Source organism: Apus apus, chromosome 15 (genome assembly GCF_020740795.1).
Source record: "Apus apus isolate bApuApu2 chromosome 15, bApuApu2.pri.cur, whole genome shotgun sequence".
Taxonomy (NCBI): Eukaryota; Metazoa; Chordata; class Aves; order Apodiformes; family Apodidae; genus Apus; species Apus apus.
The window spans coordinates 14,138,141-14,274,611 of NC_067296.1; the positions used below are offsets into that span (position 1 = coordinate 14,138,141).

Sequence of the window (136,471 nt, forward strand, 5' to 3'; positions counted from 1 at the left end):
AATGAAAGAAAACAACCAAGCAGAAGAAATATCCCTGCAGCAGCAGCACTTGTGGCCATGGGCTCAGCACCCAGCAGTGCAGGGTCTGGATTTGCTTCTTGTTACCCCCTCAAGCAGAGAGCAGAGCCCTGTGCAGGATGTGGCCCCGTCCCCTCCTGATGAAGTCACATGTAGGACGCTATTAAACCTCCAATCCTGGATGGATCAGAGCCCAAACAAGACAACCCATGGCCAAGAGCCGGGTTGATTTGTCCCTCTCTGTGAGTTTACTTTCTGCCTCGGTGGTGGATGCTGGTGAGGGGTGGTGGAGGGTGCTGAGGGCACAGCAGGAGCAGTATCAAGGCCACAGGGGGATTCGAGGTGCCCGGGGAGGGGGCAGCATTCCCAAGAGCTGCCGTGTGTCCGGCCGCGGGTGATGCACATCGTTAGAGGGAGATGCTGAGCTGCTCTCCAGGGCTTTGCTGGGGAGAAACGGCTTCTCCAGGCGCCGGCTCCGGGCTGTGGAGGGTGGTTTTGGTTTGAAATGCGGCTGAGGCGGACGGAGCTGGGCTGGGACTGCCCCTGACCTGCCCCTGCCCCCCCTGCAAAGGCAGGGTCCCCCTTCGCCAGGTCCTGGCCCAAAGCAGGATGTGGGGATCCATCCAGAGGAGCCCTGAGCACGGTTCTGCCTTCGGTGGCTCTGGGCTCTGAGGAGGCTCCATCCTCCCCACGGGCTCCCGAATGAGCACCTGAGCAGGTGGGTGCTGCACCGGGACCCCGTGTGCTGGAGAGAGATGGGCGCTCAGGCTCCTCTCCAGACTGAGGGACAGCTCCGTCACCCTTCAGCTTTTGCCAAGAAAGAAAAACACCTTTTATTTGTGTAGCACTGATCTGCCAGTGGTATTTCTAGCATTGACCTAAACCAAACAGCACCAGACAATGAGAGGCAGATAAATCAGGCGTGGATTCATGCAATATTAAAACCAGACATCAATTAAAGCCAACAGAAAATACCAGCAAGCAGAAATCAATGCCATGCAGCGGGCAGGAGGAGGCAGGCAGCAGCACCGGGACAACGAGGCGGAATTTGCTGCCTCTGATCAACTTCTGCTCGTGGGGAATTTCTGCAATAAGCAGGACAATGCACAGAAATAATGGCCAGCATCTCCTGGTCTTGTAAAGGAAAGATTCAGAAATCCCTCCGCAGTGGTAGAGGCAGTTTGCAGGTCCCAGAAAGGTTTTCAAGCCAAAAAATAAATAGAATAAAGACAATGCAGTTGCACATAGAAAATGCATGCTTGGTTTGTTAAAATCATTACTGAGCCCGGCTTGATGATAGAGATACCTCCAGTTCTGAAATGCTGCTGATTGCATCTCTGGTTGAACAAATAATCCCCATTCCCCCGATGCTGAAATTCCTGCTGGGCTGTGAGCACAGCCGGTGACTTCCCTGGCAGCGGCGGGCAGCAGCGAGGGACAGCAGCGCCTGCCACAGGCTGCCTGAACCACGGCCTCTCCAACCCGAGCACCGGTCCCCAGCAGGTTACACAAGCTCCATCTCATTAGGAGCCTGTCCTCCCATCAGGCCACCAGGGGAGCGTTTAAAACCACCTCAAATCATCCCTTTTTTGGTCCTCTGAGGCAGCTCCTTATGAAGTTCCTCGCACTTGAGACCAGTGGCCATTGCAGAGGGATGGCAGGCAGGAAAAAGGAGGAATCTCAGGAACTGGTGGCACATGCCAGACATCAGGGCCATACAAGCCCCAGGAAAGGAGAGCAGGGAACGGGCGGTGGGGGCACAGCAGGCTGACAGGGCTACATGGTGCTGGGACAAACCAGAGCATCCCGAGGAGGTGTGAGCCTGGGACGGGGCACAGCAAAACGGCTGCTCCCGGGTTGCTCTGGCAGCTGCATCCCAGCACTGGCAAACCTCCAGCTGCCTTATCCAAGAGGCCTGGTCCTCACCCCTGGTGCTGGAGGACAAGACAGAGCCTGGGGACACGTAGGGTCTGGCAGTGATCTCGGCAGGAGCCTTCCTGCCCCAGCGCATCCTCGCTGTGCATCCAGGGCTAATCAATATGATTCATTGCTAATGAACTTGAGAACAGTGTTGGGATGGATCAGGTGCCACTCAGGGTGAGATGGATAATATAATTAAGATTTTCTCAAAGGTCCTGTCTTTCTTACCTTGTTAATTAAGCTGACGTGGGGCCCTCTATGCAGAATGCATAATGAGAGCAGGAGCTGGCTGTGAGCGAGAGGCGGTGCCAGGGGAAACGCCTGCCCTAACCACAGGGCAGGGGACATTTGGACACCTCTTTTGGGGTCTGGTTCCCCAAAAGCAGCCCAGAGCTGAACTCTGCTCAGAAATTGCTCCATCTTTTACCCTACAAGTGCATTTGGAGCACGCAGGGCAGAGCACAGGCAGGCAGGTGGAGATGGATGGGCTCATCCCCACCCAGCATCGGCTGAGCACCAAGGCAGAGCTGATGGCTTCCCAAAGCCCTGGCCATGGCACAGGGAGCTGGACATCACTTCCAGAAAGCTGTGAGCAGCCCTGTGGCCTCAAAGATCAGCTCTTGCACGCTGCAGGAGCCTGTGGTCTGAGAAGGGGAGGATGCTCCCGATAGCCCAGGCAGATTTTTGGTACTTGCACCCTGGCTGTGACTTATGACAATGAATTAATAGCCTCTTAATAAGGGTGACAGTTCCCTTAATTAAAAAGTATCAGAGCAAGGATAATTACTTCATTCAATTTCCCCCCCCTCCCTCTTGTATTTCTGCCTCCACTCTTGAGGCCTCACTTGCAGCTCCTGGAACCAAAAAAGCTCCCACGTGCAGCGGGCAGGATGCGGAGCTGGGCAGGATGGAGAGGGCTGGATGCAGGTGTGGCTGGGAAGCTGCTGCCCTCACTGGGGCACTGCCACACTTGCAGCTCCAGGCAGGGCTGGAGCAGTTCCCCAGCCATTCACACAGGCAGCGACAGCTTGGAGCTCAGCCCAGGGCTGAGATAAATAAGTTGTCCCAACATTAATATCCTTTGGGTTGATCAGCGCGGGTCCCCAGCCCGGAAGCACAAGTAGCTTTACTGAAAAAAAGAAAAGAAAAGAAAAAAAAAAAAGGGCAAAAAATAAAAGCCCTGTGAAATTGTGTTGGAATATTTACAGCATTGCACTGTAGCCTTTTTTGGAAGGGGAAAGTTTCAGGCTTAGTTTGGACACAACATTTCCAGGCTGTATTTTTGCACAGGCCATTAGCGGGGGGGCTCCAGTAAAAACTTCAGACCCCCAAAAAGAAATGAGCCACTTTGCTTCCCATCAGAGGGTGCATTTATTTAAAACCAGGGGGTACGGGGGCTTTGCAGCCACACAGCCTGGTCATCAAGCCTGTGGTCCCACACTCCTCTCCCGTGCTCCTGCTTTTCCCACTGCCCCCGACCCCCCTGGCTCGGGGCTGGGTCCCTGGGGGAGATGCCTCCCACGCCGACAGGACCCTGTAAATAATGAAGAGCAGCCTCAGGGCTGCTGGGAGCTTCATTTCTCCCATCGTAGCTTTTCTCCCGTTTATCTCCCCCCGTTTGCACTGCAGCCATTTTGCTTTCTTGCCATATCTAAAATTAAATCTGTTAGGATTTTTCTCTCCTTCTTTTTATTTTTTTTTTCCTTTCCCTTTTGCTTATATTCGCCGGGTGCATTCAAGCACACGGAAGGGGAGGAAAAAAAAAACAAAACACAAAAAAACAAATGAAAAAATGTAAAATAAAAAAAGCCATCAGCATAATTCACGGCTCGCAGAGTCACCGCGGGCTCCGGTTTCCAATCAGAGGCCCCGGGGAGGAGGGTTGGGACTGGCCCGGATGCTGCTGCACAAACCAGCAGCGATTCCCTCTTTGTTCTGGGATCCCTTTGCTTCAGCCAAAGGAGCCACCGCGCAGCCCGTCCTGCGGATGCGGGAGCGCCGAGCCGGTCCAAGGGGCTTTGTGTCGTCCTCCCCGCCCCAAGTCCGAGGATAATTAGGGGATGGAGCAGCCGCTGAGCGGGTTTGAAGGTTCCAAACCCAGCTGTGATCCTTTATCCCAGAATAAAGCCGTGGGAGACATGGAAGTGCCGGGTCCTCCCGTACTGAATCTGGGCATTGCGGTCCTGCCCTTTCCCTCGCCTGTCTCTGCGCCTGGTGCGCGAAGCTCAGCAAACCTGGGCTGAAATCTGACCTCCCAGTCCCTCCCAGTCCCATGCACTGAGCATCCCAACCACCCCCGGCAGTGAAGCTGGTGCTGGCCCCGCACAGCCCCATGCACACAGGGTATATCAGTAGTTTTTGAGATGCTTCCAGAGCCAGTGGTGCGTGGAAGAGGCTCTGCAAACCCAGCATCCATTTTATTCTAATCGTGGGAAAAGTTTGAAAGGTGCCTGTCGGGCTAATCTCTGGTTTAAAGTTACTCACTGTGTAAGTTCCCAGTCAACCAGCCCCGATCTGGGTGAGGGGCATGGTCCTGAAGTCAGGGATGAGCAACCCACTGTCCAAAATCATACCACCACTTTGAGGAGGGTCTGCAGCCAGAAAATCAGATTATTTCCCACCTTACGTGTTAAAAGGGCTTTTTGCTCATTTCTGGTGTTTTTAACTCTTGCCCAGGTGTCTCTACAAGCCAAAGTTGACCCTCGGTGGGGGTACCTGAAACCAATGCTGGGTCAGGGGTGGGGGCTGCACCCTGGACATAGAGGCAGCCCCAGAAGATCCAGGGCAGTTCTGGGGGGAGTTTCTGCTCAGCACAGCAGGAGAGGCCAGAGAAGCCCTGGCAGGCGCACAGGTAGGATGACAGCAGCTCTCTGCACGCACAGCCTGGCTGGGGACCAAGCAAAAGGAACCGGGCACCATTTGCAGCCTTATAGTGAGGAAGAGACTTAGAGCTGAAGATGCTGCCTGGTCCCTGTGGGCACGTGAAGCTGCCTGCCAGCCCCAACAGGCAGCTGCCTTCTTGCCTGCTTCAGTTTAGCAGCTCTTGCTGGCTGGGAAGTGAAGCTGCCTCGGATATGCCTCATTTTATACAAAGAAGGTGGGCTGTGCCTGTCCCTCCCACCCTGCTGATCACCCTCCACTTCGCAGATAATAATACCTAGCAATTACACAAAGCTTTCCCTGCTCTCCACAGACATTAATTAAGCTCTTTCTCCACCATGGAGACAAAGAGGGAAACCGTGGGGAAACTCCCAACTTGTGTTGGGTTTTTTTTTCACTTCAGTTTTGCGTGTCCCTGCCACGAGGCCTCCCAGTTCCCGGTGACACCACCAGCGATGAAGGTGCAGGGCAGCCCCGACAGCAACAATCGCTTTGGGTTTTGCCCTCACCTGGCAAAATTCACCTGTTTTTCCCTAATTTCTGGGCTGCTGCAGCCGCTCAGATAGTGGTGCTGGATCCTGGCATGGCTGTGCATTCCTGGTAGCAGTAAGCAAGGCTGGCTCCGCACTCTGGCATCTTTCTGGGAGCCACCAGCTCCACAGAGGTAACATCCCGAGTCCGGGAACTGGGAAAACCAGCCCGTCCCAAGGGCACCGCGCTGGCCTCACATCCAGCCTCGTCGCCGGGAGCTGGGATGGCTTTGCAAGGGGACCTGGAGCTGCCTGCACCCGCGGACAGAGGGGGATGGATGGGCAGAGCATCCTGCGGGGAAGGGTGACAGCCAAGGTCCCCTGTCTCCACCCTGGAGGAGAGGATGGCGGGCAGGACCCCCCGCAGGGCAGGGCGAGGGGCAGGAGACCCAGCCTGCAGCCCGGAGGGTGCGAGCGCAGGCAGGACACGCCGCCCGCAGCCCGGACGGGCAGAGCAGCCCCTCGGCGGGCGGGAGGGCTGCCCGGCCCGCACCTGTCCCGCCCGCTCCCGCCGCTGCCCTCCCGGAGCCACGCGAGATGGCGGGGCCGGCAGCGGCGGCGGGGCGGGCCGGGCGGGGCGGGGAGCGCGCATGAGCCGCGGAGAGGGGCGGGGGGAGCGCGGCAGCGGAGCGCGGCGCCGCCGCGGGTGTGGGCGCGCCGGGGAGCCCCGCACGGCCCGGCCCGCAGCCGGGGGCGGCGGGCGGCACCGCCTCGCCGGCCGGGGAGGGGGAACCCGGCCCGGCCCGGGCCTGCGCGCCCCGCACCGCGGCCCGCCGCCGCCGAGGTAAGCCCCGAGCTGCGGCCCGGCCCCGCCGGCACCCCCCGGCCCCGCCGCGGCGGGGATCCCCCCCCGCGCCGCCGCGTCGCCATTTTGCCGCTCGGTCTTCTCCCCCGCCGGCGCCGCGGGCGGGCCGGGCCCGCGCTGGGCCCCGCTGCCTCCCGGGGATGGGGCGGCCGGGCCCGGCGAGGCGGCAGGGCCGCGGGGAGGTGACGGGCCCGAGGCGGCCCTGCCGGCGGGGCGGGTGGCAGCAGCGGTGACAGCGAGGGGACGGGGGAGGTGGGGGCACAGCCAGGCCCAGGGACATCAGGAGCGGGCGGGGTGAAGGTCCCCACGCCCCCTGGCCTCAGGGATGCTTGGGGCAGCGCGACGGCTCGGCCCCCTCCTCAGCACCCTGAGGTCTCACCTGCCAGGCGCTCTCCCTGTGCTTTCCCGCTTTACGTCGGCGCCTGGGGATGGCCCAGGGGGCAGGAACTGGATAAAGTCCTTTGAACAGAAACTTTACTCTCTCAAAAAGCCTCATCCGTGCCCAGGGAGCTGCTCGGCAGGAGCGTGGTGGCCTCTCACTGCAGGGTGAGTTCTTCCCTCAGGAGAACTTCACCGAGGGCAACCACCACCCACTGGGCTTCGCCCGGCGTGGGCGACAGCGAGGAGCTGCAGCCCCTTCCTCCCGAGGAGCTGCACCCCCTTCCTCCCGAGGAGCTGCACCCCCTTCCTCCCGAGGAGCTGCACCCCCTTCCTCTCGCTCACCCACCGGGCTCGGAGGGCATCGCCCGCCACGTGGTTCCCTCCCGGGAAGCCTCCGATTCCTCTCCCTCCCGAGGAAGCGTCTCCTACCACTTCCTCATCTTTATTCCCGGGAAGTGTCTGGCTGCAGCCTCGAGGTCGCAGCTCCTCTGTCAGGGAGGGCAGTGCCCTTTGGTGCCCACCTTGCCCTGGGTGCAGCTCTGCCCGCCTCCCTCCTGGCACGCCGCGGGCAGGGGCCGCCGGCTCGCCCGCCTCCTTTGGCACTGTCTGCATCTGGAGCCGGTGGGGAATTGTCACTGACAAGTGGAGCGGATCGACGGGTGCCGGGGCTGGTCGGCACGGTGCATCTGTAGCCGTGGGAGCAGGAGAGGAATCCCAGCAGGACAGTTTGTGGTCAGGACCCACGGGTGATGTTTCCCCCCCGTAGCCTTAAGGATGTCACAGGGCCCAGAGGGTCGCAGCCGTCCCTGGCTGTGTCTGGGCTCCCGCAGACCCCATCCGAGCTTATGGACACACGTTTATACATGGAATTATTTCCCCTTTTCCCGTTTGTGCCCAGTTTCCAGGCTGTGCCTGGCCTGCAGAGCCCAGTAGCTCCACAGGAGGAGTCTTATCCCTGAGGGACAGACCCCGGCAGGGCAGGGCAGCAGGTGGCTGGGATGTTGCTGTCCCTTGTCAAACCCTGCAGAGGAGCGTGTGGCTGCGCTGCCGGTGGCTCAGGAGCACACGGCGAGTTCCCAGGCCTTGCTGCCCCCATTCCCAAAGCCACAGGTGTTCTCCTCACCCTGCTCCTGGCACTGCCAGCTCAGCTTCTGCTCATCCCGCTCCGGCTCCTGTGTTGACATGGACTTTTTTTCCTGGAGCTGGAGCGAGGTGCTTTGGAATGCTGCCGTGAACTTCTAAAAAGCACTGCAGGCTTCGCCAGACGCTGCCAGCCCCGACCTGCTCACACCACATCCCAGCCCCACTCGCAGGCAGGACCTGCTGAGTTTCAGGCCGTTACTCAAAAATGACTGGGAAGTTTGGACATTACCAAATATATATATATATATAATTATGGGCTGATTTCTGCTCTCTGACTCTGGGGCAATTCCTCTGGGATCTCTGGGGTTGTATATCAGTGGCCAGGGAGCAGAGTTTGGCTCTCACTAAGTGATTTATGAGATTTTTAATTTTTCGTTTAACCAAAAAATAAGGGGGAAAAATTCAAATAAGTGTTTGGCGTGGAAAAAGAAAAGACATTCAAAAACCTCCTAAGCTGGCCAGAAGGAATCCCTGCGAGGGGACAGATGTCTTCAGGGGAATGAGAAGTGTCCAGCTGTGGGAGCAGGGATGATCCAGGCACCTGGAATGCACCAGTGGCTTTGGGAAGAGAGCACTAGGAGGTGATACTTGGCATTGCCCTGGCTCCGGGGTTTGGTGGGTGCTGCTGTGGGGTGTTTGAGGGGCCAGTGTGTCCCTGGAGTATTGGGGACAGTAGCAGTGTCCACATGGGTGAAAGTGAAGCTGTAATTTAGGAAAGGTCTGCAGGGACCTCTCTCTGTGCCTGCCTCAGGGACCAGCAGTCCCTGGGAAGGAACCACTGGCAGTCAGGCTGCAGCTCCTACCCGGGTCTCCCACGGAAAGAGCCCAAATTAGCTGAATAAATGGTCTCCATGTTCAGCACCAAATGCCAGAGAACCTGTTGCCAAGGCTGGAATTTCTCGCTCAATCCAATTAACCTCTGTGTCCCTGCAAGCCACCACGTATGTGTCACCAGCCAAACGTGCTGGAAGATTTTGCCAGGTCTTTTTGGAACATCTGGGCTGTGCATGATGCACAGAGCCTATTGGGCACCTCAGAAAGGACTGTTGGACCCTCTTGTCCCATGTGTGATCTGGGCACACAGGAGATGCTCTCCTGATCTCTGGTGTCCCTCTGGGCACGTGGGATGAGTCTGGATGTTCAGGGCACCAACTCTGTTGAGTTAAACGGTGCTAAATATGATCTTGTAGGAGGAATTGGAGGTGATGAGGCAAATCTGTGTTTTCAAAAACCCGTGTGTTTGTGGCAGAGAGAAGTGTTGAGCAAAGGTGAAGACACTGCTTGGCACTTTCCTCAGTCACACTGCTGGTGCCTGGCTGAGCATCAGCAGCGTGTCCCCACCGAGGTCTCAAGGCCATCATGGTCCAGGGGATCACCTCCCAAGGGCTTGTTGCTCTCATTTTGGAAGCTTGGAGGACTCCTTTCCCTTGAGGCTGGACATGATATCTCTCAGTGCAGCTCCTGTCCTTTTGGGAGGGGGTTAAGGGTCCTGAAACCAATCAGGACAGATCCAGCCACACCAGAGGCTTCATCCCAGCACCACCAAAGTGGAAGGGGGATCCTGCTGCCCTCTTCCATTGGGAGCAAGAGTGGGTCTTCTGTGATAATTCCTGATGTTCATTATTTATAGAGGAGCCAAATTGAATTATTAATACGGAAAATTCAGATAACATTAACAATTCTCAGTTTATAACAGTTTCCCATTAATAAGGAAAATTGGAAATTTATCACTACATCTGTTCATTAAAACTCGCTATTTTTTTTTCCTCTTTTGGTGTCTGAAATGAAAGCAGAGAAATAAACGAAGAGAAAAAGCCATTTATTTATTCACTACTTCTCTGGGCAGAGTCAGCCCATAATTTTTAATAAAGTCTTTGCTGTTAGGTGAGGAGGGGAAACCAGCCTATAATGGGAGCAGCTTTTCAGCCACGTCTCCGGCGTTGCTTGACCATGGGACAAACACCCAGGAACACATCCCGTTGCTTCTCTTTGTGGGACCTTTGAAGCTGCATTATAGATTTCTGGTTTCCCTCCCTCCTCAGCAGCTCTCCTTGCTTTCCAGCATGTGTTGCTCCCGGCTCCAAGGAGTGAATTTTAATGCCTTCCCTGCTTCTTCCAGAGATGGCGGATCCCTATACCTGTAAAGGTGGAAAGAAAACTGCAGGCTCCAACAAACCCGCTGCCGGCAAAGAAAGCAGGACAGAGACAAGGATAAACCCCCCAGCAGAGCTGCCCAAGCTCGGTGAGGAACGGGGTTTTTCTTTCCATGGAGGTGGATGGGATGGGGGGGACAAGCCCAGGGCTTGGCTGCCGAAACAAGGGGGTGTGAGTGCATTGGGTCTGAGCGTGCTCCTTGCTTTAACTCCCTGGTGAGGGCTGTGAGGGGTCAAAAAAGCCCCAGCCTGGGTTCTGCAGAGAGCCAGTCCCTGGGAATGGGAAGGGGGGGATGGAGACAGCCTCTGCCTTTCCTGGGGCGTGTGTCTGGCTTAATGAGATGCGTGTCTGGGTGCCTCTTTATCGTGTTGGGAGCTAAGTGTTGCATCAAAGGATGGAAAGGCTTAAATGAGTCCAGCCCATCTGCTGGCTCCTGTGTTGCTGCCCTGGGATGGAGGCTCACGAGCAGACCTAAGGGCTGTCACTCTGATGGAGAGCTGATTTCTCTATCCAGGAATCTCCAGGCCCAAGGAGATTTTATTCTCTCCTGTCTGTGGATGCTGGGCAGACGCCCTCCACGAGCACAGAGAGGTTCTCACTGCCTTTACCTTGCTGACAGCAGCCCAGATCACCCAGGTCGGAGCCCAGAGCAGAACCTCAGAGCAGGCACCCAAAATCAGCAGCCTCGTGGGGAAACACTTGAGCCCTAAATGTGTCCAAAATGCTGCTCTTCCCTGGGAGTGGTTGAGCCATAATTGCTAAAAGAGGAATGTAAGTTATTGCCAAGGGCAGTGAGCTCCAGCTGTCTGCAGTGTGGACATACCTGTGTTCAGGAGAGATGTTTTCCCTGTGCCACATCTTGTCAGCACCTTTCAAAGTAGAAAATCCCTTAATTTCAACCTATCCTTCTGGGATAGGTGGGCAGAAAGTGATGAGGCAGAGTGAAGGACACTCAGTGATGGAGATACTTTGTTGCTCTGCCTGGGAAAGTGCTGGGGGTGGAAATGTCTGCCAGGGTTCCTTTTCTTGGGCTGAATAAGGCTTGATGTGCACTGGGGAGACAGGGGCCTCTTCTGCTGTCACTTTGCTGGACACAGGGAGGGATGTTGGAAGAGGGGACGTGATTTCTGCTTCTCCTGTCCCTGTCGTTGCTGTCCCCATCCAGCAGCAGGTCAGTGAGGGCACTGGGGGGTGCCTGGGCTGGGTGCTTTTGTACACTTGTTTGGCACCAGATGTTCCTGAAAGTTTTGAAATCTGTGCAGTTTGTAAAAAGGAGAGGAGAGCTGTCACTGAGCATCTGCAGGAACTGGGTGTGCTGGGCTCCTGGGGGGAGCTGCCCAGAGGGATGGGGAAGTGCTGCTGTGGGATAATTTGAATCTGGAATATCTTAAAGTGTTTAGGAGAGAAAGCAGAAAGCAGGGAGAGCAATAAGCTGGTAACTGCAGCGTTGTGAGCTTTTGCTGCAAATCCTGGATGATGTGGTGGCTTTTCTTGAAGTCCCAGCTCATGGAGTCCCACAATGTGCAAGGGAAGCTCCACTCCAGTGCAGGGAAAGGCTCTCCCTTATGTGAGTGGGGAGGAACAGCCTGAGCATGTGGCCTGAGAGCAGCAGAGAAAACACAAAATGCAGAGGGCAGTTGTGATGCACGGATGTTCTTCACAGGCACTACAAAGAGTTTTGAATGAACCCTGCACAGTTGCTCCAGAATTAGCAGAGTTTGGGGCCAAGCTTGCAAAATCCTCTCCTTAGGGCCACGAGCTGTTTTGGGGCAGGAGCCAGATGGGTAGGAGTCCAAACTAAATGGGGTTTTTTCAGGACAGCTTATTGGCTGCCTTGCAGGGGAGGTGGGTAAATGGCTTTTTAGAGACTTTTTCTGGTAGTCCATAAGGGTCAGCACCTCCTGCAGATGGGGCCTTCTGGGCCAGAGGAATTCCCAAAGGATGCTGCATCACCAAGGGAGCTCCTCTGGCATGGCAGGTGACGTGTGCTGTGTCTGCTTGCAGGAAATGCAACCAGTGACAAAACTGAAGGCAGGAAGAAAGGACGACCTAAGGCTGAGAACCAGGCTCTGAAAGACATCCCTGTAAGACCCTGTGGCTCTGCTTTCTGGTGCCCTCCCTGCCTTGTTCCTTCTGCCTTCCCCTCCACGTCCTGCTGCACCACACACTCCAGGCATCCCTGCTCCGGGGTTAAACCTGCCTTCCCAGTGCTTTAATCTTCAGAGCAGCCTTGTCTTGGACTTAGCAAGGTCGTGGCCCTGAATCCCTTCCGTGCCAGCACCCAGCATCCTCCAGAACCCCTCCAGCTTCCCCTTGCCAGGGCCATTCCCAGAGGAGCTGGATTTTCTCACAGCCACATCAGGTTTGGCTAATGACCCGGCAGCACCGGCGGGGGGATGATTTATTCCCTGCAGAATTGTGTGGTTTAATCCCAGCAGGGTAGTGTGGACAACACGCAGAGCAGTTTGTCATGAGAGCCTGGGGTGATTTACTGACTGGATGAAATGGGGGGTGGTTAAATCATTCTGGTGACTTCTGGCCTGATTTATTCCCCAGCCTGGCCAGGAGCATGTGCACGCTCCGGGAGGCATGGCAAGGTAAATTCTCAGGAGAAACCATTAGCCTGTAGAGTCTGCAGCTCCATCACACCAACCCTCACTGGAGGGAGCAGCACTGCACTGAAACACAGCCCCCTGGGGTCCCCTTTGTGGCTGCAAGGTGGGAAGGGTGGACAAGAATGATGAGAGGTCCCATGTGCCCACTCGGATGCACTGGCTTTCACCCAGGCACACAGTGCTCTTTACTCAGCTGTGTCTCTTGCCTCTCCTGTTCCCAGCTCCCCCTGATGAACCAGTGGAAGGATGAATTCAAAGCCCACTCCAGGGTGAAATGTCCCAATTCAGGATGCTGGCTGGAGTTCCCCAGCATTTATGGCTTGAAATACCACTATCAGCGCTGCCAAGGGGTAAGGAGACTGGAGGGCTGGCTGTCCTTCCCCATGGCCAGCTCTTACATTACCATCTGCAGGGTAAAGTCCCTTCTCAGGCCTTAAACCCAGTAAAATACCAGGAGATTAAAATGGGGAGGGCACGGATGGGCCAGGGGCAGTGCGGCGTGTACGAGAGGGTCTGGGGTCTCTCCAGCTCAGTGTGAGGTCTGGCTTGGGGGGAATCATGGACTGTTGGTAACTGGAGAAGCAGGAGGATATTAGACATAATTTGTGCTCAGAAGAAGCCTGTCCCTTTTATGGTCTAGCATCCATGCTCACCTGTCTCTCCCTGCTCCACCCAGGGTGCAATCTCAGAGAAGCTGACATACTCGTGCTTGTACTGCGAAGCTGCCTTCACCTCCAAAACCCAGCTAGAAAAGCACCGGCTCTGGAATCACTTGGACCGGCCAGTGCCATCCAGCAAAGCAGAAAACAAAGTGCCAAAGGCCATTGGGAAGAGCAGTGGCAAGAAAAGGTACCAGGCTGTGCTGGGCTGTGTGGTGGTGGTGTAGGGATGGCTGGGAAATGGGGGAATGTGCCCAGCTCCATTCCCATGATTGGGCTGGCGAGGGGGGATAGGTATCAGGACATTTGTCTAACAACCCCTCTTTAAACAAGCCCTCTGTGCTTTGCCCTAGAGCTGCTGAGAGTTCAGCTTGCCCCACCATCCATCCCAAACAGGCAAAGACGGACAAAGCCGTGGGCCAGGAGCACGCGGAGAACGGCGAGTGCCCGGCGGAGAGCCGGGAGGGCAGGGAGTTCCAGATCGCAGCAGCTGAGGCCACAGCAGCTGCCACCCCCACGGCCAAGTCCTGCAGTGGCAAGGACACCGTGCAGCAGGGGGGCAGCCAGGCCTCACTGCAGGAGGAAGACCCCGAGAGGATGAAGCACAGTAAGATTAGAGCCCGGGGCTATGGAGGTTTTGAAGTGCAGAGGGGGGTGACCCATGGGGAGGGAAGGGGCTCTGCTCCGGCTGGTGCTGCTGAGAGTATCTCTCTGAATGTAACCAAGCCTTTTTTTTAACATCCTGATAAGTTGCCCCCCCTGGTTTCTTGCAACAGTTTGTTCCACTGAGAGTTAAAACCAGGCTGCAGTATGATACAGGTTTTTCTGTGGGTTCCATAGGTTTGGAATTGGATTGAGTTCCCTGCAGCATAGCAAGCTCCCATGTCAGCCCCCCTGTCCTCACTCAGTGTGGCAATTTAAACCAGGGTTTATCTGGTAAATGTGTTTTTCTTAAATATAGAGACAGGGTGAGTAGAATGACTCTCCATTGCTGCTGTGGGTCTGGCAGACAGGGCCGTGGCTGTCCCTGTCATGGCATGAGTTTACACTGCTGGCAGCTCCAAAGGGAACCACCACCAGCCACCTGAGCTGCTGAGGCTTTGGAAACTGTGTGGCTTTTGAAGCTAGACAGAGCATGACTGCTACTGTTTGAACTGGCATGGGGCAGCACTATTTCTCTTGGTTTTCTGGGGTGGGAACCAGCATCGTTGCTGTTTGCTGGGGTGGCCACTTCATTCAACAGCCCTGTATTTCACAGGGGTAAAGACCTCCTCAAGGTGACCCACTCTTGACACAGAGTGTGTGCCTTAGAACTGCTGGAGCCCCCCTGGCAGTACAGTTATTTGACCAAATCTCTCTGTTTCTCTCTTTTGAGTCAGGAAGGAAACAGAAAACTCCTAAGAAGTTTACGGGGGAGCAGCCATCCATCTCGGGGACGTTTGGACTGAAAGGTAACTCAAGGATGACCCTGGTCAGCTGTAGATGGATTGTAGCTTCTCCCTGGGGTGTTTCAGGGAAGCCCCTTCCCCAACAGCCTTCTCAGTGGTGGAGGTACATGACAGCCACCCAGATCCTGGGGATATCATGCTGGAGGAGCTGATGCCTTGTACCATAGTTTTGTGAAGGGAATGAAAGGCAGAAGAAGAGCTGGCACTGATAACAACCCTGTCTGCTCTGCTGGGGAGTCTGTAGCTGGGAATTGAGAGGAGAAAGGACCCAGGTATCTCCAGCTGCAACCCAAGAGTAATGAGCTGCTGACACAAGTCAGGCATGAGGAACTTCATCTCCTCATCATCCCACTGTCCTGGGATTTCACGGTGTTTCCAATGGCATCAAGAAGGGTTTCTGCTGCGTAGAGAGGCTGGGTGACACATCCATCCCTCAGACACTGTCTCCAGTGCTGGTCGCCCACGTTCAGCAGCACAAATTCAAGGGGAAAGAGACGTGTTCCTGGGATGTTTTTGGAGAGGAGGCTCAGAAATTGGCTGCTGCAGCCTGACAAAGCAAGAGCGAGTGGGATTGTCCTTGTGCTCCATAAATACACCCGGCTGGGTACAAAGGAGGGAGGAAACCTGGAGCATTCCTGGCATGACAGCAACTGGATTTGGACTGGCTATGAAAAATGTTCAACCAGGGAAATAAAGACTTGAGTTTTCATGCACTGCAGGAGGCAGCACCTTCCAGTAAAAGAGGCACTCAGAGGAGGGGCACTAATTGCTTTGAAGGACTTAAACACTTAATGAAGAACAGGCTGGATGTGGTCTCTGCCATTTCTTGGCTCCTGGGAAGATTTCCTTAACAAAACACCACAAGCTCTTCTTGGTATAGCTTGTCATCATTATGGACCTGGTCTGACACATAAAGCCTTGGCAGGTCTTCAGCCAGCTCAGTGTCCCTGGGTTAGAGGTAGAGACTTTTTACCCACTAAAGTAAGAGTTGGTGTGAGGGTATTAAAGTGACTATTGGTATGAGGGTGTTAAAGCAAGCACTGAATAAAGTTACTCTCTCTCCACAGGTCTTGTCAAAGCAGAGGACAAAGCAAAAGCCCATCGAGCTAAGAAGTTGGAGGGGAGCACCAACATGGAGGACCTGAAAAAGAAACCTCCGGGAGCTGGTGTGAAGAAGGAGACAGCCATGCATCTTCCAGCAGGTGAGGCTGGTCGAGGGGAGCACAGGTAGCAGCTCTGCCTGCAGCTCAGCAGCTCAGGCCCATGCTCTGCTCCCAGCCTGCATGGTCCCCACCGTCACATCACGGTCCCCACCTCCATCCACAGTTTCTGGTCCCCACCTGCCTCCTGGCCCAGCAGGCTGTTTACTGGGTGAGTTTTTGAGCAAGTTTCTGGGCAGAAGCAGCACAAAATCAGAAGTAGCAGCATGCAGCTCCTGCCCTTGCGAGGTAGCACAGCTGTGGGAACAGCCACTGCTCCTGAAATATTGGTGCAGCCACAGATGACATCCCCAGATGGTTACTCTACTTTTGCTTCACTGCCAGGACAGACTGCTGCAAGAATTGGTAGCCAAATCCTGGTTCCACCTGGCCTTGGTGTGACCACAGTTCAGGTCAGCATCTGGGATGATGACATGTTTCTAGCATCATCTTCATGAATCCCTCCAGTGCATAACTCTGGGCATGAGTGTGTCTTCTCCAAGGTGCAGCCTACATCCTAGTGCAGGTTCCTGGCTTTCCCTGGGAGCTCTGACAGCAGGAGGAAGGCAGGATGTGTGAGATAAACACAGCTGCAACGCCTTGCACTGACTGAAAATTCAAATAAACGACTCTCTGATCTCACAGCCATGCAAAAGCAGCCAAATAAACAGACTTGGTGGATTTTATTCAGCCCGGGCTTCCCTTGCTGGAAGCTCAGTGCTGTTCTGCTGAGAACGCAGCATGAGCTCTGGACCTGGGAGCAGGTTTTGGCTCCACATGTCTCTCATTTTGGGTGTTTTTTTTAAGCTGGTCACAACCATTCAGATAAACACAGGCCTGGAAGCACTCCTTGAGCTCCTGTGTGTCTGCTGGGAAGAGGAACCCCAGGGAGGCTTTCCAGGCACACGTCCGGATGGAGCCAGGACACTCACCTTTGTTTCACTCCTGCTGATTGTTTCATTTGGCCAGGGGGAGTTATTCCACACAGGGCAGGATGAGGTGGCCAAGGGCATCATCTTGTTTTAACTCAGAGGATGCAGGAAACCAGCGGGTTTGGAAAGATGAAATTCCTTTTCTGTTAAATGCTGGCAGGTCAGGTAACTCCTCGTCAAGTGGCCCAGCGATCCAGTTTGCTCCAGCAAAGCTCAGGCAGAGCTGCAGGTGCCTTCATGGTTTGTGCCTGGCTTGGTCCATGCCTGGGGGAGTATTTCTCTTAATATCAGAAACAGCACCAAGTGACAACACAGAAAGTTCCACCTCAACATGAGGAACAGCTTCTTTACTGTGAGGGTGACGGAGCCCTGGGACAGGCTGCCCAGAGAGGTTGTGGAGTCTCCTTCTCTGGAGACTTTCAACACCCATCTGGATGTGTTGCTGTGTGACCTGCCCTGGGTGTTCCTCCTGCAGCAGGGGGGTTGGACTCGATGGTCTTCAGAGGTCTCTTCCAATCCCTAGGATTCTACAATTCTGTGATTCTATGAAAGGTTTTCCAATTCAGCACTTTTCAAGGCAGCAAAGCAAGGCTGACGACAGCCCTGCCCTCTGCTGAGCAGCCCAGGCAGGCTGTGGTCTCTGCAGCTGGCTGTGACACCTCTCTCCTCTCCCTCACCAGCAAACCCTGAGGACCAGTGGCAGCGGGAGATCAGCGAGAAGGGAGAAGTCTCCTGTCCAACCTGCAGCGTTATAACCCGCAAGACTGTTGTGGGGCTCAAAAAGCACATGGACGTCTGCCAGAAAGTAAGGACTTGCTTTATTCAATCACCCACATACGGGTTTTGGAGGGAAATGGACGTGTACATGTGCCACTCACAAATGCATATTGATGCTCCTAAAACCAGTTCTGGGCTGTGTTCAATAGAGCACTTGCTTGTCATCTCCGGAGAGCTGGCTGCCTTGCCTCAACTCAGAGGGGTTTGGACACCAAATTCTCAGCTATTCTGAAACCCTCTGTGGTCTGGCCCCCTTGCCCCAGTGTCTCCAGCAGAGTTGGGTATTTCTAGTAGCTAAAGGAAGAGTTTTAAGGCTTGAGAGATTTGCTGGGGTTGTCTCTAATGGGGCCTCCTCCGGAGTCCTGGCTGTGGGATCTCGCTGTGTCCCACGCCTTGCGTCAGGCCAGATAAATTGTGGTTGAATGAGAGCACGTCTCGGGGAGACACCAAGCTTGGATGTTCTCAGGCAGGCTGTCAAGGCACAGGAGTTCAGTAATGATGCAGTGAGAAACTGCCTCTCAGGCAGCCAGCCATCCATCAGGGCACGGGATTGCATCTCCATCCGTCACCTGGTGCGGAGCAGAGCCATCGCCACAGCAAGCCAGTGAGGGATCAGTGCCTCCTGCTTTGAAAATGTGTGGCTCGGCTTTGATTCCACATTCATTTTCTGTAAATGCCTTCTCAGCCTTTGCCTCACAATTTATCCAGCAGTGGGAGGCTGCTCTCCCTTTCAAACCCTTACATCAATGCTGGGCAGAACCCTGCCTCCTCTGACGTCCTCCTGGCTTCAGTAGAGTGGGGATCTTGGCCATCACTGCTCATATCTCCTGCTTTTTGGAGCATCTCCCAAGCCAGGCAGGCTCCAACTTGCTGAGCGTGGTTCTGCCAGAGCAGCCAGGCCTGCTTCCCTGCTCTAAATAGGCCAGTGGGTGTTCAGCCATCAGGGCTCCAGCCCAAGGAGCCAGGTAACCCTTGTGTCACCCTTCTGTCACCCTTCCCCCAGAGGCATGGTCCTTGTTGGGACTGGCTGTGCCACTGGGGAGCTGGGGTGTTTTGCAGCACCCCTGCCAGAGCAGCCAGTGGTCCAGGGAGGACAGTTCCCAAGCTCTGTGTGTGTGACTGCAGGCCCAGCTCCCAGCATGTCCTCTCTGAGGTGAACTTGTGGCACGTCCTTTGTGTGACCCCACTGCTGCTGGCACAGGGTATCCCCACAAGCAGAGACCCTGAGTGCAGGCTCCTTCCCCACTTGCTCTCTGTTTTAATGGTTGGAGTGTTTATTAGCTGGACAAAGGGAAAGCGATGTGCAGGCTCAACAAGTTTGTGAAACAACGGAAATTGCTTCCTCCATTCCTTGCTTACCACCAAGCAGTCTGCTCTGTTTCCTTTGGTTTTAGAAGGGAAATAAGGAACAGGGATGGTTGCAACATGCTGAGGCCTGAAGGAGCTGAGGGCAGGTATATCCTCTCAGCATCCCAGGTGGGAGAACATGTTAGAATATGGACACGGCGTGATCTTCAGCGTTGACTAGAGGAGTGAACCTCAAACTGGCTGACGTTGGCATCTGATGAGTCAAGCATCCACCTTGTTAGGACCGAGTGCTTGAGTCTGGAACAAGATGAACTGGGGGGAGCACAGGCAGAAGTGAGCCATTCCCAGCTGGCTGCAGTGAGTTTATTCTTCATTTCCCCAGAGCTCCAGGATGATAAGGGATTTGCAGCTCCTTTCTAGTCCAGGCTTGATTGGAAGGGAAGTGGTGAAAGTGGAGCATCAGCCAGGCAGGAGGAGCAGGAATGGCCACAGCTGTCCAGGCACCAGCTGAGACATCCTGTCTCTTGGTGCTCAGAGCATTCATCTCCTGAGTCAATAAATTCTTGTACCTGCCCCAGCAAAATCATGATCTGCTTACTTGCTTTGCAAGTTCCTCATACACATCAGTGTGTGGATTTAATGCATCTTGCCCGTCACTCAAGAGGCCAAGTCGGGTCAAACAGCAGAGCAGTATGAGCTGGGAAATATTCTGTTGTGATCATGTCCAGCAGCATCTTAATTTCAAACAGCCCAGGCACCCACAAAGTGCATTGCAGCCAGCATCTGTCATAGTTAATAGGGCTGCAGAGCACACGCCATGAGCATATTGGTAGATCAAAGCTGCTTCTCTTTCCTAACCCTTTAACAGGAAGACTAAGACACCAGGTCCAGATGTTTCCAGCCAGCCAGGCTTTGAATCTACATCCAAAGTGGAAAGTTTTCCAAAAATTGGGCCATATGGGTTTGATGTAGGTTTTGAGCTGTTAGGTCTAGGACTGGACTGGATGATCTTGGAGGTATCTTCCAGCCAGAGACATGCTGTGATTCTGATAAGAATATCGAGGACAACAGAGAAAAAACTGATCTGCCAGCTGGGATTGGGGTAGGGGACAGGGATGCTGTACCCACCACTGGGTACTGCTGCAGCAACAGCTGCTCATGGGGTTTATTGATGAGCACCAGCAGCAGCACCCATTGGAAAACCAAACAGGCTGTGGCCTCTGAGTTGTCTTACCTCTAATTCCTTCAGCTGCAGGATGCCTTGAAGTGTCAGCACTGCAAAAAACAGTTCAAGTCCAAAGCTGGCCTGAATTACCACACCATGGCTGAACACGTCAGCAAGGTAAGAGGGCTGGGCTGCTCTTGTCACTTTTTCCATGCAGCTGGAGAAGACAAAGCAATTGGCAGCCTGCTCTCCTCTGTCTTTGGCCAGGAGGGGTTCACAACACCATTGTTGCAGCATCTCATATGCTGCTCCATCCAGACAGTAGCCTTCCCCCTTCCCTGCCAAGCAAAGCCATTCCTTCCCAGGCAGCTAGTTAGGATCACATTGATCCTGGGGAGTAGAGCAGGGGACTGGGAAAATAAAACAGGGTTTCAAATCCCAGAGCAGGGGAAAATGCAGCGAGTGTGGTGAGGTGGATTTTGAGTGGCAAAGCTCTGCCTCCAAAGCTGCCTGCAAATCCAGGACCAATAGGTTCTCAAAACCCATTCTCTAGCTCTTCACTGTGCATGTAAGAAGTAGCCACAAAATTTATCATTAATAAAATCTGGCAGGCACCAATTTAGATGCTATTCTTAAAAATCTGGTCACGTACATCTCTGAGATACCAGGGCAAGGCATAACTGCATTTCTCCATGTCCTGTGCTTGCCAGATGTGACTTGTCTCTTACCTGTGCATTAATCTCCTGCTCTTCAGTCTGGCTGGTGGCTCCTCTGTGCAGGAGCTGCTCTTGGCTTTCTCAGCTGGCCCTTTGGGTGCAAACACAGGAAAGACACAAGCAGATCTGGCACGTAACAGTGAAGGCGTTAGCATGTGGTAAAGCAGTGGGAGATCCAGCTCTTCTGATGAGAGGGTCCGCCAGCCAAGGGCAGCTCCTGCGAGGCAGAGGTTCACCACTCACTCCTGGCACAGAGGACATGAGTAAATGGTTGACTCTGTCGCTTCTGACTCTGTAACTTCCCTTGTTTCCAGCCTGTTCCTGTGGAAACTGCTGGACTTGGTGAACAGGAAGAGCGGGAGAGGCTGAGGAAAGTGCTAAAGCAGATGGGAAAACTGAAATGCCCCAATGAGGTATGAGAACAATTCCTGCTCCTCATTCTGTGAGAAGGTGGAGGGAGTGAGTCCTAATGCTGAGGGGGACATGTGCTCTCCAGGCTCACCACGTGCTCCACTTCTCCACCTTAGCTCAGCCATCCTGATCCCCATCCCCTGGCTCCATGTACTCCAGCCACAGGCTGTCCCAGCAGGAGGGTGGGCATAGGGCAGGTTGAGGAGCTTGGAGGGGCAGGTTCTGCCTCCTGAGCTCGGAGAGGGGCAGAGCTGGTGCTGTCCTGGGCACAGTGTGAAAATAAACCCAACTGCACCGAGAGACGGCCACGAGCTGGTGGCAGATGAGCCACAAGCAGGTAATGGGGACATGTGGCAGAGGTTTGTCCCCGTGGATGCTTTGCTGTCCAGTCAAGCAGTGCCTTCCCAGTGCCATCTCCTCTCTCTGCCTGCCCTGTGTCAGTCCAAGGAGCTCTGTCAGTGTGTTGGGAAAGTTACACCAGTGGCATTGTTGTGCCTATGTGCATGGCTTTTTGGGGGAGAGGGTTTTGCCGGGGACCCCTATCCCTTGGAGGGGACAGGTTGGCAGAGCTGCTCTGCCCAAGGGGCTGTGTGAGACATGTTCCTCCCTGGAGTGAAGACACCTTGAACATTCTGACCTGGGCACACGCAACCCCAGCCCCTTCTAACCCTCCCCTTGTCCCCTGTCTCTGTAGGGCTGTGTGGCCAACTTCTCCAGCCTGATGGGCTACCAGTACCACCAGAAGCGGTGCGGGAAGCAGCTGGCTGAGGCTGACAAGCCTGTCTTCAGCTGTCCACACTGTGGCAAGAAGTACAAATCCAAGGCTGGCCATGACTACCACGTGCGGTCAGAGCACGCGGCCTCGGGGAACCCCCCGGACGCCTCCGGAGCCCGAGGAGCAGGGCCAGACCCCCCCGAGGGTGACTGCAGAGCTGCGGAGCCTGTGGGCAGGACAGAGCCAGGCATGGCCGCGCCAGGCAAGGCAGGTGCAGATGTTGGACCAGTGGTTTTTGTCTCCCTCTCATCAACCACACGTGTATGTCGTGCTGTGCGGTGTCGGGGGGTGTTCCCCGAAAAAGCGGGGAGCCAAGGGCAGCGTTCCCCTTTCCCTGGTGCCTGTGGGTCTGTTTGCAGCCCACCCTGCATCCGTGCTCTGCAGGGAGAAAAAAAAACAGAGCTCAGTGCACTCCCTCTGCAGCAAGTGAGCACCAACTGCTCACCAGCACTGGGGTGGCAGGATCCATCCCTGAGGAGCATCCTTTTCTGTGCTGTTGTTCCCTATGATAGTGCATCTGATGCTAGTAACTCCTTCCCTCCAGTAAGTGGAGACATGGATACACGTGGGAGAGCAAAAGGACACTGTCAGTCACACGGGGCTCTCTGCCAGGCTGGGGGAGGTGGGGGTGCTGCCTTTGTCCCCATGCTCAGAACAGTGCTGTCTCTACAAGCCCCAGCATCCCCATCATGGAGAGCTCACTGCTTCACCCCTCCTCATGCCCTTCCTGACTCTGTCTCCCTTGCAGCCTCCAGAGGAGCCAGAGGTGAAGCCGGAGCCCAGCCCTGTAGAGGATTTCGAAAGGACCCCGAGCGGCCGCATCCGTCGGACGTCGGCACAAGTCGCCGTCTTCCACCTTCAGGAGATAGCAGAGGATGAGCTCGCCAGGGACTGGACCAAAAGGAGGATGAAGGATGACCTGGTGCCTGAAACAAAGCGGGTGAGAAGCCTTGATTTCTCCTTTTTTGCTTTCTTTGCACTGGTTGCTCCTGGGACGCCAGCGTGACCCCAGCTGGCTGAGGGCTTGTGGAGCACATTTTCTGAGCGCTAAATCAATCAGCTGTGATGGCAAATTTATTGCCAGGGAGCCCACCCAGCACAGGCTGAGTCCCAGTGGTTTGGAGGCTCCGTGCAAACCTGGCAGCAGGCAGCTTTGCCCTTTCCACTCCCAGGAACCAAATCTAAATGGAGCAAAAGGTGGTGCTTTGTGGGCAGCAGAGAGATCGAAGTCCAGCCCAGGATGCTGGACTCTGGACTGGGTGCTGGACAGGATGCTGTAGAGGGAGGTCAGTTCTGGTCCATGGTCAGCAGTGCAATAGGGGCTGGCAGCCAACACAGACACATGGAGAGAGCAGAAACAGGGTCTGAAACAGTCTCCATTCCCCTGTCAGAGAGTAAAGATGCCCCAGGCAGAATTTTATCACTTCCATGGCACTTCCTTGATTTCTGGGAAATACTTCCCTGGAGGTCTTGAGCTTCATGGGGGCATTGGAGTAACATGTTAAATCAAACGTCCCTTCTGGCTGTGGGAGGTGATTCTTGCAAGTGTCTCAGAGCTGAAATTCCCTCCAGGAATGCTCCTTCTGTACCGAAAAAGGAGTGACCCAGGTGAAAATCCAGCATCTCCTTCTTTACCTCCCCTAGCATCTGAGGGAGGTAGCCAGGATAGGAGGGGTTGCAGCCACGGTCCTGCCACCTACCTTGGAGCAGAGCTGGGGCTTTTAGGACCAAATCTGGTTGAAAACTTTTTCTGTCCCTGGTGCTCAGTGTTGTAATTGATTTCCAGATGACTTCAGCTGCAATGCATTTACAGCATAAAATATGGAGCCTCAAGTAGCTGTTTCATTTCAAAGGCTGTGGGAGGAGAGGTGTGGTGCTCTCCTCTCCCCCCTCCAGCCTCAGCACTTGGATTCCTCACTTTCCTCCTTAAATTGCTTCCCTTACTCTTGACTTTGGGTATTTTCTATTGAGATTGAGGGAGCAGCCAGGAGTCCCAGGCCTGGACAGGAGGCCCATCTGCAAGCTGACATACAGAAGCAGCATAAAGGTCTCAGCTGCTGGCAGATTTGCACCTTGAAATGCTGTTTGTGGTTGCAGGAGTTTTTTATGAGACATTTCTTGTGTTCAGAGCCTAATTGTTGAATTGATCCCCTATCGTGGTGCTAAATAACACAAAGAATCTCTGTGAGGTTGGTGGAGGCAGGTTTGCTTTGAAGAGGAGCATGGGGGGAGCTGGAACAGCTCTCAAGTGGCAAAACAAGTTTCTTGGGCTGGAGGACGGGGACGTTGGGTCCCACACAGGTCACTCTCTTGGCCATGTGTCACACAGATGGGTTTCAGGGCAGGTCGGTGCCGCGGGCGAGCACGAGCAGAGCTGAGTGTGGCTGCAGGCACGTCTGGCAATGACTGCCACGTTCCCTTGACAACACAAAATCATAGTCTGTTCAGTCTAGGACATACTGTTTTTTCTCAACAAGCTATGCTAGAAGGAGATGGGAGGCAGGTTCTGCCTGGGGAAGTGGTGGGAGCTTGCTGACTTCAGCAGGCTGTGTGCAGCCCCTTGCGTTGCTCAGGACTGCTCTAGGTTAGGAGTTTCTTCAGTTCAGGGTGTGGGAAAAAAACCTCCCAGCTCCAAGTGACAGAAATCACACCAACTCTGGGTGTGGACAATCCAGAGCCATTGGAGCAGCAGAAAGACAAATACCAGTGAACCATGAGCAGGGCAGCAGGACTGATGGTTCCCAGAAGAGCCACCACACCACCTCCGCCTCTTCTTCCCATGGTCTATATCCAGCTGTTGGGATACTGTGCTGGGCCTGCAGAATGCCTTGCTGGCTTGGACCTGGAAAGAGGTGGGTTGTCAGGGACTGGTGGCAGATTTCAACTGCTCCTGCACCATCTCAGAAAGAATTCAGGATTTCCAGAGTCCTAGAATGATGGACACTTCCCAGCTCTTGTCTGTAACTGGTGATGACTGGATCCACCCGGACTTGCTCCAGCACAGGACTCACTCCATCCCCAACTTACCCGCCACAGTCCCAGCAGTCGATGTGGATTTCAAGGGAAGCTGAGAGAGAAAGCCTTCCCTCCTCTCTAGCTTTACCCCAGGGGAAGGCAAGCAGCTCCTCAGCAAGCTGATGGGATGCAGGGGTTCACAGCCCCCTGGCAGGACAGCCCCACTGCAGCCCCTGCTCCGTGACCTGTCCTTGTGGCCACGTGGCAACTGGTCCCAGCGGGGGAGAGGGACGATGGGTTTGGATCCTGCTGGTGGCCTGTGGTGGGATGTGTTTGCCTTTCCCCAAGAGGATGGATTCCTTTGCACCAAAGCAATGGCACTGGAATAAACGATTGCTGCTCGATCCCAGGCCCTGTGCTGCCTCCATTCTGCACTAACCAAATCCAGCCTTTCTAAATATACACTGGAGTCTTATTTTCTCGCTCCGATCTTTATTTGCCTCTGGATAAGCTGAAACAGATGGGATGTTTCACAACGGCCGCTTGCTGGGGATGTCAGATGGGGAAGGGCACACCCCTGCTGCTTTTCTGGGAAAAATCCTCTTGCTAGAAGCTCCATGAAGATGATGCTGACGCTCCGACCCTCCGCTGGCCCTCGCTGGGGCTGTTGCCTGCCCGGGAGCATTCTTGGGGCAGCTGCAGAAGGAGTGAGAAGCCGGCAGGTCCCAGCTTAGTGGAGGAGGCAGGCGGTGGTGGGCTCTGGGATCTGTCAGGGGATGATGCCTTCAGCCTTTTTGGAGGCTGGATTGAGAGGAACAGCCTCCTGGAGCAAAGGGAAGAGGCACCTAAGAGGTGAGAGAGGAGAAAACACCATGGAAATGCCAAGGTTTCATGATGGGATGCTTTCCTTCAAGGTGGAGTGGCTGGTTTCAAGGTGCTGCCAGCTCTGTGCCAGTGATGGTGTTGGGCTCCTGCAGCCCCTGTGCTGCACAGGAAGGCATGCAGAGCTGCTCCATGGGGTGCAAGGGCACTCCGTCCGCCTCCCCACGGCTGGATGGGGGTCTGGGTGTTGCTGGGGGAGGCTGCATTTCCCCCCGGAGTGAAGGGCTGCCCTGGGCCAGTCGTAAAGGTAAAGGGGAAAAGTCATTGCCAGGCTTTGTGTTTTTAAGAAAACCCCATCCTGGAACCAGGATAAATTCCAGAGCAGAAGAGCATGGCTTGGGTTTGTCCCCCAAAACAAGAGCTCTGTGATCCAGGCATAAGCCAGGCTGAGCCCTGCAGACTCCTGTCACTGATGGGCCAAACCAGATCCCAGCTCTAGCCGAGTCTGTCCTTCTTCTCCTTGCTCACAGCACCAGCATGGTGTGACCCCAAGCCATGTGTGGGTCCCAGCTGCTGGGCAGTGCCCCTGGGTGTGTCCTGGCTTTGCCTCCTGCCCAGCATCATCCATGGTTTCCATGGGGCAATGGGAGAGCCGTGCCTCATACTGGGAACCTCAGCACAGCTTCCAGGGGAGCTTGTTGGCTGGGGCTGAGGCAGCCTGCCTGGTTCTCATTTACTGTGATATATTTTGGGGAAGGGGAGAGCTGTCTAGGGAGCAAAGAGGATTGAAATATGAAAGTTAATTCAATAAAACCGTCAGTCAAAGAAAACAAGCCTTCCCACCCCAGCATCCTTCGACTGTTCAGAAGAGATGGGCTGAGGCCAAAACCCGTTGTAGTCGCTTAATGGTTTGGCCATGAAGATTTTCACTTACAGGCTGTTTGAGGAAAATAAATGGGGGGGGGAAAAAAAAAAGGAATAAAATATTCCATGCCTGGGGCTGCTTCTTAATAGAGACATAAAGATGACTTTGACATTCCCAGAACCGCAGCGCGCCGGGAAGACATGGGATTTGCATGTTATTGTGCAGGGCTGTTGGAGGAGAGCAGGGAGGGATTTTTCTCCCAGCAGCAGAGTCCACATCTCTGAACATCCCCCCTCGTCTCTTCCCCAGGGACACACGGAGGGAGAGGTTGTTGCTGGGGCTGCGTGCGGTTACCATTAATGTTTGCTCGTTTGTGGGACTGATTGGTTTTTAATTAAGGAGGCCACTTGGCATCCTGGCTCTCAGTATCAATGACAAAAAAGGGACTCCTGTGTTCTCTGCCGGAGGTGGCATTGCCTTCCCCGGGTGGGGAACCAAGCGGTTGGTAGATGCACCATCCCAGGGCTTCAGAGAGCTCTGCTGGCAGCTCCCCCAGCTGCGCAGCAGGGCAGAACAGCAGCAGGGCTGGGGCTCGGGGGATTGTTCCACATCCGTCCTGAGCGGCATTGGCAGCGCCGCTCCGCAGGGGCCTTCGCCCCTCACGCCCAGCCCAGCTCTCCCCGGGCTCCCTTCTCCTCCAGGCGTGCCCAGACTGGGGCTGTGGGAGCTCATGGATCATTTGAGATTGGGTGGAAATGAGCGGTTGTTATCTGAGCCCTCCACATCCCCAGCCCTTGGGTGGGAGCTCTGCTTCGCAGGGTGGTTTGGGATAAACCAGCTCGGGGGAGCTGGACAAAGGCAAATGAGCAGCTTTATCAGAAGAAAGTCACAGCTGGAAAAGAAATCCAGCCAGCTGCCTCCCTGCCAGGCTGGAACCACGAGCTCTGGTTCCTGGGGACGTGTTTCCAAAACAGGGCCTGGGTTTGTACCTCTCCAAGCACCCTTTGCCCGTGCATCCTCCACGGCCAGCCTGGATGTGTTGATGAAGCCGTGCCTCACACTCGGAGATGCCCATGGAGAGCAGCACAGACTGGGGTGCCAAGTGCAAGCTCACCCAGCCATGCTCCCTCTCGGGGCAAGTTTGGGACCCAAGCAGTATCCATGGGTCCCAGCCGAGCTCGTTGGGTCAGGAGTTGTGCTACGGCAGGCAGAGCAGCCCCATGTCCCCTGCCCACATCGCCACGGTGGCACGGTGACAGGCAGAGAGCAGCCCCACAGGTAGGGCCAAGCCTGGCAGCTGTGAGGCACCGAGGTGCTGCAGCCACCTCTGCTGGTGCTGAACATGCAGAAATGGGAGCTGGGAAGGCTGTGCTAAACCTCAAAGTCGCTAATAAAGCAGTAATTAAAAACATTTGGGAAGAGCAACCCTGCCAGGAGGAGAGGCAGAGACACAAGAGCCTTTCATTGTTGGGTGGGTTGTGCCCGTTCATGGGGGGAGCAGCCATGGAGGCTCTTGGCATCTGTCCCCTCTGCCCAGCGTGCAGGGATGTTCATTCTCCTGGTTATGAAATGGGTCAGAAGGGACACACCAACACCATGCACCAAAAATACAGAGGCAGAGCCTGGCCCCACCGTGAGACCCAGGAGCAGGAGCCTCCCCTCTGCCAGCCCTGTGTGGAGGTGGCTGTGATGCTTGGTGGTCCCTCCCTGCTCCAGCCCACAGCCACCCCCCAGCCCGGCTTGCCTGTGTAAAAAAAAAATAAAGAAACCCAAAAGGGCAGGAACCTAAATTCTGAGACCCAATGTAAAAGTCAGATTTGATGGTTCTCACTGAGGGTTTTGTGGGGAAGGGTGGTCAGAGGTGGCACAGCAGCAGGCAGAGCCACCCCCCTGCTGTGCCGTGCCTGGGGGGGAGATGACATCTCTGGGAGAAGCCTCCCAACTAGTTTTCATCCCCGATTCATAGGGACAAAACCCCTATGAAGAGTGAGGACTCCACCAAGGACTGGACTGGTGTGTGCCGCTCTGCTAATCATCTTCTATTGTTTGCAGCTCAATTACACCCGACCGGGGCTTCCAAAGCTCAATCCGAGGCTGCTGGAAAACTGGAAGAATGAAGTGAAGGAGAAGGGCCACATCAACTGTCCCAACAACGTAAGGACCGTCTTGGTTCGTCTTTGGGCTGGCTGGTCTCAGTCTGTGGGAGGTGAGGGGAGATCTTGGGGTAGGAACCCACCGAAGCCAGGTTCTTGTTGGCCCCTGAGCTGGCAGTGATGCTCAGACCCTGGTTTCACCCAGTGTCCCTGGGGTTGCTGCCGTGCCTGGTTGAAGTGTGTCTCACCTTTGGGACACCCCTGGTGCACTCAAGCCACCAGGCTTGGGGACAGGGCCACCCTCTCCCTGGATGCCCTTGGTCTGACAGTTTAGCATTGCCTGACTCAGGCTCTGGAGCTGCCTTTGGGGAGCTCCTGAGATCCACACGGGGTGCAGGCTGCACGCTCTGTGCTCAAGAGCCTTTTTACACCCAAAACCCGCTTTTCCCCACGTGAAGCCATTCTTTTCACAGCCCTGGGACAGGCAAAGGCCTCGGGGATGTGGTGTGTCCTCTTCATCTTGCTGTGAAATGCAGCCTTGGCCTGAGCTGGCAGGGAGGTGAACTCCACCCTCGTGCTGGGCCATTGATTTATCCTGTGAAACAAAGCCTCGCTGATGGGAGTTCTGAGCGCGGCTGTTACCGCAGGGCCGGGGGAGACACGCTGCCTAATTAATGTCATACACAGGCACTTTGAAAAGACACTGCTCAGAAACTGGTCATGCTGCTGCCCGGGTGATTTCTCTTCTCCATTAAGTGTCTGCTGTGGCTCCAAGAACTCCTGTAGCCCAGCGGGACCTCCTGACAGCTCACAAATGTACGTTTTTCCATGGAGACGTTTCAGGGGAGACATTTCTCAGCCCATTGCAGAGGGATGTGGCCACATGACTCCCATTAGCACTAATAGGAAACGTGTGACCAGAGCCTTCCACGTCCAACAGAGCATTAACCTCATGCTGCTTCACTGGGACCAGTGGCCTTGCTGGCACTGCAGGCTCCTGGCCCCGGCACGGAGGAAGGCGAGGGGGGGATCATGGCAAACTCTTTCTTCCCACAGTGCTGTGAAGCCATTTACTCCAGCGTCTCAGGGCTGAAAGCTCACCTGGCCAACTGCAACAAGGTAGGTTCCTCCTTTCACAGCCTCTGCTCAGAGGTGGGGCTATGTTTTGGTTGTCTCTTCTCCCCCTGGGTAGCAGTAGGCCAAGGGAAACCAGGGTTAAAGCACCATGGTGGCTGGGAGGGCTGGCTGAGCTGTGCCACTGCCCATCGAGTTGTCACCGCTCAGCCCGTTGTCACACTGTCCTGGTCCAGCCACTCACCCTCAGCGCTGTTCTCCTGGGCAGGATCAAACCCACAGCCACAGGCAGGTGAAGGCAGAGGGAATCAAGCTGGGCAGATGTGATGGACCCTGCACACCAAGTGCCTTGGGGACAGGGCAGTGAGAACAAGCCCTTCTGCCTGGCACCTTCCCACCTCGGTGTCCCTGTCCCACAGCAGCCCCTGCCCAGCTTGGCTCCTGCAGCCCCCAAGTTGGCCACAAGCCCTTAGCTGCCCTGCGTGGCCAGCACTTCACACACGCTCCAGCACCAGCAGCAGCCCAGAGCCAGGGAGCTGGGCATTGAAAGCTGAACATTTCCCAAGCCAGGTGGGAATATGGAGTCTTTCTCCATCGATTCGGGCAGCCCTGCAGCCCCTCTGGAAGCCCAGCAGCTTCCCTAGCCAGAGGGACCCTGGTGTGATGCCTTCTGGGGATGGAGCTGAGCAGAGACCAGTGCCCAGCAATGCAGCGAGCTCTGGTGGCCTGCAGCCACTGGAGGGTGGGAGGGTCGGGAGCTCAGTGTAGGTCCCTCAAATTGGAACTGAGGAAGAGCTGGTAAAGCTTTATACCCTGAAACATTTCCAGCTGCAGCTTCCATTGAATTGAGCTTCCAGGAGGCAGCTCCAATACATACCCCGTGGTTATTAAAAACACAAACTCCCGCGCTCCTCCAACGCTTGCTGGAACATCAACCCCTAATGAGATCATTTAGAAAATGGGCTGCAGAGATTCGGCAGAAGAAGCTGGATTTATGCGGGGTAAAAATACAAACACAGGAGAGGAGGGCAAGTCCCTTTGCCAGGCAGGAGACCAGGCAGCCCACCAGCAAACGCTCCCTGAGAGAAAATGAAGCCATTTTGGGGCTGGTTCTGCGCATAGAAAGCAGCCAGGCGTTTGCACAAGGATTTTATTTAACTGCAGAGCTGCACCCTTCAGGTCTGGCAAGTCTGGGCTGAGTGTGGGGGTCAGCCCTAGGGGAGTTTGCTGTTTTGTGTCCCCCACGCACTGCTGCCAGCAGGACTTTCATCCTTACGGGGGATTTAGCTTTGCAGTGGCTGCGTCTGCTGCCAAATCTGGGGTAAATCACAGCCCCTCCAGCACTGGCCTGTGATCTCTGCTGTAAAATCCTGCAGAATGGGTTGAAACACATCAAGCCTTGCTGAGAGCAGAGGATGCTTCCAGGCAGCACCTGGGACTGATGCACTGAGGTGATTTTTACTAGAGTTTCTGAAGCAGAGCCAGGCCTGCCTGCACCCTGCCTGTCCCTGAAATAAAAGACCTGTCTAACTCCAGATTTACAGCACAGAGAAATTCCCAGGGAGCACATACATCGCTGTGAGGGGCTCATCCATAAACCCCTCATCAGTAGAGAGCAGATTATCTCCCCTGTGCCGTGAACTGCGGCAGAGCCAGGAGATCAGTCATCCCACCAGGGCTGGAATGACAGAAATCCAGGGGTGGCTGCGCCTCTTTGGCAGCATAAAAGGAGAATTAGGTGAGTCTGTTGGACATAAATCAGATGGTGCTTCAGTCCCAGGAGATACCCAGTCTGCTGACAGTGAGGACATGGGGCCACCAGCCCAGCCAGCCCCCCTGGCACACACACAGGGTGTCAGTGCTGGGGATGCAGGGGCAGCAGAACCCCCCGCTTGCTGCCCTCCCAGCTCGTGGGACTTGCTGGTGCCGGTGCGGTGGCTGCAGCTCAGGGTGCGGAGCAGAAGGCTCCTGTGAGCTCCTGCCGAGCTGGTGTTTTGGAAATGAGCATTTATTTTCTGTTGGTTTGAGGCTGAAGCATCGACCTGCCTTGGTGGGGGGCAGCAGAGCCGGGGGGATGGAGCCTTCCCTCCGGGGAATTTGCCTCTGCTCGGCACTGCAGGGGGATGCTCTGATTTGCAGGGGGATCACTCGGTGGGCAAGTACCGCTGCCTCCTGTGCCAGAAGGAGTTCAGCTCCGAGAGCGGGGTCAAGTACCACATCATCAAGGCTCACTCGGAGGTAAGGAAGCAGCTGGCGTTGGTCCAGGCTGATCCCTGCTCCAACCCAGCGCATCCCTGGGCTCTGTCCATCTATGTCTGCCAAGAGCAGAGCACAGCAGCTCCCAGCAGCATCAGCAATGCTAGGACAGTCTGGGGGTCATCTCCTTGTCCCCTTTGGATCCCCAACACCCCCAGGCCAGTTGCTTGTCCTCAGGGAGGTGATGCCAGCAGGGTGTGGGGTGGTCCAGGCTTGAGCAGGTGAGGCATGGGCTGTGCCCAGCCCCAGGATGGTCACTAACCCCCATGTCACCCCATGGATGCAGAACTGGTTCCGAACCTCCGCAGAGGCCAGCCGGAAAAAGAAAAACAGGGAACAGCTTTCTTCCAGCAAAGAGGAGAAAAAGAAGAGCACAAACGGGAAGAAAAGGGGGAGGAAACCCAAGGAGAGGCCTCCAGAAATGTCCCCGAAGGGCAGAGAGAGCGTGGCAGCAAAGACTAATCACAAGAAAACCCTCGAGCACTGGGAAGGCTCCCAAGGCAGCCCTGGTGGGGACGAGCGTGTCCCCAAGCCCCCCAGCCAGCGGAAGGGGGGGGCCAGTAAGATGCCCGAGAAATGAGCAGCTCAGAGACTCGTCTCCGAGGATTCGTTTACAGCCCAGGGTAACAGGGTGGGGGTTTCTCCCAGTTTTCTGTCCCCCCATCGTCCCACCTTCCCACTTCTCCCCCACCCTCCCCTCCCCCCACCCTCCACTCACCCCTTTTTAGAAAAAAAAAGAAAGAAAAAAAAAAAAAGAGACAGAAAATACCAATTAACCACTTTAAAACAAGTCCCGGACCTTGTTTCACACTGGAAAACAAACAGGATCAAGCAAGCTGGACCCTTCCCACCCCTGCCTGTGTACATACCCCTCTGCCTGGCAGGACCCCCCTGCCTCCCTCCCCCGCACCCTGCCTGTCACTTCCCTTCTCACTCCCTGCGCCAAACTGGTGACACTTGAGCGAAAGAAAAGTGCAATAGCAGCGGGGTCCCCGTGGCTGGGGGTCTCTCTGCAGCTGCGTGCTGGGGTGGGTGGGGGGCTGCCTGTCTGGGAGCCTCCAGCAGGCTCCAGCCCCCCCCAGTGCTGGCAGCACCTGCATCCCTGCTCCCAGGATGATGCTTCCAAAGATGTTTGACCCAGTGGCCAGGCAGGGTCTGGCAGTGGACGCTGTGGGAGATCTGGTTGTGTTTTTCCCTTGGCCTTGGGATGAGAGGGGACGTGTTTCGGCAGGGACTGGTTCCGTGGTGGTTTTGGCTGGCTCGGTGCAGGGGGTTTGTGGCTGCAGGAGGTGTGAGCGCTCCTGGAAGTCGATGGGAGAAGGGAGGGAGTTGCTGTAGGATCGGTCAGGTTGGAGGGATTAACTGAAAGTTGTGGGAATGCTGTGGTGTGTCCTGGTGGGTGGGATGGGGGGGAGCTGTGTCTTGGCACTGCAGTGATGCCGGGGTCAGGGCAAATCAGCAGCCGTGGAACTGCCCAACCAGAGCTGGGGGGGTCCAGCTGTCAGAAAGGACAACTCCAGGTCCCCATCCTGCCCCATCCCAAAGGTGCTGATTGACCAGGGAGGAGGAGTGGGGCTTGGGTCACACAACTGCAGCCACAGGAGGTGTGTAACGGGGACAGGGGGACAGCATCAAGTGACAATCATGGGTCCTGCTTTCTCGCCTTGTCCCTCAGGGCTGGGACCCAGACGGGGTGAGTCTTGGCTGCCCCGAGATGGATTCAAGCCCTCGAGTGTTGTCCTGGGGAATGGGGAGTCCCTGCAGGACACGCTGCCCCCTGCTTGTTCCCTGGGCTTTTTGTTGTGTCTGCACTACCACCACCTTGCTCCGGCCTGGAGGGAACCATCCCTGGACCAGGATGAGTCCGTCTCCAGACAAAAACCAGGCTACCTCGGTCCTTGGGATAACGGGCACATTTTCTCTCAGTAACAAAACAGTAAACCTTAATTTGTTTGGGTTTTTTTTTTCCCCCAGTGCGGAGCCAGGAAGGTGGCATTGGGGAGGAGAAGAGCTTCTGCTTTTACTTTAATCAGTTAAAGCCTCAGCCCTTGCTTTCCTGCACGGCTCTTTGCCGCCCTCAGTATTGTTCCTTGCTCTGAGGAGCTGCTCAGTAATAATGAACGTCCTTCCCCACTGGCAGGTTGTTATGGACACGGAGGCAGGGAGGGGAACAGGGGTGTCTGAAGCTGGAGTAGCTTCTCAGGGCAGCCAGTGCTGAGCGCACTCAGCCATGAGCTGGACTTGTTCCTGGGGGTGAAGGAACCCGCTGGAGCACTGCTGGTTGTGCCGGGCTTCGAAGCAATTAGTGAGAAAGCTTAATTAGTCGCTGCGGCTCAGCCTGTTTACCACTTGGGCTTCATCCCATCTTTGTTTTGGTGGCATCGCTGTTACCAGTTTTGCCTCCCCAGGGAAGGGAGGAGAGTTGAGGAACTGTAGGACCCGCCATCTCAAGTCTTTTTCACAGGGAGGACCTGGGGACACTGTCCTGGGTGATGGCTTTTTGCTGTGCTGAACCTGAGGGACAGGGCTGGCTGCCCACAGAGCTCCATGCCCATGGGCTGAAGCAATAACCACTGGAAGGGCGGGTGAGGAGGGACCCCCCACACCCCAGGAAGGTGCTCAGGTGATGCTGGAGGGGCACACGGTGGCTCCCGGGGGGGGGTGGGCAGCAGCAGGATGGGGACAGCAGGCAGAGCTGGGGACCTGATACAGAGTTTGGTGGTGAAATCTCTGTGGAGGGGTGGAGGAAGCCTCTGGATCCCTAAATCTCATCCCACCACAGGGGAAAGCCCCCAGCAAAGCTTCTGGCCCAGGGAAGGCGGGGACCCAGTTGCTGTGTTGGACATTCACCTTGTAAAGCCCACCCCTCCATGGGACACCATGGGGCTTGGTTCTCATTAACATATAATTAATTGGCTGCTGTGCTCTGTGCTGGGGCTGAGCCCTGGAGCAGGAGCTCTGCCAGGAGCCACTCAGGTGGGGGGAACTGGGGAAGGGGCTGTCATTGTCCAGCTCCAAACCCTTCATGCTGCCACAGTAATGAGAGTGTCTCCAATGGAGTGTCCTGGCAGGAAGGGACAGCCATGGTGGCCTCACGGGCTGCCACCAGCCCGGAGGAGACCCCGAGGACAGTCTGAGGTCTCTGAGTGGGGATGGCAGTCCTGGTGCTGAGGATGTCCCTGTCACCCTGGGGCCTGGGAAAGGCTCCTCACAGCTGCGCCTTGGCCAAGAGCAAAATCTCGTGAGAAAGTGAAATATTCAGGGTTCTTCTTTTCCCCTTAAAAGGTATTTTTTTCCCCCACTAGTCATCACTCGAGCTTGAGTATGTCCTCCCACCGCCTCCTTCTCCATGAGACATCTTCTGGTCTCCTGCTTGTCTGGGAAAGGCTCTGGAGCGATGCCGGGAATACCGGGAGCTGCCTGTCCCAAGGCAGGGAGGGGGACCAGCCACAATGGACCCCCAAGTCCTGACCACCCCCCGCCCTCTGTGTGCTGGCCAGAGGCCTGAGCCACAGGTTTGTCCCCTCTGGCATGGGGGATAACCTAGAGTTAATGAAAAGGCCTGTGAAGATCAGGGGGTGCTGGGGAGCGGTGTCACCCCCTGGTCCCCACTCGGTGCTTGGGGGGTCACTCACGGTAAGTAAATGGGGGGCTCGGAGCATGGTGGGGGCTGCAGGACAGCCCTGGCTGCAGCCCTGCCTGACCCTGGGTGACACGGGCCTCTGGAGCACCCTGGGGACCATGACACTGCAGAGACCCCCCCAGTCCCACCACACACATCCCCAAGGAACGGGCTAAGCCCCCATGGGGTTGGGGGACAGGAGAACCTCACGGAGCCATCCCCAAAAGCTTTGATCACAGGGGGGCTGCCACGGGCAGGAGACCCTCACCCCGACCAGCGTGTGCCAGCGAGGCCAGGTGTGCTGTGGGGGCACGATCACCCCCTTGGAAAGGGCACTGTCACCCCCTGGGAAGGGAGCAAGGGCTGAGTCTGGCCATGGTGGAGCTGCCCCGTCCTGGAGCATTGCTCACACCCATGACCATTGGGAGTGTTTTGTTCTTTTCTTTCTCTCCTGGTGACACCCATCCCGTGGCATATCCGAATGTCTCTCGTCGATGCCAGTTATTAGTGCATAAGTGTATTTTGGGGAAAAAAAATAAAATGGAACAAAACAAAACAAAAAAGGAAAAAAAAAAAGGAATTTTCAATTTATCACTTGTAACCATATATATAAATATATAAATATATATATTAAAAAGTGTTTATTTGCAAAAAAATTAAATTGTTTTAACAGTAAACTATCTTATAATAAACTCCCGATTTGTGACGATCTGTTCTTTTTGTTAATCATTGACAAATCCTCAGTTGGAGAGTCCTGTGACAGCAGCTCTGACCAGCCCAGCACCGCGGAGGGGCAACTCGATGTACTGTATGTATCAAAAAACAGCTGTATCGAATAAATGTTTATGGATTTTTTAATTCTCATCTCCGTGCTCGTCGTTATTTGGGCTGTTCGGTGAGTGGATTTGATGTGGGACCTGCCCAGGTCTGTCCTTCCTCCGTGGGTGGAAGCTACCAGGGAGCCTGGTGGGATGGCCCAGCTGGGAATGGATCCCACAGTCCACATCCCAGTAGTGCCCCCAGAGCTGGGATGGGAGAGCTGGGAAGGGCTGGGGTGAGGACTGGTGCTGCTCCCACCCCCAGTGCCAGGAGCATTCCCGGTGTCCACAGCCCTATGTCTCCTCTTCCATGGCAAAAAAAAAAAAAAAGCCAAAAACAAAAACAAAAGCTGAAATCTGCCCTTCCATTTGCAGCACCCAGTATCTCCCAGCCCCGGATGCCACCCCCAGTACAGGACCTCTCCTTCCCTGGGGAGCTCTTGGCCACCTCAGTGTGGGAATAAATCAATCCTCTTCCGCTTCCTAATGTCTTTCTTGGCGCCGGACCCAAATCAACCCAGATTGAGGCCAATCTCCCCAGGGCTGACCCTGAACTCTGCATTTTCCAGTGGTCTCGGCTCCCCGAGGCTGTGATGGGGAGCACAGGGAGAAGGGCTTGCCTCGACCCCCCCCCCCCCGCCTCCCCTCAAAACACGTGGCACCACAAACCTGAGCCCCGGGCCACCCAAATCCCCTCTGCACCCCAGCCAGGGGTGCGGGGGGTGCTGAGTGTTGCACCCCTCAGCTGCTCGGGCATGGGTGCTCCAGCACCCCCCTGTGCCCCACAGCACCAGTGCGAGCCCCACAGCACCCACCCATGCCTCCTGGCCACCCACCTGCACCCCACAGCTTCCACCCGCACCCCACAGCACTCACCCACAGCCACACCTCGCCTCGCCCCCCCCCAATATGCACCCCCACAGCACCCACCCGTGCCCCACAGCACCCACTTACACCCCATGGCACCCACCTGCACCCCACAGCCCCCACCCCTACCCAAAGCACCACACACCCCACACCGCTCATCTGCCCCCCCCCAGCACCCACCTGCCCCCTATAACCACCCCCCATCTCCCATCCGCCCCCCACAACACTCACCCAAGCCCAAACCCACCCCACCCGAAACTCCACAGCCCCCCCTATTCCCATACCCCCCAAAATCTTCTCCCCCAGCACCCGCCCGTCCCCCACATCCCCCTCCCCATTCCCATACCCCCCCCACCATCCCCCCCAGTCTCTCCATCCTCCCGGATCCCCGCACTACAAATCCCGGGAAGCTCCGCGCAGGCTCCGCCCTGCGCGCTCCTCCTTCCTCTCCCCGGTACCACCATGGCCGCGGCCCCGGTGGCCGAGGGGGCTCCGGCGGAACCTCACGACAGGTAAGACCTCGGTATAAACCCCTGAAATCCCCCGCTCGGGACGGCACCGGCAGCGCAGCGACCCGGCTTCCCGGCGGCTCCGGGTTGTTGCGCTGCCGGTACCGTCCCACGGTGCCACTTCCGCGAGTGGGGCCTCCCCATTCCCATCCCTCTTCCCCCCCAAAAAATAAAACAACAAACCCCCGATACATCCCATCCCCACGTTTGTTTTTTTTGTTTGTTTTTGTGGGTTTTTTTTTCCCCAAACGCCCCCTTCCTCGTTCTTTTCTCATTATTATTCATTCTCATTTTTACTTTGCATTTTCCGCCTCACGTGTTTGTTGTTGGGGTTTTTTTTTTCACCTTCCCCCGCCCGTTTTTTCCGCCTCTTTTGCTTCGGTTCGCTCGCGTTTCGTTTTTTTCCCGCAGCACCCCTGTTTGCAGCCCCCGGCTCCGGGGCAGCTCAGGAGCACAGGGAGGAGGTGCTGGGAGAGCGGGGGGCGGGAAAAAAACCCACCAAACTACACATTTGCTACCAAGAAAAACCCACGGAATGTTTGGGGTTTGGTGTGTTTACACCTCTCTCTCCCCCGCTTCCCCAACTCCGGTTTTCTTTATGTTTTCCACCCCCCATTTTCAACGCAGTCCTGAAGTACAGAGGAGCCTGGCTGCTCCCAAAACACCAAATCCCTGGGAACTGGCTCGGGAGCATCCCTGCTGGAGCTGTTGCATCCCTGAGGGAGGGTGCCGGCACCCCGGGGTCCCCACGGCGCTCCCGAGTCGGTGCCCACCCCTCGGGGTGTTTTGGCAGCTGAACAGGGAGCTGGGAGCTGCTTGGGCCCTTCCTGTGAGTCAGTGGTGGGCAGAGGGAGGATGAGGATGAGCAGGGGAGGAAGGAGCAACTCCGATGAGTAACCGGGATGTGTGACAGAGGCAGCGGCTGGGATGGCTGCTCCGGCTGCCGGCCGGGTTCCTGGCAGGGGGATGCTTGGGTTTGAAGAGGGAGAGGTTTGTCCTGTTGTCCTTAGGAGTTGGAGGCCACGGTGGAGCTGGGAAGAAGTGTGTGTGTGTGGTGATGCTGTGTCCTGCTTCACGGTGGCAGAGCGTGGAGTGAGGCCAGGGAGATGTGGATGTGGTGGTTGGTGGGTTTGCAGGGGGGGACACAGCACAGCGGGGCTGCTGGGCAGTGTGGGGCACTCCTGGAGCTGCTGGATCTGGGGTGGCAGGTGCATCCCTTCATCCCTTGGGCAGATTCCTTCATCCCTTGGGCAGATTCCTTCATCCCTTGAGCAGATTCCTTCATCTCATGGGTGGGTTCCTCCATCCCTTGAGCAGGTTCCTCCATCCCATGGGTAGGTTCCTCCATACCAATGCTTAGAGCTTCCAGAAGCTTTTCCTTGTGTGTTCTCTGCATAAAGCTGGCTTGCTCATAGGGTGGTGGGATCCGGCCCCGTCTCACCTTGGTCCCTGCACAGGGTATTCCTGGTGCAGGTCCCCAGGGTTTTGCACCAGGCTGTTGCAGTGCATCCACTTTCTGCTTAAGCTCAAGGTGCTGGAGGACACGAAAGGCCCAGCTCAGGGCTGGCTCTTGGGGGTCAGGCCCAACAAAGATGATCTGGTAACAGTATTTGGGTTGCAGTGACCAAAACAGGATAATCCATGTGCAATTCAGCTTCCGTCCTTAAATCCCAAGGATGTCCCACTGAGCAGCTTCCCATCCCTGGAAGGAAAAGGAGACCCCAGACTGCTGTTTCTCCCAGTTTCAGCCCAGCTTGAGGCTGCAATAGCAGAGAAGGGATTCACCCTTAAAATCATCTAGAAGGAAAAGAAGTCCAAAACCTGGGAAGCAGAGGGTGGTTTGTGGAGGAACGTGTGCCAGGAGGAAGGCTCGGTCGCTGCTGGGGTTTGGAGCCAGGTGGATCCTGTCCCACTGGGGAGCCCGGCTGGAATGTCGGGTGAGATGTGGGAGAGTCGCTTGGATGTTGTAAACAAAGGCAGGAAAAAGGCACCAGGGAGTGTGTGAGAGGGAACAACGTCTCCTGGGAGAGGGCGAGGGCTCCTCGCCGCCGAGCTCCTCGTCCCTTTTCTTTTTAGCTGCTTTAATGCGAAGGAAGCAGAAATGGCAGCGGAAGGGAGTTTTATTTTTGAACTTCTGAAAGAAGAGCTGTAACAGAGCAAAGGGGAGTCTGTGCTGGAGTCACAGGGTGAAAAAGGTTCCTCTGATCATCACTCACTTCTCTGGTGCTCGTGGGGCAGCAGCTGTGGTTCAGGCTGGGGACAGCTTACCTCTGAAACCTTCCTGTCCCCGTCCTTGGTCGGGGACCAGCCCCTTGTCTCTGGCTGTAGTTACCCAAGATGACTTTTGGGTTGATGTTCTCCTCTGTGGTTCTCATTGCGGGACAGGAGCGGGGGGAGGATGTGTGCAGCCATGCCCAGTGCCCCCCATGTTTGCTGAGGACACTGGGATGCAGAGTATGTTCCCTGCCTCTGGAATAGCCCCGATGCTTCAGGGAGGAGGATGATGATCCTCCTGGCTCTGTCTCCAGATGTCCAGTCCTGTTTGGTGCTGAGCATACCCCCTCAGAGGTGGGCTGGGGGCTCAGTCAGTGCCTTCAGGACCTTGTGATGAGCCGTGTCCCCAGCAGGCCCTGCGTGCCGCTGCCTGCCTGGCGTTTGGGGGTCACCTCCACCACCTCCCCCTTTCTCAGCAGCCAAGTGCTGGCTGGTGGGTGCTCCTCTGCCCTGGTCCCTGTGTCCCAGGGCTGGCTGAGACCCCCGGGGCTGCTCAGCACTGGGTGCCTGCCCTCCCTGGGAGAGGAGCCGGAGCATCTGGGGGGAGCAGCTGGCAGGGGGAAGGCTGAGAGAGCAGACTGCAGGGCCCCGGCGTTATTCTTAGCTACCCGTGGCCACGGGGTGTTGAGTTTCACCCACTTGTTTACTCCAGGGATGAGACGGCAAGGGGCAGCTTGTCCCTGGGGAGCTGAGCACCAGGGGGATCCCAGCCGGACCCCCCGCTGCAGGGAGCTAGGGGAGTGGGACAAATCCTGCACCAACAGCCCCAGAATGGCCAGCAGCACCCCAGCCCCAGCTGGCTCTAGTGGCTGCAAGCAGGGTGCTGGGTGGGCATCCCCTCCATCTCTGCCCGATGCCATCCCCTCCTGCCCCCTCCCTGCAGCCCCCTCCCCACCGGTGCCAGTACCAGCAGCTCACCGGCAGTTCACCAGCACTCACCAGCGGTTCACCAGCACTCACCAGCGGTTCACCAGCAGTTCACCAGCAGCTCACCAGCACTCACAGCCGTGCACTTACCGGGTGCTGCCCTCCCCACTGCCCCGTCCAGCCCCCATCCCCGGCAGCAGAGGCTGTGGGGGGGGGGTGCCCGGTGTTTATGGCCTGTGCAGGGGGGTGGCGAGGGGAGGTGTCACCTCACGTCGTCCCCCCGCTCCCCCTGCTTTTTCTTTAATCAAGCCAGTTCTATTAATATCAGGTAATGAACGTAATCTCTAGGTTAAGCTATCCTCTTAGGCGTGCTGACCGCTCCGCAGCTCCCAGCAAAAGACACTCCCCCCCCCGCCCCGGGCAGTGCTCTTCTCTCCTTCCTCCATCTTCCCTTTCCGACACCTCCCAGATCTGCTTGTGGGGGGGTCCAGGTCACCCTTGGGAGCCCGCAGTTCCCTGTGCTGGGGGGACGTTCCCGTGCATGGCTCCTCGCCCCGGGGTCTGCCCGGCGGGCGCAGCCGCCCTCTCGCCACGGTAGGGCTGGGAGGGGGACACAGGGACAGGGGTGACACCCTCTGGGCTCCGGAGATGAGCAGCCCCCCGGCCTTCTCCAGCGTCCGCATTTCGGGCTGCTGGGCCCTCGGGCCGGACGGCGGGTGAGTTCCTCCTTCCCTTCAGTTTTCAGTCTCTTGTTTTGGGGTTTTTTTCCCCTCTTTTTCACCTGTTCGCTTTCAGACCCTGCTGGCTGGTGCAAACCTTCGGTGGTCTCGGTCCCCCAGGCCTCGAGATCCTTGACTCCCAGCCAGCCTGGGGGCTGTGGAAGCACAGGGAGCAGCTGCGGGAAGGATCAGCTTCCCGTGGGGAGGGCGGGAGGCAGCCGGCCCGGCGCAGGGGCTCGGCGGGTGCGTGGGGAGGTGGGTTGTTTAGGGGACGACGGGGACGAGCTCTCCTGCTTGCTTGCAAATTTGGGTTTGGGGCTTTGCCAGTTTTCCTCGTGGGACCTGCTGCCTTTCCCCTTCCAGCCCAGCATGGATCTGGGATAGTCAGGAGTCTCGGAGGGCAGCGGGATGCAGAGAGCCTTAGCACGGAGAGCACAGGGATGGGAGAGGGGTGTCCCTGGCACCCCAGGAAATCCATGCAGTAAAGCAGGAGCAAAATGCTTCCTTCATTTGTGCCAACATGTCATGCATGCGGGAAGGATGGCTCCTCTTCTCCCCAGGGGTTGTCCTGTGTTGTCCTGTCCCTGCTTATGTCCCTATATCCTGCGGCGATTCCCTGTGCCAGCACCCTGGGTGTGGATGGGACACGGGAAAGCAGGATGTCAGCTGTGGCCACAGCCTGTAATTCTGGGCACAGCTGGAGCCATCAGGGTCCAAACCTCCTTGTCCCCACTGGGCTGTGTGGGTGCTGGAGCAGACCCTGCAGAGGTCACCTTCTCACTGGGGCTCTGCTCTGGCTCCAACCAGCCTGGAGTCACTTTGGGAATCGTGGCCTCAGTCAGTATTGTATGGATCTGTGGGCTGAGGATGGCACAGCAGGGCTTGGTGCTGTGTTCCACCAAAGAGCAGAGCATCCCGAAACACCCGCCTGTCTCATGGAGACCAGCAGGTATTCCCAAAGGAAAACTAGCTGAGCAGCCCTTGGTGGCAGCGCCAGCAGCACCACCCTGGAGTAACCGCAGTCCCAGGAGGGGGGCACAGATGAAAGGAACCATTTTATTTTCTGGTAAACAACTATGTCTTTGTCATCTCTTGCTTTTTATCAAGCCAAAATGACTTTGTTTATGCTCCGGCACCGTGGGCTGGTGCCAGCCCCGCTCTGGGATTAGAACACGTTGGCTAATTGCTGCTGCAGCATTGCTGGTGGGAGAGGAGACCAGAACACCCTGTCTGGGGCTGGGTCTTCTGCCTCTGGGCTGGAAGGAGCCATCTTTGCAGGGAAAGAAGCCCCAGAAGGTTTTCCTGGCAGGTCTTGCCTCCTGATGTTGCTTTTTAAAAGTGAACCTTGGAGTGTTCCCAGCTCCTGGGTGAGCCAGGGGCTGCTGCTGGCCGTGTGTGCCGGTGGGCTCGTGTGTGGGACGGGCTGTGGGTGGCTTGAGGGTGTCCTGGGGGGTTCATACTTGTAGGGTTGATGCTGGTGTGAGGTGTCCCAGCGTGGGGGCAGGACCTGCAGCCCACCTGTTGCTCAGAGGGCTTCAGCAAAGCCGGGGAAGTTGCTGTCTCCTTGCCCACTCTGCAGGGACGTGCTGGTGTGGGAGGTGGGGGTGGCACAGCTTGAGGGGGGTCCCGCTGTGCTCAGGGGGTTGCTGGGTGGCTTCACGTGCAGATGGCTGGTCTCAAATTCAGCTCTTTGTCTAAAATTGTTCTCAAGAGGGCTGGGGGAGGGAAGGGAATTAATCTTCATCCCGAAACAGCTTAAAATCAACCCAAAAATCTGTAAAGCCCTGCAGTTTAAGCTCTTTCAAGAGGAAGAAATAACAGAGGCAGCAAAGCCCTGCCGGCTCGGCCGGGCTGGGCCAAACGGTGCCAGGTTTGGCACATTTGGTGCCCAGGGCTCTCTGACCTTGCAGAGGTTTCGTTTCCAGCCCAGTGACGGCTGGGAAGAGCAGCAGGCATGAGCAGAGAGAGCCCTTTGCACCTTCTCCCAGAGAGGAGAGATCCCTCCCGAGGCGATGAAACAGCGAGCGGGAGGAGCAGGAGCTGGTATAAATAATCCTCCCAGCCCCGTGCTGGCCGGGCAGGGTGGCTGCAGCTTATCTGCTGGCCAGAGGCCACCGAGCTCCTCCAGCTGCTGCTCTCCTGCTGCCGAGCTGGAAAGGGCTCCTGGGGGTGGTTTGTTCCTCTCCCTTCCCCAGGGCTGCGGTGGGAGGGGAGATAAGAGAGAGGCATTTAGCAGCTCTGCCCAGCCCTGGCCTGCTCGCAGGCTTGTCCCTGGGGATTTCAGCCCTTGATAGCGGGAGATGTTGAGGTTTGGGTGGGAGTGGAGCAGAGTGGGGAGAGGAAAGAGGGGGCTGAGGGACGGTCAAGCTGTAGCCCTTGTGTTTGGCTTCCACCCCACCTCGGCACGTCAGGACAGGTTGTTGCCCTCTGTAATGACCCCCCTTGGTGCTTTTGAGAGCTCGCTGGAGTGTTTGTCACAGACCTTCCCCAGGCTGTTGGGCTGAGGGGAGTGAAGCTTCTCCTGCACCTTTTCCAGGTTAAATGTGGTCCTGTGTGAGAATTCCTTGATGTTGGCCATGGCCCGGGGCTGCAGAGGCTCTGGAGCTGGTAGAACAGTTTCTCTCCCCTTCTTCCATCGCATCCCTCACCCGTACAGGGTGGGATGCTCCTGGAGACCCCCCCTCCCACACACCAGGAATGCTGGCCCTTCCCCACCACCAGTAACCGAGCTCCTTCCTCTCCCACCCCAGCAACAGCAGTGCCGAGTCCCTGGACCGGCTGTACCCGGCGGTGGGGTCCACCAAGCCCCCCCGGAAACGGACCACCAGCCAGTGCAAGTCTGAGCCACCCCTGCTGCGGACCAGCAAGAGGACCATCTACACAGCCGGGCGGCCACCCTGGTACAACGAGCACGGGACACAGTCCAAGGAGGCCTTTGTGATCGGTGGGTGACAGCAGCGTGTGCCCGGGCTCTGTCCCACGCGTCAGCCGCTGCAGGACAGCACAGGGGGCATTGGTACTGCCTGCCGGGGGCTTCCCAGGAGATGCTGGGGGGGATTCTTGCCCCACAACCTTCTTGAGAACTTGGGGTTGGCTCCAGGAGCCAACTTGGAGTGGTTCAGCCAAGCCAGGAGCAGGGAGAGCCTCCAGGAGGGTTAGTCCAGCCTGGACTGGGTGAGCCGTAGGATTGGGCAGAAGCTGAGAGCTTGCAGATGGAGGTTGGATTATAGCAGACCACAACTTTTGCTTGTTGTTCCCTCAACTCTGGTTGCCTGGGTTGTCACGAGTTCCCAGGGATTTAGCCTAGGCTGGTTCTCATGACAGCTCTCCCCTTGTTGCACAACCATCTAACGAAGGGTTTCCCAGCTTTTCTGTGCACGTTGCTGGCAGTTCCAGTATGTGACATTTGACATTTTCAAGGATAATCAATCTCCTGTAGTGCCTGTTGGTCTCCCTCTTTGGAGGTTCCTCCAACTTGGTGCGACAGGGCGGGATCTCGGCTCCAGCTTGTGGTTGGAAAAGCAGATCATGGGGTTGGTGACTTCATCCCCTTTTCCCTTTCAGGCCTGGGAGGGGGCAGTGCCTCTGGGAAGACCACAGTGGCCACCATGATCATTGAGGCTCTTGATGTTCCATGGGTGGTTCTGCTCTCCATGGACTCTTTCTATAAGGTGAGGTTGCATGTTGTCCTGGCCAGGCTATTGGGCTGCCCTTGGCATAACTCCCTGATGGGGAAACACAGTGTGGATTAAGCGAGAGCCTTGGGGCAGGAGGAGAGGTTGCTGGGCACGGCAGTGGGGAGGGAAGGCTGGGGTGGGGACAGCCATGGGGACTAACCCCTTCTCTGTGGGCAGGTGTTGACCAAGCAGCAGCAGGAGCAGGCAGCCAGCAATGACTTCAACTTTGACCACCCCGATGCCTTCGACTTTGACCTCATCATTGCCACCCTGAAGAAGCTGAAGCAAGGCAAGAGCGTGAAGATCCCCATCTATGACTTCACCACCCACAGCCGGAAGAAGGAATGGGTACAGGACACTGAGGGGGATGGGAAAAGGTTGGGGGGGGGCCACAGGGCAGGAGTGAGGACCCCTCCAGCCTCATGCAGTTGCCCTTTGCTCCATGGCTGGCTCAGGGTGCAGACTCTGGGTGAGCAGCACTGCTCTCACAGTCACTGACAACCCAGGGAGACACTCCAGGATGGGGCATCTCTGAACACACGTTCTCTGTGTAACTACATCCACTTTGACTCCACAGAAAACCCTGTATGGTGCCAACGTGATTATCTTTGAAGGCATCATGGCATTCGCAGACAAGGAGCTCCTGAAGGTGAGGAAGGGTTTGGGATCAATTCTGGGGAAGCCTGACAGGCACTGCAGCCCCCTCTTCTGCAGCCTTGTATCATGCCACAAAGAGAGTCCCGGGTGCTCCTGGGTGCACCACTGAATGGGACCCTGTCTTTCAGCATCACCCCTGCAAACCAGCCCTCCACCCCATGGCCAGCTGCAGGGAGATGGTGGGAGCACGCTTTCCCCTGAGGTTCAGCAGCAAGGAGATGACCTTCCCTTCCAGGTTACACCAGCTGCTGCAGCACTTTGCTGTGCAGGAGCAACAGGCCTTGACTCTTGCAGGGCAGTTGCCCCCAGCAGAGGTGGAAGCTTTTGAGCAGAGACCTTGGTCTCAGGAGTCAAGTGGTCACCTGGTGCATAAATACAATGAGAAGTCTCCCACCTCCACACTGCTGCTTGTGCAACCAGAAGCAACCTCTGCTGTGCTGGTGTTCCTAGGGCAGACTCCTCCAGCACTTCAGGCTTTGCTGGGAGTTTTTGGGATAGTTGGAAAGTGCTATAGGAAGGGGTGAGCCACGCAGGAACTGAGCTGAACTCAGTCTAGAAAGTTTCCTTCCCTGCCGAGCGAGAGTTTGGGTTGCACTTTCCTGGAGCAACGATGACCTCCAGTGGTCAGCTGGATAAATCCCCCAGGAGCATCCTCAGTGTCCTGGTCTCGTGACTAATGAGCTGACCTGCTCGGGTGAAGCCTTTGGCCTGTGTCGCGGGCATTAACTTCTCACGTCTGCTCCTCGCTCTTAAATAACATCCAGGCGAGGGGCTGGGGCTGGTCAGCCGGGGGTACACGCCTAACCCGGGGGGGTTTGTTCCCTCCCCTCTCACCGCAGCTCCTTGACCTGAAGATATTTGTGGACACAGACTCGGACATCCGCTTGGTGCGCCGCCTGCGCCGGGACATCAGCGAGCGTGGCCGGGACATCGAGGGTGTCATCAAGCAGTACAACAAGTTTGTCAAACCTGCCTTTGACCAGTACATCCAGCCCACCATGCGACTGGCCGACATCGTCGTGCCCCGAGGTACCTCCCCAGGGCTGCCCCAAGAGACCCCATCCCTCTGCCCCCAGCTCTGCTGGCCAGCCCTCCAGCTGGCAAGGACAGGAGAGGGGTTGTCCCATGCCAAGATGAAGGTCCATCCAGCCACGTGTCTCCAAACACTGGCCAAAAGCAGGTTCCATGAAGTCTGCACGTTCCAGTCTCCTGCCCTACCAGCTCCTGCAGCTTAGCAGTTTAAAAGCCAAAGGTGACTTCTAGATATTCAAGAATAGATTATTAAATAAGGATTTAATAATAGCAGGAATGTCTCCTGCTGGATGGTGCTTTGCTAGGGAGAGGAGGCAGGGCTGTGGTGGGTTTTTGAGCAGAGTGGGAGCCTGGGGCAGAAACATGTTTTCAGCACTGTGGTCCTGACCAGGCTGTCTCTGTCCTGTGCTTCTGGTTCACTGCAGGGAGTGGGAACACAGTGGCCATTGACCTGATTGTCCAGCATGTCCACAGCCAGCTGGAAGAGGTAAGAGCTGCCCAGTGCCCTGGGTGGGACTGGTGGGGACAGCCGTGCCTCTGCTGTGGTGGCACTGCAGGGAGCAGTGGGTGCCGAGGTGGGAATGGCCTGGCTTCCCTCTCTGCTGCAGGTGTGAGCTGCAGCTCTGTCCCTGGGAGCCCCTCTCAACCCTGCTCCCTCCAGTTCAGCAGAGGAGGCTGCCTGGTCAGCACAAAGTTCCTCTGCAAGGTCCAGCAGGAGCTTCCTCTCCTGGGAGAGCAAATCATCTGGGGCCAAGCCAGTGATCGGAGTGATGCACCCTCCCTGCCTGCATCCCCCCTGGGGCCAACATCACCCCAAACCCTGCAGTATTTCAGCTCTCTGGCTCTGGCTCCTCCTCTTCACCCCCTTGCAGACACAGTCTTTCCAGTCCAGAGCCCCCTTTTCCAATTCCACGTTGGGTGCAGCCCTTGGGTTTCCAAACCCTAAGTCTTGCCATGTTTTTTTAGGCCCATCCTGAGCCCCAATTGAGGCACATGCTCAATCACTTCCCCATCACTGGCTTTAATAAGTCTTCTTCTGTGTGTTCTGGGCCGGTCCTGACTAGTGGTGTGGGCCTGGGACCCTCCCTGCTGGAATGATGCTGTTGTGTGTTGCTACAGCCTCCTTCCATGCCACAGCTGTAGCTTTGATGTTGTGGAGGTGCTCAGAGCCGTGTCCTGGGAGGTGGAAGGAGCACGATCTGGAGATGGATGCACTGGAGAGTAAAGGGCTCAATTCCTGCAGGATTTTCTGAGCCCAGGAGCCGCTCGGCCCCTGGCTGTGAGCTGGCACGTGGCAGGATCCTGCCCCCGTGCCTGCTCTGCAGTGGATACAAAGATCCCTGGGCAGGTTTCCCTCCCGGAGCATCCTGCTCCCCACGTGGCAGCAGCTGGGGCTTTCCGACCGCCCGGATTTGCAGCACTAAGCTCTGGCAGGTCGGGAAGCTGGTTTCTAAAGCCAAGGTCACAGGAGCAAGGATCAGAGCGCTGGCATCGTCGGCGCCGGGCTGAGCTGGGCAGGCGGGAGCAGGGAAAGGGCTGTTGGTCCCATCCCCTGGGATCTGCCCAGGAAAGCTCACGGCTGGATGCTGCAACGAGCAGACATGCTGCTGCCAACCAGGCCAGGGGTTGGCTTTTTGTGGGGGGGCTTTCATTTACCTGGGGAGGGGAAGAAGGGGAAAAGGCTACATGTGAATGCAGGAAAATATTCCTATTTTTCCTTTTCTTTTGTCTTGAAACGACCCTGGTGTTGACAATGCTTAATACCGGTTGCGTTGTGTCTTTGTGTTGCTGCCGCAGCGTGAACTCAGTGTCAGGTAAGAGCCCCTCACCCTGTCCTGTCTGTGCAGCCCGAGGCATTTCCCATGCCAGGCACTGCTTGGCCTCACCCTGACCTGCAGCCAAGACCGACAGCTCACTGGAAGCTGAGGAAAGGCCACCTTGTCCTTGGCTTTGGGAGCAGCAGGGACAGGGCTGCTCCCCAGGGATGTGTTCTCCCAGCTGAGGGCAAACCCCTGGAGCTGGGGCAGGGCCAGGTTTGAGCTGGGAGCCCCTGATCTCTGCAAGAGAGGCTTTGCATCCTGGGATTCTCTTTTGTTTCCTTTCATCCCCTAAGACGAACGGTTGTTCCGAACCACTTGCCATCCCTGGTGATAAAACATCATTAAATATCAATTAATCGATTAACCCAAGCAGCTCTCAGGGGTGGGAGCCCTGGGTCCCTCGCTGGGCACTGGGGCTCTCAGCTGCCAGCCCTGGAAGGAGCAGAGCAGCTTTGCCGTGGCAAGAGGTACCTGCTTTCCTGAAGTCCACACAGCAGCTGCTTGGGGACTAAGAAAATATTTATGCCCCAATCTTGTAGGATTTCTCATTTCTCAGTATCTGCAGGTGGATGACAAAGTATATGCTGATGTACTTAACCTCTTCAGCATGTGGTTCCAGATGTGACATTAGCCCTCTTGCCTCCATTAAGCAGCCAGCTAAGTTTCCAGGTATTTTTGTAGGAAGCAGAGGGGATGCATTACTGCAGGTGGATTTCCATCTAGATCTCCATCATTGCATGGAGACACTTGGCTCAAGTAACCCTAAAATTTACATTTGGCATACAACAAGCTTTTAAAATGCCTAAGAGGTACAGGGCAAAAAAAAAACCTGTGCTTTGCTGATTTCTGCCTTTAGCCCTTCATTTCCTGGCACAGGCAACTGGATATTTTATTTTATTTCTGGTTGCTCGTTTAACACCATGGGGCCTGACATTTCCACACAGACAGTGTAAGCTTCCCCCTGTGTCTGGAGGGGCAGAGGGGAAGGTGCTCCTTAGCATGGAGAGAAGTCTGTTGGTTTAAAAAAATTGCAGGAATAACAGAGAGTAAATGGGTGTGGGTGTGTGTGCATAAAAGTGTATATAAATCCTGATGTGTATACACATACACACACACACATAAAATTTCCTTTCTCTGCAGGGATTCTCATCTTTAACCAAAGTGACCCTCAGTACAGGTGACCTTTTTGTGCACCTTAAAAAAATCAGGTACCTAATAATATGTCAAGAAAGTATTAGTAATTTTATGACAGCAAGTTTGGGAAGGTAACTCTGACGTCCAGAAGTAACTCCATGAAATCCACAGCTGCGGACGTTTTTATGTTCTGTTAAGGCTCGTGGTTTCCATTTATGCCTTTGCCAGCAAGTCTGGAGAAAATTTCCTGCAAAAAAACCCCAAATACCTCTTTACAGTCCTGGAGTCCCCGTGCTTTTACTGGTGCTGTGGTTTCCCAGCAGCTCCTCTGTGGCTCTGTGCTTGCAAGAGGAGCCAGGTGGATGGAGAGAAGCGTGGCAGGAGAGATGTGCTGGGCAAATAGGGCACTTTTATCTAAAACAATTCCCTGTATTCTTGTCTTGAATGGCTTCATCTAAATGTCATGGTTGCTGTTCTGATGTCACTGCCTTTTGGCAGCTGTGGGGACGCAGTGAGGTCTTTGTAGCTGGCAGAATAAAACCTGGATGCTGGTCCCAGCCTGAGGTGCTGCTCTGGTCCTTGTGCTCCAGGCGGGCCTGGGGCTCTTCTCCTGACCCGGAGGGTGGCTGGGATGGGCAGGGGGTGCCTCTCCCAGGATCTCAGCTGGTCAAACGGGTGAATTCTGAGGGGTTGAAAGGAAGTGTTGCTGTTCCCTGGACCTGCAAGCCTTGTTTTCCTCCCACAAGTGCTGGCTGCTGAAGAGCATCGTTGCCTTCCACTGTATTCCCTCAGAGCGCAGGTCAGACCTTGGCATCCTCGCAGTTGGGGTGTTTCTTGTCCAGCTTCCCACATGTCTTAATGTGCACGTGCTGGAGATGTAATCATGTACAGACACTCCCTTTCCATCTGTGCCCAGGTGAGTATTTCTCCTGGAGCCCAGCAGCAGGAGCCAGGTGTCTGTGCCCATGCCCACCAAGGTGCAGTGATCTCAGCCTCTTCTCCATCCCTTCTGCCCCACTGCCCCAGCAACCAGTCCTGCCAGTGCTCCTGGTAGCCCAGTTCCCCTCGCCCATCAATATTCCTCACCCCCAAGGTCTCAATCAGCTTGACATGCCCTTTGCCAGTTGTGTCTTTAAATACCAACCTGTGGTGCAGTTTAATAGCCCTTGTTTGAAATGTCAGCCTGGGAAGGCAGCCGCTGTGCGTGTTCGAAATGCCTGGACTGCATTAAGCTCCTTTGTAGCTGGATGTCTCTTGTCTGCTTCCTGCTTGATAGCATGCTCAACAAAGAGCTGAGGATGTTCCCTGAAGCCTTCCTGAGAGATGGTCACCCCTTTCTCTCTCTCTTTCTCTCCCTCTCTCTCTTCCTTTCTTTTTATTTATTTTTATTCTTTAAAGCTTTTGTTCTGGGGGGAAGAAATAAGTTTCCAAAGGGAGGCATTTTCTTGACGTGCTCGTGCTCATCTGAATTTTCCGTGGCTGTCCTGCCCAGCTGAGGAGGGATGAGAAGCACTGGCCTGGCAGGCAGGCTGCCTGCAGGTCATGAAGGCAGAGACCTGCTCCCTCCATCCCACCAGGCAGGGCTGGGCGAGGGGCTGCAGTGGAGGCAGGAGAGGCTGGGCAGTTCCCTCTGCAGCACCTCTCCAAGGGATGGGATCCCAGGGCAGGTCCAGGTCAGCTCACGGGAAGGAAGGTCTTCCCAGTGAGTGATGTTCAGTTCAGAGCTGGGTTTCTCCCCATGTTCCCAGTGCTCTCGGCTTTCCAGGCTCTCCGAGGCTTGAGCAGATCATCTCTCCAGCAGGGCAGGTTGGAGGAAGGTTTTGCAAGCTCAGCCTTGAGCGTCTGTGCTTGTGCTGGGATTGCAGCAGAGCCCTGGGTGAGGGCTGGGCATTTCCCTCCGGGCTCTGAGCTGCAGCTGGTGTTCAGTGTGGTACCACCTGGGACAGAGATGGAACAGTGTCCCTCCCATGACTGGGGTGGTGAGAGTGGACGGAGCTTTTCCCTGTGGAGCTGGTGATGCGAAGAGCAGCAGGGACGTGACTGGTGTCTGCACAGTGGTGGCCTGAGCAGGTCCAAGAGCCATAAGACTAATTAGGGCTTTCCCCCCCATCTTTGACTAACGACGGTGCTTTTTCCTTTGTTTCATGTCGTGTTTGTCCCTCTCCCCTTAAACTCTGGTGTTTCCTGTCTTGTCCTCCCTTGAACATCCCTCCCACCTGGTGACCAGAGGAAGCTGCGCTGGGATATGTGAGGAGACAAAGGCTAACAGCAGCGTGTGGTTGTGACACTAACGCTGGGACACGGGGCTGTGCCGGGGGAACCGCTACTAACCCGGGCTGGCAGCTCTCGGGGTCCTGCTTTGCCAGGGCTGTGCAGAGCAAACTGGGGCAGGGTGACTCGAGAGACCATCTCTGTCCTGACCCCAAAAATGGCACCTACTGTTGTCTCTTCAGAAAGCACCCACTGAGCAGCTTCCCTGGGCTGTCAGGGACAGGGACCCGAGCAGGGTTGCATCCAGATGTCCCCGCACTGAGCACCAGCCCCTGCGTGGGTGTTGCTGGAAGGTGTGGAAAGCTGGGTGACAAAAGGCTGACAGCATCTCCCTGGGGGCTGTTGACAGCTCAGGGTGCAGGGGAGGTGTTCCCAGGCACATGGGGCTGCTCTCAAGGGCAGGAGAACTCGCTGGCATTTGCAGGAAGAAGCAGGAGCTGGGTGGGATCAGAGAGGGGGGCAGGAGAGGGGCTGCCTGTCCCACTGGTGTGGCAGGATGCTGTGACATGGAGCTGGCAGTGATGGAGGGGAGAGGTGGCCGTGGCAAGGTCAGGTGTGTGCCACCATGGTGGGTGGGAGACAGCCCTGTAAGCTATAACCCTGATGGTTCCTCTGGTTTGGGGGACAATTGGTGTGTGGCTCTGTTGATCTCTGCCCCCCTAGAAGCGGACAAGCAGGCAGTGCCCTCCAGGCAGGGCTCAGGTCCTCTCCCACCATGTGGGTCTGCATCCAGGGGCCAGGAGGAGGTTAGGCAGGGCTGGATGGCAACTGTGCCCCCAAGGTTCTGTCCCCAGGCCAGGTCTGGCAGGAGGAAGGTAGGGGCAGAGCTGCTGGTGCTGCCAGCAGCACAGCCCTGGTGTGGGAGCATCTCTGAAGGCAGCTCACCCGGGTTGTGGTGGTGACTAACAAAGTGAGCTCGCTTCACTGACTGCAGGTCCGGGGCCTTGAGGGCTGCTTGTCCCAAAGAGGAGGTGTCCCAAAGCCTGTGGTGGGAGCACACCCCATCTGCACAGCCCCCAGCTGGTGTGGCTCTCGGGAGCACTCCCTGCAGAGGGGCTCTTTGCTGCTGCACAGGACTGGAGCCTGCAAAAGCAAGAAGGAGCCCTTAAGTACCCACAGGCCTTGGGAATGTCTCGTTTGGTGCTGGTTGGCCAAGAGCAGGAGATGGCTATGTGGATGGAGGCCTCAAGTCATTTAGCCCTGCCTTCCTCCATTCCTACCCAGTCATCTTCCTTGTCTCTTTCTCCGCTTGTTTGCCTCTGTGTGTGTGTGTGCAATTAATCCAGGTTTCTGCTTGATTTGAAGTCTTAATCACTCAGTGCTTTGTTTGTTTGCTCTCTTCTCCTCCTCCCCAACATCTCTCTGGCCGAGATGCAGCCGCTGGCACGTGTGTGAGCTGACGTGTGGCTTTTGGACCCCAGCCCTCCTCCCAGACAAAGTCGCTTGTCCATCCTGCCCAGCCTTGTGGAAGCCAGGCAGATGTGACCTTCATCTCATTACTGCCACTCTCAAAGAGAGGGGTGACTAATGGGGCTCCATTGTGCGCTTCCCCATGAATGGTGTTCCCTTGATCCCAGAATAGCTCCCAACCCTATTAGTTATGTGGAGATGACTCACACAAAGCTGTAAAGTCTTGAAGCTGTTCCCAATTCGGTGTTGATCTGACTGTCCCTGAATGAGCCAAAGCTCTCTCTGATACAGTCTTGTTGCCACAACCTGGCTCTTCATTGAGCCGTGTGCCAGTGCCACAGGCCTGGCTGCCAGTCCCATTCCTGGTGACATCTGGCACTTGTTAGGACAGAGGCAACCACAACAGTTCCTCCTCAACCCATGAGTTCAGGATCTACCACCAGATAAGACCCCCTAGTAGGTGAAGGTTTTCTTTCCAACTTTCTTCCCTATCAGTAGAAACCAAGATGGGCCAACAGTTGGTCAGCTGCCCAGCAGGTCCTTGGGCTGCAAGACCCTGTGGGCTCCACTGTCCCATTCATGGGAGCAGATCCCTTTGCTATCGTGGTGGCCTGGACAGGGCTGGCTGCTCGTTTGGCTTGGCTGGATGGCCTTGGTGTGTGTTTGCAGTGTGAGATGACATCTGGGAGGATGGCTCTGGCCATGTGCTGTGCACCAGCCTTCAGGCAGCCTTGCTTGGAGACCTATTGACCATGTGTTTGGTTTTCAGGGCTGCCCTGGCCTCTGCCCACCAGTGCCACCCCCTTCCTCAGACCCTCAGTGTGCTGAAGAGCACCCCTCAGGTGAGGGGCATGCACACCATCATCAGGTAAAGCCCCTGGCACCACGGCCTCCTGGGGTGGGATGGGGCTTGGCTGCCACTTGGGGTGGGCTCAGTTTGCTTTGGACTCCTAAATCCCACTCCACTTGTGCCCTGTCCTCACGTCTTGGGGACATGGGACAGGGCAGACAGTGGTGGACCCTGCATACAGGAGCTGTGCTGTGAGTGCTCCATGGTCTTGCCAACCATTTTTCTGCCTTTTACCTTAAAACTGCCACAATTCCAGGCTCCCCATGGACCCCATGCAAACAAGATGTTGGCACCCTCTTCCACGCAAGCTTCTGACCTTGGTCAGCATCTCCAGGAGCATGTTTTCGTCCACAGCTTACATTGCCTTTCCCTCCTCTCTAGAAACAAGGAGACCAGCAGGGATGAGTTCATCTTCTACTCCAAGAGGCTGATGCGGTTGCTGATCGAGCACGCGCTCTCCTTGCTCCCATTCCAGGTGGGTTCAGGGGTGTAGCTGGAAGGGTGGGCAGCAGGCACTGGCTTTCCTCTCTGATCCCCAACCCATAGCTGCTGGGAAGCCAGGACAATCCTGGCACTCCTTCTTCAACCTGTATCAGCCCTGTCCTCCTTGATTAAAAAGGATCAGGGCTCCCCTAGGCCATGGAGCAATGGGATGGCCCTGGGTGACAACCCTTTGTCCAGCCTTGTTTTTTCCAAGGGTCCAGACCAGCTGGCTGGCTCCCCAGTACCAGGAGCTGCTCCAAGAGCCACCTCAGAGCCCCTGGTAACGCTTCTCACATGGTTTTTGCAGAGTTGCACAGTCCAGACCCCTCAGGGACAGGACTACGAAGGGAGAACGTACAGCGGGAAGCAAGTAAGTGGAAGCAAAAGGTGCCATTGAGCTCTGCCCCGGGGGGGCTACACTGAAGTGGAAGGAGATTCCTGGCTTCTTGGGGCTTTCAGCAGGCCTGGCTTTGGAGGCCTGAGGCCATCCTGGGGGGCTGTGTGCCCCCTGCCTTCCCGGGGGTGACCCCCTGCCCTGACTCAGCCCTTGCTGTGTGCTGCAGATCACCGGGGTGTCCATCCTGCGCGCGGGAGAGACCATGGAGCCGGCGCTGCGGGCGGTCTGCAAGGACGTGCGCATCGGGACCATCCTCATCCAGACCAACTGCAACACGGGGGAGCCCGAGGTAGAGTTGCCCAGGGCACCTCTCCAGGCCTTGGCCTGCACACGGGAGGGGACTTGGGGCATTTTTTGAGAGCTCTTCAGCCCACCAGGATTTGATCTTGGCAGGGGTTGAGTGCTCAGAAGCGAGTGCTTTGAAAGCTTCTGAGGTGGGTTTTGCCAGCGCGCGTGTGCACGGGGGGGCTGGTGTGCTGCCCAGGTGTGACCCTGGTGCTCAGCTCCACGGTGACAACTGGGGTCACAGAGACACCTGAAGGATCCTTCACCCCTCTATGAGAGTGGTCTGAAGTTGCAGCAGGGGAGATTCAGATTGGATACTAGGCAGAGTTTACTGAAAGAGTGATCAGGCACTGGAACAGCCTGCACAGGGAGGCGGTGGAGTCACCATCCTTGGATGTGTTCAAGAAACGTGGAGATGAGGAATTTCAGGGCATGCTCTAGTGGGTGAGATTGTAGGTTGCATGTTGTGGGTATTTTGGGGGGTGTTGTTTGTTTGGGAGGTTTTTTGTTGTTTGTTTGTTTGTTTTTCTTGTTTTTTTATGGTTGGACTCGGTGATCTCCGAGGTCCTTTCCAACCTCCTCTGCGAGAAGGGCTGGGTGGGGGTTGCTCCATTCAGCATGTCAGGAGAGACCCTTGCTGGCAGCCTCCAAACTGACCTCTCTTCCCCCTGCCCAGCTCCACTACCTGCGGCTGCCCAAGGACATCAGTGAGGACCACGTCATCCTGATGGACTGCACGGTCTCCACGGGCGCCGCGGCCATGATGGCAGTGCGGGTGCTGCTGGTACGTGGGGCTGGGGGCAGGTGGTTCCCTGCCACAGAACGTGCAGAACATCAGCTGCAGCCAAGGGACCTTGTGCTGGAACTGCAAAGACGGGTGTCATGGGAGCCAGCATGGGATGGGGTGACCGTAACCAGGTGTTGACAAATTCACCCCTTCCTTGGGTAGTTACAGCCTGGATTTAGTTGGGTTCTTGGTCTTGTGGCCCAGCTGCCCACAAAGGAGAAACAGTGGCTCCAAGAAGGCTCTTGAGTGCTTGGAGTGCTGCTCCCTGAAGGAACGGGGCATAACATGCCTTGGATACCCTTACCCTGAGCTATCTCTGTGCCTTTGCTACAGGATCATGATGTCCCAGAAGACAAGATCTTCCTCCTCTCCCTGCTTATGGCAGAGATGGGTGTCCACTCAGTTGCCTATGCTTTTCCCCGGGTGAAGATCATCACCACAGCTGTGGACAAGAAGGTGAATGACCTGTTCCGGATAATCCCCGGCATCGGTGAGTATCTGGGTAGGAATGAAACTAGGGGGATTGTCAGTGCTTCTGGCCCACGCTCCAGAGGAGATGAAGCCCTGGTCGTTAGCAGCAGCTTAGGTCTGGCCTTATTTCACCCAGGGACCCACTGCCTCTCCTGGGTCCTGCTGCCACGTGGGTGTTGGGATCAACATGCAGACTCTAAGAGCTGCCAGGCAGCCCTGACCTTGTTGGCAGAAAGAGCCATTCCATGTCCCGTGAGCCTCCTCAGGTGGAGGGGCTGGGCTGGGATGGCTGGAGCAGATCTGTGCCCACCTCCTTCCCAAAGCTGCCACCTTCAACAAGCATCCAAAATGAGCTCACTGTGTTCTTCTGTCCTCACCTCTGCTGTGCCAGGAAACACCCCTGCCAGGGGGTGCTAAAACAGCCTCCAGGCTGCTCCAGTTTTGCTGCCACACAAGCTTTGGTGCTGGCCAAGCTGTCGGATAAACCTGCTTTTTTTTCCTCACCTGCTGGGAGGAGGGCAGGCTGGAGGATGGGCCCCAGGGCTGCACCACCATGACATCTCTCTCCTCACAGGGAACTTTGGTGATCGGTACTTCGGGACGGACGCTCCTCCTGACTGGAGTGATGATGAAGATGCTCTGAGCACTTAGCTGGATGTGGAGATGCCAGTGGCATCAGGCAGCTTCAGCACTGCACCTTAACCCCTCTGTCCCTTGCAGATTTCTTCTCTTCACCAAGCATATTTTTTTCAAATCTTACATTGGAGATCTAGGGCATATTTTTTCAAAGAAACACAAATCCTAGTTTGACTTTATGGGCAGTCATGTGTCCCAGTAAAGAGTGGAGTTAATTTATTTTAATTTAAATATTTGCCTATATAACTTATTGGAGATATTTTATAAAGAAAAATAATAAATTTTTTCTCTGGTTTTCTTGAATGGAGCCATTCTCTGTCCCAGGAGGAGTCACAACCCTTCAGGACCGCTGGGGAGATGCTGTGAGTGGCAGGGGGAGGTCAAGACCTCCAGGAGAAGGGTTGGTACCTGAGGAGAGGCCGTTTCTTCATCTCAGCACAGAAACTGAAGTTCAGCTGGGATCATGTCACCCTTTAGCTTAAGCAGCTCCCAGGGCCTGTTTCAGTTCAGCAGCCAAAGTGAAACGCCCAAACACCAGCCTGCTCTTGCTAATCTGAGCTGCTCCAGCCCTGGTGAGGAGCAGGGCTTGTAACGGTCTCCAGGAAGCTGTTAGCAGGCTGGGGTAACCTCAGCAGGAGAGCTGACCAGCCCCACCAGCTGGGTTTAGTCAGAGGAGGCTCTCACCTCTAGGGCTTAACACCAAGTATTTTCCTGTCCTGCGTGGTTCAACATGCTGGAGATAGATGGGCCAAGAGGAGCAAACCTGCCCCTTGGCCGCGTGTCCCTGGCTGGGAACCATCTCCAGAGGGGTCAGGAGCTGCCAGCAGCGAGGAGAGGGGGGCTGGAGGGGGAATGTTCTGCCAGGCCCCTTGCTGAAATGGAGAGATGCCTGGTGCTAGTGTGGGCTCAAGTGTGATGAGCCCAAAATAACTGCCCCTCCTGCTCTGCAGCACGTTGTATAAATTCTCAACTACATCTAAAAGCCCAGGCACACCCGAGCTCCTGCAGGCGCGCGCAGAAAGCCTGAGCCCTCGGCTTGAAAGCCACGCTCAGAGCCAGCACTGACACTTGATTAGTGTCTGCTAAAAATAGCTCCTTGCGTAGGTGGAAGGAGAGCTCATGAGCACAGACACAAGAGGACAGGCAGACACGGGGGGTTTTGGCTGGGGCAGCAGGTGGGCAGGGGTGGGACATGGGGCAGCAGCACCACCCGGCCCCTGGAGTCCTTCCTCGGGGCTGCAGCCACCAGCACAGGAGCTCAGTGCTGGAGGAGCCCAGCATCTTCTTTCTAGACCATGCTCAACCCATGAACGGATGCCAACATCCTCCTGCGTGCATAAAGCTCCAGCAGACCTTTGAGCCCCCCAGGTCCACATGGCACCTTCGCCACCCCCTCCTTCTCAATGCCCTGTCTGAGGTGGCAATGGTGACTTTAGCAGCAAATGCTGTGGCTGGTGGCTTCAAGCCCAAGTGGTTCTCCTCCCTGCTGCCATCACCTTCCTGCCGGGGCCATGGTGCCATCTTGGATCCCCTCCGCCTCCATCTTGGGCCCCCTCCATCTTCATCTCAGACCCCTCAGCCTCCCTTGGCCATGGTCCCGAGAGCCTTGCCAGGCCCCTCTCCCCCACCCCACCATTACCTGTGCTACAAGGTGGAATTTATTTGGGTGGCTCCAGACCGACGGCAGCAAACACACCACGCTGGAAACGCGTGGGAGGCGGGCAGCTCCTCTCCCTGCCCGTGAGGTGGGTGTGCTCCCCAGTACCGGTGCTGCTGGCTGCTCACAGGCCTGGGCAGTGGGAGCAAGAACAAATAAAAGAAAAAAATGTAAATCACTTTTTTTTTTTTTGCCAAGATACTGATCTGGGGCTTTCTCAGGCAGCCCCAGCCCTGCGGCTGCGTCACGGCGGGGCGACTGGTGCTGCCCACGCTGCTGCTGCTGCTCCGGGCTGGACCTCTCTCCTCACCAGCCTGAAAAAGCCCTGGGGGGGGTCACACCATTTTAATTTATTTTTTTTTTAAGTGGAAAAAAAGCACAGGTGTGGTAGGTTGTTGAGCCATGACGTGGTGCTTGGCTGGTCCTGACCCAGAGCAGGAGAGGTGGCAGCTGCCCTCACTGCTCCAGCTTCTGGTGACCAGCCCAGCCAGGGACACCATGCAGGACAGCCACCCTCCCCCAGCCTCCTCCCCAGACATGGGGGCACTGGAGAAACTGCAGGGGTGGAAGGGGGGGGGGAGGAAACCCAAAAAAAACCCAACACAAACCTCTCTTTCTTCTCAGCGCACACCCAGGCAATGCCACACTTCCAGCTCTCCCATTAAGGCAGCCAAAAAACCCCTCAAAACCCAAAGGAATTTGATTTCTTGCTCTCACAAGGTGCCCCCGGGCCTGGCTGCAGCCCCCCCTCCCTAGTTTGGGTCCCACCCCACCAACACAAGACCCCTCCGGTCTCAACAGAGCCAGCCCAGCACCAGGACAAGACTCTGCTTGACTTCCTGCCCAGCAGCTGAAGCCACCCAACCCACAGCTCATCTGACCAGCAGCAGAGGCTCTTGAGCACCATCCCCTCATCACTAAAAATAGATGGGAGCAGTTAGAAAAGAAAAAAATAAGAAAAAGAAAAAAAAATTTAAAAAAAGAGAGAACAATATCTGTTGACCATCAAAGCCAAAACACACTCATTCCGAGGCAGGAGCACCCGAGAGGAGAACTTTAGGGTTGTATTTTCTCTTTCTGCAGCAGATGGGCTTGGTTTTCTTTGTCAGAGATGAAATATCTCACTGCTGCCAGCCCGAGGGAACTGCCTGAGGCATCTCCAGCGCTGGGCGCCGCCCTATCTGTGGGCTAAGTGGGGCTGGGAAGTGACCCACTGATCAATCAGGGCAGAACAAACAACTCATTTTCCTTTCAAACCTGCTACTTGCTCCTTTCCTGTTTCTACAGAAAAGGGCAGAACTCATGGGCTGAAACCTGCCTGCTCACCCCCCTGCTCATCTGAGCACTTGGCAATTCATTGCAGGAGTGGGCAGTGCTGGGGCTGGGCAGAGCAGAGTGCCACAGCTCCCAGGAGGGAGCTCCATCCCTCAGCTCTGCAGGGCACAATCTTGAAAAAAACAAACAAACACCACCAAAAATAAACCCCTTGATTTCTGTCTATTATAAATGAGGAAATTTGTTGCCCGCAAAATTTGTTGCTGGTGGGGCTTGAGTTGCAAAGGCAGCTCTGATAACAGGCAGTTTTTCAGAAGCCAAGTAGCAAAACAGCAATGGAAAAATGGGGTATTTTGAAGCCATTGTATGAGGAGCATTTGAGCCAGAGCCCAGCCAGCACGTGCCACACGCTACAAACATTTACCTGGTGCCACTGGAAACTTTTCTCACCAACGCTTGAAGTTAAATTCACTCTGTCCCTTGCTGAACGAGACTCTTGGTCAAGGTCACTCACCACAGAGAGATTTCTAAAAATCAAAGGCCTTTAAAAGACTTCATTGGACCCCAACAAATACACACTGAAGATTCATGTTACATCCATGGCCCCTAGACTGAATAATTGCCATGAGAAAGGGTTGGGAAAGAGTTTGATAGAATGATCCAAAGCACAGGAGAAACCTGGAGTCCAGCACAGTGTCCATGGCTCAAGCTCCCAGCAAGTACCTTTGCAAAATTGTACTGTATCATCTATCTTCCTTGCTGCCACAATTGTTTTCATATTAATTAATGAGAAATAATCCTGTTGTGCTAACGATAACCCGCAGATCTAGGGTATAAAAGCCACAGCATGGCTGGGAAGACAGAGTCAATCACATCATTTAACCAACCTTCATTTTTCTTCTGTTCACCACGAGCTGTGTCAGTCCAGCATGGAGCACCCATGGGTGAAGGCTGCAGACGTGGGGCTCCCGGGTGGGAAGCAGCAGGTCGGCTGATGCCAAGGATACAGGTCTCTGCCGCGCATCCCCAGCTCAGGAGCTTCTGGGGGAGAAGCTGTGCCCTGGGAAACACATGGGTGTCAGAACACAGGCTGCTGGAGCAGAGGGAGAGAGGTTGGATCCCCAGAACTCCTTCTGTGTGTCTAATTAACTGAAAGAAGCAGCAGAGAACAGGCATGTGCCTTCCTTCTCATGAGAGCAAAAGCTGCTCTAAGAGAACAGAAGGCTCTGAGCAGTGCAGCCTTTACAGCAGCTCACTGAGCCACAGCCTGGTCCCTGAGCAGCCCAGGCTGGGGAGATTCCCTCATCCCACACCAACGGGGAGGAAAACCAAAGCCCTGGAAGGAGAGTGGGCAGGAAAGGAGACGTGCTCCATCCCCTCAGGGACAGGGAGGACCCGGAGCACCAGGGGATGCTCTGCAGCTCCCGCAGCCAGGACATCCCTCCTCACCTCCCTCTATCCAACAGCAGCTGGGGCCCTTTCTCAGTTTCAAGTGAGTCAAGAGAACCGCTAAAACCCAGAGTTGGTTTTTTTGGTTGGGGTTTGGCTTCATTTTAAATTTTTTTTTATATATCTTTTTTTGCTCCACTCCTCTCTGCTGCCCCGTCCATGTAATGGAAATTTCAGCGCGGAGGCTCGTGCTGCGCAAACAGGAAGCCGGCAGAACGTGTGACAACGTGCTGCAGCCCTGCTCCACTCACCCAGGGACAAGGGAGGACATAAAAGCCAGCGTGGGGGTGGCAGGGTGAGGAGAGAGGGCCAGAGGGGCCGTGCAGCTGGTGCGGGGGGACACGGTGGGATGGCAGGTAAGGTGGGTGCTGCCCTGCACCTTCTTTCTCTCCCTTCTGCAGAGGGAATTTCTAGTTATTCTTGGAGGTCCTTAAGCTGCTTGACTCCTTCTTGCAACATGGAGGAGTTTGCTGCTACTTCATTGCTCTGTCCCAAACTTGCTGAAACTTATCTTTGCTCAGAGGAACTCATCTTTTTTGGCTTTTTCCTTTTTTTTTTTTTTTTTTGTTCGATCTTTACAGTCTATAATGCAAAGCTTTAAACCCCCCCCCAAGCTGATGACAGATTTTCAATAGAGGTATCTGAGAAGCTAAAGCTGTGCTGAGGCTCTGCAACCCCCTTAGATCCTGCCTGAAAGATTTTTCTTACCTTTGCTCCAGGGAAAATCCAGATTCACTCCATTGAAATAGCCTTGGCTGTGGGGGGTGCCTCGGGCTGCCTCTGCCTCAGCCCATGCCGTACACCTGGGAATCTGTTAGGACCCAAATGAAGCAAGAAATCCAGAAAGGGGCTGGAAATGGATCCCAGAGTTCTCTGCCCTTTTCGGACAGCTTTCTAGGCTTGCACACCCTGCAGCAAATCTGTTGCTGCTAAACTTGGAAACCCCTTCCCTTGGCTTTTTTAGTGAGTTCATTTGAATGGAAGGGGGTTTAACCTTTTTCCACTCTCACAGCAAATCGCTCAGCCATGAGGTTGCCAGAAACAGCAGCCACAGACCCACCTTCCCCAGGGAAGGGCTTTCAGCATCCCATAATGTTAGGAAAGCAAATCAGAGAAAACCCCCATTACCTGCAGAGTTGGGCAGAAGATTTTTGTGTTACTGAATTCCAGCTCCTGCTGCTGGCGTGGACGCTGCTGCCATGGGAGCAGCTGCTGCCAAGGGGAAGGGAGATCTGCTTTTCCCTGCCAGGGACACTGATGGCCCAAAGGATCACAGCAAGGGAAAGCCATTAGATGTGAAGACAGTTTGAAGGTAACGAGGTGCTAGAAGGTTTCCTGGGGTGCAGGCAGGCTCTCCATTAGTGGTGTTTCCAGGAACAGACAGCTTTCAAAAATGGTGAAGGCAGAGTTAACCCCACAGCCCAGCCATTCAGCTGGCCCGTGGCTGCATGTGCTCAGGCTGGGGACACATCTCTTCTCCTGCCCCTCACAGCACCTGCTTTGTGATGCTGAGCCCAGAGACAATCCTGAGTGCTGCTGTGAGCAAGGTGCAATGGTGGGGATGAAAAAGAAAAGGGGAAAGAATGGAGGGTGAGCTGCTAACCTGGCTCAGGCAGGGGTTCAGCTCTGCCAGACCCCCTTTCACACCCCCTGCACAGCCTTGGAGCCCTTCATCAAAGCAGCCCCAGGGGAAACAGCCTCTCACCTGCATCCCTTTGGGAAGGGGCTGGTCCATGCAGAGGAGTCAAGCCGGGAAGGAGAGGAAGTCGGTGCCACCACGGGAAGGCAGAGCCAAGAAGTCCTTTGTGTTTTCTTCCGAAGCCCCCAAAGGCCGGGGGGTCTGGGCGAGCAGACGGGTGGGGCACTGGCGGCTGCCCAAGCGAGGGGCACCTCGAGGACTGTCTAACCTGAGAATGGTGAAACAAAGGGTCAATCTCAGGTTCGTCAGCCCATGAGATGCCTTCTCCAGAGCGGGACAGGCAGCGCCAGCCCCCACCAGCACCACGGCCACCCCCTCCAGCTGGGGGGCACCGACTACAGACAGGACTTGTGAACCTGGCACGGCTGTTCGTGACGATGGGGAAGAACCCGGGCAAGTGCCGGTCCCCAGGGAGAAAAGTGGCCGGCAAATCCCATCTGTTCCTCAGGAGAAGCTTCTGGAAGCTCAGCCACACTTCAGCGCCGAGGCTGTCACGGTCAGGGAAGCAGCGTCTGCTGCCTGCGAGTCGCTGCTCGGGAGACAGGAGGCTCCGAGTGCTGGAATTCCTAATGAGGAGCCTCTGACTGCCGGGCCACCGGATCCCAGCCGGATCCGAGCCCCTGCGCGGCAGCCAGCGCAGCTCAGAGGTGAGCTTGGCATCCCTGAAAGCATCATTTACACGTCCTGCTGACGAGAGGAAGAGACAGTGACATCCCTAAAAGTGACGGTAATGAATCCCCAGGCGGGGCCCTTCAGCGCTGAGCGTGTCAGTGATTGATGAAGGGAGCAGGGGCAAGAAAAAGAAAATAAAAAAATTCCAAGTTGAGCTTCCTAAATAAACCAGGAGTACAAGATGCACTTGCTGGATCCACTGTCTTTCCTACAATTAAGTGACTAATCCTGAAGCACACGGACCAGAAGAAAAATGGTTTAAAGCACTGCCAGCATTAAAGCATTGGTGGGGGGCAGCAGGGTGAGCAGCTCCGTTCCCCCCGCCCCGTCTGGTTTCTCAGGGCTCCTGGAGCTGCTGCTCCTGGGATTTTGGGGGGGGGGGGGTCCCATTTGGCCGTAGGACCCAGCAGGTCTGGGAGATGCCCTGGGAGCTGCAGGAGGGCAAGGAGCTCAGCACCTGGCACAGCCGCGGCACCGGGTCAGGCTTCGGGAGAAGGAGGGAGGGAAAAGCAGGCGCAGGTGGAGCTCGGGAGATGGCAGCGGCTCTGATGAGTCAGGAGAGACAAGGACTTGGACAATGAGCCGCTCACAAAGCCAGGGCAGGCGGACGCTGCCGCTCCGCTTCTGCTCCGAGCTATTGTGGCCGGGAGGGGCTGCGGGGGAGCCCCCAGGTCACCACCCTGCAAAGCCCCGTGGCCCTTTTGGGTGACCCTCCAGAAAGAGCCCTTGTTTTTTGGGTGGCTCCAGACCTGGAGGAGGCTGGGGATGGGGAGGGGGCGTCATGCCATTCATTCAAGTTCCTCTTAACGTGGATTGTTTTGGTGCTTAAGGTTGTGGTGGGTTGTTCGGTGGGTTTTTTTTCACCTCCTCTTGAAATGTTTATTCCTCATGAGGGAATTTTAATTTTAGAGACAGCAGCACTTCTGCGAGATGAAGTGCTTGCTGAGCTCCGCGTGCCGAATGATGGAAGCTCCAGCAGGGAGGGAGGAAGCGGCAAATGAATCACTCACATGAATCCCTCGGACCCCGATTTGCATCCAGAGGCGCATCCGTGCTGGGCGAGTGGGACAGGGAAAGAACCTTCCTTTGGTACCTGCCAAAGTGGGAAAAATGTGCTCCAGAAGCACACTGGTGCTTCGGAATGAAGTTTTCGTTTGCCTCTTACCTGGAGATGAATCACTCGGAGGAGCCGGGGCTGCCTGCGCCGGGAAGCATCCCGAGGAGCCGTGCGTGCCGGCGGGGAAAACTTTCCCAGTGAAACCAAAGGCTGCAGAGCTGGGGGTGACCCCGCACAGGCGTGTGCACCGCGGCCTGACCCTCCGTCCCGTGGGGGATCATGGTGTTCCCTGGGGGTTTGTGCCCGAGCGCCTGGAAACACATCCCAGTGGGAGCTGGGGTGCTCGTGCGGCCCCCACTCACCCGTCACACGTGGAGGGTCCGTCATGCACAGGTACACACACTCCCAGCCCCAGACACCCCCCTGACACACACACGGACCCCCCCTCACGTGTGCCCGCCTGCACATCCCCCCTTGCACACCCCCACACCCCCATCTCCACCCGTGTATCATAAAACACTCACCCCCACCCCCCCAACCTACCCCCACGTACCCCCAGACTCACACGCCCATGGACCCCTTCACCTCCCCAGCTCTCATCCCCACATACCGCCCCGCTCCCCCACAGCCTCTCACCCCCACCCCGCCCCGTGTACCCCCCAGACTCTCATCCTCTCCCTCCCCCATACCCCTATTCACCTCCAATCTCTCACCCCCACGTACCCCCCCAGCCTCTCCCTCTCCCCCAGGTACCCCTGCGTGTCCCCCACCCCTTTCACCCCCAAACATCCCGCACCCCCACCACCCCCCGTGTCCCCCCCAGACCCACGTACCCCCCTGTATCCCCCACCTGCCGCCCCGTGCCCCCCGCCCGCCCTTCAGCACCGGGGACAGCTCCCGAGCCCCGCTCCGCCTCGCGGGGGGGGGGGGGGGGGGGGGGGGCGGTTGCGGGACGCCCCCCGCAGCCCGGCTATAGCGCGGTCACGTGGGCCCCACCGCCCCTATATAACGCGGTGCCGGGCGGAGTGGGGGGTCCTGCCGAGCGGAGCCACGGCCAGCGGTGAGTGGGGGGCCGGGGTAAGAACACACACCTCCCCCCCCCCTCGGGACCCCGGGTTGGTGCCAGCACGGGGAGAAGGGACCCGAAGAGCGGGCAGAGCACGGAGGTCCCGGTGATAGGGGAACGGTGGGGAGGGGGAGTCGCGTTCCCGCGAGGGGGTTCTGTGACAGGAGGAGTGTCCCAGATCCCGGGGGGGTCTCAAATCCCAGAGGGTTCTGTCCCAGCGGCCAAGAGTGGCGCGTGCCCGAGGGAGCCCCAGCCCGGGGGAGGGGAGGGGGGGGTCCCGTCCCGGGAGCAGGGATGTCCCACCCCCGGGTGGGGGAAGCTTCAGCCTCCCGGGGTGTCCTGTCCCCAGCAGGGTCCTGTCGCAGAGACAGGGGTGAGGGGTCCCATCTGCAGGGGTGCGGGGTTCCCATCCCGGGTGGCTCTATCCCCAGGGGGTCTCATCCCTTGGGGAAGGGTCCCCTCTGGTGTGAAGCCCCTGGGGTGGCCCCTGACCGCAGCGGGGGTGGGGGGGATGTGGGGGTCCGGGGTATGGGGGCTCTTACAGGCGTCTGGCCCTGGAGCGGCTGCGATGCGGGTCAGGATGATTTCTGCTGCCTCCGTCCTCGTCCTGCTCTTCCTGCCCTCGGAGACCTGCTCGCCCCTGCAGTGGCCCCGGGGTCCATCCCGCCGCCTCACCCTGGCCCCCCAGGACACCTGGGAGCCCTGGCCGGGAGCCCCGCGACCCCCGGGCCCCACCGCCCACCCTCTGCCCCAAAGACTGTGCCAGCTCCGTGGGGCAGAGCCCACCCCGGCCCCCCGCACCCCGCGGGGGCTGCAAACCGGCAAGAGGCGGGACAGCAAACCCAACTCCCTGGATCTCACCTTCCACCTCCTGCGCGAGTTCCTGGAGATGTCCCGGGAAGAGAGACTGGCCCAGAAGGTGCTCAGCAATAAGCTCTTGCTGCAGAGTATAGGAAAATGAGGGAAGGTCCTGGAAGTGGGAGGAAAAATAAAGGAGACCGACCCTGTAGCGAGGAGCCATGGCAGAGCAGAGAAGGGGGGGAGCTGCTGCTGCCCAGCCAGGGGCTGGGGCCAGGCCCAGGGACCCCCCCCCCCCCCCCAACGCCTGGTGGGGTCCCCCTTGCTGTGTCCCCCGTGTTGCTCTCACTGTTGTACATTAAAGTCACCCTTGCACCCGCTGTTGTGCTCTTGTCCTTCCCCCCCCACCCCCAGGGTGGGGTTATCACTGATTCTGACCCCTCTGGATCCATCCCTGTTGCAGACATGGGGGTTGGAAATGCTTTGACATACTGATGGTGCACCAACCACGGGTACCAAGCATTCTTTCCCCTCCCAAGGCTGCTACCACCACCCGAGGACCCAAACAATTCCATAGCAATCCCAGATGCACCAATGGGTGAAAGACACCAGCACAAAACCCAGGGAGAGGCAGGAGCTGCACCGCTCAGCAGCCATGTGAGGCTGCACAAGCAGCCCATGGCATTGGGAGGGGGCAGCTCGTGCTTGTGGTCCATCCCACAAGAGGGTCTTGAGTTGGTTGGGATGGGGAATAGGTGGTCTCATCCCACCACAGCACATCTGCTGCCTGTGAGGGGTCAATGTCATCTGTGATAGAGCAGGATCACCCATCAATCACCATCACCTATGACCAGATGGCCATCACCCTTGACCCCATGGTCATCACCCACAAGTGATCAGCCTCATTCATGAACCCATCACCATCATCCAGGAGCCCACCACCATGATCCATTAGCCCATCACCCATGCAACCACACACCACCATCCCACAGGGACCAGAAGGGCCCTCATCAGCAGCTCTGATGCCAGCAAGAAAGACTATCCTGTGGATCAGCCCTGGGTCCCTCAAACCAAGTTTGATCTTCTCAGAAGGTGGTGGTGACCCAGGACAAAGCTTCTCCTCACACTGCTAATGCTCTGTGATTGCTCTGTGGGCTGGGTGTATTTTTTTCCTCTAAAGATACATTTTTCTCCCATTATGAAAAAAGAGAGGAATACATAAAAGCAGTAATTGCTGCAAGGAAAAGGAGGAACTGTTTGTTAAACCAGAGGTGACTACACAGGCTGAGGCAGCTGGTGGGATAGGAGTGCTGGGACTGGCTGAGCTGAGGCCCCTGGACCTGGCAGGAGAGGGAGGAGAAGGGAGGAGAAAAGGAGGATTTCTGCTGCTGACCAGGGCTGGAGTGGGGCCAGGCACAGTCCCCCCACCCCCATGGTGAGTCCTGATGGAGAACACTCTACCAGCTGGAACAGCCCCACTTCGTGCTTACCTCCTTACGGATTCCATCAAGTGCAGAACCACCCTCTCCCAGAGGAGCTCTCCCAGGGGAGGGTTGGGGCAGCCTTTCCTCCACCACGGCCCCAGGCTCGGGGTCAGGATCTGGTTGGCGCTGCCTTGGCTGTAGAACAGGTCTTGGAGCAGCCTTTGGTGCAGCCTTCACTCATCTTTGCTTCTGTCTCCACCGGCACCACCAGGAGTAAAACCAGCCTCTGAGGACACCAGCAAACACAGACCTCCACCACAGCCAGAACAGCCAACCCCTTCCCAACCACCCTCCCACCATTTCTGCCAGCCCTGGAAGCTGCAACTTGTATTTACACCCCAAATACCTGCCATGATCCAGCATCACATGCAGGACTTTGGCCTTTAACGCTCAAAAATTCCAGGGGGTTCCACCACAACGTGCCCATCCAGGGACAGCAGGAGCTGGGAGAGCCTCTCCCACCTCCCACCCAGCTCCACACCCTTCCTCCTGGGAGCAGCTCCAGCAAAAGAAAAAGCCGAGGCGCTTTTCTGCATTGAAAACATTTATTTTACAACAGTGGTTTCAGATAACTTAGCAATCTTTATTTTAGTTGATATTCGGACGTACAACACACAAACTACCATGCTAGAACATAAAGTAATTCCTTCTGCTGTCACTGCATGTATGTACAGGAGCTCAGCAGGATCCAGTGCCACAACCCAGGTCAGCCAGCCACGGCTGCTGACGTGCAATTCCAAGTATGATCCTTTAGTAACATAACAAAATATATATATGTCTATATTATAATTGCTTTTCAGATGCATTTATACTTCGATTGTGGTTTGGTTTTGTGGTTTGGTTTTTGTTTTGTTTTTTTTAAATTATTTTATTAAATTATTTTTTACAATTTTTTTTTGTTTCCTTTTTTTTTTTTTTTTTAAAGAGGGGCTTCCCCCTCCATCCTGCCCCTCCCGAGGGGAGCCCAGTGCCAGGCAGGATGTGACCCCTGCCCGTGTCCTCTGCTCCCTCGGGCTTCGTCAAGAAGCCAACACAACCAAACCCAACCATGAATTACTCAGCTCAGGGCCTTGCTCACATGCAGCATGGAATATGAACCACCTCGGGTGTCTGAGGGGACACAAACCATCCCCACCCAGCCCTGGAAAAGCGGGTGAAGGCGGGGAGGAAGGAAAAGGGAAAAAAAAAGGGAAAAAAAGGGAAAAAGGGAAAAAGGGAAAAAAAAAGGGAAAAAGGGAAAAAGGGAAAAAAAAAGGGAAAAAGGGAAAAAAAAGGGAAAAAGGGAAAAAGGGAAAAAGGGAAAAAGGGAAAAAGGGAAAAAGGGAAAAAGGGAAAAAGGGAAAAAAGGGAAAAAGGGAAAAAGGGAAAAAGGGAAAAAGGGAAAAAGGGAAAAAGGGAAAAAGGGAAAAAGGGAAAAAGGGAAAAAGGGAAAAAGGGAAAAAGGGAAAAAGGGAAAAAGGGAAAAAGGGAATGACGGCAACGGGCTTGGAAGCCGAGCAGGGAACAGCGAGTGTTCAGAACTTGGCAAACTCCAAAGTCCATCTAGAGAACTTCAGACATGTAAGAGATAAAAGAATCCCCCTCAGTATTCCCCCATTTCTGCCATGAAGCCTTGGGAAGAGGGGATTGCTTTTCCTTTCCAAGCAGCACAGCTCTCCTGCATCCTCTACCCACCTATTTATACACCAGGATCCTTCCCCGTTCACTCATTTAACCCCACAAGGTCTCATTTGGGTTTGTTTTGTCCTGCAGCTGAAAGGAGAGAGCACAGTTCTGGACACACAAACCTCACACCTTCTGCTTGTCTGGCTGAGAGGTCCCAGCAGCACTATGAGCCCAGTTTCACATTTTTTCCACCAAAGAAGGAGCAGCAGGTACCAGACGTGCAGCTGGGGTGCAGCTATATTGATATGTGCATATATCCAGACAGACACACCCACGGTGCTGGGACCCACAGCCTGCAGGGTAGGTTTGGACCTTGCTCCATCAGCTCACCCCATCCTGCTCCAGAGAGAACAACATGGTCAAGAAGGAAAAAAAACCCATCAAGGTGTTCTGCTCCACCTCGAGTGCTGAGCGTGTCCACCACACTTAAACACTCCCATGAGCAGCCTGTGCAAGCCCAGGTCATTCAAGAACAGCCCCTTTCCCCCCTTGCTACCCTTGGGTTTCCCTCCTCCCAAGGGAAGTGGGAGCAGGCACAGCCCAGCTCTGGCCACAGGGGCCAGGGACACGAGGCAGCTCAAGGAACTCAAGTGAATTGTTACATTTTTGGAAGGGAATGACAAGCAACTGCTCACAGACTGCAAGAGTGCACCCATGGCTGGAAGGTGGGAAAGGGAGGAGACAACAGCACTCCAGAAGGAACAGCCACTTTATATAAGCTTCCTCTATACATATATATATATATATATATATATCCACCAGAGATTCCCAGCTTCTATCCTTCTAACAACAAAACAACTGTGCATGTACTGTTGGCATTTGATTTCCAAATGAAGGTTTGTCCTCCAGATTTATGGCATTTGGCTTGTGCAAACGTCAAGACAGCTTTCCTCAGGCAGCTTCTTCTTGTCAAGGAAGCATCTTCTTGGAAGGAAGTGGGAATTTCTGCGTTGCTGAGTCCTGGAGAGCACGTGGCCTCCCAAGGCAGCACATGGAGCAGCCCATGGTTCTTGCAGGACCTGAACACTGACAAATTTCCTGCCACGTTGTTAGCCACCAGTTACATTTCTCTCCAGGCATTTTAAGCAGTTGTTGGTGCAATGACACACTACAAACTAGATGATTTCCACTATGACACAGAGAAGCAGCATCAAATAATTAGGCATGTGAAGTTTGTACCAACCTGACACTATAAACACGTGGACTGGGGGGGTCACGGGTCAGTGCTCCAAGATTAAGGTGGATTTCAGCAGCATCCAGAATGAACACGAGGTGGGGGCTTCAAAACCCTCCCTGACCACTTTGGAAGAGTCTCCTGCTAAACACGATGCCAATATCCAGTTGCATGGGGTAGGAAAAACCTCCAGCATCAAAGGCATTTCCTAAATTACCTGGAAGTGTCAAGGACACCCAAGGGCAGAGGAAGGGCAGAAACTAGTTGAGACAAGCGGGTGCCTCTCTCAAGGAATGCATACAGTACAAAAGCTCTGCTCTCACCCCCCAGAAAGCAGCCTGGTGTCCCTCCACACCATGCAACCACCTTCACAGATGGGACGGGAACAGCCTGTCCTGCCCTTGTTACACCTGTAGTGTTTGTAGGCAGACACGAAGGGTTTTGGAAGAACCCCCTGAGCAGAGCGCTGCTGCAGGACGCGGGATCGCTCCGTCCCGGGCTCAAGCCTCCTCCCTCTGCAGGTGTTCCTGTGCTCACTCAGGCCTCCAAGAGCACCACACTTTGAGAACACCATGAGCACTGATATCTAAAGCAGTTTAAAAATATTACAAATCTAAAAATAAGACCAAAAAGGTAACATGGCTCTAAGACGTCACTGAGTGGAATCGGCAGAAATCTACACCCTATCAGACGCCACTGAGGTTCACATAAACAAATGTATATACAGATAAATATTTAAGAATTTCCTACAAACATCACTAACAAAACAAAAACTGGCATTTGACAGGTGTAATGCCCCTTCATCCACTTCAAGTGAAGTGTACAACTCGTTGTACTACAGTGCTTTGGGGATCTCCCCATCCCCGGGGAGGATCTCCCCATCCTCCTCCTCGATGGCCCCTGAGGGCTCTGCACGAGGCAGGAGCTTTCCCTCCTCACCCTAAGCTACCAACAGCTCTCCATGCCACACAGCTCAGGAATAAAGTCAGTGGTCCTTAACACCAGCCAGTGGAAGCTCTCCAGAACAGATTCTCCCTGATTCCTCCTCGTCAGGAGGAGCCACCAGTGCTCAGAGAACTGCTGCTGAAGAGGTTCGACAAGCCAGATGGAGGTGGCCCAGCTGCTGGAAGGGAGGCCTCAGGCAACTTGTAAAAAAATTATGATATGACTTTTAAAAATAAACAAACAAAAAAAAATAATCAAAGCTCAAGTTTTAATTCTGGCAACACACTGAACAGAGACAAACAGTGCTCAGGTCTGGTTTGGAAGGAAACACTCTGCACATAAGCCAGCTAAGGGGCTGCAGGGCTCTAAGGCAGCTCCTTCTGCCCAGGCTCAGGGCTGCTGAGCTATCCCCTGCACCAGACTTTTAACCAGTATTCCCAACACAACCTTGCATTCACCAGGATTCAGCTGGGCTACAATGAAGTGCAACTCGTGTCAGAGCCTGGGATACTCCTGCCCCTTACCTACAAGAGCAGGAGAAGAGTGGGCATTAATCTACTTATCCTCTGATTACACAAGTTCTGTTTTAAAGAAGGAATGTTCAAAGTGCTCTCTTGTAGAGTTCAAGAACAACTACATTAACACAAAATCATCTTAAATTCAGAGATTACAGATTAACACAAAGTTAAAACAGTTTCAAGAACCATGAATATTAAACTAAAACCACATTCTCCAGTCACTCCCTGGAACTGGGAGCTCAAAGCAGTTTCCCTTGGAGCATCCAACCTCATCCTGGTGGACAACAGCTACAGCCTGATTTCCTACCCACGCTCCACCTGCAGACACAGCCCTAAGGAAAGTGGTCTCTCCCAAACTCACACCTTGCTAAGCCAAGAACTGAGCCAGCACATTCATCCTGGATGTCACCTCTTCCCAAGCAGAGGAAAACACAGATAACAGCATTCCCTTCACTCCTCACTGCCCACAGTGCCAGGAGGGACTCTGGGTGCACCACACACCTCCCTGGGGCCACAACCTCCTGCCATCCTCTGTGGTGCAGCAGGAGGAGCCCAGAGAGGTTAAGAAATAAATATTCCAACTCAACCCTAACAGCCAGCCCCAGCATCAGGGGCACAGCTGCTCCACTACGGAGCAACAGCCCTAACACCTGGCTTGGTGTCATCCATCCAGATGAACACAGGGACACGGAGCATGACAGCACAAGGAAACAGCCCCTTCCTCTCTCAACCAAATCACTCTGATCAAGCCAAAAACCCCTAAGGCTTTTTACTTTTTCCACCAAGAACATAACTTGCACAGATGAGGACAGTTTTTAGGGTGATTTTTCAGGGGAGAAAGCCTGCAGATACTCAGGTATATTCCAGTGTGTGACTCCACATCAGGAACAGGCTTCAGGCACAATCTACACCAACAGCCAACATGACCTTTCTTTTTTTTAAGCCTAAAAATTGCTCTTCATTCCAAGGGGCCAAAGACTTGAAATAAGTAAGAACCTCCAGACAAATCTCCTCAAGGCCACCCAAAGGAGTTTTTGAGACAGAAAAACAAGAATTATCTTCCAGTAAACCACCAGGTTTCAGGTCTGGAAGGACTATTGACAAGGAAGGAATGACTGCAGTGTGCTACTGGCATCTGGTCAGCTCATTTTGGGACCCCGTGTGGCACCACAAGCTTGCTCATTGGCAACAAGCTCACATGCAGGCAACAAGCTTGTACCAACAGCTCCGGCAAAGCCTGACTTTGCAAACATCCCTCACTTAGCACTGAGACCATGTTAAGAACTTTCCCTTTTAAGACAGTTTCACGTGAGATTTTACGTGCTCCATCATTCCCAGCTCATGCAAAGAAAGCCTGAAAATATGTTCAGAACAATTCTCTGGCAGGAGAGTCCCCTTCATTTTCTGGTGGTTTTTTTTACAGACTGACAGAGCTTTACCCCCTTCAAAAGCAACACCTGGACCTTGTGACAGAGCAGCACGAAGCACTTTCAAAGCCAATGCTGGGAGGAAGCCTGCAAATAGCATCTCCACAGAAAGAGGGGGAAAATGAAAAGGGGAGATGGGGGATACAAAGGAGAGTGGAGGCTTTGTGACACAGAACCCTAAAGATCAAAATTACAGAGGCTGTAATTGAACTGCTAACAGTGCCAAGTGTAGCTGCTCTAGATCCTGACTTCTAAAATAAGATTATTAACAACAACACACACCAGCAATCCAGCAGCTGCATAAAAGGCTTTTTTTTAGCAGTTAAATCTCAATAAACCACAATTTCTAGAGCAGTCTTCAGACACAATTTGGTTTCAAAATAGTACAGGAAACCTTTCACTGGTTTCCCCATAGTTGTTTTGAAGAAAAAAACACTGGTGTAAACAAGTCTAAATGCAAGACAATGTGCAAATTACACATGATAAACACAAAAAAAAGGTGTTTTGTTCTTAAAAAGCCACTTAAGTATACCACAAAGATGTTCATGAGAAAATTAAAGGGCTGGTGTATTATAAAAGCTTTTAAAAATGACATGTAATACCCCATTTGTCTATTAGAACCTCAAATTATTAAAACAAATTAAAAAAAAAAACAAACACCATTATTTTTAAACATGTATCCTGTTGTCCACTGCCTGCATTTTACTCCCTGGGTGAAAACCAATTAACCAGCTTTACTTTAAGATTCTCATGCTTTCAAAAAAAGCTGTGCTATTTGGTCTTTAGCACTTCAGGAAAAGGACTGAACTCAAACCAAACCAGGATTGTACTTGGAGCTGAAGTCCCACCACACAGTTGGGTTTGTGGCAACCTAAGAGTTTGCGGTTACATGGCCACCGAAGGTTGCCCTACATGTAAGGAGCTGTTCATCACTTTACTGTTCAAAGATTGGAAACTCTCCCTTCTTATTTTTCAAGGTAGATTTATTTAAGCTGAAAACCAGCGTTTAAGAGAATTCCAGCTCTGCAGGACTGGCGGTTTTTGGTTCTTGGCTTTGTAAACGTGCTCAGGTAACAAGACAGGAATAGAAGGAGGAATAAAAGGACTGGTCTGTTGCACTCAGATGAAAACCATGAACTTTTAAAGGTCTTCGACAGCTCAGCTGCATGGAAGAATGGTGGCTTCTGAGAAACTTTTTCTTTTTAAACCTCATTTTTAGGCCAGTACCACTGCTTAAAATGCAGGATGTCTCCATCACACTGACGTCGTGACAACTCGATACATAACACCACAGACATTTAACGGAACTTCATACATGCTATAAAAAAATAAAACAAACAGGAAAAAAAAAAAAGAAGAAGAAAGGAAACAAATAAGACTGTATCTAAACTGCTTTAAATACTGCATGCTACAGCACTTCATGTACCATCAAGATACGACACTGAAAGGTGACAAAAGGCTGAAGGGATTACAAAATATTTCCGGCAGGTTGGAAAGCTGCCTCCTTACTGTGGCAGAATTATTCCCCCTCCCCATCCTCTACTTCTAATGTTCATGATTCTAGTGTTGAGTTGGCCATGTATATTTTTTTTGTTTGTTTTTTTAATCCATTCTAATTACAGTGTTTCCTTAACTTAATTAAATCCATCAGTGTGGTAGCTGGGGTGAGAGTCAGCTGTGAGCTGGGTCGTCTCTGTGGCTGATGCTGGCTGTATCACGATAGGTGCATCTGAGGCCTCTGGAAAGGGAAGACACAAGGATCATAGGATGCATCACAGGATTTGGTAAATCTAAGTTTACACCTCCCTGTGAGACTGTGGCAACACTATTTCAAACTCCTCTAAGAGCATTATCTTAATCTCCTGTTTTGCTCTCTGCACACACCACTGTTCGACTCAAGTCTGCATGTGGAATGTTTATTAAGTTTCCTTCTTCATGGAAGGGCAGCTGCTCCTCACTCACCCCCTGAAAACAGTCTCAGAGCACACACAGAGCTCTGCAGTTTCTGAAATGATTGGTTTAACTCTATACAAACAGCATTCTATCTTCATAAACAGGATATAACTACTGAGGTAGCAGTCCCATTTCCTCTGCTCCCAATGCAGTTAACAAACCTGCCTTGACCCCCCTCCTCTGGGGCAGAAGAGCCCCTCCCCTTCTGGAGTCACTGGTGGTGGTAACATCATCCCAGGGTTACTCCAGGAAGGATGTTAAATTATGCCACCCTACTGCTCTGAAGCTGACCCCAAGTCCAATGAAGACCCTCTGGGAGTTTTCAGCAACTGCACCTCTGGTGTTGGTGTTACCCAGGTCACTCTTGTGCCACAAGTGTCACAGAATCACAGAATTATTGAAGCTGGAAAAAGCCTCTGAGATCATCAAGTCCAGACTCTAAGTGTCCCCTCACCATCCCTACCAGGGCAGCCCCTGCTGATCCACACAGCCAGGGCTGCTCACCCAGAGCCTGATGATCACCCTGGACACTTCCCAGCCTTTTTACCTACCCCGTTCATCTGACTGCAACTGTGCCTCCAAGTCCTCTGGAGAGACGTAGTATTCCTGCTCCTCTCCTTCGGGGGGTTTGGGTTTACACTTCCCACAGCAACAATTACAGCAGCAGCACAGACAGCAACAGCAGTAGCAGCCCGTGATGAGCCCGCAGAACACAAACAAGGCCTGCAGGGGACAGAGACAAGGAGATACTCACAACCTGTGCCCACCACACCTGACCACCAGCTGCGAGACTCAGAGATGAAAACCAGAGACCAAAAACACAGCAACACAGAGACAGAAGTATGAAGTTTCATATTCCAACACCAAGATATATTTTAAAATAGATGGTTAACTACCAGGGGTCAGAAGTTCAGCCGTTTCCAAAAGCAAACCCAAACACAATTATCAAACGGAGCTCTTGAAGAGTTTTAAAAACACCAACCAAGAAAAATTCCTCCCTACAGGTTCATTTACCTTTGCCCACCAGCTGGAAAGCACAAAGTATGTGTTCACATTTTCTTCCCCAAACTGCTCTGCCACATAGAGCCCCAGGGAGCCATACTTGTCATAAATGTTTCGCTTTGTGGCATCGGTCAATATCGCGTGTGCATTATTGATCTCTTTGAACTTTTCTGCTGCCTCTGGATTATCAGGGTTTTTATCAGGATGATATTTCAATGCAAGTTTCCTGCAGAAAGATTAAAAAAGAGATCATTATAGATGAAAACCACAAGATTTGGGTTCCTGTTTCTTTATTTTATTTATTTTTATTCCACAGCCTGTCGGTCAAGGGAGACTTTCAAGTTCCAAGCTGGTTTCTGCCATCTCTGATTCAACTTCCCTGATGATTCTTCCTTAGCTGATAAGGAAAGGCTACAGCTTAGTTCACAGGATTGACTTCAGACTGTTGGATCTGGCCCTCAGAAATCCAAAGGAAAGAAAGAGAGACATTAAAGTAGTGCTCTTTTTTTACCCCTCAGCTCCAGCAATTTCCACCAGTGAGTTTTGCTCCTGCTAAAGCAAAGACCAAGCTAGCCGAAAACAAAAGACACACCACAAGGCTAAGATATAGTAGCAAAGAATAAACACAAAGCAACCTGCTGCAGCCTGCAGAGTCTGAACACAAAAATAGACAATCATTTGTGGTTAATTCACCAACTCCTGTGCAGGAACAAAGCAATTTTCAGTTCAAGACTGACTAGAAGAGAAAAAGCTTCAGAGTTTCGAGATAGCAGGAAATCACAACGAGCCTCCCCACATCACACCAGATCTCTCATGGCCACACAACAGCAGTTTACAGGCCCCAGAGGTCTCTGAACATGGCACCAAAAAAAACCCCACCAGATTAAACACTGATAAATTTGCTAGTTCTGACATGGCCTGAGCTATTTACAGAAATCAGGAGAAATAACTGGCCAAACAGCTCCTTATGCAGAGAAAAAAATGCTGGGTTTTGAGCCATTTGTGCCCCTAAGTAGAAAAATTATACAGAATTGTATGCTAACAGGTCTCCTCCTCCAAATAAGGCACTTGTCACCCTACAGAAAATTACCAGAAGGTCCCATCTCTGAGAAACACATGAGACACCTGCAGATGTTTACACAGCATATTTGCTGTGAGGAAGTATTTAGAAAACATACAAGAAAAGATTAGTGCAGGCACATAAGTATATCCCAGCATTCAGACAGTAAATTGAGTGTGCACTTGAAATACTCAAACTGTAAATGATGTTGTTGGGTAAATAAAGTCCAGGGTTGCCATTAATTCTGCAGCCTCAGTAAGGACTGAAATAATAACTGTTTTTATAATTAGCGGGAAGTTATATAAGCCTGGAAAGGGCTTTGCTACTATCAGGCTGCAATAGATAAATATTTTTCATTTCCCACATGTACACAAACCCACAGGCCAGCAAAGGATGTTCAAACAGAGGGAACAGAAGAAGTGTCAGTTCTCCTTTTGTGGAGGAGCAGCAGAGGGAACAAGGTTAGATTAAGGTTCAGGTAAGTACAAAGCAGCTACATTTCTTTCACCCCAGGATCTAGTGGGGTTGTTCCTCCAGAGATAAAACTGTTGCAGTTTTCCCCCCAAGAAAGTAAAACTATTTTCCAGTCACTGAGGCTTGGAGATTAATGTTTCAAACTTCCACTTACAAGTTTTAGGCAGACACAGCTACAGCTGCATGTTGAGAATCTGTGGAGCCAGTTCATTCACAGACTTACAATCACGTAGCTGCCATCAGTATTAAAATGTAACTTTTCAAGGAAAAAATGCTGGTAAACGTTGAAGACTGACAGAAAACGACTTGGAAGACGAAGATCCTGATGCCCAGGCTACTGCTGACCCCTGGTGTACATTAAATAAATTGCACCTGGCAAACACGAGCACAGCTCATGCTTAAGGGGAAGAAGCAATTGTATTTAGCCAGATTTTGGGGGAATGTGGAAAGGAAGGATGTTACAGGACTCTTTTTTTGTTCGTTTTAGTTGATCAATTTGAAGCTGCTTCTTTTGTCTAACTCTAAGAAATGAAAAAAAAATGTAGAAAAATACTTAAAAAAAATAACGTCACGTAAGAAATTTTGAATGGATTTTTTAGAAAAAAAGTCATCATTAATACTCAGTTTACATCTTTATTTGCATCTTTAATCTATACCTCACTGTGTCATAATTGGAAGTGAGGAACAAAAGGGCAGTACTGCACATCCATGGTGTCTGTAAGCCAGACACAAGGCTACCTAACACAAAGAACCTAACTCTGATCACACTGTCTTAAAACTTTATAAAATCTTAGATAGACCTTTCTGAATGGAACTGCATATTTGAACTTAACTTACTAGTGATGAGCTGTGAAATTTAACAGCACTTGCATACAAAGCCTAGGCATGTCTTCACACCAATTTTTGCAAGAATCAACCACATTTTCAACTGATTTTATGTGTTTTTCCTGCAAAAGTTTATAAAAAGCCAACTGAAGCCTATACATAAATATGCCATTTGTTAAACACTTAATTAAAGCTCTTTGTGCTATTGGGCAACACATGTAAAAGCTGAATCTTTACCTGTATGACTTTTTTATGTCATCTGAAGTGGCATTCTTGTCCAAGCCCAGCACATGGTACAAGGACTCTCCAGAGGTGGAGAGTGAACGTTGCCTCTGGTCTGCCATCCTGAGCTAACCTGGAGAGAACCCAGCCCCTGCCAAAAAAGAGATCAAGAAATGCTTAAACACAGACCTCATTCATACCATCAGCCCTGAAAACAGAGTTTCCAGGCGAAAATTCATCTCCTATAAGGTTTAAATGGACTTTGAAAAGAAAAGGCTCTTAACATATGGAGAAGTTAAAAACTTAGTGAATGACCAGTGAAAACAACTATTCCACTTCCAGTACACCAGGCATCCTAGAATCTCTACTCCATGTACTCCATTCTTTGCTCCCAAAACCCAAACCCAACAGCTGAGGCATAGGTATAGAGATGTACTACATGCCCAACCCTAAAGCTACTTAACCTTCTTTCTCTGTCTTACCACCAAGGTGATTTATTTGTGCAACACCTGTAAAACCAACATGCCAGGCTGCTGCGGTGTCAGAGCTGCCTCTTTGCACCACGCTGCACAGGGGGAAGTTATTTCATTTGCATGTTTAATTGCAAACACTCTGTTACATTAAAAAACAAACTCCCAGACCTCCATGCACTCCTCAAGCCCCAGCCTGCCCACCTCATCACTGACACCAAGACAAATCCTTTAGATAAAATCCAGTCTGACTTGGCCTTGACCATGACAGAGGGAATGCCCACTGAGAGAGGAAGGGATCTCCCCACTCACAACTGAAAGCCAAGGATCAAGCATTTAATGTCTTCTAGTGAAAATCATGGTACTTGAACATGAACTTGAACTTCCTGCTCCAAACTCAGAGGTGAAAGACCCAGGGCCTCCCCTGTGCCACGGATGTGGTTGTTTCCTGACATCCTGAGCAGATTAGCATCTGCCATTCTTCAGCTGCAGACCTGCAGCAAGGATGAGCATTCAAGAGAAGACTACTGGCTATTTTTGGATTATGTCATTACAGCTAGCTTCCACCAGCTTAGGTAGTCTTGAAAAAGATATTTAAAGCATCAGACTTTTCTAATTTAACCCTTTATCTTCTATAACAAAGTGAATAACTTCAGCTTTTAAAAGGCCACCTGAAAGAACCACTCTCAGATGTTGCCTGGCTCCTGGTATGGCCTGAAAACACTCAGTTCTGTTTGCACCAACACACGGTAGCACCAGCCCTGCACAACTGTAATGGGGTGGCAACCATGTGGAGAGAGACATTACACCTTCCCTGCTCACTCAGAGCCTGCTGTTAACTGCTCTTCCACATCTGCCTCTCCAACTTTGCATTAGTTTACCACCAGGCACTACAACCGCTTTCTTTGACTGGAATCTATCAGCTGAACTAGCAAACTCCCATAGAATCATAGAATCATAGAATCATAGAATCATAGAATCATAGAATCATAGAATCATAGGGGTTGGAAGGGACCTCAAAAGATCATCTAGTCCAACCCCCCCTGCCAGAGCAGGGTCACCTAGAGTATATCACACAGGAACGCATCCAGGTGGGTTTTGAATGTCTCCAGTGAAGGAGACTCCACAACCTCTCTGGGCAGCCTGTCCCAGGGCTCTGTCACTCTTACAGTAAAAAAATTTTTTCGGATATTCACCTTGAACCTCCTATGCTCCAATTTACACCCATTACCCCTTGTCCTATCACTGGTCATCACTGAGAAGAGCCTAACTCCATCTCCCTGACACTCACCCCTTACATATTTGTAAACATTGATGAGGTCACCCCTCAGCCTCCTTTTCTCCAAGCTAAAGAGACCCAGCTCCCTCAACCTCTCCTCATAAGGGAGATGTTCCACTCCCATCTCATTTCCTTCTTCAGTAAATCAGGAAAGTTTAATAAAAGGCTACCTAATAAGGAAGGTACACATTATTACATTCTAATAATATATTGTGTTACATTAATTATATACTTTATAAAATATTGTCATAAAATTATTATAATATTATCATAATAATAGGTCTCAACCCCAATGCTTTGGTTATGAATCCCAAAACCACCCCAAATCTGGAAGGTGAATGTGTGGATAGGGAGAGAAAATATTTTCTTTTGAAGGGTACTTGTTCAGCTACCAAAAGATTTCTATCTGAGAAGAAAATTATTGAGTACTGTGGGACACAATGCAAATAACTTCTTTATTTGGGCACAATCTGATTCAGTGACAGGAAAAAAAACAACAAACCAAAAAACCTACTTCAGGAAAGAGATAGCACCCGAGGACAGCAGCAGGCACAGCCCTGCACAGCAGGCACAGCCCTGCATGACAGCCCTTCCCTCCCACAGCCGAGGTCAAAGCAGCAGATAATCTAGCTAATCACCCAGGCTGCTCCTGCTCCCCCCAGGGCAGCTTCCCCTGCTCCCCCCACTTCCTCGCAGCCCTCCCAGGACACCCTCTCGCAGCTCCATCCCCCTGGCCACCCACCAGCAGCACCCAGCCAACGGCAGTATCTCCATCCCTACTGCTCTTTGCCAGAGATCTGTGGGATTCATCTGAAGTCAGAGGGAAGAAAAAAAACAAAACACCAAACTGACGAGCAACAAAGTGAGCATCCTGGTTTGTACATGTTAATTTAGCTCTTCCAAAGCTGCTGCTTCAAAGTGGAGCTTCGAGGGCATTATGAACATCTGTGTTGATGAGTCTGCAGATCTGTCCAGGCACAAGAAGGTTCCCTTAAAACATATCCAACCTGCCCCTGGTGCACAGGTGCTGCAGATCACAGGTACACACTGTGTTCTGCTTCATAACATCTCCACTGCTAAATCAGGGCCACTTTGTTTCATAAAAATGCACTCAGTGTGACCGAGGCCATGGCCATGAGGCTGCCTGGCAGGAACCAAGGCAGGCAGGGGACTGAAGTGCCCCACTGCTGCTGCCTTCACTCACTACAACCTGAGCAGCTCAGGGTACCTGCAGCTTGGTGTACTGGGGTTTCTGCTTTTCAAAACTGGTATGAAATGGACACACGGGCTGGGAATTGGAATTCGTCTAGGCAGCTTGTTATTTAGGGAAACAGAAGAGCATTATTACCAGGATCACAACCTTTGACTTTTCAATTACAAAACAGACAATAAAGGTGCAAGGTATTTAAGTTCAGAGAACTTCTGGACCAGGGTATTCTCTATCCTACTGTTTTTACAAGTGGCTTCAATTCACAGCACTGAAAGCTGCTCCGTGTTTTTAAAAACTGTTGTATTCAGCAGCAACAAGCCATCTGCTCTGTATTCTAACCAAGCAGGATGCCCTGAAGAGGTTTTCTCTCAGAAGGCTCCGAAGAAAGGTAATCCCCAGGATTAAACAGCTCAGTTTTTAACCATCTGCAGACTGGAACACCCTGTGTTACCCAGCTTGTCCAGAAAATGCAGCCACTTTCAGCATGACCAGGAAAGTATAATTGCTACCACTCTGCTGAAAAGGCCCTAGATTAAACCTGACAGGTTATATGGAAGCCAGTCTTAACATTTTAAATACATCAGTGGCAAACTGAACTTTAGAAAGCCTATTTTTCTGTCTAGCTTCCCAAAAGAAACCCATCAAGTTGCATGAAACTGGTCAGTCAGGTCTGCTGGTATTTACCTCATTGTTTTGGCAAACTCTTGTTACAGCCAATAAAATGAACATTTCTCTGCCAGCTCAGGGAATTAAATACTCACAGAACACCCCGATGAACGTCAGCACCAAAAAAGGGTGATGGCAGATCAGGCGCCCAGAAGCAAGGAGGGAGGAATAAAAACTTCCTAATCAAAAACCCAAGGCAGGGGGTTGGATCTAGATTATCTTTAAGGTCCCTTCCAACCCAAACCACTTTATGTTTATATGAAAAGTCTAAATAAAAACACCACACCAGAAAACACTTTAGTAAATATTGATTATCACAAAAAATCAAACACCACCACTGACCCCACATCCTGTCCATCTGTCTCAGAGTCATTTAGCGTAGCTCTCACAATCTGGCACTTTTCTAGGGTGAAAACCAGTATTTTTTTAAAGGGGAGAGGAGAGAAACATACACAAGAATGTATTACCAGAAGAAATACGAGGTGTTTTAAGCTTAGCTTCATGAGGTATTAGAGGCTTCTATAAGAAACTCAGAAATTTGCTTCCTCAGCATCATTTTGCATTTAAATGAGTGGGGTTTGTTTTTTTTAGCTACAAGAAATCAAAAAAATACAGTACTTACCTGGTATCTAGTTTGAGTATTCTAAGGTAAGTGGTAACAGCCTCCACACAGCTCTAAAACTGAATCTCCTAAAGACAAAAGAAAAGCAAATCAGTTGTTCACTGACTTATATGTTGAGGACTCATTTTAAAGTTATCATCACATTATTTTATTGTAACAATTCTTTGTAATATGCCTAAGGCAAGATGGAAGTGAAATAACAGAAATACAACCTATACTTCTATAGAATTTTCACTTCAAGCAAGTAACTATTGCAGCCCTCAGGAGCACGTGCTGCAGCCTGGGTGCATTCAACAGGCACACACCTTCCCACGACAGGGCCAGTTGGCAGCAGAGAACACATTTTAAAGGCTGCATTTATGTATTTTCATCATGCTTTCCCTCAAACACCATCTTGACATGAAAAGTTCAGAATATACAGAAGTGTTTTTACTGTCCAGAGTATTTTATCCTATATTAAGTCTCCAAAATGTAAAAACTTCTCTTCAGGATCGATCAGCTCTCAAAGTAAGATAGCAAGTATTTTAAAGTAGAGATTCAAGGGCTCTGTGCTTCTCTTTGCAGCCCCAGCTGGCACAGAACCCTGCTGAGCCCCCCTGCCAGGGAGCAGCCCAGCCCAGAGGTTTAGCAGTGTCAGATGCCTTCATGACAAATAAGTCTTTTTTTTTTTTTTTTTTTAATTTCAGTAGAAAAACAGTACTGTCTGCCCAGCACCTTTCTTCACAAGTTACCAACAGCATTGCCACCAAGACAAAGGAGCCATGCAAGTGTGAGGAGTAGCTGAACACCACCATGTAGGCTGATTTTGCCAGGACAACTTCCCATCAAGAAAACCCCTGTTTTATCCTACCCCCATTCCCTCATCCTGAAACAGACTACCCAGAGAAGAAACCAGGCTCACTGGGGCATACAAGGAGGAAGAGAAACTGAGATGACCCAGGAACACAAGCCACTCCTTTCAACAGGCAAGGCAGAGTTAGATTCCTGGGGATCACCAGCCATGGGAAAATACAAGAGAAGGAACATGAGGAGCCTCAGGAACGCCAGACGATGCCAGGGAAAAGGTTAAGGAAAAAAAAAAATCACTGAAACGGATCAGAGTTTCTCTCCAATTAAGCAGGTACAGGATCCACCTAATCATGAAGTCACTTATGCATTAGATCACCAAACAATGAAATTCATGAGTGGGACTTCAGACGAGCTTTCTCATCCAGCAAGTCATCGCTCAACCATCATCCAAACCCTTTCAGCAGGTTCCAAAGCACAAGCTCTGAAGGCTCCTGAGAAATAAACTCCCCATTCCATAAAAAGTTAGGGAAGGTTTTGCTGTAGCTTATGGAGCTGTAGGGAATACACCCAGGGAGCTGCTGGTGTTCCTGACCAAGAAATTTGGTTTGTGTTCTAGCTGCAAGAAGCTGAGCAGCAGATCCACAAACAAGTAAGAACGAACCAGCCAACAAGTAAATAATCAGCTTACTGCTGATGGACCTGCTTAGTCCAGTTGATAGATGTCCTGTTCTGTGACCCTATAAAAGCCTCCAGGTCCCCTGCCCACTGCTGTCTTCATTGCAAAGTGATCAACAACAGGAACATTTTTAAAGCCATCTTTAGAAAAGCTGTGGATGGCTCACAAGGTTAGCAGCCAGGATTATGGCTCATGGGACAAGAACAGACTTACTCAGATGGATGAGTCCACCAGCTTTACCTGTGGTCATTGTAAGTTTTCAATCTCTAGTTAGCAGATGCACATCAATTTATTTTTTTCCTAAATAAGCTCTTCTTACCTAGATTAAGACCATCTTTAAATTTATCACTAATTCTGTTTCAGACAGCAACCTAAGCTTCAGAAACGTTGACAGGCACACTGATGATGTATGCTCAGTGTAGGGATGTACACAGCTGGAAATCTGTGAGTGAAACAGGACCAAAAAACCACAGTCCAAATATCCTTTGGAGATGGGGTTATACTCACTTGCCTTTGACAAACTGAGCAATATGCATTTGGCATGTAACAAAGTAAATGAAAATATAATGACGTGTGGATAGAAGTTTCAAACAGTTCAAATACAAGATTCCAACTCAGGCGTCATCAAAACTCTATCAGGAAAGTCTTTATGTTTCATAGCACAGACAACAATATCTAGCTGTGTACAGAACTCTAAGAACAGACAGAAAAGTAGTTATTTTAATCTTCATACAGATGCAAGCAGCAAGATTTTCTTCAATCTCTCAGCTGCAAATAAAAAGTTTCATCCATGGCAGAAAGCCTGATTTACAGCTAGAATCTGTACATATTGGGGAGGAATTACACCAGGAACCAGTGCAGATTAGGTGTGTCCTGCTGGAAAGCAGCTCCATGGAGAAAGACTTTGGAATCCTAGTAGACAGGAAGTTATCCACAGGACAGCAATGTGCCCTTGTGGCCAAGAAGGCCAATGGTAGCCTGGGGTGCATTAACAAAAGTGTGTCCAGCAGGTCTAGGGAGGTTCTCCTCCCCCTCTATTCTGCTCTGGTGAGACCACACATAGAATCATCAAGGTTGGAAAAGACCTTCGAGATCATCAAAAACAAACAGCACAAAGCTTTTAAATAAATGAAATCTGGGACAATACAAATTCTCTGCTAAATTCAAGTCCAAGGTAAGGACTGAAAGAGATGTGACAAACTTGTGACAAACTTAACTACAGTGACACCAGCATTGTCTCCCTAATAAGCTTAGCAGATTAAAATTTAGCCATTTAAGTTTGATTGACCAAACTCTTATAAAGACTTGTAACCTTGTACCCTACACAAGAGTAAGATTCAAACCTACTAAAGAACATTTCCCACATTGTGGGGGGGAAACGTGAAGTATTTAATTTATTCATCATTCCAGATTCGCATTTTCTATCATGTCAAGTATAATAATTATTCTCTGAAACCCGGTTTCTTTAGTGGATTCCCTACGTAGGGTTTCATTGCTATTTAATCCTTCAGCAAAATTAAATTACTGTGTATGGCATTTCAGGAGTTTATTTGGCAGAGTGTAACTGACACAAACTGTACATGGCTATAAAAAACACCTGGGTCTGCTTACTCAGCTATTTTAAAAGGTATGAAAAACCCATAGTTCTGTTTTCTTGCCTCATTATTACTCTTAATTGTTTGGCTCTATAAACCCATGCAGTGTTCAAACTGCTGCAGCTACTTGGGTATGGTAGTTCACAGGAACAGATCAGAAAACCCACAATATTCACTGCTGTGGGTGGAGTGACACTGATGTGTCATTTCTGTAGAGAAGAAGTATCTTCAACTTCTTCGAAAACATCTGTACAGACTGATAGCTCCATTTGTGCTAGGTGGGCTGAATTGTATTAAAAAGAAATAATATTGCTAATAACTGTGCTAATACAGTCAAAGCACCAAACCTTTAAAATATAAAGGCTTGGCACAATTAGGTTTACTCAATAAGAATGGGATTAATGCAGTTACATCATGCCTGTAGGTAAGACAACTAAAGGGTTTTAAACAGCAATAAAAGAAAAAATATCTATTTACTCATGTGACAAAAGGTTCAGCAATTGGATCAACTCCAAAATGAGATCTCCCACCTCTGACCTGCTCCAAAGGCTCCAGCACTTCCCATGGGTTAGGATGGGATTTCTGCTGCATGAAGCAGCAACTGTGCAGCAAATACACCAGAATCAAAGCACCTTTAGCAACTGGTTAAGGATACAAGGCTGGTGTGAGCAGCAGCTTTTCACAGCACAGGCAATTTATGCCTGGTCAAAAAGAAGGAACAAAGTGAGATCACAGATAACATCTGAAAAAGCTGTATAAGCAGCCTGAGAGGGAAACAAAATGATAGAGTGATCCTCCCAGGCCTGGACGCAGCTTTCAAATCACAAGTTGGTTGGTAAAGGGAAAGAAAAAGAGATTTATCAGAGATAATCTGGAAGGGCAGGGGAAGATTACCCCCTGTGCCCTCCTACAGGAGCAGAAGATGGGGGGGGGGGGGGGGGGGGAAGTTCTTCTCTTCTTTTGCTATCTATTGTGGAGGCAGATGAAAAGGTAAACCAATGTAAACAATGTACAAGTATGGCTTTACAAACTGCAAAATGCAGACCAAAATTATTTCACAACTAATGCATTACTGGCATTGCTTTGTTGTCAACAAACCCCCTAGGCAGTTTCAATCATGAACAGTTTTTGTGAATTACTTTGAAATTAGGTGTATTTTAATGGATAGAAAGGCAAAAATGAAGCTCAAATTGTCCTGAGAGCAGAAGGTAACTCACTCATATTCAACGTGATTTGAAATTATCAAGTCTAGTATTCCCATTTGAGAAACTTCACCTGTTTTCAGGCTGTTAATCTCTGCCTTTCTCCGCCTCGAAGCACAGAAATCTTTCTCTCAAAAGGTTATGAATAAGAAGGCAAAAAAAGCAGAAAGGAAGAGCAGAACTTCTATAGCCAAGTTTCCAGAAACCACCACCCACCAAGACACCCCTCTCAGGAAAAGAGCTAAAAAGCCTTTCTACAACTACCTGGGAATCCAGTGTAAGACCTGAGCCTATTCTTTCTGTTTCACATGGTAACTACTTTTCAATAATCTACAAGATTTTAGTCAAAAAATTAAGCTTACTTCTTTAACAACACAGGCAGAAATAAAAACATTTTTTCCCTGATGTACTTTTACCTTCTATATCTGATGAGGTCCTCCCAGCCTAAGAAGATGCATCATTATTCAAGCTACACTTGTATCCACTTAGTTAAGTTGGGAAAACTTCAGTCCCAAAGAGTTTTGTCTTTTGCAAAGCTTAAAAATTAAGCATAGCTAAAAATCCCTCCTCCTCCTAATTGCTCAACTGTATTTCCCCAATTTTTGTGGAGAATGGGGAGGAGACTTTGCTGTTTCATTATTTCACTTCCTCACAGAAACCGCCAGAGAAAAGAACGTTTTAATTTCCTCCCATAAGAACAGAAAACCTGGGCTGCCAACACACATTCAAAGTCTTCTTTAGTAGATCATAAAGAAACAGAGGCAAAAACAGCACAACAGGTTTGTCTTGTTTGCAGGTAAGATTGAATACTAGTAAGAAGTGTTAAAAAAAGCCACCACCTAAACAAACAAACCCAAAATAAAACCAAACTACCACTCATTCTCCTTTCCTAACTGCAAGGCTGCATCCGACACCACAAGTTCCAGCCAGAAAAGCCAACAGAGCAAAGAGGAGAAGGGCTGGACTCATGATCAGCTGCTGTGGTGGTGGCCGTGCCCAGTGAGGACATCAGGACACCAAAAAAAGAGGAGTTTTAGTAACAACCTGCTCTATTCAAGGGGCACACCTGCCAAGTTTCTGATGCAGGTCTGGCAACTGAGCCATTTGCTGGTCCAGCTTCATGCTGAGATGCTCCAAGCAGCTCAGGAATGCAGGTGGACAGAGCTACAGCAACTCCAGGTGACAGGTCCTTGGTGTCAAGGCACCGATGGTCACCATCCCCTGTCAGCCAGGAAGATATTTTCACTAATTACAGTCCAGGCAAAGTGTTTCTGTTCAATATCCATTTCTGTGACAAAAATGGTCTGCTCAAAGCAAGAACATGATTTCCCAGCATTAACATTAGGGCCTTCAAAAGAACGACTGAGTGAGCAGCGATTTGTCAAACCCAGTCCCAAGGATGACAAAAGAAGCTTTCTAAAGGAAAGAGATGGTTCATCACCTATTTTCTTTCACCACTCAGACTAGAGTAACTCCTTGACACACATCAGAATTGTACACATGTGGAGAAGCAGAGCTCCTTAGTTATTGAACGGAAAATATTCCAACAGGTCACGAAGAACAGCAACTCAGAATGAACCTGGAATTTAGATCAATTCACTGCTCTGAACAGTAACGGAATCTGGCTTTTTAACTCAATTTAGTACAGGAAATATGTCTGGTTACAGCTTCCAAGAAACAGGTCATCTCAGATTTCAAAGACATGGAAGGCACAGAACTGTTCTGTGGTCCCTGCCCTCCTCCTTGAGGAGATGCCAAAGGGGTGCTGGGAAAGTGGAGGGTCAAGGAGAGGCAAAAGCCAAACCGTGCTGCTGAGGGGAAAACCAGAGAGGTCCCAGACAGGTCCCACCAGCCAGGCTGGACAACACCTGCCCCCAGTGCCTGCTGGACCTGAACTAGAGCAGAACTTCAACCAGAAAGCACTGCTTCAATCCCAGTGCAATTCCAGATGATTTCACAAAGATCCTGCCTGCCCTCTCTAAAAGCACATGAAGACTCAATTCATTTTATTCCCCTTCAGCCCACTGTCACCACACTGTCACCACACTGTCACACGCCTCCCAAAGACACACTGCCACACCCCAGCGTCTGAACAGGACCTTAACACATCCCCTTCTTTCCACGGATCCCCCTTTCCACTAACATTAGGAGCAGGAATGCCAACATTCATGCTGATGCCACGACCACAGAGAAGAAAAATTAAGCCATTTCTTACAATATTAAAAAAATAATAATAATTAAAAAAAATCCTGAATTGCATTCCATCAAGTACCAACAGATGCAACCTGAAATTATAAATGTCTCACTTGGTGCAACCTTGTCCTGGTAGAATGGATTTGCTGAACTTGGCACCTCCTCAATCACTGCAGACACTGTCACTAGTAACTGCACAAACACGTCTGCAGTTCAGCTCCCAAGTCCTCCTCCCCTCAGCTTTAAACCTGTGTTTTTCCAGTAAGTGCCACTAAATCCTCATGCCATGAGAAGCAGATTTGCAAGGAAAATTATTTCGTGACTGACCCAGTCCAGGCAAAGGCATGAATTACACACCATCATGCACTGGCATTGGGACACAAAACTACAAACTCTTTCTGAGCATAAATGGCATTGCTAAGATGTTATCACCACAGAGGCAGAAAATCCTGTTAAGACATAAAATATGTAATGACAGATGGAAGGAAAAAAAAAATAACCATTTGAAATACAGCCAAAAATGTAAAAGGGAAAGGCAAACAGAGAACTAGTGCAAGTTTCTACTTTCTGTAAGTACATAATTGGCTACGGTAATGACTTCAGTAAACTCTGGACTCTTCCCATCCACACTGCAAAGTATCACGAACATACAGGTCCTGTATATTCACTTTTTCTGCACTAAAACCCCCACAATCTAACACAAATTATTATTATTTAGCTATTCTGTGCACACACACACAAAATCATTGTGTTTTTGGGAGCTACTATTACCTACTTAAATATTTAAATGATGCTTTGAGGAATGTTTGCCCTGGAATAAGAGTCTTTTATATCAGTTTACACTGCCTGAAATAGGAAATAAAGTGCCTCCAAAGGTAAAATATGTGCTTGGTAACAACTGTGCTTTATTTAGTATTTTTATAAGGTATTTATGAAATACTTTAACTGAACTCTTCTAAGTAAATCTTAGGACACAGCACCATTCAACCTCCTGACTTCCAAGAATAAAAGCAGTCACTGCTCACAACCAGCATCCAGACATAATAGCTGACATGGTAACAAAACTGTAAGAACAAAAAATAAATTAAACCAACGGTAAGAATTCTGAAACAGCTCTGGAGAGATGATAAGTGTTGGCAATCTGCTGAGCAGGTGCACCAAGGTCACTCCTCAACCCCCTTTTTAACCTCCAAGTTTTTTGTCTTGCAAATGTCCAGTTGGTCAGCAAATCATCCTGAACATGTGGAAGAGCTTTGATGGCCAGGACAGGTAACTAGAGTGTCGAATATGCAGAAAATGTTTACATGGACACTCTTAAACCAATACTGGTTAATTAAAATTACTTCAACTGCTGCAGCACAAGGAAAACAATTTTTTCATGTTAAAAAACCCCAGTGCGGCACTTTGCTTTGCTCCTGGGCATCTGCCATGTTCCTCATCCCTCTGCACTTCACCCTCTCTGGAGCTGCTTCCTTTCCTACCCAGACAGGTAAACTGGAGAAGAGAGGCTGCAAGAACAAAGAAGACTTGCATGGCTTGAGACCAAACTGTGGAGGAAACCAAGTGAGTTATTAAAATTCCCTTAAATTAGTCCCCAGGCTTGTCTGTTTGACAGGAGAGCAGTGAAAATGCTGGCCAGGTGCCATTGTCTTGCTCTGGAGAGGAGAACTGGTGCTCAGTCCTGTGTACAAGCCCTGTAGAAAAGTTCTGCCAACCCCTTCCCCTCTGAAACACAGAGGGGAAGTATTTTTTATCTTCTTATTAACATTAATGATACTTTAAAAAGAGAAAACCCCGGCAAACTGATCAAAAGGGGGAAGTATGGCAATCAGCACAGGCCAGTTGCAGTGCTGTTATGACAAGTTAAGTCACATAACAGATAGGAATTGCAGAGCACCTATTGTTAACTTGTGCTCACTTCCCCAGGGAGGATGCTCAGTTCTGGCAACTGAAATCACAAAATCAAAACAAGAGCCATTCTACCTTTAACCTAAGACCTGATTTCTTAAACAATCCAGTTAGGCTGCCATTAGCATTCTCCACCAAAATGCTTAAACACAGACAAAAATCCTTCTTGAAGCTCACAAAGAGAAGAAATATAATGATTAACAACATAATTGCCAACAATTATCACTGCCCTAACAGCATAACCTGCAAATTTGGTCCAAGGCCTCAAAGCCAACGTTCAGCCTGCCCAGTTCCTAAGCCACATGCTGTTACGGCCTGATTTTTGCCCAGGTATGAGGATCCAAACACCACTGCCAACTTGACAGATGCCTCCACAGGGCATGGTAAGAAAAGCCTGTCCCCATCACAGCTGTATCTTGACGCCTGCTCTGACTCTCCAATGCAGAACAAGCCTCTGGCAGCCTCCAACCATCTGGGGTGAGTTCACAACTGGAGTCACGCAAGTGAGACTGTTCCACCTTGGCCACAAACCACATCAACTTACCACAAACGAGATCTAAAACAAGGCACGTCACACCAGCTGAGCAGGAGGCAGATCCCTCAGCATTTAGGAAAGACTGAAGGAGTGTTTATACTCCTTGGGAATAATCAACATGGATATCAGGTCTACGCTACCAGACAAAACATAATACAAAGATGTTTTTTTTTTCAAAGACTCACTGATAAAAGCTGGTTAAATATAGCACACAGCTCCCCTGTGAAGTTGGGAAATTTCTGCTTTGGTTTCACCAGCACTTTGAACTTGTAGCCTGCAATTTATCAGCACAAGACATCAAAAATTTAGGAGGAAAATGACCATGTTGCAGCAACTCCCCTTTCATTTAAATGCCATGGAGAATCACCAAGATGAAATAAAGGAGGGAGGGAAAGAAGTGTTTATGTATGCTTATAAAAAGCTGCTTGACTGAAAATCTCATCTCCAAACTGCACAAAGCAGATTCTGCATGGCCAGCATCATGACAAGTTTCTCCTAAGTCCTTAGAGGACCATAAGAAAACCACAGGAAGCTGCTAATAAAAATAAACTTCCTCTCATCCTACACTCCATACATTAAAGTCAATTTCTCTTTGACTCCAGCATTTGCTTCCCCTCTTTTTCTCCCTTCCCAGAGCACAGGGTACTTGAATTATCAGCTAACTCATCCATGCAACTGAATTTGGAAGCTATGTCCTGGGATCTCTTAGTCACATCAGCACACCACCACTTTCTATGAAAAGCAAATAAAAATGCAAGCACTGATCCTAAGCAGCCTGAAACCAATCGATGCCTTACAACTTGAAATTATCTCTACTGCAATTGCAGTCAAATGAATAAATTCCACCTCGAGGTGGCTGCTACTATTTAACGATTGAAACAGGTACAATCCTGACACCTTCCAAAAGGAAATCCCTTCTGCTTTGCACACTTTTGAGAGCTCAGTTCACCCAGTGAGAGGGATGAGCTGATGCTGGGCAGCCACAGGGCGACTGCAGCCTGCCAGGTTTTTGCTTCAATAGCAGCAAACCAACAGGGTATTTAAACACACACATCACATCTCCGCTTCCTTAAGATCAGCCAGCACGAGGACACGGGGCAGAATCAGCCAGGAGAATCACACTATTTCAAACCAGAGGGAGATGATGTATCAAATTTATGCCTCTTTTTTTTTTTTTACTGCAGGAGAGCTGAGGCAGACCCAGCTCTACAGCAACGCCTGACGGCACACAGAAACCAGCACCCCCAGTAAAAACCAGCCTCAGGAAGATAAAACCCTTTGGTTTTCCTTCCTGGCTGCCACCCGGATGGCTCCCATCTTGCTCTCCGAGGGAGGAAGGGCTCCATCAGTGCCACAGGCTCCAGCAAGAAAACCAAGGGCTTTGTGTCACCATGTGTGCGACAGCAAGTGGCTGGTCACGGATAAAAGCACGAGCCAGGTGGTCTCAGGGAACCCGCTGCCTCCGCTCCATCCTGCTGCGTTCCCCATCACCAGGATGACCTGACCGGAATTCTTAATTCCAGACCCAGAAGACACTGCACAAACGAAGAGAATTATGCTGCCTTTGCAAGTTTCTCACTGGAAAGGCTGGGTTTACTTCCCGTTGCCAATACGTCATTCATCAGGCACACACGCTCATCTGAGCAGCCACGAATGATTTAAAAATAATTAATAATAATAACAATAATAATAAAATAAAGCAGAACAACACGAGGAGAAAAAAAAAAGGGGAATCAAAAACCATCCGAGGTGCCTCCGGTGAAAAACCAGTCATGGTGAATCACAGCTCAGGCACCACGCAAATGACTTTCACTGAGACTTCACCTTTCCAGGCCTTCTGTGGGGATTTTTTGGGTGGCTGCTGCCGGTTTTTTTCCCTCTCCCCCCCCCCTCCCTCTCGGCAGCTCCGCGGCCGAGGCCGCAGGGCCCCGCACGGCGGGGATGGCGGGGGAGGGCGCGGGGACCCCGCACCGCCCCGGGCCGCCGCTCCGCGGGGGAGGGGGCCAGACACGGCCCGCTGGGGGGGGCGATGCTCCGCAGGACCCCCGCTCCAGCCGCCGCCGGGGCCATCCCGCCCCCACGGGCCCCCCCGCTGCCCTCCCGGCCCCCCCCGCCCCTACCCCGCCCGCAGCACCAGCTCCATCTTGGCCTGCGGGCCCGCCAAGGCCCGGCCCCGCCGCCGCCTCCGCGCTCACCTGCGCCCCGCGGGGCCGGGCAGCCCCGGGCGGGGGCGGCCCCAGGATGCGGGCGGTTCCTGCCGGCCTCAAACGGGCCCCCCCCCGGTCGCGGCGGCGTTACCTCAGGGGCTGCGGCCGCCGCCGCCAGACACGGAGCGGGACCCGGCGAGGCTGACGTTGGGCGGGGGAGGGGCCAGCCCCGCGCCTGCGCGCGCCGCACGCCCCCGCCAGCAGCCCCGCGGGGACGGGGCCCCGCAGCGCGGGGGAGGGTGCGGGGCGCGCAGCGTTGCGCGGGGGTGTTCGGTGACGGAGGCGGGGTGGGGGGGGAATCGGCTGAAAAGCAGGAGGAGCGCGGCAAAAAATGGTGCTTCCCTGACCGGGAATCGAACCCGGGCCGCGGCGGTGAGAGCGCCGAATCCTAACCACTAGACCACCAGGGAGCGGTGATAGGATGGGCCGCTCGCTGCTTTTCCTGCGCTGAACCCGGGTCTGGGCGGGAGGGGACTGGGATGTACAGGGGGGACTGGGAATGGGCAGGGGGGACTGGGAATGGGCACGGGGGAACTGGAATGGACAGGAGGGACTGGGAATGGGCACGGGGGAACTGGAATGGACAGGAGAGACTGGGAATGGGCAGCAGGGAACTGGAATGGGCAGGGGGGAACTGGAATGGACCGAGGGAACCGGGAACGGCCAGGAGGGACTGGGAACGGGCAGCAAGAAACTGGAATTGCCAGGGGGTAACTGGGAATGGGCAGCAGGGACTGGGAATGGGCAGCAGGGAACTGGAATGGGCAGGAGAGACTGGGAATGGACAGCAGGGAACTGGGAATGGCCAGGGGGAACAGGGGGACATGAGGCTGCAATGGGGCTGGGACAGGACCAGCACATCACTTTTGGGCTGCGGACCTGGGAGTTTTCTTCTTTTCCAGGTGGTGTCCGGGATGCTCAGCACTCCTGCAGGTGGATCCCTGGATTTTAAATCAGGTTCACACAGCATCTTCATCATCCTCGCGTTTCCCACGGGTGCCGCTCCATGCTGGCCACCTGCACATCCCCACCTGCCGGGCCTCACCTGCCACAGGAGCAGGGCCTGAGCCAGTTCCCTCGGATGAACTAACGAGCAGTTACAATCAGAAGAAAACAGGAGTGTTGGTTTTTTTAAGCTGAAGAGTCAGTTTTTCCCAGTTGCACAAGTTTCCCGGCACTCCTGGCTGCTCCCTGGGGAATGCTGCTGTTTCCCACCTGTGGGACTTCCAGTGGGGTGGAGCCGGAATGCTGCCCGGGCCCCCTCAGCTCAGCTCAGCCACCCCTCCTGCCACCCCAGCACAGCCCTGCTGGTGTGTGACCTCCCCACACGACCTTTCCCGTCTGCAGCCTCTGACTCACATCTCAAAGAAATGAGCGCTGATGAATCCCATTTGCCGATGGAGTCATCGCCGTTAATCCCACACCCGCTCCTCGCTCCAGCCCCAGCAGCTGCCAGGTCCCTGTGCCCAGCCCAGCTCTGGCACCGATGCTCGAGGACACCTGGTACTTCTGCCCCTCCAAAACACCTGTGGGACTCCCCAGCACTGCCCCTGCACCTTGCATGGTGTCTGTACCCATGGAGAGATGCTGAACCCCCCCCCCCTCAGGGTTCCCGGGGGTCCAGCCCTGGCTGCTGGCACCCACAGGGGCAGGGAAGGGGCCCGGGCTGGCAGCCCTGGGCCAGCCCTTGGCTCTGGACACTGCCCGCTCAGCCAGGGATGAGCCCGGTCTGCCGGCTGCTGGAGCGGTTGTGCAACCCCTCTCACAATCATAAGTGTCAAATTCCTTATAAAAACACTTGCTGTGGTTTCAGCTGAGGATCGGGACACGGTGCCAGCAGAGCTTCCCAAACTCTCTTTTCCAAGCCAGATGATTAGAGTGCAAGGATCAAGAGCAAGGGCAGGGGACACTACATTGCCCAGCCACCACAGGTCACCTCACGCTTTGGGGGTTAGGAAACTCCCAGTGTCTGTGCTTTGCTGGGGTGAGGGCTCCCATCCTCCTTCCTCCTCAAGGGAAAGAGACAAACAGCACAAATCCGCTGGGAAGTTTTCATTTCAAGCCCACCCCTGGCTGCTTGCTGGCAGGGAGTGATAACAACCGAGTCTTTTTCATGCGTCACCACACCCCAAAATGTAGCTTGGGGCTTTCCCAGGAGCACTGGCTGCTCTCCCTTCCCCAGGAATCTCGGCTCCCTCCTGTTTGCTGGGCGCTCACCCACTTACACACTTAAATTACCCACCCAGCCCACCCTGGGAACGGGCCACCTGCATCACCTGTCCCCGTGCTGGGCACCTCGGAGCAGGCAGGGACAACCGGGAGCAGCGGGAACAGACGGAACATCCTCCCAGGGCAGCGGCAGCACCGGAGGCTCCAGCGGGGGGAAAAACCTCTCGTCAGCTACCGCGTCCCCAGTGGGTACTGTCAGCTCAGCACAGACCCCCCCCAAACACGGGAGCGGTCAGAGGGAGCCCAGCAAGTCCTCAGCGACGAGGAAAGAAAAGGAAAATCAAGAGGAAGAACCGGAGGAGCAGGAAAGAGGCTGGTTGGGTTGCTGGCTCTGCCTGCGACAATCCCAGCGCTGAGGGGCCTCGTGTGCTGGTCTCAGCTCGGGTTTAGTGCTGGGATGTTCCAGTTGAGGCGACAGGTCAAAGAGGGAAGAGAGAAGTGGCTCTGAAAAAGCTCCAGGACAAACCCTCTTCAGGCTCCAAGGCCACAGGAGAGGTACCCAGGGACACGGGGCTGCCCCGAGCCCCTCTGGCCCCCCGAGGCTGTTGGCAGGGGATGAACAGGATTATTGCTGTCAAAGCCTTCTCCTCCAGCTGCAACAGAGCAGGCAGGTGCTCACGAGGCTGCTGGGGCTTCGTATGTTCCTCATCCTGGGATTTTGCAGGGAAGGAAGCCACGTCCCCCTCTGCTCTTGTCCTTTGCATGCAGTCTGGAGCCCAGCCCTGAAGAAAACCAGGGGTTTGTACCCACAGAAGCTGCCAGGAGCATGCTTAGGAACTGGGAAATGACAAAAACACTGTTAAGCCTGTAACCAGGAAGGGAAAACTTAATTAACCTTCCTTCAAAACACCCGAGATCCTTCACCTGGAAGAGACTGGGGAGGTGGAAAATCATGCTTCCACCCTGGGGCCCTGGCAGGGGAGCTCACAGCCCCAGCTCCACAACTCCCTGCCAGCATCTCTCCAGGACTGAGCATAACACCAACCCCTTTGCAGAGGTATAGGTTTAACTACAGAAGTAGCAAAAGAAAAACCCTCCAAACAAACAAACAAAACCCCAAACCCCACAAAACCAAACCCTCACCACCAGGCAGATGCTTCAAAGCTACCCAAGGCATCCTTCCTCTGACAGCACAGCGCATGGAGCAGCTACAGCCTCACTCACCACCTGCCTGCTCTCCACTGTCCTTCTCCATTTAAGAGAGCAGCTCCCAACTCCAGTCACATTCACTGCTCCCCCTGCACCATGCCCTTTAAATCCACAGCGACTGCCAGAGCTTCCCAGAAGCTGATTCCCTGCACTGTGGTGCTGTAAACCCGAGCCAGCACCACAGCTGCTGCTCTTCCCCATTAGAAGTTGCTCCAGCCTCAGCCCCCCTGCCAGGGTTACCACTGCCACCCCAGTCCGACACTCCAAGCTTGGGAAAAATGCGAGGGAGCTGCAGGAATGTCTGGTTCACCTGCCTTGAAGGGAGGAACCTGGAGAAGTGTGGGCTTGTGACTCCCCGGACCGTGGCTGAGCACAGGTGTGTGTCAGGAAGCAGCTGGTGTTCAGAATGGTGAAAAGTCAGGCTGTAAATGTTATTTAGCACATCCCTTCGTGAGAAAACACCCAGACAGCTGATGGACAAACAAGCCAGAGGGACAGAACAGAGTATTTCAGTTGCTTCTCACCTCAAGGCACTGCAGGTTGTTGGTGTTTGACAAGTTTGTGACACACACCCAAGAGCAGACGTCAGTACTGTTGGATAGAGCAAGACAAGGACATTGACCCCATTTTCTCCCAAAGGATGCTTTATTGACAGGTTTCCTCACTATTTATCTGTATAAAGAACCAGTTCAATACCCAAGCTCCAGCAGCCCCCGTCTCACCAGCTCTGCTCCTCGCAGGGAGGCCAGTTCCAAACGGGGAGCACCAGTAAATGACACTGCACCCCCCCAGTACATCTGCCTTCTACCAGCTCCTCTGTGTCCCCAGGTCTGCAGGAGGGGAGCAGGGGTGGGGGAAAGGGAATTAACCAGCAGGTAAGTGTCAAAACTTGCTTCTCTACAGAAGGATCAGAGACAATTCAGTCCCTCCAGGGGGATAAACCACTAAAATGACCCAGATATGTACATAAGCAAACCTAAAGACCTGAGTAAGTCCCACCTCGCCTCTAAGGCACAGAATTGCTCACTCTAGGTACGTCTGTGTGGAGGCACCTGGCCTAGAAGTTCAGGCCTCTAGTAGAAAACTCAGAATTTTTCAGCTCCTGAGCAATGAAGTTGGACATCAAATGAGCAGAACACCCAGGGAGAACAGGCTGAGCTGTGACTCTGTGCCAGTTTTGTAAACCAAGCTCAGAGCTGGGGCCTTCAACTGAAAAACCCATCCAGTCACAGTCAGATGTACCAGCTGGAGGAGCCTGCAGAGAGCAGAGTCCCTCCAACACCAGCTCCACACTGCTAGGGGCAGCTCTGGCCCTTTCCATCTGGCCCTGCTGCCAGCAGCCTTCAGGAATTCTTCCTCCAAGAACAAAGGTGTAAAATGAGAAGGGAGAAGCAAGTTTCATACACTCGGGCAACAGGAGTGCACCACTGAAGGGAACACAAGGACAGGCTGACCAGCATGCTGCTGCTACTGCATGATGCAAAACCCCAGTGCTCAACATCCAGCTTGAGCAGCCTGACAGCCTCCTCTACAGAAAAAAAAAAAACATAAACCAGTAAAGCATAAGGTGATGTAAGGCTTGCAGATCCATTTCAGAGTCCATTCCCTAATATGATGCCAAAGCTGCTTTTTTTTTTTTTTTTTTTTTTTTTTTAAGCTTTATTTGTTTAAAGTTCATTGCATTTAAAAATAAAGATTTTTAGTTCTGGTAAAGCTAGAGCATTAGTGTAACAACGAGGCAGCTGCTAAGGGAAGTTTCCCTTATGGGAGCCCAGAAAAAGAAAAAAACACAACCAAACAACAAACAGAACTGTTTACCCCATTTATCAGACTTACTCCAATGAGAGCTGCAGAAAACAGTAACAGGAGAAGCTTGGGAGCTCACGAGTAGCTGCATGACATGCCCTGAGCAGAGAGCACAGCCAGGAGCTGAAGCTGAGATGCCCGTGCACTTGGCTTCTCCAGTAACTGTCCTCACACTGCTCAGGGCAACGTGTCAGTTCCAAGTTATGTCAGACAAGGGAAAACTGTTTTTTTATCTCCACCAGTGGCATTTCTGAGCTACTTGAAAGGAAACTCCTCTTACATGCTCTCCCAAAAGGACAGCAGTGATACATTTAACCTACAAACTTTAGTGTAAAATATTATTTGTGTACAAAACTTTGCATTCTCTTTATTTGACTTAGATCCAGCAGCAGTGTCTATGAATGAAGGATGGATCTCTCCAGACTGGCTCTCAGCCCCTTCGTGGGATTTGCATGTTGTTGCTGTTGTGAAGACTGGGGAGGAAGGGAAGGGGGGACTTGCTCCCAGTCGTGCACAGCCACACCACAGGTCTAGAAGGGAGTGTTGTCCTGGGGAGGCTTCTCTCCAGCTCCCAAGGGGGAGTGGAGGCAGTCACTGCTGTTTTCCCTACTGCCCACCACTCTGGACTGAAAGGAGAGAAGAGAGTTAGGATAACAAGAAGCCAGCACTGAATACCAAGCCAGTTACCCCTTGTCAAGGTCACCTGCTGTAGCAAAGACATATCTGAGGGGCCATTTGCCTGATTACTACTCTACAAGAAAAACATTGCAGAAATTAAAGCTTCTGCATAAGGCTTCACCTTGTATGTGAAAACAAAGGCAGAGCAGGCTGTTACCTTTATGGTCCCAACTCTGTCTTCAAATGACTTGAAGGTTGCAGAATTCCTTGAAGAAAGGAAAAAAAAAAAAAAAAGAACAAATTAAGACAAGTTAGTTATTAAATCAATCACATCCCACTGCCTGCCTGGGCTCTCTGGCCATTCCCAAGCAGGGACAGCAGCACCCAGAACACTTTCAGCTCCTCACAGCCCTTGGCACAAATGTCTCAGGCACACCAGACAAGAACACCACATCCAAACTCTGAAGGAAAACATTCATACCACTCAATTGCTCAAGCTAAAACATTGATGGCAACAAGCCCCAGTTCACCAGGGAACAGACACATGGTGAGTAGAGAAGAATCCAGCTCTTAGTGCTAGAAGGCCTCCAACTGAAAGTGTGCTGTCTTAAATAATGGAAAGGAAAAGCTGGAAAGGGCTTAAAACAAAGGCTTCAGCTTCCCATATGACACCCTGCAGGCAGGAAGGGGCAGGGCCTGTGCCTGTACCTGTGGGGAGTTCCACTGCTAGAAGAGTGATCACTGGCATCAGGAAACACTCATCAAAACCACAGTGTAATAAATTAATCAGAAGATTTCCTATTTCTAGCAAAGGAAACCAGGTCAATTGTTTGATAACCTGCCAAGCTGCTTTCCCTGTGCATGATTCCAGGGGAGTGCTCTGTACCAGCCCTCCGACAGGCTGGGTACTCACCCAGAGCTGCTCTCCCCAGGTGAGGCTGTGGGAGCACTGGGAGAGACTCAGCTCAGTTATTCTTGCTCCAAATCAACATTTTCTATTTGCACCCATAAAATAACCTCTGGAATGAGCACGAACAGAGGGAGAGCTTCACTGGGCCTCATCCAGCTCTGGCCATTGTTTCTCCTGCAAGGAGAATCTCACCTAATGCACAACAAGGGCACACCAGGCAGGGTGCTGAGCTTCCAGACTGGAGACAGAGGGTGCAGGTTGGGATCCATCCCAGTATCAGCAATGGCCATGCCAGATGATGTGAGAGGGGGACAGTCCTCCCTACCCTTCAGGGACCTCTGAGGGCCGGGAATTTCAGTGAGACCTCATTCAGTTGCAACACTGCTCTTAGTCCAAGGACAACACAGGGGCTAATAACCACAGAGACTGGGTAAAACCCCCCGCTGAGTTACTCAAACAGCAAGACATGGTCACCCCACATTCCGAGGGGGCCTGCCCAGGAAGTGAACCAGCTGTACCTGTCAGAACCAAACACCCCATAACAACAGGTCAGCTGCACTCCCCCACCAACCCCAGGCAGGAGACACAGGCACTTGCTGCATTACCTCATGGCTGGCATACTTATCGAGTGGCGGATGGAGTAGCTGCTGCTCGGAAGCGTGCAGGGCAAGGAAGGAAAAGTTAGTGACAACTGCACACAGACCCCACGCAGGAGCAGCACACCCCTGGCTCCTAAATACCTCCTGTCCCCACAGAGGCTGCTGCAGACAACCAAAGCTGTAAGAGCCAGCCCTCTCCTCCATTAACAGCTGTAGCCCAGGACTCAGTTTTCCAGACATCGTTTTCCAGATATGAGACATAAGCAGGAGCATTTAACTGCAAACTGCAACTGTGACACAAAAAGCCAATTACAGGGCACTGGCTCATGGCAGGTTTCTCAATCTGTGTCAAAAGTGTAGGCAAAGCTTAAAGAATCAGCTTCCCCTTTAACGCCTGGCATAGAAACAAGTGTTCTTCAGTAGCCTTGAGGAATATCTTACCTAAAGGAATTGGAGAAGGGGTGAGCCCTGGGAGAAGCCACAGGCAGCAGAGAGAAAACAGAAACAACAGTCAGACACTTGTGCAGATCTAAATGCTAAATGCAGGGCAGCTGAGCAGGGACAAGGTCATGGGGCAGCAGAGTCATCTACTCAGCAGGAAACCTCCCAAAAGAAATCACAGAAGTAAGCAAAAAACCAAATTAACTCAAGCCAAGCTAAGAGGTCTTTCAGAGAACAGCAACAGCACCTACAGCAACTTGGGAGCCAGGGGAGGGACAGGAGTGGTTGTGCAGGAACAAAATAAAAAAAAACAACCCTTATTTTACCCATCCCTATCCATGACTTTCATGTGACTTATTTATATCTTGTTTTTAGAACATATTTTCCTGAAGTGAGGGTGTTCACCAAGCACCAGCTAATTTGGCAAAGATACCTCCTTCCCCCGTGAGATCTCATACAAAGAAAGCATTGCTGAGACTTTTGGATGAGAACTTCTGTAACAGGAACCTGCAATGGATACCTGCAGCTTATCTTGCCAAGCCTGTGGATCTCAAGAGTCACAGCTCAGAGAATAAATACATCTCAACATAGTAAAGATAAGACTATCTGGATAAAAGGTATTGTGTTTACCCCACAACCTGGTTGCCAATTTTTAGATTTCAAGGCAAACTTGAAGCCTCACTAGACTACCAGATTTCCATGTGTGATCTTGCTATGCAGCAGCATCTCAGTGGCCTGAAATGACAGACCAAGGATTGCCACTTCTACCAGTAATATTGACAGGATGCTCTAAAGGGACTTCTACCAGAAGCAGTGTTTTATTCCACTTAAATATAATTTCTGTCTTTGCAGCAGGAAGCAGCCACAGCAAGTTGGATGTGAAGTACTTGGCAAGGAGAACAAGGGCTTTTCCTCACAGCCAGAAAGATGTTAGGCTTTGTGGTTTCAATTCCTCGTGCATCCAAGTCAGCTTTTTGGCAGGGCAGAGTCCTTGAAATGCTGTCTTTGCAATGAAATAAATTAACTTTCTACTTACTCTTACTTAAAGGAGAACACAGATACCACAGGTCCATGCACCCTGCTACTCTTTACACAGCACCACAAGCACTGGTTGGTGTGTTCAGTTCCTCAGCCTGCACCCTGCAGTAGCCCTTTTCCTCCTTTCACAGGGATTTCAAGTTTACATAAATTCAGGAATTTGCAGGCACCTTCAGGGCTGGGGCTAACATTTCATCATGAATTTGCTTGTAGTGTTATGTACAGCAGCAAGTGTCAGACAACACAAAGTGCATTCACAAAACCCCAAAGCAAGTTGTTACCAACCAAATAAAACACTTTCAACTCTGCAGTTTACAGGCATCAGTACAATACAGGCACAGACTGTCTAAGAGCCAATTTACTTTTTAACTGTAAGTGGAGATAACAGAAAAGAGCTGAAATGGCCAAGATTTGAAAAAGATCCCACAAATGAAGCTACACTTTCCCCACTGCAGGCAGGCTAGCAGAGCAGCAGCACTCGTGCAGTCAGCACAGTCACACATGAACTCCACCATGTCTCCTTGCAATCCACAGCTGTAATTTTAAAATTATTTTGACCAGCACACAGCAACCCTAAAGATTAAACCCCAATACGCATTCCTTGTATTTCACAGCATTTTGGTCCAAGTATTTTTCATGGCATTAGGACCACACCCTCCCTGCAGCCCAGGGGTCTGTGCCATTCATCACTCCTTCCTTGCACGCATGGGCCAGCGGTGGCTGACTAAACAAGGAAATCCCTTCTGTTATCTCAACACTTCCAGTGATGGAAAATAAAATGGCTTTACAAGTGAATCTTTAGTGTCAGAGGGGAAAAAGAAGCACACAGTAAGGGAGGTTGCAGTGCAGGTTGCAGTGCAGGCTCTGAGGCCTGTAACAAGATTCTCTGGGAACAGGGATCATCCCTGCTCGCTCAGAGAAGCGATCACGGAACAGACTTGACTCCTCAGCTCTGATCATGGATCAGACCACAGCTCAGTTCCACCTGGCAAGGGCAGAAAGTGGGACAGCTCCTGCAGAAGCTTATGCTCAGAGTTAAACCTTATGCAGAATCAGAAATATCAAGACTTGAATGCAGCACAGGAGACAGAAGTCTGTTTACACACACACACAGAAAAACAAAGTCGTAAAAAAATCATTACTGTGTTCCCCCACAGGGCCATGGATACAAAGCAAACCCTGCTGAAATTATTTTGGCAGGGATTCCCACACTGGAAGGGAGAAGCTGCATCTATTTCATAGCACATCACCTGAGATATTAGCTATAAAAAGGAATGCAGGTGCTCAAACTGGTGATTAATGCTGAGCAACACCGTTGCTGCAAAGCTGACGTGTTTCTGTACAGCCAGTTGTCACTGTGACTGTGCCAGGCTCTGTCTCCAGGACTACAACCATTTCATGGCTAACTGGGAGCCTCCCAACCAGAAGACAACAGGCAGGACCTTGCTGGCCAAAGCAGCCTCTTCTGATAGCAACACTGGCTCAGGAGCTCCCCGACTGGCTCAAAGGCACAGCTCCCATACCCCTTTGCCTCAACAGCCTGACCAGACTGCACCAAATGTGCACCAGCTCAGGCACCAGATGTGTTGCCACCACATCCTGCACCAGTATCTGACCTCCTGTGATGACATGTGAATCTCTTCTTCCTACAGACTAGGTAGTTTCCAGGGAAGAAAAGTTAGAACTTGAATACTGGCAAGGGCAGGAAGCCAGCCAGTCCCCTGCCAGATTCAGAGAAGTGAGCTACTGAAAAAAACAAAAATTACCCTCCAGGAACACAGTAAATAACTTGCTGACGACAGAAGTAGAATAAATCAATGCTGAGTGATCAGAGGCCAACAAGTTCTTACCACTTGGATATTCCCAGCCACAGTGGAATAGGAAATTCCCTACAAAGAATGACAGCTACCCATTCAATCCAAGGTCTGGTACATAACATTAAGCACAAGCTCTAAGATACTTCCTGAGTAACCCAGGCAAGTTGTGGATTCAGAACTAGCTCTCAATCCCAAGAAAGAGGTATTGTGCAACTTGGATGTTGCCATCAATGGGGAAGCAATCTTGAGCTTAAATTTCTGAAGATCAGGCAACTTGCCAAGTCTAACCTTGAACTTTGTACAGCTGAGAAACTCAGAGCAAGAACCTCAGCCAGGAACCAAGGGAACCAGCCCCTCCCATTGCCAGTTCAGGGAGGTTTACATTTGCAGCTACTGCACTGCTCATCATCTGCTCAACGAATCCAGATAACCACCAAGCACAAGAAATCTTTACTGTTGTCCTGATCTTCTAAATCAATTAATATCTTCCAATCCACGTGACACAGCTGTGCCTGGGAGGACACTGCCCTTCTCCAGTGTCACACAGGGCTCGAAACTGCTTGAAATGCAGCATCCAGACTCTGCCCCATTTTTAAGCATAACAGCACAGGAGTGATGACCCCTTTCTAATCCTAAGCAGTAACACTGGGAAAACCCACCTCCATAAGCCAGTAATAAATGGGAAAGCTAAGCTTTAATACTTGTTTCTTACATATAACTTAAAAGCTGCAGTGAAACCAGATGACAGTAAAAGGGGGAAGGCTGCTAAAAATGCCCTGTCAGTCCTCTTAAGCCAAATAAAACTTAAATGCCTTAGAACAGGTTTTATCCCATCAACAAGTCTTTAATAAGCATTTAATCTGTCCTCAGCTAGGATGCACAGGGCCACAGGGCAGTCCAGCAGCAGCAAAGTGCTGCCAACTAAGCAGAAAAGCCTGGTTGTTGTCTGAAGTCTCCTTATTGTTTGAAACCAAGATCAAAGTACCAGAGTGCAAAACAGAAACCTTACCTCATGTCACCAAGTTTCCTGCTGATAACAGAACCTACATTGGAGAGGGCTGCTGAAGTCTTCTGTCCTGCCTGGGAAAGGGTTTCCTGGGTCTTCTTATAACTAAATAGAAGAAAAAAATAATTGTAAGTTGAACTATCAGGTAGGATCTGAAACCAGGAAGCATCCCCAGCCCCCCAGATTTGAAAAAGGAACCCATGTTAAAGGAAAGAAGCCAGGTTAGTGAGCTGCACTGACTTCCCTGCATGAGACCCTCCCAGTCTTGCAAATATTCCAAGACTGGAGGTTTTAGGAAGGCAGTAAGTGTAGGAATAACCCTTCCATACATTCACTTTACCATTTTGACCATTTGTTCTTAAATCTGACAAACAATGGTGGTGGGGGAACCAAACAAAAAAGCCCCAGTTTTCCATGTGGACACCCTAATACCACAGGATTGTACCCTATCTGCTCTACAACTGTTCTTGGGTCTCCCTGGAAAAATAAGCCCAGGAACATATTCTATAAACTGCTTGCAGCCTTGAAGTAGTTATAGGCATTGATGTAGTGCTGGGTTAAGGGGGAAAGAGGCACAACTAACATCACTTCTAGAACAGGAACAGGGGGATAGGCATCACCTCTACAAATTGCAGCTTAGAAATAAATGGGTAGAGAAGTTTCCTATCAGTTACCATTAACCACAATATATAGGGAGTCTGGCAGCTTGATTTGTCTGCTGATCATGTTTGGGTTTATACCAGAGCTGTGGAAGAAAGACACTTGAGAACCTTTGTTTCCTTCAGATGAGACTAATCTCAGGAACAAAGGTTCTTTGAGCCCCTTTCATTAACTCATCTTTTCTAAGTTATTCCACAGTTGGTGATTAAAATAGATTTATGGCATTCTTCAAATTATTAAAAAAAACTCAGGCTGGGAAACAATGTCAGCAAGTAAAGCCAAGTTTTCTAAAGTCAAATATTTCAGCATGAGGTTACTTTTATTTGCCTGACCAGGATATTTAGGAGAAGGTCATTATGAACAGCCCAACGTTCTCTCTCACCCTTAAGCTCCCAAGGCCAGAAGCACCATGATGACAACTGACTTATTTAATCTTATCTGTTTTATTCTCTCCAGACAGAAGCGTGGGAGACAGCACCTGAGCTGGATTCAAGCAACACCAATTAGAACATGGTTTATTGGGTTTTGTTTGTTTTGAAGACTGCAGCCAAGTTTTTCTGAATCAAGAATGTACACAAGATTCATGCAGAACAGGGCAAAACTGCCTCAGCTTTACCTTCCCCCTTCCTGCTCCTGCAAGAAAATTCCTATAACCCTCTCATTCTTCAGACTAATTCCACTTGAATGTAGTGACTGCAGAAGAACCTGAGCCTGTCCCAGCAGCAAGGCCTCAACACTGCTCCTCCCCAGCACAACCTTCTGCAAGAAGTCATCAGCTCAGGACAATTAAGGGGTGAACTGGGCGGCACCAACACTGCTCCAACCCTGCCTTCCTATGGCAAGAGCTGTGGCTGAACCCTGGGGCCAAAGCTGCTGTGGAAGAGGAGGATCCCAATCCCTGCTCCCAGCAGCAGGTTCCTCTCTGGCTGCCATGGGGTTTGGCTGCAGCTGCCTAACAGAGACAGGGAGGACCTGGTGCCCCTGCAGTGTTGTGCTGACCCTGTGGCTGCTTCACACTCAGCCCCAAGCACCAGGGCAGCAAGGAGAGGCAAGGGTTAGACTCAGAGGACACCATCACCCCATGCACACACTGCAAATTCTCAGGTAGCGTGTCTGGTTTCTGCAGATAAAGGCCAGAGATTTTCCAACTGTATTTTCCACACTTGACAGCAGTTTTCTTCAGATAACTGACAATCTAGCACTCAAGTGCTGCTCCTTCATGATGCCAACACAACTGCTTGTGCTGACACAGTGATCTAGATCAAGGAAACCATCCAGCTGAAATAGAAACTTGGAAGAACAAAACAGAAAAAGCAGCAGCCAGCTGGGATCACCACTCTAGTCGTGCAGCCACAGCTCCCACACACACACACACCTCCACCACTGAAATGCAGGAGGCAGAGCCAGGAAAGCACAGCTGAGATGAACAGCTCTTTAACACAGAACTGCCACCAGACACACACGTGTAGAACTGCATCTGTGACAACCAGGGATCAGATTATACAAGACTCTAGTGCAACTCAACTACCTCCAGCCCTGACCTAGAAGTTGCAGCTGCTCTCCTGCAAGTGACAGGGCCAGGTCTACCAGGGCTTTGAACTCACAATCACTCACTTTCTTCCTCACTTATTACCACTACAAAGCACAACAGAATAATCCAAATCTGGAAGTAATAATATGAGCTCTGATTAACACCTTGCTCTGCTAACGGGCAACTGGCTGCAGCAGAAGCTGCAGGAGTGATCTCTGCCCTGTGGTGTTCATCCTATGGTATTCCAACACTTCACTGCACCCCTTTCCTACAGATCCTGACATCCTCAAATCCTCCATTATCCATTAACACCAGCTTCCTCTCACCCAGCAATCACTATTTGTGCTGTCTGGCTAAGGACACAAACCATCTACATCCTCATGTGTTCTGGTTACAGTGAAACTGGAGCTGGGGACAGACTGGACTGATTTCTGTCCTCTCCTTGTGCTGCTTGGGGAGGGCAAGTATGTGCCCAGGAATGGCAACTACCAGGGAGTTCAGGAGTGCACAAAACCACCATCAAGCCTATTGCCAGTCCAGTCAAGATGCTTGTTAGCTATAAAGCAGTGAAGCCCAAAGGACAGGGAAGAGGATGCTTTTGCATAACAAACCCAAAACACAAAAACCTCATCTTGGGCTTCCTGAACTCAACTCCTCACACTTACTGAGGCTTCAGACAAAGGAAGCAGAAATTCTATTTGTTTACTGAAACATGGCTGGAATTTCTCCTTGCAAGCCCTTTTGCCTCTCCATTTTAATCAGCCTCCACCTCACCAGCAGGAATTGTCCCTCTGCCTAGTGCCAAAGCAAGCAGAAAAACTATCATCCCACAGCTCTTCAGGCCTGGGCTGCTCTACAACTGCATGTTCCTGCCCCAGGTCTGGGGCTTATGAAGTACAAGGAAACAGATACAAGAAGTTTTTGATTCCAGCAGGCACACCCAGGGAGGAACACTGATTAAACACTGCTGGAGTCAGGCACCCTGTCAGCAAGCATTAAACCCAAGGTCATTCTATTTAGCAAGTGAAATAGTGACAATTTACATCTTCTTAATCTAGCAAAGATGGATGGAGCATTGGAAGTAGAAGCTGCATTCTTCTTCAAAGGTCTTCCTGATACTCCTGCTTTTTATCACCACTCAACTGTCTTATGAGGAAAACCTTCTCTCCACACACAAAGCCAAGAACAAGCCTGCTCAAAGGACTGAATTTCATACCTACTCCAGGGAACAGGAAAAGCTGGATAACCTAAGACCTTCCTCTCCACGGCTTAAATCAGCTCAGGAAACAATGCCACCATCTGCCTGCTCCCACTGCAGCACTGCAAAGGATTCCCTACATACTGTGGGAAGAAGCAGTGAGCAGGACAAAGGCCAACTTCCATAATATGCTTCCATAATCTAATCCAGATGAGAATTTAATCCCAGGCATTTAATAAAAACATGGCTAAGAGACCTTTGCAGCCACCAACTGGCATACAACAGCTGTGAGGTTTAAGCTGTTCCAGTCCAGTTGAGGCCCCAGCAGGACAGAGCAGCTGCCTTGGACACTGCAGCTCCATTTGTTCTCATCAGGTGCCACAGCAGAAAGAAAAGCTCCTGTTCCTTGTGGAGCATGTTGAGGGGAACCAGGATAGTCTGGCTATTCCACACCTTGTCAGCTGAAGTCACAGCATGTGGCACACAGGTCTCAGCCACCCAACGGCTTCAGGCAGTTCTGCTCAGGAGCAGGCAGGCATTTTGAGGATTGCTCCGTTGGACCACAATGAAATCATTCAAATACTGACCTGAGGAAAAGCTCCCTCCCCCAGAAGAAGCATTTATTGGGTTAAAAAAGTGAAAGCTAGAAAAGAGAACCCTTTAATTAGATCTAGTCAAAGCAGAGGACTGCCAGCAGGGGCACAGGATGTTAGGGGCAGCAGACTGTCAGGAAAGCACTGGTTAATGCTGAAGGTTAAGACACTCACGCTTCTGATTGAGTTAATTTTTCATTCCAGTCCTCCAGTGTGCTGCTGGCTGAAAGATATCTACAAACACAATGGAGGTTAGAGCCCGTGCCAAGATCCAGGACAGATGCTTCTTTTGACACTTCCCACATCATTAGCATCTCTTTACACTCAAGGTACTGCAGGTTTTCTGTCTGTCAAAAGGAACTTTGAGAGGCTGAAGACACCTAAGCCCTTGTTTCCCTCTTATTTAAGCACCTTCAGACACTGAGCAGAAGGAAACAAAGCCTGCAGCTCAGGTGTCAGGAGCTGAAAGACTTTGCATCTTTCCCTCCCTTCCTATTACATGGTGGCTACAGACTGAAGTACAGAGCAGGGAACTGAGCTCAAAGCCAAAACACTGGAAAACAACCCGAGTGTCACACCCAAAGCTGTGTTACCAACACAGCCTGACCTGAACAAACTGTTAAACTGAGTTTAATTTTCTAATCTTTACAACGTGTTTGCCTGCATATAAAACAGCACCTATGGGGCTGTGAGAATGAACACTGGGGGTACAGAACACACACACTTCAGGAAGTGTCTGCTACCAGGTGAGGGAACACAGAGAGCCCAGAGGTGACACACTGCAGGCAGCTCACATCACCCAGACCTGTCACCCTCCCCACTTAGATCAGTGCCATCTTGCCTAATGATGGGATGCTCCCAATCCACATTTTCCTCTTAGCTAAACTATCATCTCCTTCAACACTAGACATAGAAGAGAGAGAATTTTCAGTGCAGCAAACATGCAAGGGTTCCCTTAGATCCAGCAGGAACCAAAAATGTTAATGTCTAGTATGAATGGAGGCCTAAAACAATTAAAGCATATGTTGCAGAAAAATAACATCTGGCTACTTTTGTCTACATCTGTCACCTGCTCTTACATGCTGCAAAGACTAAAATTCATGGCTTTCTAGTGTTGACATCATCAAAAAGGTTTGCACATCCCAGTGCACAAGAGCCAGGCTGGTGCTTTCCAAAGCTAATTGACGCATTTCCATTTGCACAGCCCCTGTTTCCAGCTACAGGGAAACTTCCAGGCACTTTTTCTCCCCTGTGACCACACAGAAAGGCAATAATCCAGCCATCCCACCACACTCCCTGATAAGGAGACAATTTCACAGTAAAGATAGAGGTTCACTAGTGAGACACCTGATCACAACAGACTAACCTACCCACGGGCAGCGAAAGGGAAATTGTGGTTGATTTTTTTGCATAGTGTTATTTTTGTTAATAAAATGTGGTCTGGTAACTGATTGGAATTTTTCTTCCATGAGAGAGGGGATAGCAGGAATGTTTACTCATCTCCTCTGCAAGCGAGGGATGCTTATGGCTGGAAGGCAGGCCTGCTGCTGGACAGCCCTGCTCCACAGCCTCCAGCTCCCAGCCAAGCCCTGAGGCCCGTGGGAGTGAGGAGCAGCACCCCTGGGAGCACAGCAAGGAGCAGGGAGGTGTTGGTGAGGAGCCCCAGGCACTCACAAGTCGGACTGTGTCACTTTGTCATTCCATTCTCCAAGTTTCTCAGATGTTTTCACATAACTAGAAACAGAAAGTGTTCATGAATATAACTTCAATATTCATTTCTTAGAAGGCAACGACACAGATTTCAGCTACAAAGGAATAACAGAAACCAGGCAGGGGTGCAGAACTGAAGATGAGGAAAAAGGGAAAGAACAAACAGGGAGATGAACAGCTCCATGATCTGCTCTGCAGTAGCACCCTCAGGAACCCCACATTCCAGTTAAATTACATGAGACTTTTTAGACTGAACTCTGGGGACACCAAGAGCCCTTCCCATCAGGCACAACCTCAGGGCCAAACTTACCTCTCTGACTCTCCTTTGGCACTGTCAAACACTGCAGTGACCAGACCCCAAAACTCAGGGACAATCAGTCTAATTCCAGACCCTCAGGCAGAGATGACTACGTGTAACACACACCAGCACTACAGGGCTTTTTCCTAGGAAGTGCAGGCATCCTAACTCCAGCTACAGACTTGGGAAGTAGCTTCTGAACTAGTGCTGTGCAGCAGAGCTTTGAAACATCTTGCCCTTCTCTTTGAGCCTGAGTTCAGAACAAGGTACCAGCTGCCTGTGTCTCACAGAACAGGCAGAAATGGGCCAACTGAGCTGGTAACTGGTGATTAGATCCCTACCACCACGGGCAAGAGCAGCCAGCAACAACTCACCCACATCCCCGATAGGGAAGTTCTGTTGATGCTGACATAAAAGACACAGAGATATAAAATTTTAAAAGCAACATTGCTTTTCTAAGTGCCTTTTACTCTCACATCCCTCAGAAAAAAAACCCAAAACAACAAAAAACAAACCAGCTGCTTGGAAGAGCCCTGGAATAGGCTGCTGGGAAATCATTAGTGGAGAGTCATGTACAAACAGAGGAGCATCACTCACGCGTTGGAGACCTGGACGTCGTGCCAGCTCTTGGACAGGTTCTGCTTTAACCCATCCAGGGGAGTCAGCCCCAGCTTCCTCTTCAGCTCCCCACAGTGTCTCTCCTTGGCAGCCAGCACTTGCCTCAGAGTGCCAATCTCCTCTTCAACCTGAGAAGGGCAGAGCTTTGCCTTAAACCACAGCTCAGGAGACCTATGAACATGAACCCAACTTTCCACCTCCCTCAAAACCAGCAAGATTTTGCCAACATGGATGGAAACAATTGGTAGGAACATCAGGGACAGGCAGATCAATTCCATGGGACACCAGTGGTGCTGGAATGGGAGGCCCACAGCTCAGGCTTCAACCAAGAAAACATCCACACACATCACCGTGCTGGTGACCTAGTGGCACCGAGATTAACAGAACTCATCCCTAGCATTGCAATTATAGAATTGTATAATTATTTAGGCTGGAAAAGACCTTCAAGATCATCCAAGTCCAACCACAAACCTAGGTCTTTGTGACCACTCAGAGCAGCCACGTCCTCCCTTGTTAAAACCTGCAAGGAACCACCATAAGATTCTCAAAGGAAAGGGCTGGAGGGACAGCTGCATTATCTTCAGCTACACTTCAGTCAGAAGTTATAAACCCCCCCTTTAAACCCCAAAAGGTGCCCAAAATCTAGGATATTACATCACAAACTCTCAGCTCTTCAAAAGCACATAGGCACCAAAAATAGCTGCCTATAAAATGTAATAAATATTTATGAGAAAAAGGTAGAAAAAGAAAGCATAAGTGATGCATTGTTTCAGCTTCCTAAGGAAAAACGAGTTGCTGTTGCACACCCTCTGCCTAAAGTGTTTTCTTGCTTCAAGTGGAGCTAAAAGCCCAGACTAAGTTCCCAGCATCAAAAGCCACTTACTTCCTCAGAGCTCTAAACGGAATCGTTCTGGGAAAGAGCAGCAACACAGCACAGCGTTTGAAGTACCTGCCAGCTTTGTGCACGTTAACAATGAGCCGAGAGGCCCAGAGGTAACGACAGCGAGAAAGAAGAAAGGAAAACACCGAGTCCTGCTCCTGCTGGCTCCGTCTCAGCAGAACAGCAGGGCGGCCCCACAGCGCGGTACCTTGGCAAGCTCCGACCTCAGCTCCTCCTCCTCAGCCAGAGTCAGCCCCTCGGGAGCGGCGGTCCTGGCCGCAGCCGCGCTATCCACGGGGACATCTGTCATGGCATCCGACAGCAGACCTTTGTTGGGAGAGTTAAGGTTGATATCTGCCACAGAGAAGGAGCAGAGGGCGGACGGAATAAGCAGCCAGCAAAGCGAAGCGCGTTATGCAAACCGGGGCGGTGCGACGGGAAGGGTGAAAGGAGGAGGAGGGGGCTGCACGGAAAGGGGAAGAGAAACCCCCGCTGGACTTTCCTCCGCGGGCACCCACCGGCAGCGACGGGAGCAGCCAGAACAGCCCCCCTGCCCTGCAGCAGCCGCGGAGCCCCCGCAAGGGCCCGGCCCGGGGGGAGGAGGGGAGGAGGTGAGGAGGGGAGCCCCGCAGCCCGCGCGGCAGCGCCCGGGGCCGCCCGCCCCTCACGGCAGCTCCCCCCCCCCCCCGGGCCCATCTCCCGCCTCGCAGCGGCGCCCCCCCCACCCCCCGGGCCGCCCGGTCCCCGGGCCCCCGTTCCGCGGGGCAGCGGGAGGCCAAGGCCCGTCCCGGGGCCGCCAGGGCTGCCCTACCCTGGCTCGCGCTCTCCATGCCGCCCCGGGCCCTCCCGCCGCTGCCGCCGCCGCCGCCGCCGTGACGCAATCACCGCCGCGCCGCCGCTTCCGGGGAGGGTCGCGGGGAGAGCGCGTCACGCGCCGCGTCGCCAGGGCGACGGCTCCGGCGCCACGTTCGTCCCGCCCCGCCCCGTCCCGGAAACGGCGGCGGTGACGTCACGGGGCGGCGGTGACGTCACGGGGCGGGAGCTCGGCCTCCCGCGGGGGGCTCGGCGGGGCCGGTGCTGTGCGGCCGGGCGGAGGGAAGGGGGCAGCAGCCGCGCGGCCTCCCGGGCGGCGCCGTGACCGGCTCCGCCTCACCCCCGTGCCCGCCACACGGACGGTGGGACCGAGGGCACCGAGCTGGGTGGGAAGGGAGCGGGACGGGCTGCGGGGGTGCGACCGTGCGAACCGCGTCCGGTTCGACAGGGCCAAGGGCGATCCCAGGCACAGATCCAGGCTGGGTGGAGAACGGGTCCAAAAGAGTCCGGAGGAGAAGGGCTTGAGGGTGTTGGTTGAGGAGACGCTCGACACGAGACGTCGGGGTGCTCTGGAAGCCCAGGAACCAGCTGTGTCCTGGGTTGCATCACCAGCAGCGTGACCTGCAGGGCCACGGGGACAGTCCTCCCCCCTGCAGGGCTGGGCCCAGCTCTGGGGTCCCCCATAAAAGGACGTGGAGCTGTTGGAGAGGGTCCAGAGGAGCCCCGGAGATGCTGGGAGGGCTGGAGCAGCTCTGCTCTGGAGCCAGGCTGGGAGAGCTGGGGTGTTGAGCCTGGAGAAGAGAACGCTCCAGGGAGACCTGAGAGCACCTTCCAGTGTCTGAGGGGGCTCCAGGAAAGCTGGGGAGGGGCTTGGGACAAGGGCAGGGAGGGATGGGATGAGGGGGAGCAGTTTTAAGCTGAAAGTGGTGAGATTTAGATGAGAGGTTAGGAAGAAATTCCGGTGAGGGTGGTGAGAGCCTGGCCCAGGCTGCCCAGGGAAGCTGTGGCTGCCCCATCCCTGGCAGTGCTGAAGGGCAGGTTGGATGGGGCTTGGAGCAACCTGGGCTGGTGGGAGGTGTCCCTGCCCATGCAGGGGGTTGGAACTGGATGGTCTTTAAGGTCCCTTCCAACCCAAACCATTCCAGGATTCTATAATTCACCCTGGTAATTCACCTACTCTTCCCACCCATCATCCCCTGCAGAGTTTGGGGCTCCAGGCTTGATCTGGGGGTGTCTGCAGTGCCCAGGGCCTTCTCCAGCACCCCCAGCCCACCCCAGGTGCCCAGACCCCCAGATGGGCAGTTGCCTGTTTCCAGATGTGCCTGCAAACAGTTTTTCCTGAGGTGCCCACCTGCAGCTGGCGGCACCAAATCAGGGAAGTGGTGGCAGGAGAGGAGGGTTTGGCCCTTCCTGCTGTGGGCAAGCAGGGCTCAGCCCCTGGCCACAGACTTGCCATGTGTTTTGGAGGGGCTGGAAGTGGAGCCGGAGCCAAAAATTCCCAGCTCCCTCCATGTCTTGCGTTTGAGACACACATCAGGGTGCGGCGAAGCCCCGGGCTGCTCTGCTCCCATCAGTTTTGCACCCACCTCACTGAAAACCCCACGTGGCTGCAGCCTCCTCTCCAGCTGCTTTTGTTTCCAGAGCGTTTTCAGGCCTCCGTGGTTTGCCTGGGATGAGCCTGAAAAGGGAAGCGAATGTAAATGAGGAAATGGGCAGGAGCTGTGCGGAGCCCCCTCCCGCAGCGCGGCCGCCCCAGCAGGGGGGTTGCAGTTTGCACCCACCAGCGCTCCTGGAAATGCCCATTCTGGGGCATGGCCCATCCCTGGCATCTGCCCTGCCCGTTTCCTTGTCCCGGAGAGGATAGGGAGCATGTCAACAGCTCAGCTTTTTATTTTTGGTGTGCTTTCGGGGGAGGTTATTGTGTGGCTCGGAGCCTCGGCGCAGGTCTCGTTTCAAAGCTGGGCTCAGGGAGTGGCCGGGTGCTGAACCTGGATTTTTCCAGTCTCACCACAGCCCGGATTCCTGAAAATCTGTCCCTGAGAGGTGGCTTGCGGCAGGAGGGGCCGGGAGGGCTGTGGCTCACGGGGAGCTGTGGTGGCTTTTGCCAGCTCTGCCAGGCGTGAAGCCCCAGTGCCAGCTCCAGACTCTCCGAGCAGCCAGATCAGCCTGTGCCTCCAGAGGACACGAAGCTTCACCCTCCAAAGACCCAGCACCCCAGCGGCTAATTCTCTTCTACCTTCAAGCACTGGCTTTTAATTAGATGCATCACGCTGCCAACTTAATTATTCCCCTTCCCAAGCCCTTGAAAGCTGTTGGGCAGCAGAGAGCCATCCTGCCTTTGTGGAGGGGGGAAAAAATAAATCCTCTTTGTGGGGCTTCACTGGTTTTGTTTGAAACCGCCCGAGCCGGGCAAGAATTTGGGGGCGAAATGTCTTTGCGGACTGCGGAGGGGTTCGCTCCCTGCGGCCGCAGCTGCCGGGGGCGATGAACACCTCTGCAGTCCGCAAAGACCTTTTCCCAAGTTCCCCTTTTGCTGCCGCTGGGCTTTTCGTCTCGGTTGGGGCTTTTTTTTTTTTCTTTCTTTTAAAATGTCAGGCCTTGGGGCCGGTTCCCTTCGCTGCTCCCCTTTCCAGCCGTGCGGAGGCGGAGGGGAGGGAAGGGGACGGCTTTGGCAGGACGGGGCAAGGGGGGCTGGGATGACTTCCCATGCCCGGGCATCGCTCCTTGTCTCCGGAATTCTCACATCCCCGGGCAGCACGTTGTTTTCCGACCCTGGCAGAGCCCGAGTTACAAAATCATTCCTGTTTCCCAGCAAAACGAGGAATTCCATGCACGGCCGCAGCACCCGTGGGTGTCCCCAGCCCCTGCAGCTCCCAGGATGGGGACGCTCCGGGGAAGGACGGATGTTTCCCAGCCTGCTGGTTCCCTGTGTCCTGGCCGGGCTCGGGCAGGCACCGCTGCTCCCTGGCTTCGCTTGGAAGTCGCCGGGATCTGGGCTCCGTGCCCCCTTTTAAAGCAAGTCCTGACCTAGATTTCCCTCCTCGCTGCGGAGCTGCTGGGCTCTGCTCTCCCCCTCGCTCCTCCCCGCGGCTGGAAAGGGCCCAGCGGAGCAGCCCTGGCTCGGGCTCGTTAAGCCAGTGGCTATTAGCCCCGTGGGGAGCGAGCCTGCGCTGGCTGATAGAGCCCTATCGCCTTTCGCCCGGCTGAGCACGATTCCCGAGGCTCTAAGGGAGCATCCCCCGTGCAGGACGGGAGGCCGGTGGGGCTATCTCTGCTCTGCAGCAGTGACGGCCCCTGGCCCCCCCTGCTCCCCCCAGGACTCCCCCCATCCCCGCCGAGACCCCGGCATGTCCCACCCCTCGGTCCAGGCAGGGCAGTGGTGCCTGGGCTAACTCGGGGGGCACAGCATCCCCTGGGGGTGCAGTGAGGAAAGGGGCACGGCTAGACGGCCACCAGCAGAGGGTGGGCACAGCGTGGCCGTGCTGCCTGTCTGTCCAGCCATTGTTTCGTCTGTCCATCTGCCTGTCCATCTGTCTGTTCAGCTGTCTGTCCGTGCATCCATGTGTCTGTCCATCTATCCAGCTGTCCTTCCGTGTGTCCATCTGCCCGTCCATTTGTCCATCCATCCATGCATCCTTGTGTCCCTCTGTCTGTCTGTTCATCCATCCACCATACATGACTCCCTGGCAGAGCCAGACCCCACTCATGGTTATGGACCCAGCCCCTCCTCGGGGGCCTGTCACCCACTCACTGTTACCCCCGCCGGGCAGCTGCCCGGGATGGCCTTTACTGGGCCCTGGCGGCAAAACACCCTGATAAGAGAACAAACAAACACACAAAACATTACAAACCAGCGCACGCACCAGCCCCTGCCTCCTCCTCTGCCCCTGCGATCTCTGGGCAAACATGAAGGTGGAGGATGGGAGCTGGGAGGGCTGGGAGGTCCCCAGACATCACCTGGGAGGTGCCCGGGGCCCCCTTGTGCACCCTAAAAAACCCTTTTAACACTTCAGGTGAGGCAGATCCTCCTTTCCCATCCCTGGCAGGGAGCGGGGCTTGGGGCGCTGTTGCTGTTCCTCCTTCCCTGCCGCCATCCCTGTGTGCCGTGGGGCATCGCCCGCCCGTGCTGCCTTCCGCTTCCCTCTCCCCAAAATAGCCCGAGGGGCCCCGGTGGGGGTCGCCGGGGGTGACGCTTCCTCTTTCCAAGCCGCCACCAAGGAAGGGACGGGGACTCTTGAGCGCGGCTGAACCAGGGGGACGTGGACACAGCTGCTGAGGCCAGGGGATGGATGTCAGGTGTGGGGTCCATGGGCTGGATCCAGAGCATCCTCTGTGGGATGTCCTCGCCAACACCCGGCACGCTTTGGCTGGAAGGATCCAGCTCTCCCTCCTGCTCTCGTCCGGAAACCCGCTGGGTGAAAATCCTCCTCCCCCTTTCCGCCTGATTTTCCCCTGCCCTGCCCAGGGCTGTTCGGGGACCTGCTTCCCACCCTGCTCACCTCGCCCTGGGATCCATCCAGCACCATCTGCCACTTGGAAAAACCCTGCTCCCTAAGCTGCACTAATCCCTGAATCCTATCTGCGTCCCGCACTCAGTGTGAGCCACCAGCAACGAACACCTCCCGCAGCTCCCGCAGCTCCCGCAGCTCCCGCAGCTCCCGCAGCTCCCGCAGCCCACGGCCGCGCTGGGTGCAGCTCTCCCGGCTTTTCTCTTGCGCACCGGACCGGATCCGGCCATGCCAGCCCCTGCGCTGGCTGAAAATGCAAAATACTTGAAAGAAAAGGGGAGAAAAGCAAAAAAAAAAAATTATGCCCGTCGCTTCTCCCTTGCTGATCTCTTCTCCGGAGCGTGGCAGGGGGCTGGAGCGCAGGATGCAGTCCGGGATCGGGAGGCAGCAGAGGGGCGAGATCCCCCCCGGGCTGGGAGCAGCTGGCAGGAGAAATCAGGGGTTGGGGGGCCAGGCAGAGATGGGAGAAGAGATGGGGGTGGAAGCTGGTGTTGAAAGAGTCAAACGCTAGAGCAGACGGACCCGGAGGCTCAGGAAGCCAGGGCCGGAGAAGCGGGGGTCCGGGGGTCTCCCCCCTTCTCTCCCCGCCGAGGGAGCTCAGGGAAGAGCTTCCCGCAGGACGCAGGGCGCGGGGGGAGAGGAAACGCCGGAGACAGCTGCACAACATCTGGCAGCGGCGCGGCCCCCCGGGACCCCGAGGCAGCCAAGCGCGGGGGTCCGAGCCAGCACGAAGCTTCCTGCCACCCCTCCGCTGCCAGATGTGCCCCCGCTCCCCCTGCCACGACCCCCGTTCCCCTGTACCCCCACCCTTCCTCCTCACCAGCCCCTTTTCTGCGGGATGTGCCCAACACCTGCTTCCAGTTCAATCCCAGTTCGCCGGCGCTCCCAGGACCCCGCGGTCCCCTCAATGCTCAGGGGACACATGGCCCCGTCACCTCTGGCATCCCCATCCTTTGATGGCTTTCCCGGCTCCCGCAAGGCGAGATGGGGGGGACTGTCACCTTGTGTCCCCAAATGAGGCACGCGGCCCCGTGGTGCTGTAGACCCGGTGCCAGACCAGACTCCCAGCAGCCCCAGCCCCACGCAGGGACATGGTAGAGCCAGGTAGAGGGTGCAGAATAACCACCCTACCTACGCTTACCCCCGCCCCATCCCACTCGGCACTCCCGACCCCATTCCTCCTGCCTCAAATCCTCCCGGATGCAGGGAGCTGCCCATCGCCCCGGCAAATAGCTGGGTAAGGTTGACAAGCAAGACAGGATTAGCCTCGGGCAGGGAAAACAGCCTCTCTCCTCAAAAATAGCTTCCCGGGATTAAAAATAGCCAGAGGTCCCCAAGCCATTGCTGCGGGGGGACGCAGGCAGCAGCTGTGGGACAATTAGGGGCATTATGGGGAGCTTAGGGCTCCTCCAAACCATCTGGCAATGCCCCTCAGCACCGTCCCCACGGCAGGATCAGGCCCACGATCCAGAGAGCTGTGATCCCAGCAAGCCCTGTGGTAGGGATGGTCCCCACAGCCCGGGTATCCCCCTTCCCCGGGCAAGTCCCCAGGGATACTCCGGGCTGTCCCAGAGCATAGGGCAGGGTTTTCTCCTTGGGCAGGATCAGACCCGGCCGGGGGCAAGCAAAGGTGAAACCCAGCCTGGAGGTTTGCGGGTGTTCTAGAGCACAGGGGCTGCCCCCTTCCCACTGCTGGAAACCCCGAGAGCGATGCTGAGACATGGCCGGGCCACCCCCATCCTGGCCAGTCCCGGGGGTTTCTGCCCTGCCTCGCACCCTGCCAACTCCCGTCCCTCCCCAGGAGCTCGAGCAGAGCTGCTTGACCTTGAGAGCTCTGCTTGAGCTGGAACAAAATGATTCCCCTTCCTCCTGCTCAGGCAGGAGACCCCCAGGCAACCCCAGCCCAGGACCCGCGTGGGGCTTCAATCCCCAGGCATCTGCCAGCCACCCCGGGGATGCCCACGGGACCGAGGGGACGCTGGTGGGGCATGTTCCCCTTCCTCCAGGCCCTTCTCTTCGGCTGTTCCAGCACCACAGGAAAGAGGCATCAAAGGCGGCCAGAGTCATCCGGGCTGGGAACGCGAAGCTCAGGTTTTCCCAGAAAGTTTTGGCACGGGCGGTGGCCACGCCGGGATGTGCACTGAGCCGAGGCCACCAGCGCTGGCTGGGACGCGGCCACCGGGGGCAAAGGTGGTCTCGGTGACAAGGGACAAGGACCAGAAGCCACCAGCAAGCGCCATGTGCCCGGCCTAGGGAGGGGGAGCAGGAGCCGGGTTTGACATTTTCACCTCCACCTCCTGTTTTCTGCTCTCCTCCCACCCGGCGCTTGGAAGCAGCTCCTCCGCCTCTCCCTGCTTTTCTTCCCGCATTTCCGCTGGCCCTGGGCTCTGCGCAACGTCTCCCAGTGGGAGAAGGAGAGCAGAGACCTCCTCCTGCTCGGAGGGGACGGCTGGGGAGCGTGGGGCAGGTGAGGGTCCTGCAGGCGAGAAGATTTTAGCAGGAGCTTTGCAAACAATAAATCCCCAGCTCCTGGAGTCACGGGAAAAGTGGATGTCACCCAGCCAGAAAGATGCTTGTGGGGACAGTTAGCAGGGGATGGTGGTGTCCCAATCTCAAGTGGGGACAGTGGTTAAGTGGGAGGGGGGCTCTCAGTGCCCCCCAGTTGTCATCAGCTCCATCCACTCCCCAGCCCCCCCTCTGCCCCCGCCAGGCATTATCCAGCTGATCCCGCTCGCAGCCTCCCTAAGGCACTTACAGGGGTTAAAAACAGCAACTGTCCCAGCTCTGACCCCAGGGGACCCTCTGATGTCCCCAGCTCCCCTGGGGCACTGCCCGGGTGCAAGGTGGGCACCGCAGCCGCATCCCTGCGTGGGTCCCCGCCCTCCCAGGAGGCCCGTGGATGTTATCTCCTCTCCACCAGGGTGGAGCCGGCAGACGTAGGGGTGACCTCTCCACATCGCCTCCTCCCTGCCTGGGTGGCGATGGGTGACATTAATAAAGGCTGCTGGGCTGGGAGACTGTAGCAAGGGCTGCTGCCTGCTGCAAAAAGACCATGGTGGAGAGGAAGGGGGTCTCCCAGCACACACCCGGTGCCCCCTCTCCCAGCACCGTCTCCCCTGCCTCCCCCAAAATCCTGCCCGAAGGCAGGGATATGAAAGCGGGGCTGACGCTGCCCTGCCTGCCCACATCCTGCCCCCCACATTCCTCTCCCTGCTTCATCTCTCCGGGGGTGCCCGTCCGCGCTCAGAGCCGCCTCAGCCCGGGCTGGAGGAGACCTTGGCGTTTTCCCCTCTGTTAAAAATAGCATGAGATTTATTTTCTGGCAGCATGGAAAGCCCCCGGGGCGGACGAGAGGAAGCAGCCGGGCTCGGGCAGGCCGGGGCGGTGGGGGGGAGAACGCAAAGGGCAGGAAATAACCCCCGGCAGCCACGGCCCTGGAGAGGGGAAAATGCTGAGCTGCGAGCAGCGTGTGCGGCTCCTGTGGAAACTCCCGGGGCAGCAGCCACCGCCGGCCCCGGGCACCCTGCGCTCCGGCCAAGCTGCCTCCTCCTGCTCCTCACCCACCTCCCGCTGCCTAAAGCCGGGTCTGGGGGGTCCGCGGCTGACCCCTCTCCCGTGGGTGCTTGCCACGCCGCCGGGCAGAGCATCCTGCCCTTCCCCTGCCCGCACACCCACCCCGCCGCAGCACTGGACCCCCCTTCTCCCCGGTCCCTCCTCCCTCGGGATGCCCCCTCCCCCTCCCATTACTTCTCAAAGGCCTGTTTCTATTCCCTGGTGACATTTGGGTTCTTTTCCCCCTTTCCCAGCCCGTTCGTTATCAGCCTCACAATTTCCTCCTTGTCCACCCACCTGCTTATTTTAGCTGCCTCTTCCTTCCTCTCAGCTGCTTTTAGAACAGACTCCCCCCACCCCGGCAGCCCCCACCCCGGCCACTCCAGCCCCCTGCCCACCCTGGCCCTCCATGCCCCGTGTCCCCATGACACCCCGACGGGGCCGGGGGCCGATGTCGGGGGGTGCCAGGCCACGCTGCCCATGGGCACGGTTATTGCCTGCCCCCGGGCCGGGCGCTGAGGCTCTATTTAAGGCAGGATCCGGGGCTAAGTGAAGCCTGCGCTGCCCTTCCAGCCTCCTTGGCTCGCTGGCTGGTCCCTCTCCTCCCTGTCTGCACTGACAGCTCCCCCAGCTCGCTCGGGCTGCCTGGCCTCTGCCTGAACCCTGCCTGTATCGGCTTCTGGGGTGCTCCGAAGGTTTGCACTGAAGCATCTTCCAGCAAGGAAAAGGGGATGGGCGACATTTCCCTGCCCTGCCTGTACCCTGCCTGTGCCCTGCCTGCACCCCCACCCCCTGCCCGCGTCCCCACATCCATCCCAGATGGGTTCCCCCCCCATCCCCGCCCAACCTTCAACCTTTAAATCACATTTTCAGCGCCGGGTTGTAATGCTCCATCACAGGAGACTTTTGAGGAGAGGGCTGGCAGACGCCCCAGCCAGAGCTGGCCCTAACACGGACCTGCCGACCGCCCAGGACCCCCCCAGCCCCTTTCCCCCGGCTCCCCCCGCAGCAGGCTGAGCTCCCAGCAGCCGCCGTCCCTATTCCCGGGTGGCTGGGACGGCAGGGGCTGCCGGGGGGGCTCCCAGCGCGGCGGTGCCAGCAGAGCCAGGAGATACCGGCAGCTCGTTATTTATTTAAAGCTCTATCTTTGCAGGGAGCCCCTGTCCTGCAGGGAGGGATCCGGCTGCCGGAGGGAGCCACCAGCCACCCTCTCAAGGGCTTTTTTTGCTCCCAAGGCTGAGCGATGTCCCCTCGGGGTTGGACACGGTCCCCTCTGCAGTCACTTCTCCCCCTGCCCAGCACCAGCCATCGAGCAGGACAGGGGGACACGCTTCCCAACCCCCCCGATGTCACCCTGACCTGGCAAGGAGGCTCTGGCCTCATCACCACTGTGCCTGAGTCCCTCGGTGGTGACAGGGATGTGTGGCTCGGGCGCTGTTTCCAAGGTAACCCTGATGAGCACGGCCTCCACATCCCTCCATGCCCCTGCATCCCTCCATGCCCCTGCATCCCTCCATGCTCCCACATCCCTCCGTGCCCCCGCATCCCTCTGTGCCCCCACATGCCAAGGGGCCTCGTTCCTATGGGGGTTTGATGAAGGTACCAACAGCTCCAGCTGAGAACTGGAACAGGGGTTGGGACAGGGAGAGGGACGGGGAAGGGACTGACCACAGGGAGGAGGGATGGGGAAGGGGGTGGTGCAGGGCATCCCTCCCCATTCCCAGCACAGCTGTCCCCTGGGCATGGGTGTTTTCGACCCATCCCAGAGACGGGACCTCGGGGACCTTAGGGAGCAGGTCAGGATGTTCCTGTCCTCCCTCCTGGAGCACCTCCCAGGGTTAAACCAGAAATAGGAGCTGTGGTTCCCCACCCTACCATGGGCATGAGGCCAGGGCCAGGGGTGGGAGCACGCCCTGAGTCCCAGGGGACACCCTGGCCAAAGTCCATCCCTGAGCATCCCTTGTTTGGGAGGGATGGGTGGAACTGGCAGTGCTGGGAGTGTGGGGAGTCCTGGGGGATCCCACCCTGAGGAACTGGGCGACAGGGTGAGAACCATTGGAGACTCTGGCTGGTGTTAAATAAAAGTCCCAGGGGGGGCAGCTGGGGCTGCTCCAGAGGGGGATGGAGAGCTTGGCAGGGGTGGGATGCTAGCAAAAGGAACCAGAGCCATGGAAGGGATAATGGACTCTGTGCTGGGAGAACCTGGGGGCCTGTGGGGAGCACAGGAGACCAGGTCCCCAGCCCTGACCACAGGGCTGCCACAAGGATGGGAAGCAGGAGGCTGCCAGGAGGCTGCCAGCCTGCCCTGGGCACTGTTACCGTCACATCCCTCCCCTCTCCATCTGCTCCTGCCGGCTTCTCGGGGCCCTCCTGAGCACCGGGCCACCAACAGAAGCTATTTCTTATTACAATACGTTCCGGTCCATCACCCCCAAGATCTGCATCCCTGGGACCTGTGTGACTGGGAATTCGATTCCTTGCCGTTAATGAGTTTATGTCAGTAATGGGCTTTGAAGATGTAAAGCTCCATCTAGGAGCTGAGCATCATTTTTGTTATTGATTTCACTGCCCAGCCCCTGAGACACTGCCAGAGGACACGTACCTCTGGGTAAAGCCTCTCGAGACCTTGGGGAGGCAGCAGGGAAGGATGTAACCCCAGCCTGGAGCAGAGAAGGATAAATCCCTTCTATGCAGACATGTATCTTCACAACATTTCCAGGTCCAGACCCTTCCCAGAGCAAACCCCCCTGCATGCAGCTTGCAGGACAGCAAACCTCTCTGGGTCATGTGGAAGCTGTTACAAAGCAAAACCCCGCATCAGGGGCCAGGGGAAGAGACCTGAGTCCTGCCCAGCTGGTAACAAACAGAAATGTCATTGGTTGAAATAATGAAGGGCTAATTACAGCATCCACCATGGAGGGAAGATGAGAGAAAACTGCTCCAGGTTTATTATACTTGGGAAATTCCTCCTTTCAGTAAATTATTTCCATACTCTAACGGGGCTGCTTTTATTAACTGAATTAATTTATTCTCAGCAGCTTTTTTTAAGACTGCAGATGCTTCTTTTCCTCAGGAAAGGGTGAAGAGCCTCATGCCAGGTACTGCAGGCTGGGCATCCAGAGGAGATGATGCCAAATGGGGATATTCCACCTGCGCAGTGAAATGGGGATGGAATCAGACCCAAAGGGACCAGAGGGACACAGCGGATGCCAAGCTCTGCCCTGGTCATCTCATCACAAATTTGGCACCAGTGAAGTGGAGGGGATTGATGGAGCTGGAGACAAACCCTCCATGTATACCCAGGCCCAGTGGAGCTGCAGGCAGCAGCAGTGCCCGGCCCTAGATGTGATCCTTTGGAGAAGTTTTGGAGACAGAGGTGGCCAAGCTCCAGAGGGGAAGGAGAGGGGCTGCAGCAGGGCTTTGGCATCCTCATCCTCCGGAGGGCATGGAGGGATCCTCAGGGAGGTGCCAGGGCCAAGGTCACATCCACGTGTCTCCTGGGTGGGACTGGATGCTGAGGGGCTCTGCCTGTCCCAGGGCACCCTGCACACAGTTGGATGAGCCCGGGTGCAGATCCAGGCTGTGGCAGAGAGCAAGGCAGAGCTGCCCCCCACAGAGGGGCCCGATGGCATCACACCACCCTGCCCAGCCACAGCCACAGCCTGCCCTGCGGGTCCTGGTGATGCTCCAGGAAGGCCCTGGAGTGGCTGAGGTTGGGGTCAGGGTGAGGCTGTGTTTGGGAGCAGCAGGAAGGGTGGCTGGAGCCTGCTGGCAGCCCTGGCTGGCGGTGGCCGTGTGAAGGTCCTTGACGGGCTCCACATCCCCACAAACCCTCCCTGGGGACCAGCCTGACTGGACACTGCCCTTGTTGCAGAGCTGGTCCCCATGGGACCCCCTCCTGCACCCACCATGGCTGCCCTGGGCTGCCAAACCCAGGCAGGGCAGAGCCTGGCATTGCCAAGATGCTCCAGGGACCCCCCTGGAGCCCCAGAGAGGATTTCCTGCATCGTCAAAGGGCACCGCTGCCCCTTGGCCCTCACCCCTGCTGGGCACGGGGTTTTCAGGAAACGCCTCCCTGGTTCCCCTTTCCCGGGGCCACCCACGGTCATTTCCCGCCGTGGGAGCTGCCATGGGTGCTGGTCTCATGTCTCCCTCCCAGCACTTGGCCTGGGGAAATGATGTGCCGGGAGAAATCCCTGGGAACCGCCAAGCTGAAGGCTGCGGGAAAATCAACCCCGGCTAATTATCGGCGAGGGAAGGAAGTGGGGAGGGAGATGCTGGGCTGGGGCCGAGGGTGGGGAGAGGAACCGTGTGGCTCCCAGCTCTGCCACTGACTCACCGACAGCCCTGGGAAAACCACCTCGTTCCCTAATTCCCAAACACAGGCGTTGGGAACACGATCTTGGCAATGGCAGTGGCTGAGCGGAGCGATGGCCACGCTTGTGCTGAGCCTTGGATCTCTCCCAGTTAAATCCAGGACAGTGTGGGGCTGGGTGTGGAGATGTGGAGAACAGACCGTCTTCCCCCCCCACCCCCATCCTCACCTGCCTAAAAAGCATCATGTGTTTTATACCATTTTCTACCTAATGGATGCTCTTGGGCAGGGGGAAATGAGGTGGCTGCTGTCCCAAAGGGCAGCCAGGGCCTCCTCAGCCCCTGCTACCAGGAGCCATCCAGCTCAGCCGTATCCTGACCTGGTGCAAATCCAGAATTCCTCTGGATTTACCAAAGGCTTGGATTCCCCCCTGGCAGGATCCCACCCTTGGACCAGCATCCCTTCCCTCTGGGCACTGCCTGTGATCTGGCGTCAGGAAGTGGCTGAAAAATGCAGGTTAAAAAACCCCCTAAAGATTCATAGCAGAGCCCCACTTTTGGTTCCTGTTTCAGGGTCTCCAGCCCCGCCCCAGGGGTTTGGTTTTGGTGCGAGAGGCCAATGTCACCTGGGTGCTGGGGACAGGGCTCCTGGCATGTGCTGTTCTCGGAAGGGGGGAGCGGGGGGTGCCCGGGGCTCGCTCAGTGTTTGGGGGATTTTCAGTGGAGTTCCCGCGGGTCTGTTCTCACGGGTCGCTGCCGCCGCAGGCAGGGCTGGCAGCTGCAGGCAGCAGAGGCAGGAGCACCCGCTCTCATGAGAAGTGCTTGGGCACATCAAAGCCGAGTTTGGGGGTAGCGGGGAGGGGGTCTGGCCAGCCCCCATGGGCTGAGCATCCTCCCGGGCTCGGGGGTGGGCCGGGCACCAACCCATTTATCAAGGTCACGGCCGTGGGCAGCACAAAGCAGAGGGGATGTGACTATTTCAGTGAGCTGCGGGAACTTCACTGGCCTGATTCCCATAAATAAAACATGCCAGGAACAGCCCCTGCTCTGTCCTATTAATTCTGGACCCCAGGGGCCAGGCTCTGTGTGCATCCAGAAGCTCGGCATCGCCTGCTCCTCTTCTCTTCTCCAGAGCCTGCCTGGGCTTGGAATGGTTCAAAAGCTCCTGGTTTCCACCAAAGGCAGAGGGCAGGTGCTCTGAGGACACTATGGAAAATACGTTCGTTTTCTGAGAGGCAGAGGCAGGAGGGAAGGATGCTGGTGTGTAGGGAGCAAAGGATGGCCCTGGCTCCTGATAGCCCCCAGCCCACCTCCCTGGGTTCAAGGAGCCTGACCTGCTTCCACCCACTGCCCTTCCCCATCTCCCAGGGGATGGGTGGAGGATCCCCCCCCACCTGGCACCCCCCTGCCTTCCACGCTTCAGAAGCAGATGAGCTCACGTGGGCTGGTTCCTCCAGCCCCTCACCAAAGGCGTTAGCAGGAGAAAGGAGTTTAATTATCTGGGTTTTCTTCTAGGAGAGCATGAACCTGCCTCTCTGTTGAATTTATCAATTGCTACCAGATTTCATCTGGTGCTTTCAATTTGCTTGTGTTGGTGTTTTCTGCACCATGTCAGCAGCTCCTCTCTGCACAGTACAGACACAGTAAGTGATCTCACTTTCCCCTCCACAGTGTTGGGGGTCCTGGGTGCTTTTTTGGACACCCACACCACAGCATTTCCACACACACACACACACACACACACACACACACTGCTCCTCACACTGGATTCCTAAATACAGGGGACAGTGGCAACATCCACCCAGCACAGGCAAAGCAAAAGCTGCAGAGGGAGCGTCTCACCCCGGGGCTCTACTGATATCCACGGCCCTGCCAGTCATACCCAGAGATGAAGGGCCCCCATTTTCAAGTGACTCAGACTCACCCTTCCTTCCTCAGGAAAACCTGTGATCAGATAAAGCCATCGAACTATCTGGTAAGAATAAACAAGCTCACATCTGCACGGATGCAGGCTATACCCCTTCTAACCCCTCGCAGAGAGGGTAGGACACGTGGCTGCTGCCTTAACCCTGTCCTTAGGAGGGACACCTCCAGCCCCGGGCAGACAAACTGGGTTTGCTCACGTGGGTGCAAGGCTGGGAGCTGCTCTCCCCACGTAACTGCCCTTGCTGGAGCTCGGGAGAGTCAAATCCCAGTGGGCATCAGCACTGGCACAGCATCTCTCCACCCTCCCTCACCCTGTTGAGCTGCATCCGTGTTGCAGCAGCAATAAATGCAGGGAGGGAGCAAAGGCACCCACGAGGAGTAGCAGAGGGGGCTGCATGGGTGGAGGAGGAAGAGGGACAGGGGGGAAAGTGTTTAAAAAAACCTGTAACTGCCACCAGATGGGCAGCTGCCCCCGCCAAGGTGCTGTGCTGGCAGGCGGAGGGGCTGGTGAGGAAAAGAGCAAAGGAAGGTGTGAAGATTTCCCTGCAGATTGAACCAAAACCACTCAGCACTTGCTGCTCACTAGCCCAAGCCTGGGCAGGGAGAACAGGGCGGGTTTGGGGTTCATTTGCACCCCCAGAGGATGGCAATCAGGCAGAGGCAGGACCTCCCCCAGATCCCCATGGGTCCAAGCACTGTCTGTGCCTGTGGGATGCCCGGGCGGGGGGATGTCTGGGCCAGGGTGTTCCCACCCTCCCTGGGGGGTTTGCATGACCCTGCAGCCCACGTCTTGCCAGGGCAGCTCCGCTCCCCTCACCCCAAAAAATCCTTGGAGGCCTGAGACAAAGAAGCACAGTACAAAAAAACACCAGGGTAGGTTGCACCAGCAGCTCCAGGGCTGCCTTCTCTGGGAAAAGCAAGGATGGAGCAGGATCTGGCTGAGGGGTGCAGAGGAGAGAGGCACTACGAGGCAGCTGGAACTGGTGCTGGGCCCAGCAGCCAAGGGCAGTAATTGAAGGTGGGGAAGGGTTGGGCACTGGTGTGGCAATGCTGGGAGCAGATATTGCATTACAGGGAACCCATTCCCAGAGGAGCAATAAAAGGCAGTGGGTTGGGTTTAGGAAAGGTGAGAAGAGAGAGGGGAGATTTTTGGAGGGATTTGGAAATACTGAGTCCAAGGGGAAAGAAAATAAAGTTGGCATCTGTCTTCTTCACCCGCATCCCTGTGCCATTCCCCAGAGGACAGGGGCTCTCCCGGGCTTTGGGGACATTTCTCTCTCTACCTGGGAGCATCCCTGAGCCTGGGTGCAGATGCCAGCACAGCTCCACCAGGATGGGCTTCAGGGCTCATCCAGACAGGAATTACATTCCCATCCGATGGTTGAAATAGGATCAGATACAACGACCGGTGGGAGGGCTGAGCACTGGAGAGGGGTGAGGGCAAGCAGAAGGGAGGCTGAATTCATCACTGCTGGTGCCTTGGAAACAGTCAGGCCCTGGGGAACATGGATTCCTGCCTCCCCCAGACCCTAATATCCCTCTGTCATGGCCTCAGGATGATGCTGGGCTCTGCTCAGCCGCCCAAGAGAGCCAGGAGAACAGGAAACATCATCCCGAGAGTGGCTGGCTCCAGGAGGGATTTTCCACTGCCTGGTTGCTGTGTTCTGCCAGGCTCTGCTCAGGTGCTGGATCTCCCTGGCTGTAATTTCATCCCTGGGCTCCTGTGACAGCCCCGGCCGGGCGGTACGAGGGAAGTGACCGGGGCGCGGGTCCGAGTCCCGGCCCGGAGCCGCATCCGCCCGGCATTTCCAGCCCAGCCTTATCTGGCAGCTCCCTCCATGACTCCCCACGTTCCTCCTCTCCCCTCCTTTCCCCCTCCGGCCCGGAGCACCCGGCAGCGCTTCCTGCAGCCGGGCCAGGGCTGGGGGCTGCGGGGCGCCCGGCCGGACCCCTCCCTGGGCCCCCGCTCCTGCCCAGATCGGAAATCCTGCGGGAGCCGAGGGCTGGGAACCGCAGCCCGGCTCCCCCCGGGGTCAGGCAGCGCCGGGACCTCGGCTGCAGGTCGCAGCAGCCTGGGGGGAAAAGCCGGCGGAGCAGAGAGGAGAAGGAGCAGAGCCCACCGTGAAGAGCCCACCCCCCGCCCGCTCCGCTGAGCCATTTACACCCACCCGCGCTTTTTTTCGTACTAAAAGGAGCCCCTTTCCCAGCGGGAAGGGCGGGAGGGAAGGGGAGGGCAGCCACGGGCCCGGCAGCAGGGAGATGCTGCCCACCAGGATCCACGGGCACGGGCGGGACGAGCCGGGCACTGGCGGCACAGCCACCCCAGGGCAGCCTGGTGCTGCTAAACACCATCAGCTGCCTCTGAACGGCTTCTAACCCAATTTCTAATATAACTTCTAATTTATTGACAGCCTCATCACTCCTCACGACAAGCAATTCAATATAAATTCAAATATTGTGCAAAAGTGCTTCTGGTTTACTTCAGAGTGTTTTGTGGCTTTATATATATATATATATATACATAATTTTTTCCTGGGGTTCTCCTAATTTTTCTTGTGTTTGTTGTATATGAGGAAGCAATCACAGAGATCTGCTGCCATCCCCACAGCAGCTCAGCTCCAGGCTCTGCCCCACGTGGGACCCCAAAATTTGGGCCCTCTGGGCAAATCCAGGATGCTGGAGGTAAAACCAAAAGGAACCATTGGAGCAGGAGCAAAATGAAGACGAGCTCTGCACCCCTCCCGAGCTCAGGGGAAAATTGAGGTGGGTCAACTCAACCCAGGAAGGGCTGGGCTGCACCCACTGGAGCAGCAGACCCAGCTCCACATAAATGAGAGCAAAACTTGACTTCTTTAACCTAGCAAAACCTCAAATGTGGCCTGAATCGTTAGGCAAACTACCAATTGCCTGACTAAACCCCAAACCACACTTCCCAGACTTCAGTAGTGACATATATTTTAACTGTTCCCTCTGCCTTCCTCCAGCAGGGCTCCCTCACAGGCACTGTTTATGCAGCTTGCAGGACACAAAGGACTCATGTGCAGCCCTGCCAGTTCTTTGGGGTCTGATGAAAACAAAATCGTTGCAAACAAAGGGATTTATTTCAGCTAATTTTCTTTTAAATGCTGAATAGTTTGAGGTGCTGTATGTAGCAAAAGGGCTTGTGTGTAACTGAGAGCCAAATCAGACTCTGAAGGATGTTGGCTCTATGGGAATGTCCCTGTTTGTGTCTACTGAAAAGAGAAATGGGTTTGTCCATTTTTAAAGGGGCTGGTGTGAGGCCCTGGATAATGGCCAGGAAAGGCTGCGGGGATGAAGGACAGTGATCCTGGAGGAGGAAGAATCAGGATTCATGCTGAACATGTCAGCACTGTGCTGTTGGTCTCAGGAGAAAGCAGGGCCCAGGTTTGGGCTCTTCCCAGATGTACAGAGGTGAACGTGAGCCAAGAGCTGCAGAAGGGTAAGATCTGGTTAAAAAGCACCACCCAAAGCACAGAGTAGTGAGATGCTGTGGATCCACACCTGGGAGGGGAGGAAACCTGTAAAATACAGCAGAAGGCAACCCCTGAAGAGCCCAAGTTCAGGAAAGGGAACCAGGGATCCTTCCTTGCAAGAGAAGGGAGATGTTGGTGTAGTATAAAGTGATCTGCTTGAGCCTGGCACTGAAATGATCAGCAGCTCCTGGGTGGGAATCAAAGGGGCCCCAGCTCAGCTCTAGACTCCCAATGGGGTCTGCAGAACCAGAGTTTGGCCACCTCAGGTAGGAAAGCAGGAGAAATGAGCCAGAGTCAGGGCAATGAGCTGGGGATGGAGCAGCCAGAAGAAGGTCTGGGGACAGAGCTTGCTGCTGTCCCCCCTACACACATTCCTGCACCCCCCCATGCCACTGCCCCAGTACCTTCCATCCTCATCATCACCTACAGACCTGCATGGCCACCCTGGAGCTGAACTCAGCCAAGCCATGAGGAGCTGGGTGTGGGGACTGATTTTGGCAGCCTGGACACTCCTCCACTTCAGAGGCTTTGAAAGGGAATGTATTTTTGGAGCATTAAAGATCAACTGTTTCTGACTCGGGCCAATCCCTTTCAAGAGCAGCACCGAAGGAGGTCAGTGGGATGCGGCTGGTCAAATATTTTGCCCATGAACATCATCTCTCACCCCCTCAAGTATTTACAGACCTGAGAGCATTTCCTGCTGTTGCCCCCCCCCCCCACCCCCTTCCTCCCCTCCCAGTGGAATATTTTGGTGGCTCTGCCTTCTCCAGCAGGATGGTGCAGTGTGTCTCAGCTAGCAGGGAAGGACCACCCCAGTGCAGAAAGCCCGAGCTGGAGCAGCACAAGGTGTTTACTCGGAGCAGTGGCAGCGGGTTGACCCGGCGAGCAGCGAAACGGCCGCGCGTGACCAGGAGCAAAAATAAGCAGAGGTGGTGGTGGTGGTTGTGGGGGGAGACGGGGTGGAAAGAGGGAGTTTTATTCTCCAGGGATTTTTTGTAATCTTCATTCACCATATTTAGTAGGCTTGTGACTTGCCCTTGCTAGCTCATGGAGAATTCCCCCAAGTGTTTACTCCCACAACCCAGCAAATGCCTCAATACACATCATGGAAAAAATACAATCGACATCTTCACTCCCACTACAGAAGGAATTCTAACTTGCCCAGCACAGCCCGGGAGTATGTGGCTGTGAGAGAGACAAACACTGCTTCATTAGCTGGCCTCAGATGTGGTTTACTCCTCAGCTGACCTGGTCGGGGCTGTGCATCACCTCCCTCCCTTCCTTCACCTAAAAACCCGCCTGACCTTTGATCGCAGCCATGGGGACAGGAATGTGGGTGCCTTAACCCTTTCCTCCAACATCAGCCAGCTGCTCGACCTTGCCTGGCTAAGCTGATGCTCCCAGGATGTTCAGGGATCCATGAGGATCCACGAAGGGCAGGAGCACAGCCCTGCAAAGCAGCGTCAGGCAAGAGCAGGCTTTGGGGATGGAGATCCATGTCCACTGTGTACAGAACGTGGAAACAAAATGGGGATCCCTGTGAGCAGAACTTACAGAGCACAGATTTCATTGTTTTTGGCACCTCGATTTCAGAACAGAAAACTTTAGTGGGGGGGGGGGAAAGAGAGTAATTAAACCACTTGGGTTTTCTCAATATGCAAGGGCACACATGGCAAGGGCACACAGGAAATCACTGTCATTTATCAAACGCTAAATCTCTTACAACTGAGATATGTCCAAGGCAGAGCAGAGCTGAGGAGAGGGGCTGGAATGAGAAGATTTTGGAATTACAGATGACTTGGGGTATGGGACGTGGTACGAAATAGCAACCCAGGCAGCTCTCCTGGGCTCCACTGGTTTTCAGTCCTGTCCCACCTTACCTCGGCACAGGGGACAGTGCACACGGGGGTGGGTCATGAGGGTCTTTCAGACTCTGGTGAGCAGCCAGGAGTGTGTGGGGACACAGAGCAGGCAGCAGAGCCCAGAGAAGTCCCGGGGCATTAATTGGTGCAGCCAGGGACAATGGCTCCAGCCTGGCCCTGCCAGGCTGAGGGGACATCTGTTCGCCCACTCTTCTGAAAGACAGAAAAGGGAACATACCAGGGGGGTTTCCACGGGCTCTGTGCCACAGGAACATGACTATTACCTGTTTGCTCAGTGGCTAAAACCCATCGGGGTTGTGATTAAAGTCCTCCCCTCGGGTGGTCTCTGCCTTGGTGAGGTCCATGCCATGGTGGCGTGCAGGGGACATGGGTTTGGGCTGGGGACATGTGGACATCCCTGACAGTTCTCAAAGAGATGCATTGTTACACTCTCAACCTCTCCTTTGAGCATCTTCTTTACAGTGCTTTCCATGCCAAAAACCACATGAAGAACCTTGATTTTTCCTCCAGCTGGTATTTTTTCCTGTTCTCTTTTTCCCCCCATGCACATTATTTCCTTCTTTATGAGGAGGAACCACCTCTTTTCTAAGGCCAGGCTGAGCAATGGAAGTATTTACCCAAAATACAATAAAAACTTCTAATTAAAGGAGCTGGTGGAGGATGGGGTGTGACTGGCAAAAGATTATTAAACCTTCTCAAGTCTCCTGAAATCCTTTGTGTGGAACAGCTTTGGGAAACTTGGCCTGCCCTCCCCCTCTTGGAGCACGTTCCCCAGGGCAGTGCCCAGGCTGCAGCTGCTGCTGCTCTGGGGGAGGCAGCCCAGCCTGACACACAAATAAATTCTGCAGAAATAAATACTCTCTTCTGACAAAGACCTGAGGAAGGAAAACCTAGGGAGGAGGAGGAGGAGAAGGGAATGCACATGCTGGACCCAAGTAGCTCTGGGATGACAGGGGGAGGTTGGTCTCAAATATGGAAGAGTGTGGAAAGGCAGGAGGGCTTAAAGCTGCAGCCAGGTATAATATAGATTTTATGCAAAACAGGTGTATTTGCATAAAGATACAGCTCCATGTTCAGTCAGCCCCTCTAACCTTCAAATTTCAGCGTGGAGCCTTAAAAAAAAAAAAAAAGACAGACCTGGAGCACAGGAGGATTTCACACCTGCAGGCCTAGGAGGGGGATAGCTCCACATGGAAACCAGCTTGAGCATTTAGGCTGGAAAAGGGATTTGGGCTGTTTGGTTCCAGTGTGCTTCACCCACAGGTGACAGAGCCTGGAAAATGTGTGTACAAGGAGGTGAAGACACAGGACTGGGCATGCAGGGAGAGCAGGAGGCAGCGGGAAACCTCGTCTGGTGACAACTCAGTGTTGCTGAAGATGAAGAAATCGTGTCCTTCGTTGCATTAACAGCAACTTCTGCAAAGTCTTCATTTGCATTTTAATGGAACTCTTTCTAGGAAGGTGCTGCTTGGACCCTGTCGCAATATAAAATAAGGAGGTAATTAAAACCACGCTGGAGTTAAAAAGACATTTTGTTTTCATTAATCAGGTTTATTCACAGCCTTTTCAAAATTAAAGGTACTTAGGGTGTGTAGGAGGAAATGGAGGGAGGGAAGCAC

The 136,471-nt window shown here is 53.5% G+C and overlaps 5 protein-coding genes and 1 non-coding gene across 22 annotated transcripts; 3 read left to right on the forward strand and 3 right to left on the reverse strand.

The window, feature by feature from the left end:
• Window positions 1–5,971: 5,971 nt before the first annotated feature.
• Window positions 5,972–36,387, forward strand: ZNF512B (zinc finger protein 512B). 2 transcript variants are annotated; one of them, XM_051633020.1, is made up of 17 exons: window positions 5,972–6,132; window positions 9,797–9,919; window positions 11,836–11,915; window positions 12,668–12,796; window positions 13,123–13,295; window positions 13,459–13,712; window positions 14,485–14,556; window positions 15,621–15,755; window positions 17,365–17,489; window positions 20,019–20,111; window positions 20,965–21,063; window positions 21,756–22,043; window positions 22,585–22,776; window positions 28,531–28,632; window positions 29,628–29,690; window positions 31,785–31,883; window positions 36,268–36,387. In XM_051633020.1, exons 2-17 carry the CDS (start codon window positions 9,799–9,801, stop codon window positions 36,379–36,381), a joined length of 2,139 nt encoding a protein of 712 aa, XP_051488980.1. In that variant the 5' UTR covers window positions 5,972–6,132; window positions 9,797–9,798; the 3' UTR covers window positions 36,382–36,387. The 2 variants fall into 2 exon arrangements, with proteins under 2 accessions (XP_051488980.1, XP_051488978.1); XM_051633018.1 differs by having other exon boundaries at window positions 5,973–6,132; window positions 32,188–36,387.
• A 1,186-nt stretch (window positions 36,388–37,573) lies between these two features.
• On the forward strand, window positions 37,574–57,790 carry UCKL1 (uridine-cytidine kinase 1 like 1). Of its 3 annotated transcripts, none has more exons than XM_051632856.1 (15): window positions 37,574–37,720; window positions 44,328–44,521; window positions 45,142–45,248; window positions 45,432–45,602; window positions 45,832–45,903; window positions 46,751–46,940; window positions 47,369–47,430; window positions 52,125–52,144; window positions 54,348–54,446; window positions 54,810–54,903; window positions 55,219–55,281; window positions 55,475–55,597; window positions 56,270–56,377; window positions 56,714–56,870; window positions 57,426–57,790. In XM_051632856.1, the coding sequence occupies exons 1-15, from the start codon at window positions 37,671–37,673 to the stop codon at window positions 57,500–57,502; spliced, it is 1,587 nt and encodes a 528-aa protein (XP_051488816.1). In that variant the 5' UTR covers window positions 37,574–37,670; the 3' UTR covers window positions 57,503–57,790. The 3 variants fall into 3 exon arrangements, with proteins under 3 accessions (XP_051488816.1, XP_051488815.1, XP_051488814.1); XM_051632855.1 differs by lacking the exons at window positions 37,574–37,720; window positions 52,125–52,144 and adding exons at window positions 41,301–41,574; window positions 48,741–48,757; XM_051632854.1 differs by lacking the exon at window positions 37,574–37,720 and adding an exon at window positions 41,301–41,574.
• A 9,140-nt stretch (window positions 57,791–66,930) lies between these two features.
• Window positions 66,931–67,397, forward strand: LOC127391006 (corticoliberin-like). The gene has a single exon (XM_051633253.1). The coding sequence runs from the start codon at window positions 66,931–66,933 to the stop codon at window positions 67,321–67,323; it is 393 nt and encodes a 130-aa protein (XP_051489213.1). The 3' UTR covers window positions 67,324–67,397.
• A 5,285-nt stretch (window positions 67,398–72,682) lies between these two features.
• Window positions 72,683–95,423, reverse strand: DNAJC5 (DnaJ heat shock protein family (Hsp40) member C5). Of its 3 annotated transcripts, none has more exons than XM_051632773.1 (6): window positions 95,353–95,423; window positions 84,157–84,224; window positions 79,925–80,060; window positions 77,341–77,554; window positions 76,878–77,049; window positions 72,683–76,111 (listed from the first exon to the last, which is right to left on the reverse strand). In XM_051632773.1, the coding sequence occupies exons 3-6, from the start codon at window positions 80,029–80,031 to the stop codon at window positions 76,008–76,010; spliced, it is 597 nt and encodes a 198-aa protein (XP_051488733.1). In that variant the 5' UTR covers window positions 80,032–80,060; window positions 84,157–84,224; window positions 95,353–95,423; the 3' UTR covers window positions 72,683–76,007. The 3 variants fall into 3 exon arrangements, with proteins under 3 accessions (XP_051488733.1, XP_051488732.1, XP_051488734.1); XM_051632772.1 differs by having other exon boundaries at window positions 95,250–95,416; XM_051632774.1 differs by lacking the exon at window positions 95,353–95,423 and adding an exon at window positions 95,175–95,192.
• Window positions 95,424–95,599: 176 nt separating this feature from the next.
• Window positions 95,600–95,671, reverse strand: TRNAE-CUC (transfer RNA glutamic acid (anticodon CUC)). Its single transcript has one exon. It is a non-coding gene; the product is annotated as a tRNA-Glu (tRNA).
• A 3,594-nt stretch (window positions 95,672–99,265) lies between these two features.
• On the reverse strand, window positions 99,266–115,260 carry TPD52L2 (TPD52 like 2). Of its 12 annotated transcripts, none has more exons than XM_051632757.1 (10): window positions 115,174–115,260; window positions 114,571–114,716; window positions 113,462–113,610; window positions 112,531–112,590; window positions 111,031–111,090; window positions 106,878–106,979; window positions 103,014–103,040; window positions 102,579–102,620; window positions 101,281–101,329; window positions 99,266–101,071 (listed from the first exon to the last, which is right to left on the reverse strand). In XM_051632757.1, exons 1-10 carry the CDS (start codon window positions 115,190–115,192, stop codon window positions 100,976–100,978), a joined length of 750 nt encoding a protein of 249 aa, XP_051488717.1. In that variant the 5' UTR covers window positions 115,193–115,260; the 3' UTR covers window positions 99,266–100,975. The 12 variants fall into 12 exon arrangements, with proteins under 12 accessions (XP_051488717.1, XP_051488718.1, XP_051488721.1 ...); XM_051632758.1 differs by having other exon boundaries at window positions 114,571–114,689; window positions 115,174–115,250; XM_051632761.1 differs by lacking the exon at window positions 111,031–111,090.
• Window positions 115,261–136,471: the final 21,211 nt, after the last annotated feature.

Excerpts from the sequence above, each read along its gene's own strand:
- ZNF512B (XM_051633018.1), top strand. The coding sequence starts at position 9,799 with ATGGCGGATCCCTATACCTGTAAAGGTGGAAAGAAAACTGCAGGCTCC. Across the intron at positions 11,916-12,667 it reads AGGCTCTGAAAGACATCCCT|CTCCCCCTGATGAACCAGTG; the intron begins GTAAGACCCTGT and ends TCCTGTTCCCAG. Across the intron at positions 31,884-32,187 it reads TCATCAAGGCTCACTCGGAG|AACTGGTTCCGAACCTCCGC; the intron begins GTAAGGAAGCAG and ends CCATGGATGCAG.
- UCKL1 (XM_051632854.1), top strand. The coding sequence starts at position 41,507 with ATGAGCAGCCCCCCGGCCTTCTCCAGCGTCCGCATTTCGGGCTGCTGG. Across the intron at positions 41,575-44,327 it reads GCCCTCGGGCCGGACGGCGG|CAACAGCAGTGCCGAGTCCC; the intron begins GTGAGTTCCTCC and ends CTCCCACCCCAG. Across the intron at positions 52,145-54,347 it reads AGGAAGCTGCGCTGGGATAT|GGCTGCCCTGGCCTCTGCCC; the intron begins GTGAGGAGACAA and ends TTTGGTTTTCAG.
- LOC127391006 (XM_051633253.1), top strand. The coding sequence starts at position 66,931 with ATGCGGGTCAGGATGATTTCTGCTGCCTCCGTCCTCGTCCTGCTCTTC.
- DNAJC5 (XM_051632773.1), bottom strand. The coding sequence starts at position 80,031 with ATGGCAGACCAGAGGCAACGTTCACTCTCCACCTCTGGAGAGTCCTTG. Across the intron at positions 77,555-79,924 it reads GACATAAAAAAGTCATACAG|GAAACTTGCATTGAAATATC; the intron begins GTAAAGATTCAG and ends ATCTTTCTGCAG. Across the intron at positions 76,112-76,877 it reads GTTGCAGTCAGATGAACGGG|AGGCCTCAGATGCACCTATC; the intron begins GTAGGTAAAAAG and ends TTCCCTTTCCAG.
- TPD52L2 (XM_051632757.1), bottom strand. Across the intron at positions 111,091-112,530 it reads AAAGTGACACAGTCCGACTT|ATATCTTTCAGCCAGCAGCA; the intron begins GTGAGTGCCTGG and ends TTGTGTTTGTAG. Across the intron at positions 101,072-101,280 it reads ACAGAGTTGGGACCATAAAG|TCCAGAGTGGTGGGCAGTAG; the intron begins GTAACAGCCTGC and ends CTCTCCTTTCAG.